General features: G+C 36.5%; 2 protein-coding genes across 5 annotated transcripts; one reads left to right on the top strand and one right to left on the bottom strand.

The window, feature by feature from the left end:
• Window positions 1–70497: 70497 nt before the first annotated feature.
• Fbxo8 (F-box protein 8) lies at window positions 70498–114165 on the bottom strand. Of its 2 annotated transcripts, XM_090354184.1 has the most exons (6): window positions 113922–114165; window positions 93103–93439; window positions 89759–89885; window positions 73680–73798; window positions 72341–72537; window positions 70498–71396 (listed from the first exon to the last, which is right to left on the bottom strand). In XM_090354184.1, the coding sequence occupies exons 2-6, from the start codon at window positions 93429–93431 to the stop codon at window positions 71209–71211; spliced, it is 960 nt and encodes a 319-aa protein (XP_090210310.1). In that variant the 5' UTR covers window positions 93432–93439; window positions 113922–114165; the 3' UTR covers window positions 70498–71208. The 2 variants fall into 2 exon arrangements, with proteins under 2 accessions (XP_090210310.1, XP_090210311.1); XM_090354185.1 differs by lacking the exons at window positions 89759–89885; window positions 93103–93439; window positions 113922–114165 and adding an exon at window positions 86733–86829.
• A 309-nt stretch (window positions 114166–114474) lies between these two features.
• On the top strand, window positions 114475–133687 carry Cep44 (centrosomal protein 44). 3 transcript variants are annotated; one of them, XM_090354181.1, is made up of 12 exons: window positions 114475–114793; window positions 116986–117123; window positions 118942–119089; window positions 121356–121502; window positions 122274–122396; window positions 123698–123841; window positions 124649–124855; window positions 128129–128201; window positions 130341–130465; window positions 130715–130752; window positions 130953–131003; window positions 131481–133687. In XM_090354181.1, the coding sequence occupies exons 2-12, from the start codon at window positions 117035–117037 to the stop codon at window positions 131521–131523; spliced, it is 1188 nt and encodes a 395-aa protein (XP_090210307.1). In that variant the 5' UTR covers window positions 114475–114793; window positions 116986–117034; the 3' UTR covers window positions 131524–133687. The 3 variants fall into 3 exon arrangements, with proteins under 3 accessions (XP_090210307.1, XP_090210308.1, XP_090210309.1); XM_090354182.1 differs by lacking the exon at window positions 130953–131003; XM_090354183.1 differs by lacking the exons at window positions 130715–130752; window positions 130953–131003.
• Window positions 133688–144179: the final 10492 nt, after the last annotated feature.

The raw sequence follows: 144179 nt of genomic DNA, 5'->3' as shown, positions 1-144179 counted from the left end.
TTTCTGATTTACTTGAGGTAGAGATACATTAACATTTAAATACTATATTTTATACTTATTTTGTTGATTGTTTCTGTTAATAAACCAAAACACCATCTGTACCATCTGACCATAAATGAAATATAAACTATAGCCAGAAAGACATAGTAGAAAGATAAGTCATGTTTTGACATGCCATGTTTTCTTCGCACATTTATTTTAATTTATATAAAATTTTATACTAAGCCTACATCAAAATAATTTCTATTGAGTTTTTTTCCCATTGGGCAGTCTCCTCATCCTCTTTCTCAGTCTGTCTCTCTGTCTCGCTCTGTCTTCGTCTCTCTCTCTCTTCTCTTTATAATATGAATCTGCAGTAGAATTACAGAATTTGCTTGTCTTTAAACTCACAAGAGAAGAAATACTTGAATACTCAGTGTAATTCTTTTTCAAAAGAATCTCTCCCGTTGCACATTATGGAAATGAGCACCAGTCCATATGCCTGCATTCACTGTTCAAGGATGGTTAAGATACAACAGTTACCTCCTGGCAGACTCTAGAGCCAAAACATATGCAACATTCTCCATTACAACAAAGAAAATTCTCTGAGAAAGATAAAAAAAAGACACATAAAACAACTGCTTTTCTTTACCATAAAGATGAAAAAATCAGAGTTCTATTAATGGATAGAATTTTTTTACTGTCTCTTGCTCATTCTGGTACAAAAATAAAATTAAAAACCTATGACAGTAATTTTTGTATAACAGCTGAATTGAATTGAGTGTTACCTGTTAGGGTATAAACTAGAAACATGGGATTGAAGGACAGTCTTCATAAAATAAACACTGTAAAAATGATAAAGTGAAACAAAACAAATGAGTGGAGTAAAAGCATGTGAGAAGGAAATCTGTATTTAGCCAAGATACATATTAAATATCACTCTTATTTTAATTCCATTTGCACTTAAAATTAAATGCTGGACTTTTTTATAATAAATGTCTCCACTGTGCTGGACATTTTTATTGTAAATGGTCCACTGTGAGACCTCAGGAGGATCCTAGTAAAATAAAAGGGCGAAATCTGAGCGATGCTTTCTTTCCCTTTCAAATACTGGTATAATGCTAATAAGGTTAGGCTAATCATAAAAAAGCCGTAAAAGTTGAAATATTTTCTTTTCTTACCCATTTCCTTTCCTACCCCCAAATCTCCAACTCTCCTGCTTTTATTGTCTTTAAAGTGTGTCTTTTAAACATTCTTGGATCTCTCTCTCTCTCTCTCTCTCTCTCTCTCTCTCTCTCTCTCTCTCTCTCTCTCTCTCTCTCTCTCTCTCTCTCTCTCTCTCTCCTCATTATACCACAACAGCCCAGCTACAGCTTTCAAAAGAACTGTAAGTACTTTGCAGTTGTTGAATTTTGTCTGAAGCCTAAACTAGTCCTGAAGGAGAGGCAAGAGCAGGAATTTGGGCTTAACCACCCACTGAAAATGTCAGCCTCTCAATCACATTGCTAAAAAAGATATAAATGGCCATTGTTGTGAGATATGAAGAGAGGAATCTAATGTCACTGGACACATGGGTGACTGAGTGACACACAATGAACGTTTTTCTATGGGTCACTGGTAGCACCTGAGGAAGGGTCATGACGACTGGGAGACAATCACAAAAAGGACAATTCTACAAAAGGGATTGCAAAACAAATAAATAGAAAAATGAAAGTAATTTAACTGGCATTAAAAGAATTACACACACACACACACACATGTATATTGTGCTTCATTTTTCATCTTTGAAAAAGTCTAGTTTCCATTTGCTTAAGGTAAAATTAGAAATATTAGGAAACTGGACAGAGGCAGCATCTGACACAACACATGGGTGTCCTACAGAAAAGATGGCTCTTCATTTTGGTCTCTTCACTAAGGAAAGACATCAATTCTGTGGATAACATTTTCTTTCCCATTTCCAATTTTATTCACACAAAATTTTCTTAGACTTGAAAGACTTACTAAACCAATGTTTTTGTGTGCTAGCAAATACTACCTGTGTACAAAGCACATAAAGAGCACAGAATTATTATCTGAAAGATTTGGTTCATTTTTATAATCCCAGTGGCACAGGAAGTATAAAGAGAAAGATAACAGTGCAAGACCAGCCTAGGTAAAAAGCATGAACCCCCACTTGAAAAGTAAGGAAAAGAAAAAAAAGTCAGAGGAAGAATACTGGAATAGAGTCCTTGCTTAGAAAGCACTAGGCCCTGAGTTCAAACTCCCAGTACTGGCAATATATATATATATATATATATATATATATGGCATAAGAATGTTTATGTAGCAGAATGCTGGTAACTCATAGTTGCAATCCTAATTACTCCTGAGCCTGAAACGTGAGTATCGTGGTTTGAAGACAGCCCAGGCAGAAAAGTACCAGTGAGACTCATATCTCCAATTAACCACTCAAAACCCACAAGTGGCTCTGTGACTCAGGTGGTAGAGCGTTAGCCTTGAGCACAAAGAGGCTCAGGGACAGTGCCCCAGGCCCTGGGTTCAAACCTCACAATAAAAACAAAAGAAAACGAAAGAAAAGGAAAGGAAAAGGAAAAGGAAAAGGAAAGGAAAGGAAAGGAAAGGAAAAGGAAAAGGAAAAGGGAAAGGAAAGGAAAGGAAAAGGAAAAGGAAAAGGAAAGGAAAGGAAAAGGAAAAGGAAAAGGAAAAGGAAAAAGAAAAGGAAAGGAAAGAAAAGAAGAGGGAGGGAGGGAGGGAGGGGAAAAGAAAGCAGGACTCCTGTAATCCTAGCTACTCAGGAGGCTGAGATCTGAGAATTGTGGTTCAAAACCAACTCCAGCACTGAAGTTCATGAGAATCTTATCTCCAATTAACCACCAGAAAACTGGAAGCGGTGCTGTGGGTCAAGGGGTAAAGTAGTAGCCTTGAGCTGAAGAGCTCAGGAACAGAGCCCAGGCCCAGAGCTCAAGCCCCACGACCGACGCCCCCCCCAAAAAAAGAAGAATGCATGTGTTGACTCATAAAGAATGTAATATGTAATCTGATTTCCACTAGGAAAGAAGTAGCATCCTTCATATGATATACCAAGTGCTGGCATTGGATAAAGGTCTTTGGATGTTGCTTTTCATTCAATGAATTGGAGAAAAAAGGAATGAGAAATCATTTAAAACATTTATTAATTTAAAGGTGTCCTTTTAAAAATAAACTTGTGGGGGCCAGGAGTTTAGCCTAGTGGTAGAGTGCTTGCCTAGCATGCACGAAGACCCAGGTTCAATTCCTCAGTACCACATACATAGAAAAAAGCCAGATATGGTGCTATGGCTTAAGTGGTAGAGCTCCAACCTTGAGAAAGCCCAAGGACAGTGCCCAGGCCCTGAGTTCAAGCAAACCAAACTTTTGTCTTTGTCCAATTGTTAAAGATAAAATAGATAATGTAGACAAGAAGTAATTAGGTACATAGAATGAAATGGTGGATAATGTTTTTTATTAATAATTTGTTCTTTGCTTAGTCAAAATCAAGAGGTTCTACTGGGTGACTGAATAAAAAATGCTGAGGACTCATGCCTGTCATCCAGGTATACTGGAGGCTGAGATTAGAGGAGGATAGTTTGAGGTCAGCCAAGGAAAGAAAGTGCTTAAGATTGTTACCTTTAACCATCAAATTAGCAGGAAGTAGAGGTATAATTCAGGTGGTAGTGCCCAACTTTAAGCGAAAGAGCTGAGAGCATGAGGCCTTGAGTTCAAGCCCCAGTCCAAGAAAGGGAAAGGGACGAAAAATCATGAGGAAGGGAAAGAGAAAGGGAATTTTATCTGAAAAGGCTGAAGTTTCATCATAGCTAAAAATAGTTATCAGTGTTTTTATGATGATGTGAGAAACCTCTATCATTTAGGTGGTTTCTTTGGTTTGGAATATGATGATCCTAAACAAAATCAATATATTTTTCCAAATATTTTAGCTCTTGAGGAGAAATCTGTGGTAGGCATTTGATATGAAAAATAACTTTGGTAATGTAGAGAATTAAGGAAAAGTCATGCGGATGGGTATGTTACAGAACTTGTGCCTGGAATATTATATAAATGTTGCACATATCAGATGTGCAATAAATAGAGACTGGAAGAAGCACCATGTCTAGAAACCAAGTGAGAGCGGAAATGAGAAAATGAAACGCTCCGAAGGGCATAGTCAGCCCCAAGCCCACACTTATCCAAACAGTACTTTAAGCTACAATTTCCTTTTTCGTTTTCTTATCTGTAATTCACTATTTCATCTTGATGAGCAAGTCGAAATGGACAGTTTGTAAAGGGTCCAGACTTCTAATAAGCAAGTCAAGCTGGCTTTTCAAAGGCTTCCTGTTTCTATTTTTGCTCTGAATGGAGGACAAGTCGCTTTTGCTCTGTAAGTAGGAAAAATGTAGCACAGAGAAAGAGACGTGGTCGCATGCTTGGAGATCTCTAGGTTAACGCAACATAAAGAAAAATGAAAGGTTTTTTTTAAAAAATCAAAATTTAGACCTAGAGAGACAAAGGACATGTTTTCTCTTGTATGTTTCTAAATATATATGCGTAAACATATACAGTCATATACATATGTGTTCATGTATAAATGCACATACACGTAGATTCAGGGAAGGAGATCAATGGTGTAAGTCCTTTGAACAACTAACCTGCAGTCTGACAAAATGAATACCAAGAGGCTGGAACTTCATATATAAGGATACATTGTGAGGTCAAGAGAATGCAATCATAATGTATATTTAATGTACATATGTGACAATGGAAGTGAGAAAAGAGAGGGGAATGGGTAGGATTGGGCAAGATAGCAGAGAATGATGAAAACAGTGACATTGACCAAGATATTCATAAACTGACATGTTCAGAATCAACCCCTAAAGATAATTTTAAAAGAACATATGTATGATTTATAGATATGCAAAATTATATATATTTACACACTAAATCATATATATACCTACACACACACACACATATAAAAATCAGTATTTACCAGTGTGACTCGAAGCAATCTACTGAACTGGGACTCGGCAGTTCAGAAAATGAATTCTTTAATGCAGACAGAGGATACAACTAAGACTGTTCTCCCAACAGCCCTCCAATGGTGATGTTCTGCACAAAATATCGCAGAATAAAGTGGCTTAGACCCAAGAGAGAGCAGGAAGGAGATTCCAGCGTGTGCGGGCTGCCTCGAATATGCCTTCCATAAGAAGCATCAAGTTATACAGGAAAGCAGGCAGGAAGCCGCATGTGGACACAATGGGATGGTGGGGGTGCAGGGTGAGCCAAGTTTAAAATGAAAGATAAAAACAAAAACCAAATGTGCGTGCACGCATGCACACACACACACACACACACACACACACACACACACACACACACACACAACTGTACTTTCTCTAGCTTAGTCCCAAGATCTAGAATTATCAAAATTTAACCTTTCTCCCTTGGAAATTTAGGTGTGTCTTTTCCTTGGGCATTGCTAAATTGCAACCTCTCAACAAACAGCTAAGTATAGAGTTCCCTACCACCCTCCCCACCTTTAGAGGCAACATAATATTTGTCTTTCCTTTCTCACTCATTCTTATTCGAAATGGAACGGTCCTAAAGAATAATCATTTTGATGTGAGATCAGCATTGTAGTATATAAAAAGTAGGTTTTTTTCTTTTACTTGCTTAGTTTTATGTTAGCATTTAAATATGATTGAAAGCATGTTCTTAAAATTATTTAAAACTGTATCCAAAAAGTATTCATCTCTTTTTAACTTATCATTAATGCCTTATACAACATGACAATCTATCACACCTAATGCTTATATATATGTATATTAGACACACACACATATATATAAACGCAAACATATGTATGTGTTTCGTTCTTAGCGTGTTTTCTTCAGACAGATCAAACTCTAACAACATAGAAAGGCCCTGTCCACAGTCAGACAATGACTTAGAGCCACAAAACACTCAATTATATGGGAGAACTTTGAAATAGGGGAATACCTGCAACTTTTCAGAATTGTAATAAGAAATTGTAAATTGTTTTAGAAAAGAAAGCAAAAACACAGGGTTTGAACAACAGCAGCCACAGCAACAAAAAACTGTGTAGTAAGTTTCTCTGGGAGGATTGTTTTAGCAAAGATAAAGTCTCATACATTTGTAAAAGAAACCAAATGTAGATATATTAATTGACAAAATTAATCTAAAATTTACCACAATTATGCAATAAGCAAAGGAACTATGAAAATATGTTAATTATTTTTAACCAAACTCCAATATTCAATAAAGGAATATTAAAGCATTTATCATTCTTGTAATTCAAAAAGAGGACATGTGCTAGACTTTGAAATTGAATTTCTTTTCCCTTCTTAAAAGCTTGACACATAGATTTTGAATTTGTCTGTGCTCCAACAGAGTGCTAATATGACAGAATAAGTATAATTTCTTTTATTCAAGACATTACTCTTAATTCTCTTGCCAAGAGTTCCTTTTCTAGTTAGGTGGAATGCTGATAACTAAACATTTAGTAACTGTTCTGCTGAATAAAAATTTGACAAACAGCTTTGAATCATGTGCACCATCACGTAGATGCCAGGTTGCTCAGTATTTCCATTTCAATAACAACAATTGATCATCAAGACTCCACAGAGCATCTTTCTGCATATTTTTCTTTGCAATTCTTCCACAAACATACATCCAATGAGGACATATTTAGAACTGATAAGACAATAAAGCTGTATCTCTTAGGAGACAGAAGCTCTGCTTTGGATTAGAGATTCCTTTGTAGAAGCAGTTTCGATTTGAAGCAGGCGTAACTCAGCCCTGTCCACAACTGTATCTCAGGTGCTGAGTGCCTGAACATGGTATGATTCAGCTCAGGTTCGAGGGCAGGATAGGACAAAGGACAGGCCTTCCTATTAAAATGCTGGGCTTTTTCACTTGTTCATTACAACAAGCTGTTCAAGAAACAAATATCATCGTTAGCCATAAGATCAAAGTTGTTCTAGTCTCATAATCAAATAAAATTTAATTTCAGTGTACTGGGGTTTAAATTCATCAAGGGAAAATGATACAGTCATTCTAGGAAAGTAGAAAAAAAATCTAGGAATAGTATTTCTTTCCTGGAGGTAGGGAGTGTTTCTAGATTTAAAGTGATCGATTTTCTTTCTCAGATTTTCATTTTGGAAGATACCAAATCACCAAATGTGTTGAAAAAAAAATAGCACAGGGAACTGCCCTACATCCTTTTGAAGAATTTCCTTCATTTGTATTTTCTTTCTTCACCCTTCTCTAGCCATTCATATGCTGACCCATTCGTCACAGTCAATGTCATACTTGAACTCTGAACACTTGAGCACATACTACCTAAGAATGAGAACACTCTTCTGTCAAACCATACCATAGTACCTCCAGAAACTTATTCAATGCACCAGGCTTCCCCAGTGCACCATGGGGCTTTGCTTTTACGTCCTTGAGAATCTACTGAAGAATTACATATTGTTTTTAGTTCACTCTCTGTAGACTACTTGAATCTGTAATGAATTTTTAATTTGAGAAAACGAGAACGTATATTTTCAAAATTAGACTCTAGGGTATCATCAATTAATACTAAGAGCAAATAAGATGAATTCACCCTTTAAAACCCAGTTTCATTTTTTAGACAAAAAAAATGTGTAATCACTTTAATGGAAAAGTTTACTTTTTTTTTCAAATACAACTTCGCTGACAGCTGTAAGGTTAAAAATAAATGAGAGAAGAAAATTGAAAGTAAGCAGGCTCTTAACTCATACATACCTCATACATCAAGTTCAGCACATTGAACTGACCCTCAAAATAAGCTGGTTTGTTTGTGCAAAAACAAGGTTGACATACTGGCAACACAGCATAGCTAACCTCCAGAATGAGGAGTTATTTTTATTGGTCTATCACTATTAAAGCACATAAGAATCTAAGCACATATCAACAGCACTTTTATAAATATTATGAAGGAATACTATTAGATGAAATGTATGTCCTTTTTCAGAATAGTTCTTCCCTTCCCATTTGTCCTTTTTAAAGAAAAGCATGTCTCTGGGGAAGATCATGACATTTTACTCTCTTTGGGAGAAAAATCTTTACTTTATTAGAAGTGGTGCTAAAAAAAAAAACAAACTCATTCATATTATGATATAAATGGAACTATATGTCACATTAACAGATGCATGAACTAAAGGATTCATCTTAACTTCCTACGAAAAAATATTAAAGCCTTATTAGCACTCATGAACAAATGTGCTAAAACTTCTTCCTAACATCTCACATTTATGCCTTATAACTATAATAAATACACTAACATTACCTTATAAAATCCTGTATCTAACACACATATGAAATATTTTGGTTCTCTAAAACTTTAAATCGTCACCAAAAGAAACAAAGTGAAGGTAGAGTAATGGAAATGTTACTGGTTTTCTATTTCTAACTTTTCTACAAAATTCAATCAGAAATAGACAGGGTTTCATGTGTGAGAGTCATAGACAAAAGCCAAACATGTTTCCAGTTTGAGGGATTTCTATTGCCACCTAGCGTCTGACTCCATGATAGACCATTTTTTTTTTTTTTTTCTCCAGTCCTGGGCTGGAGCTCGGGGCCTGAGCACTGTCCTTGGACTTTCTCAAGGCTTGAACTCTACCACTTGAGCCTCAGCACCACTTCTGGCTTTTTTCTATGTATGTGGTACCGAGGAATCGAACCCGGGTCTTCGTGCATGCCAGGCAAGCACAACCACTAGGCCAAATTCCTGGCCCCGATAGACCAATTTTTGAACATTGTGACAGCAGGCCTACAATCTGGAAGAGATTCTTTGAAAGTGAAAAGGAAATTTACAACACTAGTTCAGTCCAGTAACTCCTTACAGTATTTGTATTTACTTTTTGTTTGGGATGCCAGTTTTTTGATGTGGGTTCTTGGGCTGAAACTCAAGGCCTCGGCACTACCCCTGAGCGTTTTGCTTAAGACCAGCACTCTGGGCCAGAGCTCCACTTCTCTCTTTTTGGTTGTTAATTGGAGATATGAGTCTTACTGACTATTCTGCCCAGGCTGGCTTCGAACTACAATCCTCAGGTCTCAGTCTTCTGAATCACTAGAAGTGTAGACAAACATGAGTCTGCAATTCGTTGTTGTTGTTGTTGTTGTTGTTTAAAGTCAATCCACTATCATTGTATAAACTGGGCAACATATGGACATATCTAAAAATTCTAATGAGTAAAATTTATACAAGTATGTGTTGATTTTCACTCGAAATTCTTTATTAATTTGGATAGTATAAATATTTAGAAAGTATAATAGTCCACAAGATAAAGCATTCCAATATATATCAAGTTTATACCGTAGTCTACTTAAAATACTACCATTAGGGATTTTTTTTTTACTTCATATAAAATAATCTCTTTAGTGTGGGCAACACATTTTTATGTGCTGAAGGCTTTTTCCACTTGATCAGTAAAGTCAAATTTGAGAAAATAGTTTACTTACAGTAAACTATTCATTATATAAACAACTCCAGTTTTCTACTCCCAGCCTAAATAACCAGCAGTTCTTACTGAAATAAGAAACCAATGAAACAGACTTAACTAGCTACAGCAGTGCAATAAGAACATTAGGGGAAAATCATTGGAAATCTACTTCATTATAGTACAATTGCATAACAATCCAATGCAACATGTATTTGAAGTCACTTCTTTGACATCCTTGTCATACTGTGGGCATAATGTAGTAATACAGATTCCAGGTCTCTGAGTGGTTTAGACTGATGTTTCATTGGTTGGCAATGTGACCGTCACAGACAAGATCTTTCTTTTATGAATGGATACCTCCTGTTGGTTTAGAAATGCATTATTATAATGACTTGATAATGATCAAGTTGTAGTATTTAAAGTTTGTTATTAAAGTCAGGTCAAAATTTTTAGCCATTTGCTTTATCTAACATGATGCATGATGCATGGGGTATGTAAGAGATAATCACTTCTTCAAAAATAAACTGTACAATCTGTTTTTCACAGAAATTCGATGGTGGAAGGTTTATATGCTTGTAAAATTCTCCTTCCCATATAGTTATTCCATTTATTTAATTACTTTTTTATATAAAAGCTCTTTGTAATAAAGGGGTAAAAATAGCAAGAGAAGAGTTTAGGGGAAAATGGAAGCAAATTTGAGCAGCACTAATTTTTGTGAAAAGGAGAGAAACATATAAACAAGCATAACTTAAGATGCTGCAAGAAGGTTATTTTAGGTAATAAGTAAACTTCATAATTATTCCTAAAATTGTGCTTTCTCACTCTCATTTCTAAATCATTTGCCAGCCACCACAAACATACAAAACTCTTGTAATTACTAACTTAAAATAATTCCTTTCGTCCCCAATCTCCCAAACCATGTACAGAAATGTTTTTCATTTCATCATTTCTCTCAAAGTCAGTATTTTGTTTTCTGCTTGAATTTTCATAAAAGAGATAGATTCTTCCTTGGTCAGTTTGGGTAGCAATAGCAAATTATCCAGGTCCGGAAACATAAGAACATAGCAGAAATGTATTGTCTTATAGTTCTGGCAGCTGGAAATCATTGAGTTTTGATGAAGGTCCTCTTCTAAGTCACACATGGGTGAATGCTTGTCTTTGCAGGGTTGTAGACAATAAAAGAGCTCTCTTAAGTTCTCATTGCCCTTTTTTTGCCAGTCCTTGGACTTGAATTCAGGGCCTGAACACCGTCCTTGGGCTTTCTCAAGGCTAGAGCTCTTCCACTTAAGCCACAGCACCACTTCTGGCATTTTCTATGGATGTGGTAACCAAGGAATCGAACCTGGGTTTTTGAGCATGCTAGGCAAGCACTCTACCACTAGGTCAAACTCCCAGTCTGCATCATAGCCTTTTGTGAGGGCTGGCCCCTCATGATCCATTACCTCCCCTATCTTAACACCATTATAAAGGGGATGAGGTTTCAACATATGAATTTGAGGAGTTGGAGACAAATGCTCAGAGCACTGCAAGCTCTCCCAGAAGACATTCCAACCAAGCATAACAGCAGAGGTAAACATGACAATGGAAAGCTACATTATATATATATATACATGTATGTATGCATGTATGTATGTAGATCTTTCATTATTCTGATCTGAAAAGTATTCAGAACCAGGTAGAAAGATTTTTCCTATATTTTATAGTGTTTTTGCCATGTGTTGTGACAGCAATAGAATTCTTCATTTCTAAAAAAAACTGGGCAGTCTCTTCTCAATATTTGTATGAATTTCCAGTGAACTTTAGCCATGGAAAAGAGCTGAGAATAGACCCTGGTGATGGTAATTCATGTTTGTATCTTTGTACGCAATGCATCTTAATTTCCTATGTCATGATTGACGTAAGAGTTCAAAAAAATGAAGGATGATGCTATTTAAAATACTCCATGTGCTAAGAGAAAACAAGTAGCTTACTGAATCTTTAATAACTATTTCAGGAGACCAGAATATGAGCAAGTTTCCTCAGGAGGAAAAAACAAACCAGCATCAGTGGTCTCAAAGACATTACAAAGGTATTCTAAGTTAACACATTTTTGACATATTTCTAAATTAATTAATTGTCACTTAATGCCATAGATCAAAATGTACTAACAAGTACAAGAAGCATAAGGAAAACTTTCTGTTTTATTGTGGAGAGAGAGGATGAATAAAATTTCATAAAAGTAAAAGGATTAAACACTAACTCATCAAAGATCACCTGGAGATGGAGAGTCCAGCGAGAAAAATGGTGCCAGGAGTCACCATACAAAATGAAAAGAGTGAGAATGGAAGCTAATCTTTAGGAGACATGGACCAGTGCAGGAAGGTATGTTAGAATAAGTAGTTGAGCAGCTGCAACAGGAGAGGGATCTAGAAATAGATCAAATTCTACAAATTGACTGTGCTCACCCACTCCAAAAATTAAACACCTACTGAGTTATTTCTGTCTGAATCCTCTCAAGAAGACTATGTTTAAAGAGACTTTATCTCTTCTAGTTGTCTTCAAAACTATCCACATGTATCATCACAAATGTATCATCACAAAATCTGTATTACAGAAATAAAAATGGCACCAATATCCAGGGTACAAGGGAAAAGATAGAAGTTACAATGTTAGAAAAGTCCCTCTCCTGGAGACACAACTGTAGCTAGGGGAAATTCAGGAGTGCTCCTCAGCGGAGAAGGTCTTAAGGCCTGTGTGGGATTGGAAATGAAAACAAGAGATGTGCCAATATAGAATGAAAGCAGGAGCCAGACTCAGTAAGCCTGGAATATTAAACACTGGTGTTTAATCCTTCAGGCAGAGAGGAACACTAGAGATGGAACACAGTGGAGCAGAGGTTTGAAGGTCAGGTTTACAGAATAGTAATTAGTTCTGAGCTATAAAGTACACTTGTATGGGAGGCTTCATTGAGACAAACCAAAGGAAAGATCCACAGAGCTAGAGGAAAGGGCTGAGACTGCACGTTGACTGAGGAAAACACTTCCTTGATGTCAAAAGAGCAGAATCAGCTCAGGTTCCGCTAAAACTCATAGACTAGACTGCAAATTTGGATACATATTTTGTCCTTCTTGACATTTAACTTTCATTTTTAAAGAGAGAAAATGTAGCAATGATTTTTAAATGTATCACCCCTATCTCGTTATTAGACTTATAAAGAATAAATAGATAATGTTTCTACTCCTATTTCTGGCCAGAAAATGAAGCCTTGTTGGTACTGCAACAGTTCTTTTCTTAAATGCTAGAACCGTAAGTGATCTTATCATTAAGCGGTAGACTGCTCAGGGGTAGATTCTATGGGAAAGTGGCACGTTGAAGCTGAATAGCCTTCAGTCTTATTTGTCTGTAGCATTTTTGATATTGCAATGTCCACTAAGAAGAACAGTTGTCTTTTTAAGTAAGTTGATAAAAAAGTATGTGAACAAATATAACCCAATCAATCATTAAAGGGTTGGGGTTAATAATGGATCTACCCTCAAATACCAAACACCTAAAAGACATTTAGTACAACTCCAATTATGCACTCTGCAATCAAAACCCCTTAGAGGTTCTTTGGTTAATGTCTCAAAAATACAAATATTGAAGGAGTCAAACAATGTAGCTCATGCCACATTAATCCCACCTTAAATATAATATACTTATATTAAATATAATAATATAGTGTATCAATATATTCTAGTGATCTCAAGAAGCAGAGATAAGTAGAATAGTGATTCATAATCAGAATAAATATAAATTTAGATATCTACACTGTTGAGACAGCAAGGTGTTGGAGCTGAAATGCAAATGGTTGAATCAGGGTCCTGGACCTACCATAGACCCACATGTAAACTACTTAAACTCTGTTAAACTCAGTTTACTTATAGATAAATGGTCAAATAAGGTTGTGTTCCCAGACTTGTTGCAGGATCAAAAGAGGAAGTGAAGGTAAATACTTCTGCAGTGCCTGCCATCTTGGAGGTATGCATTAAGTATTCCTCTTCTGTCCCATTTCCTAAGGAAAGTGGCCATTTCTTCAGTTCTCCTTCTAAATTGTGACATCACTTCACAATTTAGCATTTACTCAGTCACTGGTATTAATTCCATTCTTCAGATGCACTCTAAGGTGTTAAATAACTCAATCAATATCATGAGATCACTCAGTAACTCAAGAAGATGGTTAAATGATTCAGATAAGCTTCCAGCTCTCTCTGAGCCCAGAATCAAATTGTTTAACCAATACTTCAAATTTCTGTCCTGGTCACAGAAAGAAATATTTTGTACAAATGCAAAGAAACCATTATTTCTGAATTGGATGAATGTATGTGTTTCCACAGTAACTCTGTCTAAGATTGACGTTCTCCCATTTCAACAACCAGGATTTGGGGTAAGAAGATCTGAAAATGAGAATTGTGTCACTCTATGACCTTCATCTGGGGAAAATGTATACTTCTAGAAACCTATTCTCTGATCAAATGAATGAAGTCAGTAAGTGAAAAAGGAAATGTTGAAGCTGAAGTGATGGGAAATTGAGAAGGCGGTGGGAATAAACTGGGTCTCTCTGTGAGGTTGCTCCCTGGCTCACTGGACACACACACACACACACACACACACACACACACACACACACACACACACTTGCTTTGATAGATTTACAGAGATAGATATTAGCCAGTCACCCTAACTGTTGAGAAAAAAAAGATTCTCCAAATTGGGGATCTGGCACACTCTGCAGAATTCTTTCTGGAGACCAGTAGGTCACTCTGTGGGAGGAAGAACACCAGAAAAACAACATTGTCTTTCCAGAAAGACCTAGCTACTCTCTTTCTGTAAACAGTTTATTCTGAGCTCAAAAGATCACAATTATTTTTAATTCTTCAAACACGGGTTCCAAATTAAAGAAGAATAAAAAAAGAGAATTTGAAAATACCCTAGCTCAAATGTTTTGAAGAGTTTCATCATAATTGCTCACTGAAAAGGATATTCATTAATTCACTCTCTTTTGAGGAGATAGTCGGTGTCTGATCCATTATGTTATCATCCTGAAGCAGGAAATTTATCATAATTGATTCTAGGGTATTCTAAACTTATTCTGTTGATTACCACTGTATAAACAGTGTCTGCTGTTAGCTGAGGTTGGATGATTGAGCACTGGAATTGGCGCTGGTTTGGAGTTGCCATCTGCTGAACAGCTCGTGTTCATTCTATCAGTACAAATGCCAGGGATGTATAAAAGGGGATCAGTGGTGATGGGGGGAAATAAGGCTGTTCCTCCACATTACATTGTTAATGGGCCACTTACTGAAACATATCTCCATGAAGTGGCAACATTCATGGCATAATGCTAAAGAACCATTAGCAAGTCGCTTGTGTATATTCAACAAAAAAAGAAACCCTTCACCTAAGACGTTTGTAGAGGTCAGCATGGAAAACATTTCTTAAAAATTATCTTCAGTAACAACACACAACATTAAGAAATAGTAAGCTTTCTTCTTTTGTGAGTTTTGGGGCCAGGAATGTGGCCTAGTGGTAGAGTGCTTGCCTAGGACTTGACGTTCTCCATTCAATTTTATCTTTAAACTTATTTTCTCCCTTTCAGGGTAGAGAGGAAATTCATAAAATTTTATTTGAATTTTTTAAAATCTTTACTTGCAGACGTTTCTTGGCTTTTCTTTCTCTTTGATTTTCAGCTAAGAAAAATTAAATTTTTTTGCAGATCACTTTATCAGAGTAAATTTTCAACATGTTGAAATTCTTTTTAGATAGCATCAATAGGAAGTTGGGAGAACTTTTCCTGAAGCCAGGAAAATAAGTCTATTTTTTGAGTTTTTCTCTTGTCTCTTTGGCTTAACTCAAAAGAAAAATAAAATTCAAGCTTCATTCATGTGCTACCTCAATCCTATTTTTCTCTAATAGCATAGTATTTCATCTAATATACTTAAGCTAATAACAAGGAACTCTGAGTAATACTATAACTGGAAAATCCATGAAAAGCTAAAAATCATATTTATAGCTTCACTCTTTGAATAATAGTCATATACAAAAGGTACTTTTAGACTAATGTATATCCACAAAATTAAGAATTTGATGGAAGTGGTGGATTTGAGAGGGATGGGGAAGAATGTTGCAAGGGGTAACATTGATCAAAATGCATTGTATTCATAAACTTCTTTATTGAATGGCAACTCCTTTGTACAAATACCAAATGTTAATAAAAATACAAGAGTTATCACCTTATTCTGACAAAAAAACTGGTTGATCCAAAATATAACTCCAAAGAAGATGGAAACAAGAAAGTTTGCCTGACTTTGTAGAATTTTCATGAGATACCCTGACCAATTTGATTGGACAAGCTAACCCAATCAAATATCAGTTATGGCTCTTTGTCTTTGGGAGGGTAAGGTATGGCACACAGAAAAGGTGGGACAAAGGGTGAACAAACAGAGCAGCAGTACTCACTGAACACTATGTGGAAAATGAACTATAAACTTGTGGGTGGCGACTGGAGGGAAAAATTGGTAGAGAGTAGGGGAGGGGGAGCTGGTTCAGAAAGAAATGTACTCATTACCTGACTTATGTAACTTGTAGTTCCTCTACACATTACCCTTACCATAACAATTATATATATACATATATATATATATATACATCTTTTTAAAGATGAATCTTGGCCAGCACAGTTGTACATGTACATTTCAGGAGCTCAGGCAGGAGGATCATGAATTAGAGATCAGCCTGGATTACATACCAAGATCCTGACTCAAATAACAACAACAACAAAAGCAGACATTTTTTCCTTGGGAGACAGAGGGCCTCTCTAGTAGAACTCAGAATATAAACACTTGCAAGCACTGATGCTGCTGACACATTTTGAAACCAAAAAATTATAAAACCATCTCCCACATACATAAAAATAAATTTTGTTTTGCCCACATCAATGTGAAAAGGTAAAGAGGAAGATTTAAAAATTACCAAAAAGGCCTGCTTTCCCACAAATCTAGACAGGAAAGAATTTTTTCAGGCACACTCAAAAAGAAAGAAAGAATTGTATTTATTTTTTAATTTGGGGGGTAAAAATCTGGAAATGCATTTCCTTTAGAAAATCATTTTCTAGACACCTTCTTACAATTAACATTGTTTTAATTTTCCAGAGCCATTTTTGATGCTACAAATAACATTCCAAGATAATGTCTATTAAAATTATAACACTGTGATATGTGACAATGTTCTGTGACTAATTTAGATTCAATACCTATGCAGTGAGCATTACTAATGGTTTTCCAGGCAGTGTGAATTTATTGTAAAATATCAAAGGTCAATACAGATGGGGCAAGGAAGAAAGAAAGAATACTGCATGTCTACTTGCTGATTGGCCTTGAGTGGGTCTATCTTTTTAAGTAATTAACTGGAAAACTATAGTACTGAGACTTGTCAGATGAGTCAGAGTATTCATGAGGAGGGTCTTAAAGGGATACTAAAAGGTCAGAGAGCCATTTTGTTCTTTTTATAAGAAAGGACTTTTGATCTTCTTTCAATATCAAACTGCAGTCTGGTTCTATGAGTACTCTGGAATTATTAGGGAAAGGATTTCACTCTAGGAAATATTTTGATGTTTCTAAAGTCATACTAAAAGGCACCTACATATTAAACATTGCATTTGGGTTACATGAGTTTGGGGACAACACAAATACCTAAAAATTTAACATATATATATATGATAAGATAAATATATATGTATGTGTGTATACATAATTAGTTCCTGTCAATTTAATGGTTTGCTTTTTTCACATCCAGTAGCAAAATTAAGAACCACAGCACTTGACAAAGAGCTCAAGCACCAGAACAATTCTTTTGCATTTTCAGTGGGTAAAATTTCATCAGTAATATAGTCAAACAAGTAATATAGTCAAACATAGATTTTTGTTCTTCATTTAAATAAGGAGAAAGCAAAATGGAATCATAGGAATCTATTAATATTCTTTTTAATCATTAACTTTAATTCAAAACAGAAAAACGAAAATAAAAATGGGAGTTTTAAAGAATAGCAGAGAATAATCATTTGTGAAGAGCGGTTTTGAGAAAACCACTCAGATATGAAAAATACTAAAAGGAGTTGGGCAATGGGACTGGGACAAGATGGATAGACCAGTCTGGTTATATTTCAAATCCATAGGACATCACTGACACACTGTTCTCAAAGTACCTGTGACATACACAGCTCTACTATAACACCACTGAGTCTCTGTGAGCTTATCCCCAAGTGCAAGGAGATGCTCCACAACTTACAGTCTTTAGAATATATTCCAATGTGTTTTTTTTTTCCTTTTCTGGCTTCTCCCACCCTTTCAAGAGTACAGGAAGTAATGGGATTAGGAACTAATTTTCTCATAAGAGAAAGAATGTGAGTCTAGTTGTAAAGATGTACAGTAGACAACTTTGTTGTGTCTTCTCTAGTCAGCATTGAAATTTAAAAGGGTCTAAAAATATTATATTCAGACAATTGTCATTTCAAATGTGCATTATCTTCTAATCTATAAAAAACATGGGTTAATTGGAAATAAGTTCTAATTTTAAAAAGATGTTCCCTTCAGTTGTGAACGGAAGGAAAAAAAGACCATGCTTCATTTTATATGAAAAACAGAAATCTATGTTTTCTATAACGGAATGTTGCTTCATCTAATGGGAATATATATTCTCTATTTTGCATATAATTTATTTATATAAATAAAATTTTAGCAAATGATATGCATCAAAGAAAAAAATAGTGATTGGATAAAACAATAGTCTTAATGAGGTTTACTCTTTTTATATACTGTGAAGAAGAATAAAAATAGACCAGAAAGACTATCCTTAACATTTTTTCAAGTAATTATGTTTTCTGCTCATTTGGTGTCCCCATTGCTAAAAATGCATTCATTCTTTATTATCTCTATAAGTTATTTAATTGCTAAGAAGTTAGCTTTCAATGGATGATCTTATACGTGTAAATAAATCTTTCCATTAAAATATGCTGAATATAATCAAACTAAAGAATGCTAACATTACATAATAAGGTAAAAATAAATTCCTTTACATAATGCTACTAAATACATTTTATTGTATATAAAATGCTAGCTCAAGTAAATACATTTGAATTTCATAAGAAACCCATTACTCTATGTACCAGAGACTCACACCCGTAACCCTCAGGAGGCTGAGATGTGAGGGTTGTGGTTTGAAGTCAGCCTGAACAGGAAACTCAGGAAGACTCTTGTCTCCAGTAAACTACTTAGAAAAGGGTAGAAGTGCGCTGTGGCTCGAGTGATACAGTGCTAGCCTTGAGCAACAAAAAGCTCAAGGACAGCGCCCAGGTCCAGAGTTTAAGCACTATGGCTGGCAGAAGAAAGAGAGGTGGGGAGAGAAAGGAGGAAGGCAGGCAGGCAGGCAGGCAGGCAGGCAGGCAGGCAGGCAGGCAGGCAGGCAGGCAGGCAGGCAGGCAGGCAGGAAGGAAGGAAGGAAGGAAGGAAGGAAGGAAGGAAGGAAGGAAGGAAGGAAGGAAGGAAGGAAGGAAGGAAGGAAGGAGGGAGGGAAGGAAGGCAGGCAGGCAGGCAGGCAGGCAGGCAGGCAGGCAGGGAGTTTATTTGTTCATAACTGACAAAATATGTGTTATTTTCCCTCTTTTCTGTGTGTTGGTTTTGCTTTCTGTAACAGGATGCACTATGAATCTCAGGCTGTGTTTGAGCTCTGTGTGCCCCAGGCAGGCCTCGAACCTACTATCCTTCTACTTCTGCCTGCCAAGTGCCAAGACGGCAGTCTACTCACCAATATGTTCATGTTAAAACACAGCCTATTGATAAGTGTTTAGAAACACTACACTTTGTAGTAGTCCTATATGCTTTCAGTGACTTTCGAAACCATGCTTAAGTAAGGTAACTACTGGAAGACAAGCGTTTTTAGGAAATAAAAAAAATAAGTATGTAATCAATCACCATACACAGCTTAACAGAAAATATTCACCACAAATATACAGGCATATCAACATAAAAAACCAGTCACAGACAATTCATATGCCTCCAAATGTAAACTTCTTTAGATATGGGTGCAAATGTAGAAATTAAGTGACTTTGTTTGGGTTTGGTAGAGAAATCAAGAGCAAAGGTACAAAAGGAAATATTCAAAGTCTTCCCATTTGTATGAAAGACATGGATAGATTAATACAAATTGGTACATGAATAAAAAAAGAACTTTCAAAGAAAGCTATAGTTTGAACTCAAAGTTGTATTTTCACCCTTAAATTGTTTTCATTTCATGTTAAGATGTTCCTCTTCTAAGAAGTGAAATGAGGAGCCAGTACAGCTGTGTTTTCTTTGAACATGAAAATGGCTTTCACAGCAGTTGTAAGTTTGATTATAGCCAGAGACAAACTCTTCCACAGGAAGATTTATCAACCAAAGCAGCATTAAGTACAAATACAAACAGTTGTTGAGACAGTTGCTTATCAATACCATCTAGTGACATTCGCTCTTTCTTTTACAGTAGGAGAAAAACAGCTGAGGATTTTCAGATTCATGCCTTTGCCTGCATACTTTGCATACCGGCTTCACAGAATCATTCATTATGTTAATCAAGAGAGAAATAGGAATGAGATGGCACACTGGTCACCCTGGAAACAGTGACTACAAGAAAGAAAGGAGGTCAATATGATCTGAGAAGGAGATGAGGAAAAGGGAAAGTATTGCTGTTGACATCTATGTTGTTACATTATATTTTCATTGGTCATGTTGGGGTAGGGTATTGGAGAAGTCACAATGGAAGAAAAAGAGATGTGGGGAGAAGCTATATTTCACGTAGGAAGTTGAAAGGTAAGAAAGAACTTTAAAGTCTGTTTTGTGGATGTGATTCACTGGCAATTTCTTAGAAGTCTTAATCTGTTCGTTTGTTGGGCCTGCTGGACTTTGATTTCTCTGGCTGAAACAACTTCGGGTTTTGTTTGATTAGCCTTTGGCTAGAGGATTTTGTCTTTTCTAAAGTTCCTTCCCTTCATCAGTTTAATGTCCCAAGTAATGGGCTGAAGCCCCATCCCTCCAAAATTTGTATGTTGAAATACTTACATCTAGTACATCAAAAATAGATTGTGGGTAGAGATAGGACTTTTAAAGACGTAATTAAGTTCAATGAAGCAGGCCCTAATCCAACATACTGATACCCCTCTTAAAAGCAGATTGGGATACAGACAGACCAAGTGAAGGTACTAAAAAACTGATAACCATCTACACTCCTTGAACTTGAACCTGCATCATCCAGAATCATGAGACAATAAATTTATATTGCTTAAGTTCCCCAGCCCATGACAATTGGTTACAGTAATCATTCCAAGCTAGTGTGTATCCCTTAACATCTCCTTTGTCTTGTGCCAGAGATGTAAAGGATCCATATTTCCCCCTCTATGTGAAAACTAGACTAGCTTATACACTCATAAGTAAATACATTGAGTGGTATACAAATGTATTAACTGAAATGCAGTAGACTCAAGGGGAATCTCAAACAGTGTAATTCTTTAGGAATGTAAAAAATCAAAGGTCAGCAAAATAAAACACCAGGAAGTTTCTACTTGGAAAGGGTAGGGTGGAGTCAAGTGGAAAGGAAGAACAAATAAGGAAAGAAGGGGGAAATGTAGGTAAAAATACAGCACATAGCCTACAAAGTGAGGAAAGGGGTGAGTAAGGGAGAGTTGGATAAGAATCTTGAAAGGGAAGACATTGATCAAGATTTATGGCATTTATATACTGCTTTGTTTAAATGGCAACCTACTTCTACACCTACTTACACATGGAGGAAGAGGAGGAGGATGAGGAAAAGGAGAAGGAGGAGGAGGAGGAGGAGGAGGATGAGGAAAAGGAGGAGGTGGTGACCACACATGTGGAACCTACCTGAGAATTATTAGGATCATAGGATTTCCTCTCCCAAAACTTTTTTGTAAATTTAAGTATTTATCTATTTTGGTTTAAAATAGCAAAATTCAAATCAAAATTAGCATAAGAAAATACTAATTTCATGGTACCATCCAGTTTAGAGTATTTCAACAAAAACTATTCAATAACTGGTTTTACTCTGCTTGGATTCTTGTTTAAATACATTTTCTGTGTGTGGGAATGGGATTTTGTAAGATGTTTATGAATTCTAGGACTTTACACGGCCCTTCAAGTTCCTGCTCCAGACACTCCACTTGTAGAACTCATAAATCAAATGGATGAAACTTCTCTACATCTTCCAGATGCACCAAAAAATATTTTCAGTTGGCATAACAGTAAAACCCAAAACAACACTTCAAAATCCTCATATCTAGGGGCCGGGAGTTTGGCCTAGTGGTAGAGTGCTTGCCTAGCTTGCACAAAGACCCAGGTTCAATTCCTCGGTACCACATACATAGAAAAAAGCTGGAAGTGGTGCTGAGGCTCAAGTGGTAGAGTGCTAGCCTTGAGAAAGTCCAAGGGCAGTGCTCAGACCCTGAGCTCAAGCCCAGGACTGGCAAAAAAAAATGATAAAAAAATCCTCATATCTAACAACTACAATTTTAGGCACAATAGTACACACTTGAACTGTGTACAACCTGGAATGTAGTGAAACTCTGTCAGGAAATTTAGCACCTCTCACTTGCATTTCTCTTTTGTGTGTGTTATTTGAAACCAAAATGTTCTAAAGTTAAACAATAAAGAATAAAGTAACTGCATTACAAACCATTTTTTCATGTCAGGAATAAAGTATGAATTGTATTTTCATTATAATTTCCTAAATCCATTCATGTTAATGTGTATTGATGACATCTTTTACATGATTTTATTCAGTCATGTCACTACATGTTTCAACTTTTTTTCCTGCCTCCTTTACTTTATTCTTTTTTTCATATATTTTTTATTGTAATTAATAGAAGGGTTACATTATATTCGCCAGATAGAAGCTGCATTACTTTACATACATTGATACCCTTTCTCATGTCTTGGTCCCCATTTCCCTCCTCCCACTCCCACCTCTCATCTTGTTTTCTCCCCTTCCTTATCCAATTTCAAATAACCAAATACAAATATATCCAATATATCAGATAACAAAGTGAAATACTGTAACAATATGAGATAACCAAGGGACAGCAAAAGAGATGAGAGATATCATAGTACATTAAGGACAACAATCACTCATTATATGGCTTTTGTTTCTATATCCTAGAGGTCCTTCCAATTAGCATCATACTATATGGCCTTATGTATCTAGGTTTTGCTCTATAGCAAATCTCTGCTAGGAGAGCCCAAGGTTTCTACTGATTATGACAAATGAGGGAAACCATAAGGACCAAGAATCACAACAAATCAGAGAAAGGCTGGATAGTGGGACTGCATTAAACTGCAGAGCTTTTGTATGGCAAAGGACATAGTTAGTAAATTAATTAGGAAGCCTACAGAATGGGAGAAGATCTTCACCAACCAAACAACAGACAAAGGCCTCATATCTAAAATATATCAACAGCTCAAAAAATTGAATCACTCCAAAACTAATCTGCAAAGGAACAACCATCCCATTAAAAGATGGGCCAAAGACTTAGAGACTTCTCTGAAGAAGAAATAAAAATGGCCTATAGACACATGAAGAAATGCTCAACATCTCTGGTCATAAAAGAAATGCAAATCAAAACAACTCTAAGATTCCACCTCACTCCAGTTAGAATGGCCAGGATCAAGAAATCTAATGTTTCAACTTTTTTCTTTTATGTTTGGGGGTGCCAGTCTTTGGGTTTGAACTCAGGGCCTGGGTTTTGTCCCTGAGTTTTTGTTTGTTTGTTTGTTTGTTAGTTACTCAAGCTAACAATTCAACCAATTGAGCCGCAGCTCCACTTCTGGCATCTTAGACACTTAACTAGAGCTAAGAATCTCAAGAAATTTTCCTGACTAGGCTGGCTTCCTACCATGATCTTCAGATCTCAGCCTCCTGAGTAGCTAGGATTACAGGTGTGAGCCACCACGTGCCCAGCAACATGTTTCAATTTTTAAATGACTATTGTTTTGAATACTTATTAGAAAGTATTTTAGACTATTATTAATTGTAATAAAATTATGTTTTCTTGGGCCGGAAATTTGGCTTAGTGGTAGAGTGCTCACCTAGCAAGCACGAAGGGTTCGATTCCTAGGTACCACATACATAGAAAAAAGCCAGAAGTGGTGCTAAGGCTCAAGTGGTAGAGCTCTAGCCTTGAGAAAGTCCAAGGACAGTGCTCAGGCTCTGAACTCAAGCCCAGGACTGGCAAAAAAAAAATACTCAGCAATGTGTGCAAAAAATTCAAATTTATGACAGAACAAAATTCAAGGAAGAAATAATATTTCCAAGTTTACAACTTCTATGAACTGAAGTTGGCTTTGTGCCTCAAGCCAATGAGAAATATGTCAAGAAAAGTTTATTTTGATCAATTGATATGCCTATAAATATGTTTTCCCATCTTTGATATAAGGGATGACAGACAGGTTGTAGGATTCCAGGAAGATATATTCTAAACTGCTGACAACCTAGAAGCTAAAGCAACAAGTTGACATGAATATTCTTCATATTCAAGCATAAAAGGATTTGCCAAAAATGTAATGTTTATGTGTAACATACATTAAATGTCTCAGTGCTAGGAAATATTCCAGAGCAGATATAACTTGCTAACTTCTATTGAACGTCTTGCTTAATTCTCTTTCTTCCTTTTTTTTGTGGGTAACGGGGCTTGAATTCCGGGCCTGGGTGCTTTCCCTGAGCATTTCAGCTCAAGGCTACCACCCTACCCCTGAGCCACAGCCCCACCTCTCATTTTCTAGTGATTAATAGAGATAAGAATCTCACAATCTTTAGTGCCCAGGCTGGCTTTGAACCTTGATCCTCAGATCTCAGCCTCCTGAGTAGCTAGGATTACAGGTGTGAGCGACCATGCCCAGCTTTGGTTCTCATTTAGGCATGTAAAAGATAGATAAAAGTTGATCCTCTAATTTAATATTTCCAAAACTTTAAAAGTGGAAAATAATAGTAATTTTTTGTTATACATTATTGGACATTAATAGCTTTGACAATAATAGCAAGACGAGGTTGTTCTTTCTGTAACCATTTTGCATATACTGACAATTATCTCTTTACCTATCCAGACAAGAATTACATGTTCACCACTTATTGAAATGACAATAAAATGACTTATTCCATAATACAATAGGCATGAAATTATTAAAGTCAAGTACTATCTAGATGTGAAGTTTTATCCAAATTTACAAGATTCTTCAAAATATAAATCTTCCTTGGGACAAATAAAATGTAGAAATGGTGTATCATAAGGTCAGCACAATGGTACATGCTTATAATCCCAGAAATTAGGTATCGGAGACAGGAAGATCTCAGGATTGGGGCCAGCCACGGCTACATAATGAGACCCTATCTCTAAAAAAAATACATAAAAAGACAAGAGAAAAAAAAGTAAGAGAAAAAAATGCCATATCATAGGCCCAAATGGGAAAAATAATAAATCTGATATCAAGAAATAATCATATACAATGTCCTTACATATCCCTCTTTATAACACTAATGGCACAGAATCTCTCTTATAAATAATTACTTTCCAAATAATTAATGGTATTAATAAAAAGAACTTCCAATGCACTCATGGTCTGCTTTCTATTTTACCTGTGTTATATCCATGTCAATTAAGTGCATTTTTAAAGACAGATTTTTATTTTTGCATCCAGGTACACAGTTTGCAATAAAAAACATATAGCAATGCTGCTGACTTTCTTCCTCTAACCAAACCATCCTTCCTCCATCTCTAAATGACACTGTCTCAGGCACATTCATTATCAGCTGCACAGTTGGGTGTGAGATGGTGCACAGAATGGCTTGTTTTGCCACATCTGCTTGGTCCCTCATGTATTTAACTAAGCTTTCATCTCTGAAGTACAAAGATAATTATTTCCAGAAGTCACTGAAAGGAATTAAGCCATTGGAAGACATAGGGGTTAGAGATTTTTCTGACTTTCACACAGTGAGAAAAAGTGAAAAAAAAATCCCCAAAGAAGGATTTGTGATATTTGTCTTAGGAAATAAGACATACACTAGACATTAGCAAAGGCAGGAAAGGGAGCTGTGCAAGTCATTCCAATGATTTGGACACTTGTGTGAATACACAAAAAGTGTGTGGGGGGAGGAGATAAACCTGTTTCAAAACACTGGAAAATGTCTACTGGTGACTTGGTTCCAGTTTTGGCAGATACTTACATGGAAGCTGCATTTAAACAGAAAAGGAAAATTTTGAAAAATGAGCGCTGACTTTTTTCTATCAGCAATATCATATTACCATGGCCATTGTGTTAAACAAGCTATACCACACAAACCACTTTGTATCTATGTATGCAACTAAATATAATTTCATATATAAATTTATTGATTTAGCATAGATTATTTTGTCTTTACTGTCATCACATAACATTTATGTCATAAATTGCCATGGCAATTGAAAATGAAATTTGACCTCAGATGATGATGATGATGATGATGATGATGATGATGATGATGATGATGACAAATCATTTAAAAAGGGAAACTGATGGGGAAGGAAAAAACAGCAAGAAAAGGAGAAAAGGAAAGGCTGATGAGAGTGAATATGATACAGCATGTTACAAATATGTATGAAAATTGTTTTAAAGGAAGGAATGGGGTTAAGAGTTGTGCCGATGAAAGCTGGATACCATTGACTTGCTCCTATAAATCCTTGCTACTCAGAGTCTAAGATCTGAGGATTCCAGTTTGAAGCCCAGTCAGAAAAGTCCCTGTGAAATTCTTATCTCCTATTAACTGCTCAAAAACAAAATGGCACTTTGGCTTAAATGGCAGAGCGATAGTCTTGAGCACAAAGAGACTGAAGGACAAGCCCTTAGGCCTTGAGTTCAGCCCCACAACCAACAGGAAAATAGAGATTTATTCTGAGAGCTGCATAGGTGGTATTAATTATTACATAAATATTACAATGACACATCTTTGTATAATTAGTTGATGCTGGTAAAAGTATTTATAAATGAAGATGCATTATAGTAAAATCATTTGTAAAGAAATTGCTGGATCCAGAAGTCATGAATAAACTCCTTTCTACAACAGAGAGACAATAAAGCATTAACAAATAAAAGATATTTCATGATAGATAACAATGCATGATAAGAGAAAAACATAAAACAGGAATTTTGATAGAGAAAGCAGTGTCAAGAATTCCCAAAAGGTCTAAGAAGGCCTCCTATAAAGAAGCTGACAAATAAACCTGAAATACTTCACAGATGCTAACAGGAACGCCATATTCCTAGGGCAGTCAGAAGGTTTCGTTACTCAGAGCAAACAGTGGCCAAAATACCTTATTGAGCTGGTTCTCCAAGGCTGAATCTCTACAGGGGACAAGAAGGCCCCAAGATACCCAAGCCTGGGAACCCCAATTCTTCTTAATAGTCGGTTTGCCTGTCTTTCTTCCACCAGAGGGAGACATTATCTTCTTTATATTGGAAGAAATCAAGCTTTCTCTTAGCTCCAGCTTAGCTTCAAGACTTCAGTTCTGTCTTCCAACGATGTTAGCTATACACGTTCTTTCAAAATAGTCTAGGGAAAAAAACAACAGTGTTTTGTTCACAGATACATGAGAGACACATGGAGAATTGTCCTTTCAACACTCCCTTAAGAAGGAAAAATCAGTCTTGTCGTGAATTTTCTAACAAATTTGCCACTTTATTCACAGCACTCTGAGTCTATCCAATTTTTTCATATAGCCATTAATTAACCACCTGCTCACTCAGTAACAAATCCAGTCCTGTGAGAGAGACCACTACTGAAAGAATTAAACTATTCCATAAGGAAAGCATTCCTGTTTGTTACTAACTTAATCGTCTTTTAAAAGCACTATTTCCCCAAAATCGGACAGTCACATTTTATCATTGGTATCAGAGGGAACAATCATATTCAGACCAGAGCACTATTTATCACAGTCCAAAAGCATATCATATTCTATGTTTTGCTTTCCTTTGTAAAATGAGAAATTTTCTCAGCATTATGTTTGTCTGAATATATTTTACCTTCACTTTCATGCTTGCAAGGTATTTTCCAATATATGTAATGGTAACTTATTATTCTATTTAAATATTTTAAATATTACTTTGTGCTTTTTGTTATTACTGTTTTGTTTATGGTTTGGATGTTTTCTTTTGGTTTCTGTTTTTTCTCTCTTTTTTCTCTGTTAAGGAGTCAATCTGTTCCTTTATTCGTTTAATTGCCTTTGAGACTTCCTCTTTGAAATGCATTTCATTGTGGCTTTTAACATCAATTTGATGGGAATAACTGTTTATTTCTCTCTAGTGTTTGTATTTGTGCTTCAGTTGGCTTTTTGAATTTGTGATTTGATTTATTCAATCAGTCTGGGAATGTTCTAAGCCATTTTTGCTTTGAATTTGATTTTAACTGCTGTTCCATCTCTTCCTGTTCTTCTGAGGCTATCATACTATATCCATTTGTAATTCCTAGTTTGGGTTGTTGTTGTTGTTTTCGGCTTTTGTCTATCTGTCTTTTCGTGCTTCATCCTGCAGTATTTCTTTGGATATATATCTCCATTCACTAATAATTTCATCAGTCATCTTTATTATAGAATCCACTTATTGAATTTTTAGTTTGGTGCTTATATTTTCTGTATTGTTTGTGTGTGTGTGTGTGTGTGTGTGTGTGTGTGTGTGTGTGTGTGTGTGTGTGTGTGTGTGATTAGTCATGGGGCGTGGACTCAGGGCCTGAGCACTGCCCTTGAGCTCTTTTGCTCAGTATTCAACCACCTTGAGCCAAGCTCCACTTCTGGTTTCTGGTGGTTAATCAGATATAAAAGTTGTGATCCTCAGATCTCAGTCTCCTTAGTAGCTAGGATTACAGTCATGAGCCACCAGCCTGGGGCCTTGTATAGTAATTTTAATCACAGACTGTAATAAAGCAAGATTTGAAACCTTCTATTATATACTTGAACATAGTAATCAATGACTCTGCATTTGGAGTTCCAGTGAGTCTACTCTTTACTTCTATTATTCAGTGCTGTTGTTATGCTGTACTTATTTATTTAATTGTTCTCTAAACATTATGTTTACACATTCTTCCCTTAAAAGTAATCAGTAAAAGAGTGCCAATGAAGTTACAGTTTGTGGAAAAGATTTACTTATCCCAGGAACAGTGGCAATGCAGGGAACCCTCTTCATGCAATTTGAGTTCTTGCGATGCTGTTAAGACGACTGAGAGTTCCTGCATGTGTTTACTCACCATCTCACTCCTCCTCTCCCCACTACTTTATCATATGAAATTGTCTTTATTCCTTCAAGATCAACCTAACATAAAAGGAATTTAATTTTCAAGACTAGGCTGTTTCCATTTATTCCATCGAAACTAATACTCATTACTTTCATCATTCTTCATGCAAATTAAGGAAACCATGCACACACACACACACACACACACACACACGACACACACACACACACATCCTACAAACAGTCATACAAACAGACACACATACCATGTGAAAGTCACAATATTGAGATTACTTTTGTAGTTTCTATATTCCAACTTTTTATACTCATTAGCTCTCTTCTGTCTTCTAGTAAGTATCTTGCACATTTTGTGTAGCTTTTGAACTATATAGGAGAGAAGCATTCAGATTATCTACTCTACAATTTCCTCTAATTTATTATAGTTCTCAAACTTGATGCCAATTTTGTCTATTCATGGTCAAACTGATGTCATTACTAAGGCCAATTGTACACCTTTTTTTGAAGCTGGTTGGCTAGATGATTTGTGGCATTTTGTGGGCTAAATATAACATTTTTTTGTCAGTCGTGGGACTAGAACTCTGGGCCTGGGCACCGTCCCTGAGCTCTTCAGCTCAAGGCTACTGCCCTCCCCTTGAGTCACAGTGCCACTTCTGGTTTTCTAGTGGTTAAATGGAATAAGAGTCTCATGGTTTTTAGTGCCCAAGCTGGCTTTGAATCTCGATCCTCCTGAGTAGCTAGTATTACAGGCGTGTGCCATCCTAAATTTTAAAAGCCACTACATTTTTCACTCACTTCTTTTCCATTCAAGCTAAATTAAAATATACCTTTAAAGTTCTTAAAATTATTTTATATTGTCTTTGAGATAAAGTCATCATTTCTCTATAATATGAAACACCCCCAAAGTAGTTCTGCTTTACATCTAGGAATTGTGGCATCTTATTAAATGTATGTTACAAATGCAGCACTAGACACTAGGTTGAAAGTGAATTATACAACTTGTGGGTGGGTGTGGGAGAAAAAAACTGGGAGAGAGGGAGGGAGAAACTGGGAGAAAAATGAGGAAAAAGGTGACATTGTCCAAAAAGAAATGTACTGTTTACCTGACTTTGGTAACTCTAAACCCTTCTGTATATTACCTTCATAATAACAATAAAAAGAATTTCAAAATGTATGTCAGATATTAACTTGCTCAGAAGGTCTAAAGATATGTCCTTGTATTTTATTTTATTGTTGGGCCGATGTACAGATTGTTGCAGTTACATTCATCAAGTATTGGATACATTACTTCTTGAACATTGTTACTCCTTCCCATGCTTTTCTCCCACTTCTTCTCTCCCTACTCCTTCCCACTCATTTTGTCTTTCCTTTACCTTCCCTTTTCCAAATAAACAGAGAAATATATATATACAATATTAGGTACCATAGTCGGATACAGAAACAACATGAGATAAACCATAAGGAGAAAAGAAAAGAAACAACTCCACATAGTACATTAAGAACAACAATCACAAAGACAAACCTCTTGTTTCCCTATCCTGGAGCTCATTTCACTTAGCCTCATCCTACGTGGTCATATGCTAAAGATACTTTCATCTAAATATTTTCAACAGAACAATTTGTTTTCACATAGCTTCTGAAAATGGTCATTGATAAGGATTTCATGCATAGCATCTTTTCTTACTGTACTCTCAACTATTTTGCCCAGTTGTTTGGATTTACACTAGTTATCTTTTTTTTTAACTAATTATCTTTTGTATTGCTCATTCCATTGGAAGACTGGAGGTCAATTACAGCAGTGGATTTCTTGGATTCTACAGGGAAATTGCTCACAGAGAAGACATCGGGAATACTTTAGCTATTCAGAAAAACTCAGGATGTTCCAAACAGAACTAATTTGTAAGGGATTAGTTTGAGTATCCTCACACTATTTCCCTTCACTCTTCTTCTCTCTTAGCACCTGTGTATATCAGAGTCAGCTTCCTCATCATTCCACATCCATACATTTGATGTTGCTTTCTGACAGGAAGTGCTCACTCTTGAATAGATGCAGGAGAATGCTGTAATACTGGCTGTCAATTTTCTCACATTGTTCATCAGCATCCCCCACCCCCCCACACCCCAAAGCATCTGCTCACCATTTCACTGTGTACTTTTTACTCTGGTGCTATGGCTTCACTGCTTTAAAAAAAGAAAAAGAAAAAAAAAAACATGATTGTAAGGTAATCTTTGGGAGCCCATGTATATGCATAAGTATTAGGGCCCATAAGGCCAATTTCAAACAGTGGGAAAGATGATAGATAAAATTTACTCACTTCCCTTGCCCAGGAAGGACATAGCTCCCTCAAGGTGCTCAGGAGAGATCTTTTGACAAAATAAGTCATAAGCTCATCGTGAAACCAACCAGCCCCATAATGTGTTCCTTTATATTTGTTCTTGTACACATTTCCCCTCATACTAGACTTTCTGGATTACAGTCCCTCAAAATAGTATTATTATCACAGCTACTTTTGGCTTGAGTTCTATTTCTAGGAAACTTGGTTAACATAAACTATGTCAGCATCATAAAGAGGATGTATGAGGGTGATAGTGTAACACTGTTGGTGCATGGTATACAGATGTGTAATATTGAGTGGAGTCTTATGCTTACCAGAGGTATTCCGATAAAGTGGATTAGCTCACTGAAGTTTGAAATCGTAATAATAACAAAGATTTAGTGAACATTTACATCCTGCCAGATGTCATGAAGAGTTCTATTCAGGAATTATCATTTTTTTAGTCTTTCCTGTAGTTAAGATGGATACTTTTATCAATCTAAGTTTATTTTTTGCCAGACATGGGGCTTGAACTCAAGGCCTGAGCACTGTCCTTGGATTTTTTTTCTCAAGGCTAGAACCCTACCATTTGAGTCACAGCATCACTTCTGGCTTTTTCTATGTATGTGGTACCAAGGAATTGAACCTGGGTCTTCATGCTTGCTAGGCAAGCACTCTACCACTAGGCTAAACTCAGGCCCTATTAATCTAATTTCTGCATGTCTAAATAATAAAATTAGTATTGGCATAAATATTAATTTGTTTTATCCTTTGTTTTACTCAGAAAGATTTAAAATGGTATTATAATGTGAAAAAATGCTTCTTGGTCTGAATTTAGTGATATTACTTAGGGCACTGTGATGCCTATAGACATCCATAATATTTTTTAGTCTGTAAATGTATTCTTGAGGGACATTAAAGTGTCAAGAAGAAATAGGAGAATTAATTCTCATTAAAAATCTAAATGAACTGAGCGTTGTTGCATATAATCCCAGTACTCATGAGAATGAGACAAAAGAATCATAAATTCTAGGCCAGTCTAGGCTACACAGTAAAATCCTTTCTCAAAAGCAGCAACAACAATCTAAATAAATTAGGTGTCTGATATTTTTCTTTAAAAATTGACTTCTGTTGTGAATGTCTTTGTGATGTTGCTCTTGAAGGAATAAACCATATAGATCAATGCAAATTTTCTTCCAAATTAGCATACCAGAATCATGAGTTCAGCACCCTACTGTAGGGTTGTATTGTACAATATGGTAGCTACCACTCATATGTGGTTAGCAAGCCCTTGAAATACTGATAATTCAAATTAAAATATGGTACACAGATAAATAAGCATTGGATTTAGGGAAATTAGTTTTTTTAAGTATATAAGTATGTTAACTTTTTATTAATTATTAAAATAATATTAACATATGATGTTTAACAAAGTATTATCTAAGTTAATTTCTAATTTTACCTATTTTTTTCTTATCCTAAAGCAGCGATTAAGCCACTATGAATCTCAAAGTTACATCTATAAATCAAACTGCTATTACTAAACAGCATTGTTTAATGAAGTTGAATTCCATTATCTCAAAATGAAAAGTTCCATTCTTGATATCAATTCCCAGAAATCATTCCACAGTTCATTAACTGCAGAAATGATATCTATGCCTTCTATTGAAACGAGCTTATTAGATTCAGTTATCATTGTAACCGTCATTGAAATCATCACATTCACCCTTCACCAAAGCTTGACTTTCCAACTAGTTCACATACAAGGATATACTTGAACACAAAAAACTAAGATTTACAACTATGAAGCAGGCTCCGCCCTCTGCATTCTTCCAGTAGGGCCACAGTATCTTTTGAACATGGTAATAGCCATTTCATCCTTGAAATGAGAAAACATCCAACCAAAATAACCTTACAGATTTCTGTTTATGTTCCTTATCATGATATCTTGGTAGATGACTGGTAAGATGTGAAAGAAGACAAAGACCAACCCATAAACAGCATATGTGAACACACACACACACACAAACACACACACACACACACACACACACACACACACACACACACACACACACCTTACATGGTGACCATGTATAGAAAAAATAGACAGAAAACCTTATGTGTGGGTATGTGGCTGCATGTAGATACATAATCCTCCTCTCAAACTAAAAAGGACATTTCCTGAACCTTGCTTCATGAGTGGACAGTAATTACATGTTTGAAGAATAAAATTTGCTCTATAAGGTCAGCTTTTAATCGTCATGCAAGGTCCTGTGCACTAGGGTAATCAAGTAATGCCAGATGGGAGCAAAGTGCTTCCTTACTTCTTTTGCATCAGACATGAAGCCAAAACATATTAGGTACTCTTTTACGTAAACCTGACAAGAGGGGAAAGGTGAAGAAAGATAGAGAAGACATTTTCATATGCCCACCAATTAACCCCTTGCGATATTCCATGCCATTTCTTTAATGAATCGGGCTGTGTTTCTGTTCTGCATATTGTAGTGACATGGAGGGAACCTGACGCGTGCAACCAAGGAGACCATCTTCATCTCCAGTGCCCTTTTCCTCTCCAGAGGGACCAACTCTCCTGAGTTTTCCTTCACATTCATGCTTCTTTCCCATGTGCTTTTCTTTCTCTTTGGAGTGTTTCATTTCTATTTAGTTTTTAAAACTGAGCTCAAATTTCACATACGCAATGAACCATCACCTTATTAAAAAATGATTTTCTAAAGTACCTTTTAAAACATTATTAGACAAGTCAGTGGAATGCAAAGTAAAATAAAAGTAATTCAAATCAAGAATCATTTCAAGGATCTTATTACCAGTTATTCAAATGTGATAAGCTTAGAAAATGATATGAGAAATTCTCTGCATATACACAATACCTACATACTTGTGTTAAGTAAAAAGATGTTTCTGCCACTGTATTTGTTACTGCTTTGGAAATAAGCAATAACTGAAGATATATTCATCACAATCTTTCCCTTGGTCAAGTTTCTCACTGAAATACCTTCAAATAATCATTTGTGATGTGAAAACAAACTGTACAATATGCAAGGGATACCAGGTTAAAATTTCAACTTCAGTCAGGACAACAAAAAAACATGTTTCTCTTCAAATTTAATTTCCATGAGAAACTATTCTAAATTAAAACCTTCCAGTGCAGTATCCTTCCATTTTTGCATTTTTACTACCTAGAGATCAAACAGTTTGACACAGCAAAAATTCTAGTGAGTTAAGAAGAAATGCTGATTGGTTTGTTGGCTGGTGGCCGGGGGAATGTTATGACCGAGTAATTATGTGTTCTGGACAGATGCATTAACCAGGCTTGGGGCTGGAGCCACTGGATATTATTTTAGTCATAAGGCTAGAGGAACTGAATCATTTTCAAAGCATTGGCTGGCTGACATTGCCTGTTCCAATGACTCTTTGGCAGTAACTTCCAACACTGCACTTATGACATGGTAAACAAAAACTACATTAAAGGTTTGCTTTTTAATCAGGAAGGAGTTCAACATTTCCACTAAGCTCTCTTGCTATTCATCAAGTCACATTGAAAGCTATAGCAGATTTTCACAGTCTTGTCTCCTGACTGAAGAATTGTAACTATGTAACAGGCAAAAAGGCTTAGAATTTTAGTGATTAAAAAAAAACACAGTCAGAATTCAAAATAATACATAGATTGCAATTGCTCCTACAACTTAAATCTGAAAATTGACTTTGTTTTGTACCTTTAGTAATGATTTGTTTCAATCTCTATAAGGCCATCCTTTAAAAAAATCTATATTTAATGATTAGAATACATATTTTTCTATTATAATCATATATTTACATAAACTACTATAAGATGGGTAATACATTTATATTTTATATTTATCACTCATATTTATGTTATATATATGTTTATTTATATTTAATACAGAAAAAGAAAACAAGCTAATAATAATCGGTAATAATAAATTACATAACATTTTCTTTTGTGCCATTTAGACTTGAAACTTATTGTGACACCAGGTACTCATTTATTGCAAATATTTTAGGTTCGTTAGTAGAAAGTTTAAATAACATAATGTGATATTTCTCTTAAATTTAGTGCTACTAAAATTAAATGCAAGTAACAAAATTACCTTTGGGAATATTGTAAGTCTTAAGCAATTTTTTAGATTATCAAGTAATTGTTTTTTGAGAAATATCAGGGTGGATGAATGGATGGCTGCACATGAATAAGTGATGAATGTAGATAAAGGTGGGAGAATTTCCTTGCTTTTTATTTCTTTTAAAATATAATTGTTTCAACTTTTAAAGCTGAAACAAATCATCTAGGAAGATATTCTTGAGATTCAAATGTGCTGTCAAGAGTTCTTTGAAGATTCATCATTTTGGTCCAGAGTAATATTAGGATGGTTTTTAAATAAATTATTCACAAAATACTCATTGGCATAAACTTATATATTACTTTGTTGATGAGATTTTTAACTTTTAATTAGATCTCAGAAGTCTGTCTGTCCATACTTATATTTGAATTATTGTTTATCTCTGGAAACTGAACTTTATATGAAAAATATTCTAAAAGATTGTAATTCCAAAATCAGTAATGAAACACATGAGATCATTAAAATCACTGTAGCTACCTAATTTTCCAAAATTTGATATTTAAAAGAAAATGTTATTGTCGTGTACAAAGTATCAAAAGTCTGAAGGCCTTGCAGAACTGAAAAGTGCTTAATGAACTTATTAGGAAAACTGTACACAAAGCAGCTCTTCAAACATAAGATATAAGCTTACAAATTATAAGATATAAACTTACAAACATTTCTTTAGGAGAAAGAAATTTTAAGAGGGGAATGGAAAAAATGAAAAGAAGAAAACTGAGACAACAGAAAAGGTAAAGTTAAACTGTCTTAAATTGATTGTATAATACATTAAGAAATAGTTGTTTATGTTTTCAGAATTTGGATATAATCAAATTTTACAGTGTAAAGTAGATAGTTTAATTAGATTAAAATATTAAAGACCATCATGAAATATTATGTTACATGATCATTTATGCTTTTTATGTATTTACATACTTACATACAAATGAAATATTATAGACTTTATTAGAATAATTGACAGAAAAGCTTTTACAGAGAGAATGTCTTGTTTGCCAACACTGGAAACCGGGTGTATAGCTTGCATGTTTTATTTGTATTCTTTTCTTTGCATTAGTGACTCAAATATTTCTACATAATTAGTTTCTCTTGGAATTATTTTGGTTCTTTTACAAACTCAGTATTGTCTTTTAGTTTTTTACTGCAATAATTCTGCTAGGTGTTAATAAGTGAAACTAATTAATTGCTACTTACGTAAACAATTAAATGAGGAAATATAAGATAGCACAACATCTGCGTATTTGGCATTTTAAATTCCTTTCTCAAGCACAAGAAATCAAAATAGTTGACAGTGTCACTTAAGTTTGAAAAAGCAATATTTAATTCAATGTCTGCCATATAAGAGATATCTAAGAAATACAAATGAATACATTTACTCTTAATAAATGAAATTTGTGTTTATGAGCCTAGCATCCAACGTTTGTTTCAACTCTTTTCTCTGCTCAGTTCTTTTTAACCAGAGTATATGCCAGACACATCAATTATAAGAATTTTCTGTTTAGATGCAAGAAATTTTGGAACTCATTGTTTTCAAATGTTTTTCCTGGATGCTTGTAAGTTTTTAAAACTTCTATTCAGTAAGATGTTTACCTTGCTGAAGTACTAATAGGTGAAGGTGGAAAAAAGTCTTTGAAATAGCCAAGTAAGTAGTATGATTTTTAAAAAATGATTAAAGGTATTTTATTACCATAAGTTTCCCTGAATGTGACTTTGTGCCCTAGATTAAATGCAGAAATTTATATTGTATCTTCTCTGCCAGACAGAATGAAAAAAAGCAGCACTTAAGCAAACTTCTTCTAAAAAATACAAAAGAAAGAATGTGTGCTAATGTGAAATAATCCTCCACTAATGATTTAAAAAAATTAAACTTTCTACAAGCCCCAAAGCATAAAAGACACACATCTGTCATATGTTTGCTACTCTGAAGTTCTTGTTCCAAGAAAGGATGTGAGTTATGAAGTGAGTCCTTTTGTAAACATTCTAATAAAGCCTGCACAAGATACACAAGGCCCTGGATCCTTTCAAGCTGCTGTTCTTTAAATAATACAAAGAATTATGTAAGTCTTCTAACACCCCGTATAAATCGCTACAGCAGCTCAAAACACAAGGTGGCTTTATCACTTGTTACATCCTTTTGAGAAAAAGCTGTTGATTCTCACTTCACAAAAGGTGAGGATACATACTGAAGTGCCTGTATTTTATGCCTATGTTTTTTGAAGAAAAGCATTACTGCGCTTAATTTATGATTGCTAATTCTTTTCTCGCCTTCTCAAACCTCAGTTCACTCGCTGTTGGAGGACACCAAAGCTGACATGAGTGGAGTACATCTTGGATTTTTGCTTGGAAAAATGAGGTTGCCCAAGGGGACAGAAAAGTAAATTGACTTTGATTTCTTTATTAACTGTTTCCTGTACAAGCTACAAGAAAGAAATACTAGACTTTAAAAGTATAAAACCAACCATAGAATACCTGTTCTCTTTTCAGTCTCTCCTGCCTTTCTACTGATGATTCTTAAATAATTTCAGTCCTTAGGGATTGATTTTCAGAATGTCTTCAGACTGTAATATTGCTAGTTTAGTAATTTTTCTAAAAGGCCTAGTGCTTTATTACTCAATCCAAATATCAAATCAAGTCCCAGACAAGGAAATGTTAAAAGTTATGGCAATACTTTAAAATCTGTAATGTTAATCTATCCCAATACACTAAACATACTTAAGGGAGAAGAATGTTAAAGTAGGAAGAAAGCCTGAAGCAGAAGTAAGAAAACAGACCTAACTCAAATTAGCAAATTGTTAACTTGATACTTAATATTATACTGAGATGGATAATAATCCATTTGAATCAAAGAATTAACAAACTTTTAATGTTGCAAGAGTACGGCTAACAAAATTGAGATTAAAGCAACAAAGAAATATAAATGGGATTATGTAAATTTTTAATCATTATAGATTAAATATAATGGTTTGTGTAATATTTGGAACCATCATTAGCTTTCTAACATATTCCAATGTTTCCTATGAGCTTATGAAGATTTGTGTTCCGTAAGTTTACTGTTAAATTAGTCTGTGCAATTGGCATTATGAATGTATTTCTATTGTCTGTATTGGACACTACCTATTGAAAAGAATTGCTCTTGCAAAATTAGAGGTTAAAAAAGAAAACAGTACGATCGAGTTTGATTATAGAATTTACAAGAATATTTGCATTCTTGCCAGTCTGTTAACAACCCCCAGGCACTCTGGGACCTTCCCCCTGTAACTGATACTATATAACATTTATGCACACATGACAACAAAATATGTTTCAATAAAAATATATTTGAACTAGCAAAGCAAAATTGCTTTAAGCTTTTGATCTGTCTCCTAGCTCCCATCTCTCAAAGTCTTTTCCTTTCAACAGTTACATTCAAAAAGTCAAAGATATACAGCTGACGATTCAAGCTGAATGACACCACAATAAAGTATGGTTTCTTCTGCAGATAAAATACATCATAAATCGGTGCGACACTTACCTCATTTTAAATATTACTGTCTCCTTTTATCAGGTAACACTATATGACCTCCCTTTACCTCCTTTCTTCCCATATTTTACGTGGGAGTTTAATTCTATTCAATGATCACAGCCAGAATCTTTTAAAATTAAAATAGGATATATGACTTTAAAGGCTTAGGTTATCTAACAGACAGACTTAATTTTTAAAAGAATCATAATGAGGACAGACTGACTTCTGAAGCCTAGCAAAATGTAGCAATAACAGAATCCTGTCTGTTGCTTTCATTGTAGTAACTCTGTGCTCACCTGCTGTTTATCACATTTTATAAAATGGAAATGTATTCACAGCTAAATGATAAAGTGATATTCCTTCAAGGAGTATATGACAAGATAATGGGAAACTTTTTTTCTCATTAAAACATCTATTCATGAATTATAGTGTCTTATCAACACTAGGTTTCTAGGGAGCTACTTGATTTATAGCATCAGATCTCCAGCCAGAAGCTGTCCTTTTTCTCATCACTCAAATTTGGATTGCACTTCCAAAACTATGAGATGTGTTAAATGTACCAGTATAAATCTTGATTAAGATTGATGGAGCTTTGGGTTTTCATTTTTAGCAACCCCTTAAGATTATTGAGCGGCAGGCGTTCTCATTAGACTGAGCAAAGAGAAAGGAGTTGTCCCCTTCTCCCCACCCCCCACCCCACATTCTGATTAGGGAAAAAGAGCTTTGTGAATGAGGCATCCTATCATGTGACAAGTCTTGCAACTCTTCACTTACCTGCCCTTTCCTTTTCCAGCTGTTGCACAGCAGACTTCAGTGCGAACCTTCAGATCTAAAAGTCTTGTCTGTGAGAAGGAAGATCAGTCACAAAAGGTGGGATTGGTTGTGGTTTTTTTTTTTTTTAAATTTTTCCTTCCATAATCCTTGCTTTGCATTTAAAAGTTGTAGTGAGGATAGAACCTGTGGACTCAAATCCTGACGGGGATTGGGGAGGGCAATTTACTCCATTGTCTGGAACACCCGAAACAGAAGCTCAGATGAACTCTGGCAGGATCTTTTCCTAACCATGAGAAGCTCTGTGGCTACTAAAATCTGATTTAAAAAAATTGTTCTGCATTCAAGCAACCCCTTTAAAAAAAATACTCTTTTCATTTTTCTCAGCACAAAAGGATGGCTTATTGTGTGAGACACACTAGTAAATAATATACCTTCTTTTCACCTTATATGAAGGGGAGATAAGATGTCTTGTAGACGTCCTCTCAGAATTAAAAGATCTCGGATGGAGTCGGGTTTTGTGAGGTCTTTTCAATTAGCAGTGAGGGGTTTCTGTTGATTCCGTATTACCGGACTCCCCTGTCTCTAAGTAACCTTACCACGCATGCCTTGCCACACCACTGCCTGGAGTTGACTTGAGGTTAAGACTGCAGACTGTAGACTTGAAACAGAAGGGAGCCACTTAGTCTCCACAATCTCCCCCACCCATTCTCCAAACTCAGTCCTGGAACGTCCACATCACACTGGGTGGAGAGTCCAGTTACAGCCAGGTGGCATGTGGTGGCACATGGGTGTAATCCCAGCATTTGTGAGGCTGAAGCAGGAAGACAGAGCCCAGCTTTCAGCCACATTGGGAGATTGGTCTCAAACAAGCAAGCAAGTCACCTGCCTGTAGCTCAACCCTGTAATTCAAGCTACTGAGGAGGCTGAGATCTGAAGCTTGGGGATTGAGAGCAGAAAAAGACTTGACTGCTCTACTCACCACCAAAAATGAATAAGGTCAGAAGTGGACCTGTTGCACACACACACACACACACACACACACACACACACACACACACACACACAGCAAGCAAGCAAACCAAAGAATCCAGTGCTGGAATGGGTCTGGTGATGCAAGCTTAAAATCTCAGCGACTAAAAGAGGCAGAGATAATCGTGATCTGAGTCAAATGCTAGACAACTATATGGAACACCAAAAGCAATAACAACAACAAAATCCCCCAAATCAAAAGGGCTGGAGGTGTAATGAGGTGGTGGAAAAGGGGACCCTGGTGTCAGCCACCAGCACAGCCAATCTAAATGAATCCAGGGCTAGTAAAAATCCTTGGGGAACTTCCACTACACTGGTTCTCCTCACTCTTCAGTCACTCGCCCTTCCCACCACAGTCCAATCTTTGACATCCCAATTCCCTGGTAAGCATTACTGGCAGGCTAATCACACCTGTTCAGAAATTTTGAGGGTTTCTCACAGGTTGTTCTGGTTGAAAGTATGAATTCCTTGCCCTGGCATTCACAGCTCCCATAATCTTGACTCTGTTATCTCCAGCCATACACCCTAACCACATATAGCCAGGCTTTCTATTTATTGAGACCACAAACAGCTTGTACTTTCCTTGATCAGACAACTTCGCAAGTCTACTGTCTTGCATAGAGTTCTTTGCCTTTTTTCTCTCTATCCCAATTTATTCTCTATCTTTGAACACTCATTCCAGATTTCCACTTCTACACTAAGGCCCACATTAACTCTTCCAAAGAATAGCTGTATGAATTGTTCTTTTGAAAAGTGGCAGGGAAATTATTTTGTTAGTTTTGTTTTATAAGCATATCATATTCAAAATTCTAGGAGTACAAAAGTATAGGGGGAAAATTTGCCTCTTCCCTAATTCTGTTCTTCAACTCTATCTCCCACCTGGAAGCCACTGATTTGATCAGTTTTGAGTAGATTTTTCCAGAACCATTTCATTAGAAGTAAAGCTATTGCTTTTTAATACACTAAGTACTTTGTATAGACAAATGTGTGTCCATTTATGTCCTCTACAGATATTTTATGTACTTACTTATCATTTTCTGATTTATGGAGACTGTATGCTTTGTCTTCTTTGTAGAATGTCTGTTACACAAGTAGTTAGTTGGTTGCACAATTCTTTCAAGTTTGGGATGGACTACTTGATGGTCAGACTGTCTTTTACCTGTCTTCTTAAATAAGATGGATGGAAAGTTAGCCATACATTTTCTCAAACAGCCATTAAGAGAAAATTAGAGCATGACTAATCACATATGCAGATGTGCATTGTTCTCTGCTATAATTTAATATGTTCCAGATCCAAGCACACATTACCATATTTCCTTTGGTTTTGATGCATATACTGATACAAAGATTAACAAAATCGCTGATTTGTAATGGCTGATTCTGTTTCATTGTAGAAATCACTCATACCACCAGCATTCCAAGTTCACCGAAAGTGTGTTTGCATTGACTTTTTTTTCCATAATTGAGTCCACCCCACTTCACTTTGGACATATTAAAAATGATATGACAGCCCACCCACTTCGTTACTGTTTCCTAAATACCCTGCAGTTTTCTGTACTTGTTTCAAGTCTATATATCAAACTATGAAATAAATCCTTATGATAGTTCCTTTTAAAATAAAAATAAATTTACGAGACAATCTTTGGAAGCTTCATTCATAATTAAACATTAAAGACTTCAATCTAATGTATGGTTCAGTATATAACAGTGTAGATGTTTAGGATCAAACAATTGGGTTAGTGAAAGACTAAACCAGCAATCTAAAGTCCTTCAAAATGTAATAGAGAGTTTATCAAATGCTTTAATGGATTAAATGGATTAAACATATCTTTTATTTCATATTTTACCAAATAAAACCCCATTTACATGTCATTTGAATTAAGACCTTTTTCTGAATACTTGTGTATTTAACACATGTCCAAGAATTAAATATTAATGAGAAAGGCCCAGCTTTTCTTAAAGATGAGAAATAGTCCTAGAAAACTATAGGTGTTATTTTCTGTTCCTTCCCTACTAAATGAATACACACACAAATTCATAAGCTTGTTGTTAAATTTATGGCTCTTTGAGAGAGTCTTCATGACTACAAAATTCATTATTTCAACATATAGAGATCGAATTAAGTAAAAAATCAATAGTTCTGGTTAACTGACCTAGTTATGGTTGATTTTTCAGGTTGAATAAATTTTCTTTAGAGATTTACTGCACTTTACTGAAATGCCAAAATTATTAAATAGTTATCAACAAAGCATGAGATAATGTTTATCAGTTAAACATACTGCTCAAGTAAGCTGTAAAGACACTGTTAAATCTTATATAGATAAACTTCTACTTAACAGTATCTTCGAGTTTTTATTTTATTGATTACATATCTGAAAAGGAATCCAATTTTGCAATTTAACCAAGTACAGAAATGTTTATTGTTAGCAGGATTTGTTTGCTGTTTCACCAGCATTTGGACATTTACATTCTCAATTTCTTTGGCTGGTAGTCTTTGAGTTTACAAAGGTTCCCCAAATGTTTCTGCACTTCTTATCAGTACAGCTTGACCTGTTTTAACAGTGGAAAGTATCGCCACAGCTTTCATGGATTTTTCACTCCTGTCACTTTCTTCCCAGACTTCTCACAGGGATTTTCTTAGGGTATATTGCTTGGAACAGATGGTGACATAGCTAGGTAGGTGTTGGTTTAAAGACATAAAAGTGAACTTTTTCAGAAGTTTACTGTTTCTTGTTACTTTTGTGAATCTACAAATGTGAACTATATTAATTATATAAATATGCATTACTTTCACATTTGCAGTTTTTGATAGTACTTTTACTTATATAATTTATTTCTGCCTCTATCTTGGTGTTTCTTATGTCTAATAGCAGAGATTTGCAATAGAGCAAAACCTTGATACATAAGGCCATATAGTATGATGCTAATTGAAAGGACCTCTAGGATGTAGAAACAAAAGCCATATAATGAATGATTGTTGTCCTTAAGGTACTATGTTATCTCTCAGCGCTTTTGCTGTCCCTTGGTTATCTCATATTGTAACAGTATCTCTCTTTGTTATCTGATATATCAGGTATATTTGTATTTGGTTATTTGAAATTGGATAGGGAAGGGGGGAAAACAAGATGGGGGTGTGGGGGGGAAGGTAATGGGGACCAAGACATGTGAAAGGGTATCAATGTATGTGAATTAATGCACCTTCTATCTGGCAAATATCATGTAACCCTTTTATTAATTACAATAAAAAATATAAAAAATACAATATTGTTATTTTCTATACTGACCTCATGTAAAAATAATAATTTTTAAGCTGTACTCATTGGATGCCAAGGGGAGAAGTGACAAAGATAGAGATGTTTGGCAAGTACTGGCTGGATATCCACCTTCCCCCTTTTAGGCACAGAATTTCTTTTTTGTTGGTTTCATTTATTGGGGCTTTCAAACAAAAATTCCAGGTATACACTTCTTCGCCACCCCCCCCACACACACATACAACACACATTTAAAAGAAAAAACTGGGTCTCATTTCTCACAGGCTATTCTTGAAACATAAAGCTAACATGAGCCCCCTATTTCATTCAGCCTCTCAAGTAGCTAGGACTATAAAAGATAGCTATCATGACTGGTTCAAAAGAATTCTTTTTATGTAGGATGATTCATACCAAATTTCAGCACTTGGAAGGCAGAAGCAGGAGGATTCCGAGTTCAAGGCCAGCCGGTGTTAAATTGTAAGATCATAGTTAATAACAAACTGGGGAGACTGGAGGCATGGCTGGACTAGTAAAGCACCAACCTTGAGCAAAAGCAGAACAGAAAGAGGTGGCCATAAGTTCAGGCCCTGGTACTAATACACACACACACACACACACACACACACCAATTTAGAGAATAACTAATTTAGAGAATAACTGAATTCTCACTGTTAGAAGTAGCCTCAGAACAGTTCAAGTTACACATAAAACATAACAAGAAAACATTACAGCTAAAAAAGACCTTTATAAGACACCAACTCCCTCTCAGTATCTCTGTGGGGAGCAAAATTGCCCAAAATGTCCACTTCTAGCCTCACCTTTAAAAAACTGGTTTTGAAAGCATTAGTTTTAGGAAAGATCACATAGCACTATTCACCAGAAACCCCATTAAACCTTCCATTAGCACCTCTATAGGAATGCGCATGTCTATTCACTCTTGAGATCTAGTGGGGACCGGTGAGAAACCTGTCATTTTCATGAGGAGAGGGGACAGACAAGTGTTTTCTGGGTTCCTATAAGGAACTATAGGGTACTGGAGGAGAGTGTGGCATGTAGGGGTATTTAAAGAAGAGAAGGGTGGTAAGCATGGACAATGCACGGCAATGATACAAAATCCATACTCATAGTATGTGGCTGTGAGCCAAAGCTATAGAAGACAAATTCCTCTTAAGCAGGAAGGTGGGAGAGGAGACCTCTTTATCTAACCCCCCTCCACACACACACATATCTGGGTCTGCAAAGATCCTATTTCCTTTTGTGATATGAATATTTTATTCTTCTGATTATGCCAATTACATTTTTTGTATTTTAACTGAATTTTTACCCTGAAACTCTTTTGTTGTCATCAATACCCATAAGACCTTCCTTTTATTCACCTGTCTTGTCTCTTTATTAAGATATCTCCCCTATTACTTGGGTCCAGGCTGTAACAGTTCTCAGATCTCTGCATGAAATTTGTTATACAAGTTGTAACAGGAATTGCCAGGATTTCTATACCAGAAGTTACTATGTGGTACTCAAGTCAAATGTAATGACAGAATTCTTTAATCCCATTCTCTCTAAAGTAAGGTTTGAGTATTTATTTCACTTCTCCAATTTGGTCTATATAGAAAAAGTGTTCATCTGGGGCTGGCTATTTGCATTATATTAAAATGAGAATGGAGGCTGAATTATCTGTGAATGAGTCACCACGCTCAGATTATTTCACATCAGCAGGCCTGCCCTGCAGGAAACTGCTCTTGAGAATTCCCAGCGATCCCCGGTTCATTCTACAGCCAGGCGGCAAGCGGCTTCACTTTGACGAAGGAAAAAAGAAAACAGCAAGAGGAATTTAGAAGCATGACTGCTTCAGATGGGAGCAGAGTTGCTGAGGAGGTGAGCAAGGCCCTCGAAGAAACCAAACTCGAGAATTCTATCGAATATTTCCTTGGTGATGCTCTTGTAGTTTATATATGGAAAGTTCAGCTGTGCGGGGCAGTATTCTTATCTCATCTTGTACTGTTGACAGCGTGTTTTGACGGGCATTTTCCCTTTCCTTTCCTGCAGACTGGAACCAGGATACAGGACATTCTGGATGCCTATGTGGAGGAAGAAAAGGGCCCTGAGTGCTTAACTCTGAGAAGTGACCCCCTAAACGTGCCTGCCGCTCGCTCTGGCCGGCGCTGGACCGAGGTGCTGGGGGCTTGCGTTCGCCTCCTCCGTCCACTGCACGCAACGCATCGTGGATCGTGGTCCAGATGTGGATAACAGCTGTTCTCTTCGACAAGTAACTGTCATCTCTCTCGTGCACGCCTGGAAGCTAATCCGTACACTTTCCTAACTTCTCAGCGCCTCCCAGGATGCACAAATGCATCCTGGATGAATTCTGGGTTCCTTGGATGATTACATAAAATCGAGCCTTGCAAGTGGCCGGTTGAAATTTGGTCTGATTTCTTTAATCTCTGAGTAAAACTCCCCCCAAGGTCCAACCTGACTCCAGCCCGGCTTCCCTTCCCTTTCTGCCCCGCGCCGGCTGACCAGGTACCCAGGGGCCCGGAGCAGCCTTTCTCTGAGTCCTCAGGGTTCCTTTTCATAAAGGTCTATTTATACAAATAGAGCTTCTTTCTTTGATTAAAAGCAACCGGGATTTATTTTTCTTTGCTTTATCAGTCATGTACACATTCAGTGCTGAAATATCCATAACGTTTAGTGTTATTTATTTTTATTTCTCATGAGGCAGATTAAAATCAAACAGCAAAGTCAGAGAAAACAAACGGCTAGCCAATGTGCTGCTTTTGTCTTGTCTCTTCCTTCCTTCCTTCCTTCCTTCCTTCCTTCCTTCCTTCCTTCCTTCCTTCTTTCCTTCCTTCCTTCTTTGTTTCCTTTTCTTCTTTCTTTTTCTTTCTTTCCTTCCTTCCTCCTTCCTTCCTTCCTGCTTTCACTCCCTTCCTTCATTTCTTTTATTTCTTTGACTCCAGTTTTCCTTTGTAGGTCATTTTGATTTCTCTTTTTCTTCCAAGGATGATTAAATGAGTATTTTTGTGCTGAGCAGAGATGGTGCCAGCCAGACTGCACAGACTCTGCAGTCTTCCTCACTTTGGACAAATTTTCTCCCCATGGTGGCAAATTCTTCCATTCAAGACCCAGTAATTCTTCTCCACAATGCTCCCACTTGACTGGATTAGGTGGATAAGGGGTTCCCAGGTAGGTACAGAATCGATGCAGCCTTTGACAGTCAGAAGCTGTTCTTTATCTGGGAATTCTGTTGGTGTCACTGATGATCCAGGAAGTCAAGATTTCTTAGAGGAGATTCCATAGGTTGACACATAGACTCAGTAGTTGAGAATGGTATGAAGGGCATGGAGTATCTTTCTCCCAGGCCTCCTTCCTCTGATGAAAATGAACTCCTGAAGGAAAGGACAAGGCAGAGTGGATGTTGTTGTCTGCTTTTAAACTCATCAGTTACCTGGTGGAAAGACTGGGGGAGATGAAGTCTGTGATTCAAGTTACACAAATAAAGTTTTGGTAAAGCTGGGATGGGAAAGGGGGTCTGTCAGATGGCTGGCATTGTGTCTTATGCTTCTATTTTTAAAAAATCACATCATCTTAATATCAGTTCCCAGTGAAGTCTAATATAGACCTGGTTCCCCCTCTAGTGTGAAATTTTTAGTAGAGGGGTGTGTGTGTGTGTGTGTGTGTGTGTGTGTGTATCTGTGTGTGTGTGTGTGTGTGGTATGTGTGTGTGTGAAATGACCGGATTTAATGTGCTCTTTACTCACAGTTTGGGGAAGACCTTGCCACTTAGGAAAATAAATGGTGATGTAACAAAATTTGGCCTACTCCATAAAAGAAGCAGAATGTCTTAGGTAATGGAGATTCCAACACCGCATCTCACATTGTGCCTTAGGTTTGGGGAGAAAACTGATCCTGGAACAGGGGTGCTGGGCTGAAAGGTGATATATACAATAATCTTCTAACATTACATTTCTGAACTGCACAACTCCTACGATCTTAGGTAAAAGGAATCCTTTTATTCTCAGCACAGATTTGAAGGGATTTTGGAAGTGGGTTGTAATGGGATTATTATTCAATGCATTCCTAGGGAAATGAAGCCCCAGGGGTAAACATCCAACTTTCCTCAACCTTTCTTTCTTAAGCTGGACAATGGACTCCTGCTGCACAACACGGCGGGGGGGGGGGGGCGGGGGGGGGGGGGGGTTGGGGCTTGGGTTGGGTTGGGTTCTCAAGAGCCTTACTGGGGCTCCTAGTCTCCACCAACACCCCCCCCCCATTGACAGAGGCCGTGAGCAGCTAACATAATGTGTATAAAAGAATGTCTCCAGGGCGTTGCTTTCTTTTCTTCTTGAAATGTTTTTCTGGCAGATCCCTGGCGCTTTTCAGGTCTCGTGGGGGGATGAACATAACATTTTTCTTTATTACAGACAGGATTCTGACGTGTTAACTATTATGGTGTAGTTCTCACTGCTTACCGGCTCACCCAACCCAGAGGACTTTCTCTTCAGCTGCCTGGGCCTTCAGATGCAAACGTCACAAAGTTCTTCTAACTTTCATGCCTGTACCTGGTGTAATGTGGGAAATGGAGAGGTTGCTGGGACTACAGGAATATCTTCTCTAGCCTATCACTTGGACATCTGGAGTCCCGGGCCCAGCGGTGCATACAAACTCCAAGATCTGTTTCTGTTTCTGTCTCTCTGTTTCTGTGCCTCCGCCTGCCAGCCTGCCTGCTTACCTGTCCGTCTGTCTGTCTGCCTGTCTCTCCCTCCCCCCCCTCACACACACACACACACACACACACACACACACACACACACACACACACACACACACACGCCTAGGACCAGAGTAAAGAGTAGCTGGTGGCACAGAGCCCGGCTTGAGGTTGCCCGAGGACCTCCGGGGGAGACTCACTGGAAAATGGGGAAATCCGTTCCTGCTGGCTTAGGGGTCCCTGACTTTGATTTTCCCGCCGCAGAGATGTTGGGTGATTTGGCACCCACCCACTCTCTTCACTGCCAGCCTCTGGCTCCGATGACTCCTGGAGCTAGTTAAGGGTGTTCCACTGGTACGCGGGTGGGTCGATTCATTAGGCAAGAAATGGATTAGTTGTTTATTATCTATAAACATTCCAGCCTCTGCAACCTGTCATAAAACCACGGAAGGGCCTGTAAAGAGAAGCAGCGCCTTCTTAGCAATTGCTGGCCTGGTCCCTAGCAAGCGTCCATTCAAAAAGGAGACCAACGGGGAGAAAGCATAAGGAATCACCAAGAAATGATTTCCAAACTATGAATCACGATTTCTTCTAGCGGGACGGCGTAGGCAACACGCCGGGCAGGGGAGGATAGGAAGGACGGAACCGGGAAGGCCACACTGGGGCTGTTGGTGAGGTTGATGCCGACCATAAGAGCCATTGTAACTACGTCACTAAATGCAACTATGAGAGCGGTCTCCTGGTGTTTTGTAGAAGGGGAAAATGTACAAATTGGCAACCTTCTGGTAGAAACTATCCTCGAAATTCACTTTTGAGCGTGGCCTTAAAATTTCTTTTTTTTTTCATTGGGAAAGGAATGTTTTCTAATAGAAGTTAGCTCAAACACTGTGATACTCTTTATAGAAATATTTTTTTAAAAATAGCTTTAAATTTTGTGGATATATTTTTTTTAAAAAGCTTTAAACTCTTCTTGAATGTTTGATATTTTCTATAGTAGAAATTATAAACCTGATGCTGTGAACATATATACATATATATATATATGTTGGAGTCAGAACCAATTACTCTCAGAAATCAAATTATTGGTAAATTTGGTACTATGATTTAATGCATTTTAATATAGTGGTTAGAAGTATTAGGAAGAGCAGATTTAAGCAAATAGTGTTACACATCAGAAGTTTCTTATTTCTCAGATTAAAATAAAAAACCCTGGACATTTAATAGAACAGTCTAAAGAGAGATCTAATTTATAAGTTAAAAGTGATAAATTATAAAACATAATACAAAATAGAGTATCACTACCACCGACCCCAGAAGTTTTCCTCCTACACTGATTTTTTAAAAAAATATATATTTATTTGGTTCTCATTTAGAAAGAGGTAGATGTTTCAATATTGCTCCAGTGCCTAAATTTCTTTTCAGTATGAGTACTTTGGATTTTCTCTCCTGAGAATTCATTGCCTTGAAAATAAAAATAAAATGCTTCGCACACTTGGAAGGTGAACAAAAACCAGCCTCCCCATCCATCCCGTAGCCCTCTGCCAGCTACCCTGATTCCATACTGAGAGACATAACAAACAAACGATTACGCGTTAGAAAGCACATCTGAAGACAGAGAGGTCGAGTTACCAGAGAGTCCTGGAGAGCATTAATCTGGTGTTTGGAAAACAGTTGACAGTTGAAGGTTGGGGGATTCTATTCTGAGAGGGGAACAAACAGATCATTCGAGATAAAAGGGAAGAGACAAAGTACAACTTTTGGCCTTTCCTTTTCAAAAAATAAATTGAGGGCTACCAACTCTCTCCCCTAGATTTAACAAACACTCAGCAGGAAGCTACAGGGACTCAGTGCGTCTGAAATGGCTGGGTTTCCTTTGCCCCTGCAGGGAACTGAGTGTGGGTTGTGCTATCCTAAAATATTTAAAGTGAAGAGTGAGAATAATCGCAGTTACACCAAGCTCTGTCTGCCCCCGGGGAGAGTTTGCTGGACAAAAGCCAGTCCCTTTTCTAATGGCTTAGTGTAGGTGAAAGTTGATTGCCTGACTCTTTCTGAAGCTGACTGCGAGTCTCCTGCGAGTCCCCTCCCTCTTGGCTCTGTGTGCCTTCTTCCCCTCTCCCCAATGCCTCCGACTTGGGTTTTGGCTCAGGTAAGTGGTTGCCCTACATCAGGACATCTGCCCAAGAACCCCCTTATCACATTCAGAAGGAAATCTGGGGTATTGGCTGGAAATGATCAGATTGACAGTAAACTGTCAAATTCTGGTAGCCAATAGCGAATCTTCCTTTAAGGGCTTTTTTTTTTTCTTTTTAAATTTGGTCAGGTTTTGATGTCTCTAAAACCGAATAGATGTTATAGAAGTGACTAGCTATGTGCTATGGGGCCAAGGAGAACATGCATCAGGAGGCCTTTCCCGAAAATATTTGCAGGGACAGCTCCATTAAGCACGACTGGACAGTCCAGGGCGCCCGGTGGGGAGCAGGCGGGGTGAGCTCTAGTAATCTACCTCCTTTGCTCCCAAGGTTTAATTTATTGATTTGAAATGAGAGAACTGAAGAACTCACGGTCTGGTCCCCTTTCTGTGCTTGGGGAAACCTGCACCCCTCAAACCTGGTCAAGTAACATGTTCAAGGTTGCACAGAGCCGGGATAAAACGATTTAATCCGAAATCTCCCTATGCAGGCTCTCCTTGGCCCCATAGCACACAGCTAGTCCCATGCGTGGAAGGGCAAGGTCAGGGGAGACAGCTTCGTCCCCTCTGTCCAGACTGGCAGCCCAGAGCTACCAGGCAGAATTCCACCTTCGACCTGAGTGGAGAGACTGGAGCAGCCACTGCGTAGGTCACTTTCCTCAGCGTCCCCAGCCAGCGTCCTCACAGCCCCTGGCCTCAGGGGTTTCAGGTCTCTTCTTGGATGAGCCCAGCACAGCTCTCCTCGCCGCGCCGCAGAGTCCCGGAGCCCAGGACTGGCCGTCTGGCGACTCGATGGTCGCCGGGGCTCTCCGGACGCTGGGACGCGGGGCTAGGCCGGGACAGGGGAGCTACTCACTGCGGAGCCCAGCAAGCTGCCAGGGGCTCTCGGAGCCTCCCTAGCTGTGGGAACAGGAGCGCGGCTGGCTCCGCAAAGGTGAGGGATGGATTTAATGTTAAAATATAAAGCAAGCCCATCCCAAAGCGCTTCCTTTCCCATTCACAGTCCACAGTTGGCTAGGGGGCAGGGGTTCCCTGCTCAGCGCCCTCTAATCTGGACTGAGGGGGATGGAAATAGACTTCACCCTTGCAGGGACCAGCCAGTCCGTTTCTCAAAATAATAATAATAATAATAATAATAATAATAATAATAATAATCTGACAACCTACTTCCAAATAAGTTCTACACATGACTAAGACTGCGAATATTAAAATGTGTGGCTGCTGGGGGTGGGGCGGGGAGGGCTTTTCCCTGGAGACTGAGAATTGTCCTTTCTCTTGACAATGATTAAGGTCACGTCCCATGTGGTCATCAAGTATTCATTCCTCCCACAATCCGGAACTCCTGGTCACCTTCATTCCAAGAGCGACTGGGACAAGGCCTTGGAACCGCGCCCCCCTCCCTCCATCCCTCCCCAGCCACTGAAGCAAAGATGCTGGGAAACCTCCAGACACCGGCCGCCGGGTACCAGGCTGTGCGGCGGGAAGACCTGCAGCTGAAGGATGCTGGAGTCAGGCCTTAAGTGCTTCCCAGAGATAAGGCCTTGGAATCTTGGATTTATAGTCTGGCTTCCTGACTTCAGTGGCCCTGTATTGTTTTGTTTTGTTTTGTTTTATATCCCCTCCTGGTCTGGGTTTCCTGGTAGCTGGAGAAGGCACTGCACTATTACACCTTGGCTTAATTCTGGTGAAATTCATACAAGGAGTTAATGAGGGGGAGGGGGAAAGGCCCAACAAAACCTTTATTAAGGAATCATTGTTAGGGAGTAATAAATACTCCATATGCCTTGACTACTAAGTGATTTGGGGAGGTCAAATCTATAACAATTCAGTTGTTGGCACCAGGTATGTTGTGTGCTAGTCATGTGACAGAGCCCAGTGAACACAAAATGAAAGGAAAGGAAGAGATTCCACAAGAACACATTTTCCATTTCATATAACGGCATCCCTAAGGCTAAGGTGGATTATAACAAGGCAGTTACAACTAAGAATTTGCACTGTCAGGGCCAGGAGTGTTGACTAGTGAGAATGCTCACTCAGAATGCAGGAAGCCCTGGGTTTGATTCCTAGGTACAGAAAAAGCTGGAAGTGGTGTTGTGGCCCAAGTGGCAGAGTGCTAGCATGGAGCAAAAATGTCCAAGGACAGTGCCCAGGCTCAGTGCCCAATGTCAATAAAATAAAATAAAATAAAGAAGGAAAGAAAGAAGAAAGAAGTTGCAATTTAATAAAAAATATACTTCTCTTAACCATCCTGTAGCTTTTCTGCAGCGGTGACATTTGGCAAAAAAATTCTCCTTTGCAGAGAAATACATTGCTGTTACAAACTTACCATGTTACTGCAGTGAGTAATATGTTTTTCTTTAAAAGATACACTTCTATTGAAATGAAATAATTTCCAATTGTCACAAAACAGTAAAAAATAAGATTATTATTATAGAAATGACTAATTCATAATTTTCCTCTATAAGAATTCACCTTCATACCGTCATGTAATTGTGTAATTTCAATAAACTGGATACAGTATTTAACTGAAAAAAAGACTTCACCTTCAATTAAATCAAGAAAAAACAACTAACTCTGCATTCCAAAATTATTCCATCTAATTTCCAGGCAAAGGCTAAAAGAAGTAAATACATGGATATCTGAAAGTAATAATGAAATATCGTAATACAAAATTTGCAATACATTTGGAAAACTATAACTTACATACATTTCATATAAAATATTACATAAATGTTTCCCTTGTATAAAATTAATGAAATTAAAATTTTCCAACTTTGTATTGAAATGAAAAAAAGAAATAACATTTTCCTTGACTAATTTTCCACTTTTAAAAGTTCTCTCAAGAGTAGATACTTTTTGAGTAAACAGTAAATATTGAAAACTGATATCGAAGAAGTTAGACATTTGAATCTTTTTGCAACTTTATAAATAGTGTGCATTAGGTTGCAATTTTTTCTCCATATTTAACCTACATGAATAATTGTGGGACTTCTACCATTCATCCCACATGTGTCATGCATATAAAGTAAGGGAAATAAATTGGAAAATCTCATTTCTCTTTTGAACTGATATCCGTGTGAATGAGTGCTGTCTCTCTATATCTATGCATATATGTATATATTTATATCTATATAGATATAGATGTCTAGCTCCATATAGATATAGATATGTATATAGATATAGTCATCTACCTGTGTATATAGAGATGTATATATCACAAAAATAATGCTGTAAATATCAGCCTTACTATACTGGTAATATTGAAAGGCAAACTCTTCAAACTTGTGAAAAACATCTACTTACCTTTCCTTGATTTAAAAAAAAATGAATCTATCAGTTTAGTCAGGCTAGCTGCATAATGTGCAATTTCAATATATTTTGTAGTAAATATTAGCCTTAATGATAGAGCTAGCTTCAGTCCAAAGTTTCTGAAGTATACAGCATGAAAGTAAAAACACCTATCTCACATATCCACACCCCAAATTTCCTATCCCCTGTGTAGCAGAAATAATCCTCTTATTCCATTAAAATGGTCATGAACTTTATAAGAAGAAAGAAATGTTTTAAAATACCTGAAGGAGTCTTGCCAGTGTAACAAGAGCTCCTGGGGACTGCACAGTGTTGTCTGCGACAGCACAGATCTCTGTGCTGAATTGCTTTAGTGAAGGCTCCAGTAACTCTTGTCCCCAGGGACCCATATGAAAATGACTGTGTAGCCAGTTCACAAAAATGCTGCAGATCTTGATTGGGGGAACCCAGTTGAGAAAAACAAAACAAATCACTTTACATATGTAAGACATAATTGAAATCTTATTCTAAATTTTTGTTTCTTTGTGGAGATACTATTTTTTATGGACATAACAACATTATATTCACTCAGAAAGGTATGTAGGACTTGCAGAAAAAATTAATTGAGCCTCTTTAATTTAAAGAGAAAGTTACCTAGGAAAATAATTGCAGATTTTTAATCTTTGAAGATTGAATATATTAAGTAATATTTAGAGCTTAAGTCCAGCAGGGTGGTATACATCTGTAACACTAGCAGCTGAGGCAGAAGGATTTCTAATTCAAGACCTTATAGGTATACCTCTCTTAACCTCTCCCTCCCTCCCTTCCTCCATCCCTTCTCTCTCTCATTCTTTCTCTCTCTCTTCATCCCTCTTTTCTCTCTTTCTCTTTCTCTCTCTCCCTCCCTCCCCCCTCTCTCTCCCTCTCTCTCTTTCCCTCTCTCCCCTCCCTCCCTCCTTCTCTAACTCCTCCTCCCTCTTCGAGGGCCTCTCCAGCCCTCCTCCTCTCCCCCTCTTTCTTCCTTCCCTCCCTCCCTCCTTCTCTCCTTCTGTTGGGAATTGAACTCAGAGCCTCACACATGCTAGGCAAATTCTTTTTCTCTAAGCCACACCTCAACCCACTCTCATCCTTACTTCTCACCATGTGTTTTTTTTAAAAATGATTTTCTGTTGTTTTGTAGGCTTTGTATATAAGATTGCATTTTCAATTGACCCTATTAAAATTAAGTCATTCAAATATTTATCTGAATGTGTATGCATAATTGTTTAAACCTATGAACTCTGGGGAGAGTTTTAATTGTATAAATATAAATGAATTTTATATAGGAAAGAAGTATAATTTCAGTTAACAGAAATAACATTTGAATCTCTAAAATATATTATTAAAATGTCTTTTAAGATACTGTGAATCTAAGCAGCTTGATTTGAAAATAAGTGCAATAACTTATTTCAATAGGACATTGGGGTTATGCATATGCATGCTTTTCTTTCTCTTCCCTTCTTCCCTTCTTTCCTCCTTCCTTCCTTCCTCTCTTTCTCTTTCTTAATAAAAGGGTTACATGATATTTGCCAGATAGAAGGTGCATTAATTCACATGCATTGATACCCTTTCACATGTCTTGGTACCCATTACCCTCCCCCCACCCCCTTCTTTCTTTCTTTCTTTCTTTCTTTCTTTCTTTCTTTCTTTCTTCCTTCCTTCCTTCCTTCCTTCCTTCCTTCCTTCCTTCCTTTCTTTCTTTCTTTCTTTCTTTCTTCCTTCCTTTCTTTCTTTCTTTCTTTCTTTCTTTCTTTCTTTCTTTCTTTCTTTCTTTCTTTCTTTCTGATTTTAGAATGGAAAATAATCCTGCAATAGAAATTTGAAGCAGATTACTTAGTAACTCTTTCCAGTTTAAATCATAAGGTGCTTAAACATAACTATATGCTTTGCTTGTTTCTTTTTCCCTCCCTCTCCACCCTTCCTCCCTCCTTCCTTCCCTCCTTTCCTCCCTCCTTCCCTCCCTCCCTTCCTTCGTTCCTTCATTCCTTCCTTCCTTCCTTTGTTCTTTGGTTTCCTATGTTCTGCAGGCTGGTCTCAAGATCCCAAGTACTTGAGCATGCTATGAACGTTTCTACCATTTGAGCCATACCTCTAATCAGCCATGTCCCTCACTTTGGTTTTCAAAAACTGTTTTTATTTTTCAAAAGAAAGTCTTAAAATATTGTATTCAGATTATAATGAAGATTTTGCTTTTGAGTCACTAGTCTTCATGGTAGGAGAAACATATTTAAGAGTCATTTAGGGGCCGGGAGTCTGGCCTCGTGGTAGAGTGCTTGCCTAGCATGTAGGAACACCTGGGTTTGATTCCTCAGTACCACACACACACACACACAAAGCTGGAAGTGGCGCTGTGGCTCAAGTGGTAGAGCTCTAGCCTTGAGAAAAGTCTAAGGACAGTGCACAGGCCCTGAGTCCAAGCTCCACTATTGGCAAAAAAATAAAATAAATAAAGGTAAGAAGAGTCATTTATACTGCATGCTCATTGAAGACATAAATACCATACATATTTACTGCACACATATGAACATGTATTTATACATAGCAAAATATATTCATATGGTAATGAATGTTGTTATAAATATGTATGATTTTTTAAAAGGCATTTAAATGCAAATGAGGATCTCAAAATCCATTTCACACTGGATTGTATACTGAGACCTTGTCTCAAAGCGAGAGAGTGGGTCTCAAAAGACTTTATAATTTTGGATAACAGATGTTGGGAACAGCAAAAACACCATCGTCCAATCCAGGAATAAAAGTAGTAATGTCCTTTTTGACAAAGGATAATAGCCATTTTCTAGGATAAATTTAGATTTATTCAGCCCATTTGGGATGAAATGAAGGTAGCTTCTCACTCCCTTACATTTAACTCTGGAATATGTATACATGAATCAATAATGACCTCTCTAGCTGGAAAGCTCTGGAGCTGCATATTTTCCATGCGAATAGAGACTCTGCCCCACCCACATTTTCACCCATAGGTGGAAGTTAGATCTGAAATGCAGCTGAGCAGGTCACTAGGCATTCACATACAAGCAGCTAGAGTAAGGGAGGAATACTCTTAGGAGAGGAACCCAAAGGCCTAACTCTGCTGAACACTTAAAATAATATTTATCAAAATAAAATATAATAATTCCCAGTTTTCAGTGAGGAAACATCTTTTTGCTAACATCTTTGAGAACATATTTGCAGTGACATTCCCCATAACATCCTTAGGTATGATAGATAACCTCCAGTGAGTATTTACAGTTCACTTGACACTTATTAATTGAATGCTTATTAGCTTTCAGGGGGCACCAAGGCACCAAGGAGTAAAACAAACAAAACACTTGCCTTGAGTTAGGACAACTGTAGTTCCTCCCTCCATACAACTCCACCCCCAAGAGTATGGAAATTAATTAAATAATAATCTGTACTTGTCAATGTATCCACTAGGTGGCAAGCTGTGCAAAACTGAAGCATAATGTGGAGCCAAATTTGGTGCAAAGAATAATGGGTTTCTGCAAGTTTTCTAATCAGGTTTGTTATCCATATCTCTTTTTGCTGCTACAGTTAATACCTAATGGTCAGAATTCATCTTTTTCAGTTTCTTGCTGGAGACTTAATGCTTCTAGCAAGAAGAGAGCCCTCTGAGCTCCTCAGAGATGCATCTACAAGATCCCCAGGCTTACATGAGGAATTGGTTTTTCTCTTTTCCTTCCCATGTTTCTAGAGGAATCTGGCTTCCTGTAGGGCCCGTAAGGCCAAGTTTATTCATGTTTATGGAGATAAATTTAGTCATCACATTTTGGTTTGTTAATTTGGAGGTTAGTGTCAAAATACTACATCTTAGAATAGCATTTCTACAGGCAAGTAGCCAAATGTGTATACTAATAGATAATGCACTTGTGTTTGCACTTTCAGGAACCTGATGGGACCTTACCTTTACACTGCAGTGACTTTGTTTACTCAGACTTCTTTGAAACAGAAAGAAAACATTTTTTTTTTCGCAAAGGAAATTGGTCCTCTCAAAAGATTAAAAAAAAATCCCTTCACTGATAAAGCTTATAGAAATATTTATAGTTTTTACATATAAAAGTTTAACCTTTCTGTACAAAAACTTAATAATAGCAATAAATTATATCTTAAGCACACATGTAAAATGTAAGATTATCCTGGTTTTACTTACCATATGAGGTGAGGATCTTCATTTCTAAATGAGAGTTTTAAAAAAATCTACAAGTGAAAAATGCTTGCTGAATTGAATATTGTTTGTACTATTTCTCTATAGGTGGGTATATTCTTTCACTAAGAACATAGTGTTTCTGCCCAGGGCTGAAGATCAAATTCAGGACCCTGGATATGCTAGGTAAGCACTGTATACAGGAGAAATAACCTCAGCCTGATAACTATCTTCCTGAAAAAAATGTTTCAATTAACTGTTTGCAGAAGTTAAATAGACCAACATTCAGGAGCAAAATATCACAAAGTAACAGGTAGACAAGTCTCATGTGTCACACTATAGAAAGGAATATACAAGGGATCACGAATGGTGATGACACAAGACTAAGGGGGTGAGTAGAAGGCAACCGCTCCCTTCTGTGAGGTTCTGACACTGCGTGTGAGGCACAGTTGAAACACAGTTCACTTACATAGCTTTGTGACCAAGAACATTAGTTCTGAACTGCAGGCCATCTTAAGCAGAAAACTGCTGCCTCCACCTCCTCCTCCTCCTCCACCTCCTCCTCCTCCTCCTCCTCCTCCTCCTCCACCTCCTCCTCCTCCTCCTCCTCCTCCTCCTTCTCTTCTTCTTCTTCTTCTTCTTCTTCTTCTTCTTCTTCTTCTTCTTCTTCTTCTTCTTCTTCTTCTTCTTCTTCTTCCTCTTCTCCTTCCTCTTCTCCTTCCTCTTCTCCTTCCTCTTCTCCTTCCTCTTCTCCTTCCTCTTCTCCTTCCTCTTCTCCTTCCTCTTCTCCTTCCTCTTCTCCTTCCTCTTCTCCTTCCTCTTCTCCTTCCTCTTCTCCTTCCTCTTCTCCTTCTTCTTCTCCTTCTTCTTCTCCTTCTTCTTCTCCTTCTTCTTCTCCTTCTTCTTCTCCTTCTTCTTCTTCTTCTTCTTCTTCTTCTTCTTCTTCTTCTTCTTCTTCTTCTCTTCTTCTTCTTCTTCTTCTTCTTCTTCCTCTTTTTGGATTAGCTATTTCTTATTGTCTATCCTGCCACTGTGGCTAATAATGTAACTTTATGAAGAATTCAGTTGTTGGTTCAAGAGCTTGAACTCAGGGCCATGCACTCTTGTTAGATGATTTTTTTCATCTCAAGACGTATTCTACCACTTGAGTCACATCTCTAGTCCAGCTATTTTGTTGTTTATATGGAGATAGAGTCTTAGATGTTTCTGACTAAGCTAACTTTGAAATGGAACCCTCAGATCTCCTGTTCTTGAGCTATGATTAGATACCTGGCTATTGTCTCAATTTTTATGTATACACCCTGAGAACATATACATATGATAACATACTTTCAGTTAATAGCTAAATCCTTCATAGAAGTAAATAATGACAATTTGTCTCCTCATAGTATTCTTTCAGAGGCCAAGTTAAGGAATAAGAGCCCCATTTGCAGAGTATTTAAAATAACAAGTATTATTAATACTTATTTAATAAGTATTAAGTATTAATAAGAATGTGTCAGGTTCCTGAGAGCTGTGCAGTGATGGAGTATGTAGAGGAAAGATGATGATGATGATGATGATATGTGTGTGTCTGTGTGTGTGTGTGTGTCTGAGAAAGAGAGAGAGGGGGGAAGAGAGAGAGGGAGGGAGCGGGAGAGAGGGAGAGAGAGAGAGAGAGAGAGAGAGAGAGAAGAGAGAGAGAGAGAGAGAGAGAGAGAGAGAGGGAAAGAGAGTGTTTGTGTGTGTTTGGTTCCAGTCCTGGGGATTGAACTTAATAATTAATAAGTTTTAAGTAAGTATTTAATAACAGTAAGTTATTTATTATCAAAAATTCTGAATTTCATTAGCATCATTGTTTATTACATTTGCAAAGTTTTTACAGAAATGTCAGCAACTTGTACATACAAACTGCAAAATGAGCTCCCCTATGGAAACCTTAGTTACAAGTTAACATTTTCAAGACACTGAACACGAGCTGTGCCACACAGCACGATGCAAACATTCCAGCTGAACAGAATGGTACTTTTTTTTTCTGGATACCAGCTGGTAAACAATTTAGAGATGATTATGATTGGAAACAATTTTTGACCTCTTCGAGTATTCATTAGATTCTAAATGTCTCCACTACAAAGTATTGAAGCTTTTATGATTGCACTTAACACATAGTCATAAGTAGAGTGATCATGCATCCTTAGTTTACACCGATTGCCTTGAAGTACCATCTGGTTTAGCATTTTAACACTCTCAAAAGTGTCCTGGTTTCAATAATAAGCCCCATAATCCCCTAATTATGAGGCAGGTGCTTGGCTGGGCCGTTGCTATGAAGCACTTGGGTGGTCGTAAGCAGAGTGTGAGCCTGTTTGACAAATTGGTGATGGTGGTGGCCCAGAGATATCTGGCTGATCGCAGGTCAAGAAAGGCTCTGAGCAGACCTTACAAGTGCTTAGGGCCAAAGGCAGACAAATTAACTAGAGGAGCACCTTGAGGGCCACAGCTCCGAGCTGTGCTCAGTCCTACTGGGACACAGATCCTGGTTCCATAGGTGCTAATCATACAGCATATTCCAAGATGATGAGGAAATAGGGAGCAATGCCATCTTGTTTGCTTTAGCAGACAGCAGGATTAGAAAGAAATCAAGGGCCATGAAACATATCACAGGAGATATTGTGTGACCTTAAACCTCACTGGAGTGTGAAAAACCACTAACTCAGAATTTCTCTGGTCCCTGAGAGCTGTGCCAGTGTGTGTGTGGGGGGGGGGGGTATATGTGTGTATTTAGTGCCAGTTCTGGGGGATTGAACTCAAGGCCTGGGTGTCCCTGAGATTTTGCTTTCAAGGCTAGTGAGCTATTATTTGAATGCCAGATTTATTCATTTATTATTTATTTATTTATTTATTTTGGTGGCTAGTTGCAGGATTTTCCTGTCTGGGGTGATTTTCAATCAGGATCCTCAGATCTCAGCCTGCTGAGTAATTAGGATTACAGGCATGAGCAACTAGCATTCAGCTTCTATTTTAATTACTTGCATAAGATTCATTTTGGCCTAGCAAAATTTCAGCTTGATTACTCCAACTATATGGTTAATTAGAGTTTACTAAGTACTTGAGAGGCTGAGCAAGGAGAATCCCAAGTTCAAGGCCAGTTTGAGCTACATGGTGAGATACTGTTTCAGAAACCCAGGGCTGAGACTATAGCTCAGTAGTAGAACATTTGCCTAGCATTAGGCTAGATTCAATCCCAAGCACTGCAGAAATAAATTACACATATTAACGAATCAGCATGTGATATTCTTATACATATATACATTGTATAATATTTAACTCAGGGCAAACAGGTCTATCTGTTAAGTACCTGTCATTTCTTTATGGTGAAAACATTGAAAGTCCTTCTAGCTTTTTGAAACATAAAGTGTGCTAATATTATCCATAGTTACCTTCTTATGTAATTTGTTAGTAAATTAGTAAAGTTCAGCAAGGGTTCCTAAAGAATACAACTTGGCTACTTGGTTTAAAGTTTTTATTGTGACTCAATTGAAATAGGATCTTATATTATATAATATATTATGCTATTTATACCATATATTATATACCATATGTAACTATAAGCATAGCATATTTGGGGATGTTCTATTTGAGGGTACTTGTGAAAATCAGTTTGTTCTTTCAACAAAAACTTGCTAGGCATACATTGTGCTCAGTCCATGTGACTGTATTTGTGATTCTTCCTGTAGTTTTTCCTATCATGTATATGCCAAGGATGCTGCTCTTAAAATATGAGCTTCTATCTGAACAAATATAACTGTAACCCCTCTATTCATTGCAATAAAATATATGAAAAAGAAAAAACATATTAGCTTCTAGTTCTCATCTCAGCACTATATTTCATTTACAAATTAACTGCTAAATACAATTTATATTTGTGTTAATCTGTACCTTACATTTGACTAATCAAAAGTAAACTCATCTTCTCCTGCCCACACCCACTCTCTTTTACCACCTTCCTCCCAAGCCAAGCCAAGCGGGCCTTCGTCCCTCCAGGACGGTCACATCTTCTGGTGTAAACTACCACCTTTTCCTTGTGTCCAGCAGTGCACCAAGATGACTCACTTCCAAAGTGTCTCTCAACTCCTCCATGGAGCATCTCCACTCCACAGATGCTGTTAAAGTTGACTCTCCATTATCTTCTACTTACACAAGTACAAGTACACAGTGACAAATTATCACTGAATCTTCTGAAAGCACAACAGACATGACAAAATTCTTTTCAAACATCTCCAACTGCCAACAAAAAGAAAGCACTAACTCTCTTTTCTCAGCTTCCTTTCACTTTAGTCCATGTTTTCCAGTCTTTTTGATCAGTGTCTTGTTATTCACTTTTTGCCCTCTCAACTTTAGTAGAGAGGTCACTGCCCTGGACTTGCATACACTTTGGGTTCTATGCCTTTCCTCAGCCAATAACAAAACAACTTCTTTAACACATTTTCTTTTGCAGTTCCTTAAAGTTAAAAACATGGACAAACATAGGCTTGGGTATCAATGTCTCCCTGTAATGGGTCATGTGATCTAAAAGCCACACAACTGCAGACCTCTGCGAAATGATGCTGACCTTTGTATTAGAACTGAATATGGCTATAGCTGCCTGCCTTCCACTAATGACATTCACCCATTCACCACAGGGGTATTTCTCCCCCCAGCTCCAGTTTTCTTTCATTGCATCCAGTCAATTCTTTCTAGTACACAATGGGCCCTCCGTAAATCCTTATTTGAACATTTATGTGAAAACTTGGCTGTGATGTTTTACATGTATTGCCCTATGTGTTGTAGGGTCTTGGGAGGCTCTGATGACCTTGACCATATGTAGCAGACATGCGTGTTTGAGAAGTGATTTTTTTTGTCAATCGTGGGGCTTGAACTCAGAGCCTGGGTGCTGTCCCTGAGCCTCTTTTGCTTAAGGCTAGCACTCTACCACTTGAGCGATAGCACCAGTGCCAATCCTCAAGAAGCAATGTACTCAATACCTTACGAATGTAACTATAACCCCTTTATACATCACCCTGACAATAAAATGAAACTTAAAAAAAAGAGCATCATAGGGACTTTTTGGCCCATGCTGGCTTTTGAACCACAATACTCAGATCTTAGTCTCCTGAGTAGCTAGAATTACAGGTGTGAGCCACTTGTGCCTGGAGATTTTTTTTTTCCTTAAATGGCAAGAAAAGCACAAAATGCATCCAAGTGGCTTTAAGCCTCATATATGATCTGGTGGCTGTATTAAGGGTGAGGAAAATTTCTGTATCAAGTTCAAGCAACAGAAATGTTCTGAGTCAAAGCAAAAGGAAATTTGATTTTCACTGAACGACATAGAATAAATACAGAAGCAAGTGTTAGTATTGCTTACAAGATGACTTTAACTATGAAGTGTTAAAATAGGTAAAATTATCTCTATTGCAAAATCCATTCAGTTATTGCATCTGACACAAAATATAACACATTTGACTCAGGGAATTCTCAGCCTGATCCCATATTTATAAATCAACTTGCTGTAGATAGGCCAGGAAAGGGAGAGGAAAAGGTACTGATCAGTAGGTTATCACTCTAACATTTCCTTTCCTTTGTTCTGGATCTGTGCCATGAAAACTACACATTTGCTTGAGTTGTGCTGATGAAAGTAGATTTCTAAGGTAGAGAACCAGACACAGAATGAGCACAAATCTGTTCTAGTAATATATGCTTTATGGATAGTTTATAAGGCGCTAACCCAATGTGGAATTAGGTCCTTTTCAAGAACCATTTTTTTCTCCTCCTTTCTGTAACTTTTTTCAGATGGGTATTCTGGAATATAGTACAGTTGACATTGCATTGTTATTAAAAGTGGTATATGTAACACTTTATATATAATATTACTGTAATTTAATATTGATATTGATAATGGTATCTGGTGTTGTTATTCACACACTTGTTTAAATTTGTATCAAACACAAATACTAAATACAAAATTTTGCAATTTCAGTTTTATAACCAACATCAAAGCAAAACTATCTAAAAAGAAGCCACATACAATTTAGTTTTAGCCAATCCCATCATTTTTTAATGTAAATATGGTCACGAGAGAAAAAGGAGCATTAAGTCAAATTGTAGGCTAATAATTTAAAAAGTTGATGAAAAAATTAAGTCATGCTTATGTTTAAAAGAAGCAATCTTTTGAAAGGCATTAAAAAAACTTTTCAAGCACTTTAATTCAAGAAATACTGAAAGTAACCTGAGATCCTAAAGTCCCTTGTTTATTTTAATTTTTAAAACAAATTAAGGATGGGGCATTAGTACAGATTTTGTCTTCAAATAGTTTCCTTTGGAAAATGTCAACAACTTAACTATTTTTAAATGATTAATTAGTTGCAAAGAGACTGGAAACAATATCTTAGGTACATGTCCCCAAGCAGGCATATTTCTGATTCAGACTTTTAAACTGTCAATACGGGAGAGACAATGCCATTGACATGTACCTGGCACTGGTCCTTCCAGTTAATTTTTTCCTTGGAGAGTGGTTTTTGGGCGACAGAGTGGCGTCCGGGTTTCCCAGGTTGTTCCACTGACAAACTGCAGTGGTGGTAAAGTCAGGGACCTGACAAAATCTCATTCATCATTTTAAATTAAATCCAACCTCCCTGCCCAGCTATGCCAAGAAGAAAGCATTTTCTTTTCCTTTTTCTTTTTTTTTTAATGAATGAAAATTTCCTCAGTAACGATGTGGTAAGTTTCTCTTGCTGTTCTTTAATTCAATTAGACAAAAATTAAAACAATTCATTTTCCAAAGCTTGAAAACAAAAACATTTGTCCAGATAAGATTTAACATGTTTTAAAAAAATAAAGCAAATTTTGAATAAAAAATTGTAAATGTTTAGAGGGGAAAATATGCCAGGTGGATTAGAAATATTACTTTAATAGTCTAATGAATTTATTTTGTTTTGCCTAAATATTATATCCTTAATATTTCAAAGTGGAAATTAAAAACATCCATTATAATACTTTGGTTTATTTTAGTCTATCCTCTTTTTTTCTAGTCACAGGACTGTGTTTTGCTTTAGATGGTAATTGTAATATATATACATACCCATATATTTATATATACACACACTCATAATATTGGCAAAAATAAAATATTGAAATTACAAGTAAGATTAATGATTTGAATTCTTGAAGTTGAAAAAAGCTGGTAGATAACCTTAATAGTGGTTCATCTAGATATTTAAAATTAGTTGCATTTATTTCTAAGTTAATAAGATGACTATATCTTAATAGTTAAAAAAACTAGCTAATATACTCTGATCGGCAAATTGTATAAACTTGCATTATCTGGATGCATCTTGTAAAAATAAAAATAGTGAAGCTGTCATTTTATAGACCTATATAAAAATGGAGCAAGTGGTAAAATAATGTAATTAAATTTGTCTGGAGACTCCTAAGGTAATGCCTTTGTTGAGTACTGTTGAGTACTCACAAAGACATATGAATAATTAAATTTCCATATTTGAATTTTGAGAAAATTGTCCAAGATGAAAAAGATTTGTAAATTACAATAAATTTACAAATGCCAATTTACAAAAAAGAATATGTTAGCTTAGAATGTGAAGGTTGAGTGACAATTCAGTGGGTAAATACAGAGGAGGAATTAGTAGCTTCCTAGAAAATAATGAAAACACAGGGCTCATTAAGATCAGAGTTAACTTTAATAGACCATACTCATGATAGTTTTTGTGACAATAATTGTAAAGCATTTTCTTCTTCCCTCCCATCTCCTTTCTCTTCCCTTTCCGCTTTTCCTTCCTTCCTTTCTTTTTCACTTTTATTCTTCCTTATCCTTCCTCCCTCCCCAGTTTGCCTTTCCTCATTTTCCCTCCTCCTTCCCTAATTCAAATTATGATCCAAATCTTAGATGAGTGTGTGTGTAAAGGAAGACTTCACTACAAGCACCTAGTTGGTATGGTGTATTCTGGGCTTGACAACTCAGCTCTTATTGTGGAAGGATGCTGCACACAGGCCTAAGCTCTCTTGTGGGTTTCAGCAGAGCTGGTTGCACACTGGGCTAGGCAATATTTGTTTAGGGACAATATAAAAACCATTAGCAGTGCTGTGACTTTCCAGCTTACAAACTTACATGTGCTATAGTAAATGAATGAAGTTCAACACTATTTTCTTATTTTCCTCCTCCTCCTCCTCCTCCTGCTCCTCCTCCTTCTTCTTTCTTCTTCTTCTTCTTCTTTCTTCTTCTTCCTCCTCCTCCTCCTCATCTTTTTCTTCTTCTTGTTTTTTTAAAGGAGGAAGGGCAAAGACAGAAACCCAGGACTTCACCTGTTAGGCAAGTTCCTTACCCAGAAACTACATCTCAGCCCTCAACATCTTTTCTTGACATTCCCTTTCCTTAGCTCTTGGACTACCATTCATCTCCAGCTCTGAAGTTTTGATTGAACTTTTATGAACTCATTTTTATGCTAAAATCTTACTGTACCGCTTCCCAATTACTTCTACACCATAAACTACCTAGACTTATAGACCATTTAGTATACTTTAAATACTAATGTGACTCTGAATTATATATCCTGCTCTCATTTATTTTAAACTCTATGCCAGTGCTCTAGTCATACCTCCATGTTCAAAATATGCAAAAGAAGCCAGGTGCCAATGTCTCATACCTGTATTTCTGGCTATCAGGAGGCTAAGATCTTAAGCATTGCCACAAAGCAGCCTGAGCACTGTCCCTGAGATTTTATCTCCAATTAACCATCAAGGGATGGGAGTTGTCCTTCGTGGAGCTGTGGCTCAAGCAGTGGAGCACTAGCCATGAGTGAAAAAGTTCAAGGACAGTATCTAAACCCCGAGTTTAAGCTTCACAATTCACACACACACACACACACACACACACACAGATATGTAAAAGATATGACTTTTATCTTTTCCACTTAATTCTATCAGTTGTTTCTCCTTTGAAAAATTATCTCATATTAAGAACTAGGCAAGGTGGAGTATGCTATCTAATTTCACCTACATGGGATATGTAGATCAGAATAATCAAGGTTCAAAGTCAGCCTGGGAAGAAAAGCCCTGGAGACTCCCATCTCCAGCAACAAAAAGCTGGGCTGTAGCTGTGGCTCATCTAATTGTGCATTAGATGAGCAAGTAAGCCAAACAAATGAGAGAGCAAGTTCTAACCTCACTACCAGAATATAAGAAATTATACTCTGGGTAAATACAAAAGCATATGTTTGTCAATGGAATTCTATGCTGCTGTCAGAAAGAATGACATCACCCCATTTGTTAGGAAATGGAAAGACTTAGAAAAAAATCATATTAAGAGAAATAAGCCAGGGCCGGGAGTTTGGCCTAGTGGTTAAAGTGCTTGCCTAGCATGCATGAAGACCCGGGTTCGATTCCTCGGTACCACATACATAGAAAAAAGCCAGAGGTGGTGCTGGGTTTCAAGTGGTAGAGCTCTAGCCTTGAGAAAGTCCAAGGACAGTGCTCAGGCCCTGAGCTCAAGCCCAGGACTGGCAAAAAAAAAAAAAAAAAAAAAAAAAAAAAAAGAGAAATAAGCCAGACTCAAAGGAACTTAGGCTCAATGGTTTCCCTCATTTGTCATAATCAGTAGAAACCTTGGGCTCTACTAGCAGAGATCTGCAATAGAGTAAAACCTTGATACATAAGGCCATATAGTATGAAGCTAATTGAAAGGACCTCCAGGATATTGAAACAAAAGCCATATAACAAATGATTGTTGTCCTTAATGTACTATGTTATCTCTCATCTCCTTTGCTCTCCCTTGGGTATCTCATATTGTTACAGTACCTCACTTTGTTATCTGATATATTGAATTTATTTGTATTTGGTTATTTGAAATTTGATAGGGAAGGGGGGGAAACCAAGACGGGGGGGGGAGCGGTGGGGGGTGTGTAAAGGGTACCAAGACATGTGAAAGGGTATCAATGTATGTGAATTAATGCACCTTCTATATGGCAAATATCATGTAACCCTTTTATTAATTACAATAAAAACATATTAAAAAAAGAAATGCTCAACATCTCTGGTCATAAAAGAAATGCAAATCAAAACAACTCTAAGATTCCACCTCACTCCAGTTAGAATGGCCAGGATCAAGAAAACTAATAACAACAATGCTGGAGGGGATGTGGCCAGGAGGGATCACTACTACTCTGCTGATGGGAGTGCAAACTCGTTCAGCCACTGTGGAAAGCAGTATGGCAGTTCATCAAAAGGCTAAACATAGAACTCCCCTATGACCCAGCAATTCCACCACTTGGCATTTACCCAACTGTCCAGAAACAAGGGCACACTAAATCCACTAGCACAATGATGTTCATTGCAGCACTATTTACCATAGCAAAGATATGGAACCAACCCAGATGTCCCTCAGTTGATGAGTGGATCAACAAGATGTGGTGTTTATACAAAATGGAATTCTATGCTGCTGTCAGAAAGAACGACATCTCCCCATTTGTAAGGAAATGGAAAGACTTAGAAAAAATCATATTAAGTGAAGTAAGCCAGACTCAAAGGAACATAGGCTCAATGGTTTCCCTCATTTGCCATAATCAGTAGAAACCTTGGACTCTTCTAGCAGAGATTTGCAGTAGAGCAAAATCTAGATATATAAGGCCAAACAGTATGATGCTAAATGAAAGGACCTTTAGGATACAGAAACAAAAGCCATATAATGAGTGATTGTTGTCCTTAATGTACTATGTTATCTCTCATCTCTTTTGCTGTCCCTTGGTTATCTCATATTGTTACAGTATCTTACTTTGTTATCTGATATATTGTATATTCGTGTATTTGGTTATTTGAAATTGGATAGTGAAGGGGGGAAAACAAGATGGGGGGAGGGAAATGGGGACCAAGACATGAGAAAGGGTATCAATGTATGTGAAGTAATGCACCTTCCATTTGGCGAATGTAATGTAACCCTTCTATTAATTACAATAAAAATTATATGGAAAAAGTATATGTGTGTGCTTGTGTGTGCGTTACATGTAAAAATATATGTATGTATGTGTATGTGTATATATATATATATATATATATATATATATTTTTTTTTTTTTGCCAGTCCTGGGCTTGGGCTCAGGGTCTGAGCACTGTCCTTGGACTTTCTCAAGGTTTAGCACTCTACCACTTGAGACTCGGCACCACTTTCAGCTTTTTTCTATGTATGTGGTACCGAGGAATCAAACCTGGGTCTTCGTGCATGCTAGGCAAGCATTCTACTACTAGGCCAAACTCCCAGCTCATATTTTCTTTTGAGTCCTGGGGACTGAACTCAGGGCCTGAACACTGTCCTTGGGCTTTCCTCAAGCTAGTGCTCTACCACTTGAGCTGCTCTACCACTTGAGCCACAGAGTGCTTGCCTAGCATGTACCCAACTTTGATTCCTCAGTATCACAAATGTAGAAAAGCCAGAAGTTGTGCAGTAGTTCAAATGGTTGAGTGCTAGCCTTGAGGAAAGCCCATGGACAGAGCTCCAGGACAGGGGCTTGAGTTCAAGCCCCAGGACTGGCAAAAAAAAAAATGCAATATCACTCTTCTTTGTCTTTAAACTACATAATTAGAAATCTGAAAATAAGAAAAATTGCTGAGGGTTGGCCGAAGAGCCAATAGTGCCACTTCCAGCCTTTTCTGAGTGGATTATTGAAGATTACTGACTTTCTTTCCCGGGTTGGGTTTGAACAGCAATCCTCAGATATCAGCCTTCTGATTTGAGCCCCAGTGCATGGCTAGGACTACAAACTTTTAAGGATTTACTATTCCAACTCCCATCCTCTAAGGGAAAAGTTGTAGCCATCATGTATTATTTTAGTCCAGAGCTTTTACTTTTTTACTGAGAGGTAATTTTGATTTACCATATACACACATTTTCTCTATCAATCCAATATTATGCAGTTTAATTTTTATATGATGGTATCAAAACATATGAATATACTTGCTCTTGCATTATGTAGTAATTTTCCTATTACCCAGTCAGCTAATATCTGTGAAGGCACAACTCATGTCTGTGATATTAGTGCCACAATATTACAGTACAGTACATAGCACATGGACAATTCTTGATAAATACTGTCTGCCTGTTTTTAAGTGTAGTTTTAAAATTCTGTTTAAAGGACTTATGACAGTTTGAAAAAAATTGAATGATAAATTTATATTATTCAAGAAAGTATCAGTTTGCATTATAATATAATGACAAATCAACACTCTGTTCAAAGTCCAAAGTCCATAGAAAGAATTGGTGTTTTTTTTTTTTTTGCCAGTCTTGGGCTTGGGCTCAGGGTCTGAGTACTCTCCTTGGACAGCTCTACCACTTGATCCTCAGCACCAGTTCTAGATTTTTTCTATGTATGTGGTACTGAGGAATCAAACCTGGGTATTCATGCATACTAGGCAAGCACTCTACTACTAGGCCAAACTCCCAGCCCCTGGTGTTGGTTTTTGAGTGAAATTAGGTTCAACATTTACAAAGACAATAATAGCCTCCGATAAGACTAAAAAAAGAAAAATCAGAACTCAGTTTGAGAGAAAAGGAAAACTTTTAGTTAAAATCTTTACAATAAAATAATTATGATTATAAATCTCTTTAGTTAAATATGTTTACATTACATGGTATTTAAAAAAGAATGAAAATGAATAAAGTTTTTCAGGCAAATCTAATGCACAAATATCCCATTTCATGTAGTATTATGTCAGTTTAACATTCTTTAACAGCTGTGTCCAACAATGGCTCTACTTTGTGCAAAACATGATAAGCAAAATTAAGAGAAATTCTGCGAAATTATTTCGTTACCCAAGGAAAATCATTAGGAAAGGAAACAGTGGAAGGAGAAGAGGCTATACACTCTAGCTTGATTGTAGTCAGAGGCTAGAATTACAGCACTGATGCAATCACGATATTTGCTAATAAGTCCTTGGGTAGAAGTAAAAACTTGAAGTCCTAGCAATTGTGCTTTTAGGCAGCCACATGGCCAATAAGGTAGATGTTGTCATAGAGATGCCCTACAAAATCTTCACTAATGTTTTGAGCAGCACGACGGGTATTTCGAATAAATTCTCTTTTTGACATTTTATTCTTTACATGAGGGCTAGTGAGGTCAATGGAAAGTAGAATCAAAGAGTAGCACAGTACATAGACAGCATCTGAAAGGAAAAAGAAATATTTCAAATTATTAGCTTGAAACACTCAAAGGCATATAAGGCATAAATATTCATGATTTAAAGAGGTTGAGATTAAACTCATAACATAGAGAGATCAACCCATCTCAGATTGCCTAGATATTTCCCTACGTAGCAATGAAAGTCCTGTGTCCTGGGAAAGTCCTCAGCACTGGACAAATTTGAATAATGAATACCAACTCAGAAGGCATCTGTTTGATGCCTATCAGTACCACAGCAACAAATGTGGTGACACGTGCTATTACTATCATATTTATACTTCACAATCTTTATATTTCACATCTGACAAATAAGGTAAGCACAAAACATGAAGAGGTTATTGAAAGCAAATTTTAGCAAAAAATGTTCCTTATGGATTGTTGAAAAGCTTTAAAATTTCTCAAATTTTCAATTAATAAAATCATGTAATACTGAAACAATTTTAAAGAACTTCGGAAACTCAGTTAACTTTGTTTTCCATATTATTAAGCAGTAAATATATTATAAACAATAACTAAGACTAAAGAACCCTTTAAGTTAATATAAAGTGATGTTTTCTATTGATGTAATCACTGCTACAAGCAAATGCTTTGCACTTGTATGTTTCATAAAAGACTATGTTACCGAGCCCAGTGGCTCACGCCTATAGTCCTAGCTACTCAGGAGGCTGAGATTTGAGGATGGTGGTTTAAAGCCAGCCCAGACACTAAAGACCCAAGAGACTCTCATCTCCAATTAATCACTAGAAGAGGGGAAGTGGGACTGTGGCTCAAGGGGTAGGGTGGTAGGTCAGGGACAGCGCTAAGGCCAAGAGTTCAAGCCCCATGACCCACAAAGACAACAACAAAACTCAAAGACTGTGTTTTACTAGATGTGGTAGGGGAGGAGGCAGAAAGTAATATAGAATACATACACAGGCAAATTCTTACCAGGACTAAGGCCAAGTTCTCGCATTAAATCAGGATTACAAGCACAGAACCTGTGTGAGAACTTTGTTATAAGAGTTTCAAGATACTCTCCACGCTCTTCAGGAGCATGGATATGACGAAAAAATTCTCTCAGTGCATTTGGCAAGAATTGATTTCTAAAATTATGCAATGTTACAAGGTCATCCAAGACATCTCTCCTGTAGAAAAAGAAAAAGGTACCATTTTAGTTAAATTTTCTTCATTGAAAAATTTCTCAGTGCCTGTCACTCATAGTTGCAGTCCTAGCCACTTGGGAACCTGTGATTGAGAACACAGGTGGATGCCAGGCTTGGAAGAAAAGTTCTTTTAGCTACAGGAGAAACAGAACATAGGCAAATAGAGCCCAAGACTGTCAGAGCAGGAAGTGAGACCCTATCTCAAACAAAAACAAACAAACAAAAAATATTAAAACTCGGGGCTGTAACAAAGGGACACGATTTCAAACTTCAATTTTTGAATAAAAGTACTTAATTATTGACTAGCTCAGCTAATCCCATTGAAGTATTTATTATTTTTAAACTTTAAGAGGTTAAATAGGATTATTTGTGATGTTCAACAATTTTGAATGATTCCATAAATAGTTTACAACCAAACATTTTCCTTATGAGGGCCTTTTTATGTTTATTGTTTGATTGGTCTATTGATTGAACGACTGATTGCTGATTCCAGGGCTTGAACTCAGGGCCTGGGCACTTTCCCTGAGTCTCTTTTGCTGAACAGTAGCCCTATACCACTGGAGTCAAAGCGCCACTTCTGGCTTTTACTAAGTAGTTTATTGGAGATATTGCCCAGTTTTCTGCCCAGGCTGTCTTTGAACCATAATCATCAGATCTCAGCCTCCTGAATAGCTAGGACTAATGGTGTAAGCCACCAATGCTCAGCTATTTTTATGTTCATAAGACAACTCCTTTATCAGTAATATAATGATCACACAATAAGGTCAGGAGCATAGCCTAGTGGTAGAGTGATCACTTAGCACTGACAAAGCCCTGGGTTTGATTCCTTAGTACCACACATAAAAAAAAAAAAAAATCTGGAAGTGGCACTGTGGCTCAAGTAACAGAGCACTAGCCTTGAGCAAAAAGTGCCCAAGGCAGTCCAATTCAGTGCCCAGACACTGAGTTCAAGCCTCAGGACCGAAAAAAAAAAATCGCAAATAAATTACAACAACATTTTGTTCTTTTTTCACTCCACTTTTCAACCAGAAGCCTGGTAGGTACTATAGTTTTTGAAGTAAAATTTATCTAATCAAAGACAATTATGTAACTCATTTCTAATGAAAACTTTAAGCTACTTTTACCTTTCATCAAGATAGATTCTCAGTTTTTTCCAATTTAGTGTTCTTGTACAGAAGATAAACTTTGCTATTTCTTTTGGTGAATCATCGAGTATACCTTTGGACATAAAGTAGTTCACTCCCTAAAGCAGAAAGACAACATACTGAAAATCAGCCTTTATTTACACATGTTAACAATTAGGCAATAGCTAAACCATACTATAAATCCTTTCCAGCATCATTAGATTGTTTATAGCTTTATCATGCAAAGTAGAAGCTAGAACCTGAATTGAAACTACCATTTGTGGCTGATAATTTACATGCAATGAAAAGTAGGAAATTCAAAGTTAATACTTGTAAAGACATCTTAATTTAGTATTCTGGTTAAACTGTACAGTCAGATAAAAATTGACTACAATAAAATATGGCTTAATTTTGGAGAGGATGAGAAAGAAAGCACAATATTTGCTATAAAATATGCTTCTAAACACTCTAAAATATTCACCTTGCCTGATAGGAAACACGATTTCTTTAAGTTCATGTATAAATAGTTGTGTGCTTTTCAAGGAAATAAATTCTCGAGAAAAACAATTCTCCAAATGAAAAACAAACAACTTTACCTGGGAATAAAAACAATCAATTATTTAATTTACAGTAAATTATGCCCAACTCCAAGCTGGTTTTTGTGTTTTACTACATTGTCTTTACATTTTACAAGAATCCAGGTAAAATACACAATGAGGCAAAGTAAAGTAAGACAAAATATTTCAATGTTTTTCATAGGTTTTTTTATCTTTGAATTTCCTTTTCTCTGCATGCAAAAATTTCTGTAGAAGCATTACCCATAAGTTTGCATCTAATTTAGATGTAAATCAGTAATAACAAAACAACAACAATAAATAAAATGCTGAAGCTAGTAATCTCTCACATATATGGAGGTCACATTCAAATAAATGGATGGATTTGAATGTGTAGTTTTTAATTGAAATAAAAGGCAGGTGTGTTTATTTCAACTTGCAACAACCCAGATACATGCATTCTCAGAATGCTATGTCTGGATACTAGCATAATATGTGCAGTTAATTGGTAGGAAAAATGACATCTTAAATACATGCAACTTACTGCTTTCACACATAAATACTTCCAGTATTTCTTTACAAACACACAGTACTCAGAAATACTGCACACATCATAATTGAAAGTCACAATAATTTCTACATAAGAATCTTAAATAAAATCATTCTCTTAATAATTTTATATTAAAATGTTTAAAAAGCATTTTGGTTCTATGAAGTAATGGTTTTAAAGGTTATAATTATCTGTATTTATAATTCCAAGATAAGACTTTTTATATAAAATTAATTTTATCAGCCATCTGGATAATATCTTAATAGCAATATTAATTTTTCATGTGAATTTTATTAGTATTAATGCACTGACTCTAAGAATATACATAAAAATACAGGGTAATAATTGAAAATTTCCTATGAATTCAGTCATAAGCTTTATTTCATTGAATTGTGGAGAAAAGGATGTAATCTGACCAAGAAAGAAGGCCAAAATTTTGTTTTGCTTCCACTAGTTGTAAGGGCTAAATTTTTAAAAATTGCTTTCAGCACTTGTAGGGACTACATAGTATTTTATTCTCGTATATTAGCTATACAAGGATGGTTTCACTGTAATACTTTCACACAGGTATACAATGTACTCTCAAAATGTCCCTTTACACCACTCTTACTCATGCTCTTCCCACTGTCTAATACAATTTCAAGTCATACATGCTGACAATCTATTTCCATCAAATACATTCTTTCTTCCTTAGCTCAACCCTCTTGAGCTACTATTTTTCCCCACAAGAGCCTCAGAGCTTGTTCCCCCCTCCATTCCCTTCTATCTTCTCTTTTCTTTTTCTTTTCTCTTTCTTTCCCCTTACCTACCCTCCCCTTTACCTAACCTTCCCTTCCCACTCCTTCCTTCCTTCCTTCCTTCCTTCCTTCCTTCCTTCCTTCCTTCCTTCCTTCCTTCCTTCCTTCCTTCCTTCCTTATGCTGTTTTCATATATAGTTGTAGTACATCTCAGTTATTAACCTTGTATTTTTTCTTTGGGGAACTAGAGAAATTTTAACACTTGTTCCACCCTTTCCACCATTACTTTGAATAATTGGGAGTTGACTGTATGTTTAATGGATTTGCTTAATAAAAGTTGTATCAGGTTTGTTTCCCAAATTTCTCAGTGTAAAAGTATAACACTATTTTAGAATTATTTCCAGCATTTAGTTTTGGTTGAAGTAATTTAGAGTCAAAGCAGTAGCAATTAAGTATTACTAAATAATTATTTAATCATGCTCACATCCCAATTTAATAGTTGTAAAATTATTTCTAACCTACTTTAAAATATATATAAAATAAAAGCCGGACGCGGTGGCTCATGCCTGTAATCTTAGCTACTCAGGAGGCTGAGGTCTGAGGATTGCAGTTCAAAGCCAGCCTGGATACTAAAGTCCATAAGACTCTTAACCACTAGAAAATGGGAAGTGGTGCTGTGGCTCAAGGGGTAGGGCGGTAGCCTTGAGCTGAAGAGCTCAGGGACAGTGCACAGGCCTAGAGTTCAAGCCCTATGACCGACATACACATATACAAAAAGATATAAAATAAGCCCAGAAATATGTTTGATAGAATAATGAGATATAATTATCTAACTATATGCTATATGCCATTTTAATATTACTTGTTGCTACTTAGAAAGCAACTTTGTTATTTGCCTCATTAGGCATCATGAAATATGAAAGTTAAATATATACTTTTTCTATTTTTATGAAACCTATGCTTTCAGAACCTTATGCTAATACAACCTGACTTCTTCAAGGTCAATCAAATACTTAACAAGGGCAAGCAGATAAGTTTTAAATACAGTTCCAATTTTGTTGGTTTTGGAAGAAAAGGAGGCATCAACTTCAAGTTTGAGATTTCTCTGGAGAGGAAAATTACTTTAGAAGGACTATAGAAACAGAAAAAGGCATAGGACAGATTATAATTATTTCTAATAAGCAAGTTGGTAATCATCTGAAGTCCTGAAGTGTCAGGTAACAATGAAATACAAAAACGTACCCCATATGTGGTGAGAAACAATACTTTTTGTTAATAAGTACATTTAGTTTTTAATGAAGTTTTAGAAAAGTAGTAATGAGATCGCCTAACCTCACCATGTTAGTGATTAGTCAGAATTAGAATTCTCAGTAGTATGCATGTGTACACGCACAAGTCAACTGTTCTCCTATAAGCCAAAGACACAAAGAGCATCAATTGCTAGTGTGTTTCAATATGTCATTTCCAATACAAGGAAGGTTAAAGCTTAGTGTAATCTACATGATTACATGTTCCCTAAGAAAGCGTAGTTTTGAAAGTCACATTTTATAAAGTATGTCGATAAATTAGCATTTATCTGGATACAGGACATTAGAACCTAGAGATTATTGAAGGATATAAAATTCATGTTATATAAAGAAGATTTTAAGGATATTGAAATAAGACAAAGAAGGGAATATTTAGTGAAGAAGACTTTAAGATATCTGAAAACCTGTGTAGAAAGAAGAAAGCAGCAGACATTGTGGCAATTTAGTGAAGATTAGATATCCTTTTTTGCATCATGGGTGATGAAAACATTGTGGAACCTTCTTTCCAAAGAACTGTAGCAGCTTTTAAAAGATTTTACTTCCTATTTTGTACCCAATTAAATTATAATTAATTGTATGACATCTCCCTAAGGACTACAGGTTAGGAGTTTTTTTGAGATGAATGCAGAAACAGATCATGACTGCACATTAGTTACAGGTGCAAGTGAGTATCCAATAAGAAAAGACAATTGAGTTGGTCATTTGCTTGATTTTTTTTTTTTTGCATTTCCCAAGTAAACTTAAGCTTTCAACTTATCACTGTTTGACTACTTACATAAAGTTTTAATTCTCTTAGGCAAATTCTTTTCTGTTACAACTACAATTTGTGTGTGTGTGTGTGTTTTAGAAACAGTGTAGCTCCTTTTGTCATCTAGGGAGAATTGTATTTTATGTCAAATAATCGTGTGATAAATCATAATGGTTTTGGTCCTTTAGTAGGGTGATTGCACAACAGAAGGACAAGCTCCCTTCAGCTGAAAGAAAAATATTGGCCAAATAGATGTTACCTTAGAACAGTTCCTAAGGGAACTAGAGTACTTTCTGATTATACTTAGAAAATAATTCTGAGTATGAGAACAGACAACAGGCCTCATGCTTCTTTGAATTTATGGTTCATACCATAAATCTTAAATTTCTTAGCAATTAGAAATTTTTAAATGCGTCATTTAGATGCAGAGTGTTTTATACATACCCATGTACATACATATTTAGATAATGTGTATAAACTTTAAAAACTTTTTTTAAGAGCCAGGAGTCTTGACAGTGAGATCTGCAATAGAGCAAAATCTTGATACATAAGGCCATATAATGTGAAGCTAATTGAAAGGACCTCCAGGATATTGAAACAAAAGCCATATAATGAATGATTGTTGTCCTTAATGTACTATGTTGTCTCTCATCTCCTTTGCTGTCCCTTGGTTATCTCATATTGTTATAGTATCTCACTTTGTTATCTGATATATTGGATTTATTTGTATTTGGATATTTGAAATTTGATAGGGAAGGGGGGAAAACCAAGACGGTGGGGGGGGTGTGGGGGGGGAGGGAAATGGGTACCAAGACATGTGAAAGGGTATCAGTGTATGTGAATTAATGCACCTTCTGTCTGGCAAATATCATGTAACCCTTTTACTAATTACAATAAAAAAAAAAAGAGCCAGGAGTATAGCCTAGTGGTAGAGAGCTTGCCTAGCATGCATGAAGCCATGAGCTCAATTCCCTGGTACCATATACTTAGAAAAAGCTGGAATGGTGCTGTGGCTCAAGTGGCAGAGCACTAGCCTTGAGCAAAAAGTATCCAAGGACAGTGCGCAGGTCCTAGGTTCAGGCCCCAGGACTGGCAAAAAAACCCCAAAACCAAAACCACAAAAACCCATTCTTAAGTAAGCCAAAACTAATATGCTAAAATAGTTGAAATCTTTATTTAAAAGCATACTTGTATTCAGCAGTAGAAACTGAATAGTATAAAAAAATTTTGCTCTAAGAAAACTTAACTCTGGAGAGACAAACACAAACCTGAAACAGCTGGCACTGTGGCTCAAGTCTATAATCCTAGATACTCAGGAGGCTAAGATCTGAAGATCACAGAAGTCAGAAGCCCAGGAGCATGGCCAGTGGAAGAGTGTCTGCCTAGTATGCAGGAAGCCCTGGGCTTGATTCCTTAGTACCACCTACACAGGAAAGGCTGAAGTGGTGCTATGGCTCAAGTAGTAGATTGGGAAGCCCCAGGACAGTGGTCAGGCCCTGAATTCAAGCCCCAACACTGCCCCCCCCAAAAAAAGCCAGAACTAGAATTGTGGCTCTAGTGGTAGAGTGCTAGTAGCATTGAGCAGAAAAGCTCAGGCAAAGTGCACAACACCAGCACAAAATAAACAAACAATCAAATAGAATATACCCATGTGACAAACCAGTGATAAAATTCTTTGATAAAGCTAAGAGAATGTGAAATAGGGTTTCAATAGTAAAAGGAAAGGAAATCTCAGAATGAAATAAGACATTTGGCTAAGGCTTAAAGAAATGTTAGGGTCTATATGGGCCTGAATGAGATGAAAACTGGAACACTTTGGTTAATACTGTATCATGTGACTTATTATATTTTTTTTTTGTACCAGTACTGGGGTTTGAATTCAGGACCTTAATGATGCCTTAGCTTTTTCTTGTTCTTTAACTGAAAAAGTAAAAATACAGTATTTTTAGAGACCAAATTCACATACCTTTTATTTCAAAATACTGTTATAATTGTCCTATTACTATTGTTAATACCTTAATGTGCCTAATCTATAAATTAAACTTTATCTTAGGTATTATTCTAGGAAAAAACAGTATACCTAGATTTAGTAACTATCCCTGATTTCAGATATCCATAGGAAGTCTTGGAATATATTTCATGTGGGGACCATTGGGTAGAATAAAGAGAAATAATGGATGTAAAGTAAATTAGGTAATGGACAACCACAACTGTTACAGGTTTAAAGATGTGGAAAAACAGTAGAGATAGAAAGATACAAGAAATATAAAGACATGTTTTTTAAACTCCATGTGTTATTTCAATGGAAAGAAAAAATAAGCATACTTGGTAGATATTCTAGCAGGCTACAGGACACTAACTAGGAAGTAAAAGACAATGCTTTTGGCTAATGAAGAGGGAAATGACTAATAAAACAAACTGACTAACAGAAAAAGAACATTACTGGATAGATGTTGATTTGAAGGACACTCTGAGAGTTTGGTTACAGAAATGCTGAATTTGATGTGATGAGTGATATAACCAGAGGTAGAGTAGGCAGCTGGCAATCAATAGGATGTAGAGATAACAGTGAGGGCTGGAGATACAGAGTATGGAACTGAATAAGAAGGACTAGAGGGGATAAAACAATAAAGAAGTCTCAGAAGTCAAGGAGCCTTTGAGATTTAAAGAAGCAATGGTGTATAAAGGTAATGACATAGAAGAGCTCAAAGAGCACCATTTTCAGAGGGCTCAAATCATGGAGAGGCCACTTGATAATGTGAGCATAAACAATTTTACTCAACTTTTCTGAGCCATAGTGTCCTGATTGGTGAGAACTTTCCCTCTGTACACATATTAAAGTGTTTAGCAAAATAAATATGGCTGCTTTCATTTTTCTTTTAGATAGCTCAAAGAGACTAAAATGAAAAAAGACAGGCACTGGCCTTGGTGATTGGAGAAAAAAGAAGAAATGATTTTTCAGGATGCTCGCCAAAGAGAGGAGACTCCAGTTTAAGTAAAAAGCAAGGAATGAACATAAAGTCAGAAATGTGGGATACTCACTTGGAGAGTGTCAGTAAAGAGAAAAAAGAGAGATAGCAAAATTAAGTTTTCTTCTTTTTTTCTACAGTAACAGAATGGCTAAGGTAAATGTAAATGTCACATATTGTTGACTCCAGTTATTTTCAATCTCACTATGTAGTCATAGGACAGATGCTGTAGAGCTTAAGTAGTTCTTAAGTACTGACTTATTAATGAGAAAATTTAAGATTAGAGATCTACATTTTTATTTCATTTCATTGTCTTCTGCACAACTAAGTTTTGAAATGTTTTCTTCTTCCTACTGACATTGTTCATGAGGTTTAGAAGAAACTGGCCACTTAACTTCAGGGTATGTCTTCAGCACAGATGGCTCTTCAAGTGGGACACAGAATTAAGAATGACTCTGAGAAGCGATCCTTTTGTAAGAATTAGCAGAGCGTGGATGCAAGAAGAGGTATGTCTATAGCATATCTCCATCTTACAAAGGAAAAAAATCCTTCCCCTGGGAAGAAGACATCTGAGAGTCTGAAAACTATTCCAGGCACAGATGACCATAGGTCGTACTGATAACTACTACCTGGAAGACCTCATTCTACCACAAGACAAACTTTTGGGGGGTACATTTTTCTCTCCACTCCTTCCTACATCTTATGTTACCATCTCCATTTTGAGTCTCTTTCTGAACCTTAAAGTGATATTTCAGGAGGCCACTAGTGGTTGACTAGTGGGGGACTCAAATATTCAGGAAGCTGAATGAAAGGATTATAATTGGAAGGTAACCTGAGCAGAAATGTCTAAGAGATACTATCTCCAAAATAACCAGAAAAAAACCGGCCTGCAAGCGTGGCTTGATGTAGCAGATCATCAGATGAGAAAGTAAAGCTAAGCAAGAATGAGGTCCTGAATTCAAAATCAAGTACCAGTAAAAATAAAAATCCAGGAAAGCTCCCAATACAATCTAGAGCAAATAAAGGGGAGGTATAGGATGAATTTTTCTGCCTTTTCTTTTTTTGAGAGAAAGCAATATCAAGCAAATATGACCCCTATCATCTTAACTTTCAAGTGAATAATTAAGTCATTATTGATTAGTTCTAATAGCCTTGAACAGAAAATAAACCACATCTTATGACTATAACATATCAAATTATAATTACCATAAATTATGACTATCAAATATAACAACTATTATTGCTCTGAGTTTAAGTAAGATTCTTAGAAAAATGCTTCTACCTCTAATTTGTCTCTCCCAAGGAGGTGAATGCATCTTAAATCAAACTACTGACATAAAATTCCCTATCAGAATAAAACTATTATCTTGTTAATAATATTTTAAGCTGCTGGCACGGTATAGCCTATAATCCTAGCTACTCAAGAGGCTGAGATCTGAGGATTGTGATTCAAAGCCAGCCTGGGAAGGAAAGTCCATGAGACTTTATCTCCAGTAAACGACTCAGAAAAAGCTAGAAATGGACTGTGGCTCATGGTAGAGTGCTATCCTTGAACATAGAGAGAGAGGCCCAGGGACAGTACCCAGGCTCAGAGTTCAAGCCCCAGGACAGGTAAAAATTAAAAACATAATTTAAGCTAATGAGAAAGGGGAATTTAATGTTAGATAAGTTAGAATTCTTATTTTATAGAAGTCACATACCAATTATTACATATTTATATATATAACAATGTGCACATATACAAAAGATTACTTTTGTCATGTTGCCTAGAACTTAATATTTACACTTCTAAGTATATTTTAACAGCTCAAAATAATTTTGAAATTAAAAACAACCTTTTAAGAGCTGGCATAGTGACTCAAATCTAAACTACTTGAAAGATGAAGATCAGAAAATGTAGGTTTGTGGCCAGCTTGGGTATTGGGAGAAAAGTTCATGAGACTCTGTCTCAACTAATAGAAAAGTTGTGCATACCCAGCTGCCAGCAAAGCATAATAGAGGGTACAATGGGTTATCCCCAGAACATAGGGAAGCATAAATAGAATTGTAGTCTAGCATTAAAAAAATATATCACAACAAACAAAATGCTGGTACAGTGCCTATCTTACAGGTACAGGGCCCCAAGTTCAAGCCCAAATACTGCTAAAAATAACAACAACAACAACAATAAAGGTGCCTTAATAGTAAGCAAGTAGAGAAGAGATATGGCTTGCATTTAAATGCAATTTTCAGTGTGAAAGTATTTGTTCATGTTATCACCTTTGGAGCCAAAATACATTTTCATTTTCATAACATTGGACTCTTAATTGTATGTCTTCTGAAAATATAAATGAGGCATAATCATTAAAATAAAATGCTATATTTGCAAAAGATTTTTCCTTATATTTCAAGAACTACAATTAAAAGCAAAGGATATTATCAAAGTTTGGATCTGTTGATGTTACCAATACACACTTCCTAAAACATTTGCAACATTACTTAGGTTGCAAATAGTTATCTGCCATAATCTTAATGTTCCAAAGCCAGAGCACAATTAGTAAATATCTAGATCCAGATAAATATCTGGATCCATACTTGTAAGCAGTTAAAAACACTAACTAATCAACATAAGGTGACTTCAACAGGTAATAGTATCACTTCCACTTTACAGAAGAGCCTTTTGAAATCTCAGAGAGAGGCAGTAACTTGCCCCAAATCAAAGAGGCATAGCAAGTATAAAGTTCAGATAATTAATATTTGTTGCGAATATTCAAATCTCTCTATATAAATTTTCCAGCTGACTTTCAGGAGAAACCATAAGCTTAAGGCTTATGAAATACAACGAGGGTAAAATAGTAATAAAGTAATACAAAATGAACCAAATATGAAGGGTAGAAAAAATTCTAATACATCTTGAAATGCCTTAAATTATATATTCAAGTTTGAATAGTTACATTTAAGTATGTGTGGCGCAAAGTGATGCAGACTCTTAAGACTTTAATTATAAGAATGAACTTCTAAATAGTTTATGATATGAAAGAAAATTAATCAGTTAAAATACTTAATTTACTGCATGGTTAGGGCAAGGAATAAAGTTAAGTTAATAAAAAAATAAAGATTGCCTTCTTAAATCATAAAATTAACTAATGAATCAAATTTGAGAAAGGTAGATGATACAGACGGATACATAGATAGATGCATACGATATACATACAGCATATTACCCTTAAGACAGTGAATGGCCTTCATATTAGCCTACTTAACTAGTTTTAACTAGCTAATGGATTAACTTGTTTAGATAGAAGATAGTATTTTACGAATCTGAAGGGTATGTTTTTATACTTTGACTTTGATGTTTACTAAAGAGGACAGGGCTTTGTAAAGTATTACAGAGGAGAAACTCTGTAAGCTTTTATTTGGTGGGGGACTCTTTCCATTGCCACAGACTAGTTTCTTTTGCTCTGATTATACTCTTGTATGCCTTCATAACAAATTCATTTGCTAATTAGCAGTGTTTAAAATAAGATACAGTCAGGATTACATATCAAACTCCTGTGAATTTGGGTAATAATGACAATCTCAGGATGGTTTAAGATGCCCACATAGGAACCCCTAATTCAAAATCCAAGTAAAGGGGCAAATTTACTTTAAAAGAAAAAGATCTTATACAACAAGCAACTCCAAACTATTATGGGTCCAGGGCAGTTAAGCTCATAGAAGGTGCTTTCCAGGTGCTGTTCTCCAATCTACCATGGGTGCAGGATGGCTGTAGGCAGTCCCATCGGTGAACGCACATGAATGTACCAAAGACCAGCACCTGTGCATGTGCTGGAGTAAAAACTACACAGACACCATGGAATGCAAGGGGAATGGACCCAATGTGACCAATTTGGAATAACCTCCAGTGAACTCTTACAGCCTGCCATTCAGCTGGTCAAGAAGCTTCCTCCAGTGAAGGCTCAAACCGATCGATCATATGGGCCTACTGCAGAAATCTTAAATGACTTTTACCATAGAATATAGTTCTATGAGAAAGAACCCTTAAGATATCTGACTTTTTCTCTCCTTTTTATCCTCACTGTGCAGTAATATCTATACCGTCTAGTTATATGACTTAAACACACCATAGCATAACCACATCTCCTCTTGCCTCCTTTTCTGTCTGTGGTAAGAGGACCTAAAATGTCAAGAAGATAATGTTAGCTATAAAATCAGATTGGGTGCATCTGGTGTCAATATTTTTCCCCTGGGCATTAAAATCTCTAATCCAATGGAGACCAGAAGCAAAAAAGAATTAAAAAGTTTGCTGTTATAAACTTTGGTTAACAAGCGTTATGGATGTTTGCCCAAGACATTTCACCTTTTCATTATTTCTAGCATCTTAGAACAAGGTACTGAATTACACATCAATACCAATCATGCAACAATTCTAGTCAGTCTCTCCCCAAATAGTCCAGGAGTTCATATGACTCAGATCTGTTCACTAGAAAAGGAGAAACCAGGTGCTGGTGTATCACACTAATAATCCTACTCAGGAAGCTAAGGTCTGAGAATTGAGGTTTGGAGTTATGTAGACAAACTGAGGAGTAAGGTCCTGAGTTCAAACCCTAGTACACAAACAAAACAAAACAAAAAGAAGCCTTCTGAAAAAGCAATTCTGCGTTCCCCCTTACCCCAAAAGTCTAAGGAATATGAGAAGAGCTTTTCTTTCTAACTTCTTCTTTATTTGGGAACAGTCATGTAAGCCTGTGACACCATAAGCTGTAGTGACCATCTGGCGATCAGGGCTCTAGAGAGCAGATGAAGACCATAGATGGGGTCACTGAATCTCTCAGACACCCCCTGGGGACTCCTATGAAGTAAGGCAATTTACATCATTTAACTCACTATTAGCTTAAGTTCTCTGCTCGTTGAAGTTGTTGTGTAGGCAAAAGTAGATAATGAACAAATGAACAAGCACAATTCAGAATATGAAAAAGTATCTGTCAAGATTCAATTCAACCTCGATTTTTTTCTCTTTCTTTCAATACTATTGGATTACAAGTGACTATAAATCCATACACATTCACAATAGAGAAGATATAGGAAAAAACCAAAGCAATCATAGATTAACAAATCCATAAGAGAGATTATGTCAGATAGCTGTGAACAATAGCCATATTTTAATATATTTATTTACATATCATAAGATTACAGATAATCTACATTACTCAAAAATGTATTCCCTGAAATGATCCTTTACCAAAAACAAACAAAACTATTATAGCGAATGCCCATTTGAAAATGCTACTTCTGCATCTACTTGTTGAATAGTCACATGTGTATCAATGTATTAAAAAGAAATATTTTAAACAGAAATGCTGTGAACAAGCCAACTAATTATAAATCTATTTTGTTTGAATTTATTAGACTTGAGATTTCATTTCTTATATGTATTCTCAAAGAATACATTTGAGCAAGTTTATTCATATGTTTTTATATCAGTACTGTTACTGAGTTATGAAGTAATGAGGACCACTTTGTTGCTGTATAGGTGAGCAAAAAGTTAGTAAAATTCAGTATCAGTAAAAATTGTATATAAACTCCTGATACCTATTCTACAGTAAAGAATATTTATAAATTTCCCTTTTGTATTTTAGCTGGTCCAACAACAAAAATAATATGTATGTTGTCTTTAAGATAAATTATATATTCATTTCCATCAACAAGTTATAGATAGGGCAAAATTAAGAGTATTTTTCATTATAGTCAATCTAGTGAAACACGTTTGTATGAATGTCAGTCTTTGTGTATGAATATAGGAAAAATGTGCTTGCATTTAAAAAATAAACTTTTCTAATGACCTCAATGAGGATATTTTCAAAAGCTGCTTAAAACACACAAATGGAGAGTCTATTATATATTAAATTTAGACCATGTTTATTTCAAGTTTTCAGATGCTAACCAAAAATGGTCAAGAAAATGGAGCAAAGGTAATATATTATAATTACATTTGTTATAATACTGCCAGGGGAGTCAAATTGATACACACGACTGGTACATGCAGGGGAAATACAACTTGATGTAAACAGACAGGTCTCAGCACATTCCTTTGCTAGAAGGTGGCCATCTGCCACAAAGTACACAAGCTCATGCACAAGGTCAAGACGTTACAGACAGCGGAGATCACAACATCATGCATAGAACAGCAGCGTGCTAGAGAATCCTACCACAGATTGAGCAGTTGTTCTCCCCCACCCCATGAGCCACTGCCAGCAGTTGCTGTGGAGTTTGGTTACCCAAATCCGTGACACGAACGGTGTCCTTTGGAGAATCTTGTTCCCTGTGGCTGTAAGTATTCTTGTTTTTATAATATTCTAATGATGCTTGCTATGAAATTGTTAAGTATAAACTAGAAATTACAGAAAAGTAGACTATTTTATTACAGAATAATTACACACATCATAGGTACCTGTTATAACACCATTTGCATTTGAACATAGTATCTGTTTACTTAAATGAACTGTCTGATGACAATACCCCAGTGAGTGGGCAATACATATACAAATAAACAAATCAATAAACTTCAAATAGTACTGTGATTTCTAGTACTCACACCCATAGCAAGTCTAAGGACCTGGCTAATACTAAATTCTTAAATTCCACTTAAGAATATATTTTTGGATAACTCATGCACATGATTTCAGTTTTGAAGATCTGATTGGTCAGCAATCAACCAAGTTGTTATTATTTGTCTTAGTAGTGAAAGTACAAAATATAATCATTAAAATACCCTCCTCCCACTGTTTGAACATATTAAGTATACTTCAACGTCCTTTTTGCCTATTTATATTCTAAAGTACTCTGGTAATGGTAAAATTCTTATTTATTATTAGCTAAAACCTATTAAATTACCTGTATTCATAAAAGACTAGAATAAGAATTTTTGAACTACAAACACTTTGAGTGGTTCAGTGTTGTGATTCTTGGCAGAACTGTTTGGACCTCTCAGAAATGTAAATTCATTATCTCGGAAATGCTCCATTACATTTTTATGCAGGGCAGGTAGGGAAGAAAAGGAAACTACAGTCAACTCTCAATAACAATGGAAGATAGGATGGAGAATTAAGATCTGATGATCATAAAAGTGATCTAAAAATCTTATTTTGAATTATACATATTTATAATAATTTCAATTCCCTCTCTTATCAATGCTTTGAATTAAGTTTTTAAAAATTCTTGACTGATCTAAAAAAAAGAACTAGAATTTTAGCTCTTTTCTCCGCCTACCCTTAAAAGCTCTTGGAAAGATGCTAACAAGAATTCTATAAACTGATATATGGATCTGTAAAGACAAACATATTTTTATATTTAGCTTTCAAAACTATCCATATTCTACTATTTTAAGCCTACTTTTAATCTCTGCACAAAGGATGGCTTTATCTGCTTTAAAAAAACGTAACTTTCACAAAAAAATAAATTTACTCATAATCAATACCAGCAATTATAACCACTTTTTCTGACTCTGCAGTACAGCCTGCAACTTGATATCTATCAAGTCACATTTTCCTTACAATGTAGCATTTGCAAGTTATACACATAAATGATATATCAGCATAATTTATGACAGAAGTCAGTTTGGGATTTTGGATAGCTGCCTCTCCTGATTCTTATCTATTCTAGAGTAAAGCACTACACACTATTCTTGGATCTACTCCTTTAGCCATCATTCAACTATCAGAACAGCTTGAAGTAAAACATTTATCTTATTATAAAGTTCATCATATGAACAAGTAATATCTAATTCTAAATAAAAACAATGCCATTCTCTGAATATTTAATTACAACAGAATCTCAGCAGGTAACTATAGCAAGTATGCCACAGCACAAGATTAAAAAAAGGTGACATGCTTATATTACTATATGTTTACAAGAAAAATAAAAAAGATATATATATATATATATTTACATTTATAAAGGTAAGACTCAAATGATAAGATATGTCTAAAACAGTAAACCTTTGCAGTAGTATTTTATTTGGTTTTTATATATATTTAAGAAAAAAATTACTAAAGAAAAACATATGTACTAAATGAACATAATTTTTTAAAAAGTTAACATCACTGATATTTTATACATTTATATAATCAGCATTTCTGTTTAAGATTAAAGTATTTTACACTGGAGAAATATTTGCCTAGTTATAATAAAAGATAATTTTAGAAAATGTTTAGCTGCATGATTTTTTTTATTTTTTTTATTTATTTTTTTGGTGGGTCATGGGGCTTGAACTTGGGCTGGATGCTGTTCCTGAGCTCTTTAGCTCAAGGCTACTGCCCTACCCTCGAGCCAAGTCCCACTTCCTGTTTTCTAGAGGTTAATTGGAGCTAAGAGTCTCAGGTCCTTTTGTGCCTGGGCTGGCTCTGAACCTTGATCCTCAGATCTCAGCCTCCTGAGCAGCTAGGATTACAGGCGTGAGCTACAGTGCCTGGCTAGCTGCATGATTTAAATGAACAGTTCTAATATTTTCACAACAAATGACAAAGTTGGTTTCTGAAAATTAAGTAAGCTAATCTTTTCAGTTAAGTTCTTTCAGAAATAATGCACCCAGAAGTAACACCTCTGAATGTTATATAATTTCCACTTGGGTTTCAAGGATTAAGTCTAGAAGATATTTAAACATTTTGTAAAGTATAACCTTTTCAAAAATTATTAAAAATAACAAAGGTCAGGGAAATTTTCATTTTTACATATTACCATTAAATAGTGAACACAAAATCAGTTAATTTTATGCGAATAGTTTTTGTCAACATAGAATTTTATGAAAGTATTTTTAAAGATATCATTTAACAATTAAAATTCAGATGTTAGAAATTTGAATGGTGTACTGATAAAACTATATCACTAGTAAACAGAAACAACAAACAGGAAAAATATGATGAATAAATGATAAATGTTATGAAAACATTCTATAGGAGTATCAAAATTTTGGGCTCACTGCTAATTTGTATTTCAGTAAGACCAGTATAAGACAGTCATATATCAGCGAGCAGGTAGAAGGATAAAAAAAGTGATATGGAAAGGCAAAGAAAAATGACTATGTTCTAGCACAACAACAAGATACTGGGATTCCAGTGACTTAAAAGGTATATTCAATGACTTCATATTTTACCTGCCAATTTATTGTATTACAAAGTTGCAGCAAGCTTATAATAAAGTTCACAGAAGATACAAATAAAATAAATTCTTCACTTACTTCATCTGGGTTGGCATTAAAGGTAAGGCTGCCTTCATCCAGCTGCATATATAGTTTTCTAAAAGAAAATCCTAGAGGTGGGTTCTTATTGTATATGGAACAGTGACCCCACGTGGACTTGCACAACCTGTACAAATTAAGAGAAAATGGGATAAAAAGTTATTGTATTCAATTTCTGAAGAGATTACTGGATGGCAAGCATTCTTTTAAATACTTTAATTGTATTACCCTGCCCAATTCTGTCAATAGTCCTTGATGCAGTATATAAAAAGCAGAGGAAAAAAAGTTGTCTAAAGTCAGATAGCTTCATAAGAGCAGCAAAATTTGAATCTAGTGAGTCTGACTCTAGAGCATCAAAAGCTGTGGTGGTAAACATGTTTAAGAGACTGCTTTAAAAATACCAGTTCTTGACCGGGAGTTTGGCCTAGTGGTTAAAGTGCTTGCCAAGCATGCATGAAGACCTGGGTTCGATTCCTCGGTACCACATACATAGAAAAAAGCTGGAAGTGGTGCTGAGGCTCAAGTGGTAGAGCTCTAGCCTTGAGAAAATCCAAGGACAGTGCTCAGGCCCTGAGCTCAAGCCCAGGACTGGCAAAAAAAAAAAAAAAAATACCAGTTCTTGGTATGAGGATGTAGCTCAGAGAGACAGTACTTGCTTACTATTTACAAAGTGCCAGGCTCCATTCCCAGAAAACAAATATAAAATAAAACAAAAAACAAACAAGGAACATTGGTTCTTTACTATCACAATGATTCATGACTATATAAAAGTTCTATAAAACCCATGAAATATTAATATCCTTATCACCAAATACACTAGTTCCTTCAGTTTAGGATAAGGAGCTCTAACACTATTTATAGCAAGGAAATATTGGTTATTACTTGAAAAGTAGTGTTATAATTTCTGGAAATTCTGGATATTTTCCATAAAGTCTTAAATATAAGTTCGTTCATTAAAGACAGAAAATACGGAAAGTATATTTTAATATTCTTTTGGTTCTTTGCTACAAGATTAGGCAAAGTGTTGTGTGTTTAAAAAATAACCTGCTTCTGGTTGAGACATCTCTAATAACTGGTTTTTGCTTCAAACACCCTCATACACCTATACACTTTCATACACTTACACACACCCAAATCCCAAATTTTATTGTCTCAGTCTTTGCATCAAAATTTGTGAGGATAAGCAGATAACATCGTTATTACTGAGTTTGAAACTAAAACAGATTGTTTCAGGAAATTACTGATATTTTGCTAGTCTTTATCAATATAGCTTGCAAGTTTTATTATTAAACTATACATAAGCAACAGAATATCCTAACATTTTCAAATGTTCAATACAATTGAAGTTAAAATAAAAATTCAGCCAGCTTTTACTTTCAAACAGAAGCGATTTATCACTAAGTAAAAGAAAACCCTGGCCAGGTGTGGTACTATACACTTGTAAAGCATTTGGAAGGCAGGAGGATTGAGAGTTTGACCAAGGCTGGAAAAAGAAGAAAAAGAAAATTCAGAGTTACAGGCATGATTGTCTGATAAATAATAAACGAAATATTTCTTATCATAGACATTACTAAAAGTTCACGATGGAGTTGGGGCTGGTTTGGAACTCATGTTTCTTCTCCTTAAGCTTTCCCTGGATTACAGGTATAGGTTAACACACTCTGACATGCTCTGATTGAATGCACTTCTTTCGGCCATGAACAGCACTGATTTAAAACCCAAATGAAAAATTCATTCTGATTGAGTTCACATAAGCTTAAAAATAAACTTATGAAAGTGCAAATATAGGAATACAAATGAAGATTCTAGGAGTATCAAATGTAGAAAAAATAAAGAATCTGTCAGTTTTAAAGTACATATAACATTGATTTTAAACATGACTAACAGATTTGTCTCTCACACATTAGCTTTACAAGGATGAAGCAGGGAGAAAATTGTAATAAAAAACTAGTGACTTTTGTGGATTTATTGGCTGAGAAATGCTTAATTTTTATATCTATATTATTGTGATATCAGAAAGCCCAAGTTAGAAATGTCAGTACTAATAAATACACTTTCATTACAGTTCGGCAATTTAGGTTAACTTCTTAATTCTCTCAAATAGATTGACAGTTCGAAATGAGTTCAAGTCTCAGGGTTGAAATTGTGGTTCAACAGTAATATACCTGCCTAGCAACCATCCTAAATTTATACCTTAGTTCTTTCAAAACTTCTTTTTAAAGACTTGTTCCAAAATATTTAATTTATCATTATACAGTTCAATTTTAGTACAAATGAAAGCCTTAAATAAATTTCAATAAATGAAAGGATCTCCAGTATACAGAAACAGATTTTTGTTGTGTGATTATTGTTCTAAGTACTATGTTATTTCTCTTCTCTTTTGCTGCCCTTAGTTAATCTCATACTGTTAACAGTATCTGACTTTGTTACCTGGCATATTATATATACATTTATTTGTTTATTTGAAATAGAAAAGGGAAAGGGGGAAAACAAAATGATTGGGAGGGGGTGGGGAGAGGGAAATGGGGACAAAAACATGAGAAGGGATATTAATATGTGATCTGGCGAATATAACTGTGCCCTCTATATGTTACAATAAAAAATGTACGCATAATCTTTTTATGTGATGCTATTTCAGGAGTAGCTAGGATAGTTACTGATGTCTTAAAGACACTTACAAATTATAATTTTAGCTATTGCTAAAATTTCTGTAATCTATTTTAAATTCAGCAAGTGAATATATCCATGTGCTTTCTAATATTTGTTTACCTCACAAAATAGTGCTTAGAAAAACACACAAATGAAGGTTTTACCAGTTAAGATTTATGCCAGCAAGCAACTTTGGCAAACAGAAATACATAGATAAACACATATATACTTCCGTTTGAAAGCGATAAAAACAATAGCACTTGTGAATAAGTTATTGGTTTCTTTGTCAGAATTCCTGTGAAAAGCATGAACTACTGCAGAATTTAAGACTCCTTGTCTCTGACTATAAATTTTAACTTTAGAATCTTGTGTATTTTTGAAATGTACTGGCGATTTCTCATTTAGAATAACTTTCTGACTGAATTTTAACTTTAAGACTTTGTATATTTATCCTGGCAATTTCTCACCTAGACCAACTGAAACATGTACATCACTATAAAGTGATATTCTTCTCACCCTAAAGCCATCATCACTCCACTACCTTCCTTTTCCTAATATCAAAACAAACTGTGATGACAACATTATCTTTATTTTCCCAGGATTTAAGGTTATCTAATAACACATATGTTATGAAAGAATAAATAAGCACGACCACATTCAGAGATCCACATCAAATATTGGTGGGTTTAACTTACCCTTGCCAGAGAAGTTCATCATTAGCAAGGTCCTGCCAAACACATGATGCCAAGCAGAGGTCAGTTGCATTCAGGTAGGACAAGATGGTAAAGCTTAGCTCTGGAGGCAGCATTTCCAAATTAATGAATCCTTCCTGTTCTTTAGATTTCCTTGCTTTCAAAAGATGGTATATGTCAATGCCTCCTTGGACTTGTTTACGGTGATTAGTACCAGCAAGGCTGCTTGCCGCCATTCTCCTGCTCTGCTCTCTGGTGAGGTAGCCTTGCTCACTATAGCCTTCCTGCTGGAGTTGCTGGTTTCTGGCCACTCTCCACAGCCCTTGACCCATCTGCAAGCCTGCCAGAGTGTAATAAGGGTGACATTAAAAAAGTAAACTATCTTTCCCAGAGGTACAACAAAGCTGACATGAGGCATTCATTTATCAGAATTAAAATTCCTTATTAAGGCCTAATAAAAGCAGTAGTGTATTATGAAGAATAGGTGGACCATTGTAAGTGACAAGTTTGGAGAGAGAAAGTTTCAGGAATGTTTGGTCTGATCATCACCTTCATTGCAGCTTGCTAACTACTTCTAAAGTCCACAGGTGACAAAATCATTTTTCATGTGGTAAAGTTGAAAAGTTACTGATGTCCTAAAGACTCTTACAAATTATAATTATGTGGACTTATGGGCCAGTATTAAATGCAACTCTGATCAGAGCACAGGACTTTAGTTAAAAGGCCTCCAGACACTGCTTTTTATCACAATTCAGGCTAAGCTAAGCTAGTCCCTTTTAACCAAACTCCCAGATGCCGAACAGCTGTGAAACAGACTTGTAGTTTATTCTTACCAGTCTACACTTATGTTGTAGACTGCAATAAAATGTAACATAGGCCCTGAAGTCTAATTCCAAAACCTTATAAATTAGACACCTAGAACTCCAGGATAAATAGCTCAGCAATAACTGACAATTTATCTGGCTCTTTTGTTTTAAATGAAAAAAATCATCAGAATTCAGACCATTTTTCTAGTTCTTCTCTGCCCTGTGGATTTCTGAGGTAACTGGAAAAAAGCACCAGAAGGTGTACTCTAGTCTCCCCAAAGTCTCCATCTGCCTGCAACCACAGCAGTACTGATTCTGTTACATTTCCTTATATACAGATATTTTGAAAACATCTAGTTTGCACTTCAAAACAAAATAAGGAAGAAAAAAGAAAAGAAATTTTTTTTAAAGCACCCAGGAAGACAAAACACAGAAATACAAAATAAAAACCAAAATACAGGTGACCAGACATTGTTGCTGTTCCTAGGAAAAAACTGAGAAATTGAGTAGAACTTCAAAGAGTGTCAATGGTATTATCTCATTACTTAAAAAAAAAAAAAAAAGAAGTAACCTGCATGATGTGTACCAAGTAAGGGATTGACTGCTGTCTGGACAAGGGCTATTATATTAGGTTACTTATTGATGAAAGCAGAAAAAAGTAGTGCAGGATAATTTTTAACTTCTGTTCTTCACACTGAACGGTTTGACATTCCAGTAGCTAAAACTATTAAGTAATGTTACATGTCTCTGTGTGTTAGGAGTAGAGTATACATAACATTATTTTATAGTGTAGGAAAATTTGTTTTTGTACGGAAAAAACTTTTCTTCTCTAGTATAATACAACAAAAATGGTATCAGTTCTTAAATTAGTAGTTAAGCTTAAAAACTATATTTAAAAGGGTGAACAAATGAAGCAGTAGTGCTTGTTAGACACTATACTGAAAATGAACTACACAACTTGTGAGTGGACATGGGAAGGAAAAACTGGGAGAGATTAAATGGAGGGTCCCAAAAGAAATCTACTCTATATGGAAAAGTAACCCCCCTGTACATCACCACTATAATAACAATAATTAAAAAAAAACCCTTCAACTCCCTCCCCACCATAAAACCCTATAGACAAAGAAATAAAAAGACAAACTGAAAACTTGGAGGAAAAAACCCAAAACATATATAAAAGGGCGAGTGTACAAAGTATATAAACAAATCTTAAAACCTAACAAGAAGAAAATGAACAACTCACAAAAAATGAGTAAAAAAACTTATGAATCTAATATTCTTATACTTTATTAGTAAATTTTTGGTGTTCCTTTTCCTGATCAGAAAATAATCTCCATAAGCCAGGCACCGGTGGCTCATGCCTCTAATTCTAGCTACTCAGGAGGCTGAGATCTGAGGATGGCAGTGCAAAGCCAGCCCAGGCACTAAAGTCCATGAGACTCTTATTTCCAATTAGTGACCAGAAAACTGGAAGTGGCGCTGTGGCTCAAGTGGTAGAGTGCTAGTCTTGAGCTAAAAAGCTTAGAGACAGTGCCCAGGCCCAGAAGTCAAGTCCCACGACCCATTAAACAATGAGATACAACAAAAACAGCCAAATTCATCAAGGACAATCTCTCTCTCCTCTCTCTCCCTCTCTCTCTCTCTCTCTCTCTCTCTCTCTCTCTCTCTCTCTCTCTCTCTCTCTCTCTCTCTCTCTCTCTCTCTCTCTCTCTCTCTCTCTCTCTCTCTCCCTCCCTCCCTCCCTCCCTCCCTCCCTCTCTCTCTCTCTCTCTCTCTCTCTCTCTCTCTCTCTCTCTCTCTCCTGGGCTTGTACTCAGGGCCTGAACACTATCCTTGTACTTTCTAAAGGCTAGAGCTCTACCACTTGAGCCACTTCTGACTTTCTTCTACATATGGGATACTGAGGAATTGAACCCAGGTCTTCGTGCATGCTAGGCAATACTCTACCACTAGGCCAAACTCCTGGCCCAAGGACAGTATCTTATTCCTGGGAATCACTAAGATTTTAAGATCCAACCATCTCCCTTCAGGAAGCTCTCAACATAGCATAGCTGTGAACTGACTACCACCATTTAAAACAGACAACAGTTGAATATAGGTTGTTGTCCTCGTAGTACTATGTATTAAATACGTTCTTTGTGTATGGTATGCATATTCAGTATAATAAATCTATAGATTTTCCATTCCTCTGATTCTTCTTAAAATATTTTTAATTAGCCATACAGCAAACACTTTCCTTCAGTTGTATGCTAGTCCGGGGGCTTGAACTCAGGGCCTGGGGCCTGTCCCTGCACTTTTTTGCTCAAAGCTAGCTACCACATGAGCCACAGCTCCACTTCTGATTTGGTGGTTAATTGTAGAACAGAGTCTCATGGTCATTCCTGCCTAGGCTGGCTTTGATCACAATCCTCAGACTTCCGCCTCAAGAGTAGCTACTGTTACAGGTATGAGCTATGAGTGTATGCCTGGCAAATACTTGACTTTTAAAGGATGGATTTTCATTGTTATCTTTTGTATTTCTCTTTCATTTGAAAGAAAAACTTTGAGTGACTTTGGATCAGGATTTTCTCATCCTTATCCTCTATTCCTGATAAGAAAGCCTATCGACTGAATTTCCTGCCAAATGAATTTCCCAAAGCAGCACTTAAATTAGATTGAAGAACGACATTTTGGTTCTCATTTTTTAGGCTGGTCCACCAGTCTACTTTCAACACAAAGCAGCCAAAGAAGATTGACCACCACCACTCTGTGCTCCTTTTAAGGTTAAAAGAGACCAGACTGCTTAGAGAGTAAACAGACAGGATTGATAAATAGGTAAGGAGACAGGGAAATAGCATTTTAAAAATAAATCTGCAAAAGGACCAACTAAAAAATTAAAACTAGGAAATAAACTAAAAAAGCAGAGTGGTGCACCTCCTGCTGTACCTCCTTTTAAATGTTAAATTACAAGATTAGGAGAAACAGTAGGAGCTTTCTCAATTTTTTTCATTGAAATGGTTATAAAATCTGGAAACTTCTAAAGCCTCCGAAGACAGAAAGGACATATGGAAGTCTTAAAAGTCATTTTCATTTGGGTGGGCCTAGCTCATCTTAGCCTCCCTAAACCACTGTCTCAGTGTTAGGAGTTGTTAGACTGATAATGACCACATATATTTGCCTAGCTCAAAAATGATAAAAGATACAGAAAGGAGCCATTTAGAATCTTTAATTCCCACTTCTTCCACGGGAAACAGGGAATGTTTCCGTTTTTCTATTTTTCTCAATTTTTACCCATCTTATACTGAAATAAATCCTTGCTAAAATTAAAAAAATAGATATAACTACATACCTATTACATTTTCAAAACAATAACTGAACCAAATCATTGTAAAGTCACAGGAATACAAAATGACAACGCCATTAGGAAGAACTACTGAGCAGTTTCTTACAAAGTTAACTATATACTTTTACCATATGATCTAGCATTCTCAATCCTTGGTGTATATATATATATATATATATATATATCTTTGTATACACACACACATACACATATACATGAATACACACAAAATCCTACATATGAGAGTTTATAGCAGTTTTATTAGTAATTGCCATAGCTCATAAGGAAGATATACTTAGTAGCTGAATATATAAACCACATGATATCTATACAATAGAATACTACTTACCACTAAAAAATGAGCTACTAAGTTATAAAATATCATGAAAGAAAATTACATGTATATTACTAAGTGAATGAAGCCAATCTGAAGATATGATAACAATTATACAACACTCTGGAAAAGGCAATACTATATCTAGAATGTCTAGGACATTCTTAGGAAAGGACCACAATAGCTCAGTAACTACATTCATATGACCATATAAAATGATACTTTTCGAAATGAAGTTCAAGAAATAGAAACGGTTTGGTTTTTTTTTGTTTTTGTTTTTGCCAGTCCTGGGGCTTGAACTCAGGGCCTGTGCATTGTCCTTGGGCTTTCACAAGGCTAGTACTTTACCACCTGAGCCAATGCACCACTTCCAGCTTTTTCTATGTATGTAGAACCCAGGAATCAAACCAAGGTCTTCCTGCATCCTAGGAAAGCAATCTTATCACTAGGCCAAACTCCTGCCCCAGAGTGGTTTTTATTTTTATTTTTTTAAATTGTACTGTTTGCAGTTCTTCTTTCCCCTTTGGTTTATTCCCTGATGTCACTGTTTTTGATTTCTGTATATAAGTTTATCTGATTTGGAAGGGACAAAGGGTGAAACAATGCAATAATAATACAGTCACCATGTTGGAAGTGAACTTTACAACTAGGGGGAGGTTGGGAGGGGAAAAAGTTGGAGGAAATGAAGGAAGGAACAACACTGTTCAAAACTAAATCTATTCATTACCTGACTTACGTTAACCCCCTAAAATTAAAAATGATATAATATCAAAAATTTGTAGAGTTTGACATTTGGTTAAATATGTCATGTTACATTATAAACTAAGTAGTTTTGAGAAGCATGCTACATTTCATGTGATTTCAAATCACACAGAAATAAATTTTAAGCAAAGTATTTCTTAACTTAGCAAGAAAATATAAATCATTTTAGCTGCTAACATCATCTGACATTTTATTTAGTCATACTTATTCTTTTATACTCTACTGAAGGTAAGCAATCAAACGTGGTCACCGTGATGTCAGACATGTCAAGATTCAAGGTATTTAAGAACAATTTCTGTGCATATCCTTCTAGGGGCATATGGTTAAGCAGCTGTTGTTACTCTTAGGGCTGTTGCTAGGGAACACAAATTCAGAGTGATTTCCCTAGGCTCTGGACTTTAATGAGCAGCATTTAAATTGAGTACTGGATAACATGATTCAGAAAGCGTCTAGAGGGTAGAAAGAAGAAAAGCTAGCAGCTGGCTCTTAAAAAACAAAAACAAAGAGTGATGTGGATGGAGTGGGAATGGAGCTCATGTAGATACAAATAGAACAAAGAAAATTTTCATTTTTAATTTTTCAATATTACACAATAAAGGATCCTTTGGGACTATTCTTCCCCCCTTCATAAGAGTCATGCATTTAATCTCTGGAGAAAATCAAAAAAATTAATGCTCCAACCCCTTTCCCATCCTCCTTAGGGTGAGAGGGACATGGAATACCATAAGTCAGAAAAATGATAAAAAAAATTTCAAAAGGATCTGACAGTCATTCTGCAAGGCATTAAGCAAATCACATAGGGAACATGGTTTGTGAGGCTGTGAAGTCAAACTGATTTTAGTTTGAATACTGATTACTTCCAGATATTGGGGAAATTTTGACTCTGAGCATCAGCTTTATTTTTTCATATGAAATATGGAAAAATAATGATCATAGCAATACCTTAACAGTGTAAAAGGCTGCTGTATCAATGGTAATATGCATAAAGTTCATTATAGGACTAATAACTGATTCATTGTTTGGGAACAATGATTTTCATCAAGTATAAATGATAAACACTTTAATAATTTCCATGACATACTTCAATTGATGTTCTGATGTTCTATTGTTCATGCTGAAATTAGCATAGGTTTGCTGATATTAGCATAGGTTTATCAACAGCAGTGCTATAAAAAAAGATCCTGGGGGCTGGGAGTTTGGCCTAGTGTTAGAGTGCTTGCCTAGCATGCACTCTATGTACCAAATACATAGAAAAAAGCTGGAAATGTTGCTATGGCTCAAGTTGTAGAGCTCTAGCCTTGAGAAAGCCCAAGGACAGTGCTCAGGCCCTCAGTTCAAGTGCCAGGACTGGCCAAAAAAAAAAAAAAAAAAAAGAGAGAGAAAAGATCCTGGACCTAAAAGAGATGTAAGACATGATACAGTTGCATTTTGTCCTGGTTGAATTTTTACACTGTGCAATAGATTTGTATTAAAGTATTGACTAGAAATACAATGTTAGTATTTAATTAATATTGTTATTTACCTGACTTTTCAGTGACTACAGTAAAAGTTATTTATATATATATATTAATTTTTATTTATTTATTTATTCATTTATTTATTTTTTGCCATCCCTGGGTTGAGTTCAGGGCCTGAGCACTGTCCTTGGACTTTCTCAAGGCTAGAGCTTTACCATTTGAGCCTCAGCACCACTTCTGGCTTTTTTTTTTTTTTTTTTTCTAAATATGTGGTACTGAGGAACTGAACCCAGGTCTTCATGGATGCTAGGCAAGCACTCTACCACTAGGCCAAACTCCCAGTCCCAAAAAGTTTTTGTTTTTTTTGTTTTTTGTTTTTTTTCTGTGCCAGACCTGGGCTTGAGCTCAGGGCCTGAGCACTGTCCTTGGACTTTCTCAAGGCTCCCACTTGAGCCTCAGCACTACTTCTGGCTTTTTTCTATATATATGGTGCTGAGGAATTGAACCCGGGTCTTCGTGCATGCTAGGCAAGCACTTTAACCACTAGGCCAAACTCCCAGCCCAAAAGTTAATTTATATTAACACACAAAATCTTATACTCCTACATATTATATATTTTGGGGTGTTGTCAACAATTGGTACCCACAGAAGCTCTGCTGTATAGGAGCATGGTGAAAAGGTGCATTTTTCACTCTTATTCCCCTTCTTTCCAATCCACTTGGATCATCTTAATGGCTAGCAAGGGGCAGTGTTCTAACACATGAACTATATGTCCACAGAGATAAAGGCAAGTCAAAACAAGATGAGATAATATCAAAAGAGACATTTGTAGTGAATCGGATGAAGATCCTATTGGCCACATCTAGGAGAGTTTGAAAATCAAAATAAGATTGGATTATAACCTTTTTCATGACAAAGAATCCTTAGGTCTCCATAAAATCTCAATAAAAATGCTAATGAAGAAGCAGGGGAAGTTCTTTCTTAACAAGACAATACCAACTACTAAAAACAGAGAATAATGAAGTCATAAAAATCACTACTTTACAACCTCCAAAGGAAACAAAAACAATTCAAGCAACAATTATCAATCGAAGCGGTATGGAATTTGATAACTGGAATGTTTATGGACTCTCAAAGTATGTCCTCACATATTACTACTACACATGTGTTTAAGATCTACTTTTAGTTCTTCAAGTATTAATTTTATTAGTCACAAAATAAGACAATATAATTTAAACAGATGTTGAAAGTTAACATTTTTGTTTTCAACAAAAGGTAAAAGACAGGGCCATGAGTGTAGGCTAGTGATAGAGTGCTTGATTAGCATTCACTAAGTCTTTGGTTTGATTTCCCAGCACTACCACATATACAGAAAAAGCTGAAAGTGGTGTTGTGGCTAAAGTGGTAGAGCACTAGCCTTGAGAAAGCTCCCAAGGATAGTGCTTAGGTCCTGAGTTCAAGCCCCAGGACTAGCAGAAAAAAAAAAAAAAGATAACAATACTTTATGTGCTTAGGATGTGACACTCTAAGATGTACAAAACATCAATTATATTGTATTCTAGACAAAGTCCATAATGTGAACTGAATCATGAGAATTTCAGAAAAATTAAAATGAAATTTATAAAAGAATAGAATAGTTCCTCCCACTTAATCACCAAGGCCATGAAAGTCATAGAAAGATGAACAATTAGCAAAAGTTATTGTGGTTAATATTAGAACCTGCCTGTAACCAAAGTCTAATAGTTTGGAATCCAAGCATGAAGATTGGAAAAACTCTGAGTTCAAGAATAACTGCTCAAGACATGTGAAAGGGTATCAATGTACGTGAATTAATGCACCTTCTATCTGGCAAATATCATGTAACCCTTTTACTAATTACAATAAAAAAAGAATAACTGCTACCTCTGTGATAGTGAAATACTGAAAAATATTACCAAAGGAAATAGCATTATAGCACTATAATCTAAGTATAGGGGACCCTGATAAGAAAAACAAAATATTAAATTAGGAATTTTTGCCATGCTTAAAAAGGAAAAAAATTTTTTGTCAGTCCATGGGCTTGAACTCAGGGCTTTTCTAAGGCTAGCACTCTACCAGTTAAGCCACAGCACCACTTCCGGCTTTTTCTATGCATGCGTACCAAGGAATAGAACCTGGGTCTTTGTGCATGCTAGGCAGGCACTCTACCACTAAGCCAAACTTCCAGCTGGAAATTTAATTTAATTTAATTTTATTTTATTTTTTGCCAGTCTTGGGGACTGAACTCAGGGCCTGAGCACTGTCCTTTGGCTTTCCTCAAGTTTAGTGTTCTACCACTTGAGCCACAGAACCAGTTCTGGCCTTTTCTATGTATGTGGTGCTGAGGAATCGAACCCAGGCCTTCGTGCATTCTAGGCAAGCACTCTACCACTAGGCCAAACTCCTGGCCTGAAGGAAATTTTATTTTTAAGATCAGATAATTTCTTTCCTTTTCTTTTCTTTTTTTGTTGGTTATGGGGCTTGAACTCTGAACCTGGATGCTGTCTCTAGGGTCTTCAGCTCAAGGCTAGCACGTTGGTCCACAGAGCCACTTCCAGTTTTCTAGTGGTTAATTGGAGATAAGAGTCACATGGAGGGGCCGGGAGTTTGGCCTAGTGGTTAAAGTGCTTGCCTAGCATGCATGAAGACCCAGGTTCGATTCCTCGGTGCCACATACATAGAAAAAAGCCAGAAGTGGTGCTGAGGCTCAAGTGGTAGAGCTCTAGCCTTGAGAAAGTCCAAGGACAGTGCTCAGGCCCTGAGCTCAAGCCCAGGACTGGCAAAAAAAAAAAAAAAAAAAAAAAAGAGTCACATGGACTTTCATGTCCCGGATGGCTCTGAACCATGATATTCTTGAGTAGCTAGGATTACAGGCATATGCCACCAGCATCTGGCCGGATAATTTCTTTGACATCAAGATAGGAGAAAAAACAAATTCATGCACTATTTTTGGTGTATGATTTAGTCCTTCCAGTTTCTGGCCATGCACATAAAGCACGTAATATTTATACAATAACATAAATATTAAGCGGTAATGTTATGTTTTTGCTATGAACTTAATACTTTGTGCCAAGCACTCATCTCGTAGTTGGCAAACAGATTTAGAGTTTAAACTCAGTCTATCTGATCCAAAGCGCTTATTCTTAACCAACAAACCACATACCCAGAGCAGTTAGAAAGCCTGCTGGCAGAGATGTTTTACCATCTGTTTCTTCACCACCAGTTCACATCTCTTTCACTTCTGTCACTGTTTATACCTTATGGTTAATCTCAGACATCTCTGATTTTTGAGACTACTGCTCTTGTGGGAAGAAAGCAGCCTTTGAAGTGAAAAGATATCTAGATTGAACTTTCAACACAGACTCTGATTATTTTGTTTTTCTTATCATGGTCACCTATACTTAGATTATAATGCTATTTCCTTAGGTAATATTTTTCAGTATTTCACTATCACAGATGTAGCAGTTATTCTTGACTCTGATTAGTCAATAAACCATTTTGTTATTTGTAAATAAATTCAAATTTTTATCCTATATTTAAATAACATTGTAGAATATGACCTGTAATAGGAAGTTTACAGTAAAAGGTCGATTTGTATCCATTCTTTCTATTTCTGATAACTTTTGCTTTGTTTCTCCATTCTAGAGTTCATTTGATTATTTTGGACTTAATAATCTGAAGTCATAATCCTGATCCTAAATTAAGTTATTTTAGAAGTACTAACTCTTACTAGGGAAAAAAATAGCAGCAACTAGCAAATATATAGGTTGATACAATATATGCAAAACCAGAATTTGGCAAATAAGGTCAATCACAGACCATAGATATACTTTTCCTGGCATTTACACACTATCATTAGAAATCTTTAAAAAATGAACAAACCCATTAAAATGGGCAAAAGACACCAACTACTTACCGAAAGAAAATATGCCAATGGTAAGCAGGCATACAACATAGGATTGTAGGCCAGCTGAGCATAAAGAACAAGATATTGGTAGATTACCTGCTTTGTAAGTGCAAGGCCAGAGTTCAATTCCCAGTATTGACAAAGAAAAATAAAAAACAGAAAAAGAACATATCACCAAAGATTGCTGCAGTGTCTCAAGTGTTCTGGATCTGGATTATAGAGTTAATTATATAAATCTAAACAGACCTTTATATACACATATAACTAGGTTGCACAAAAACAAGACTAAAAGCTAAATAAAGTAGGTAGATTGTATCAATGCCAATATCTTAGCTGTGATATTACATTATGGTTTACAAAATGTTAACAGGGAAGTTAAACTATATGGATGATCTATCTGTATATATTTCACTACTATAATCCACAATTTTCTCAAAACACACACACAAAACTAGAAGACAGAATTGTACATTTGAAAGGAATAAACTTATGGTATGGAAGTGATATTTTCTTTCTTTCTTTCTTTCTTTCTTTCTTTCTTTCTTTCTTTCTTTCTTTCTTTCTTTCTTTCTTTCTTTCTTCCTTCCTTCCTTCCTTCCTTCCTTCCTTCCTTCCTTCCTTCCTTCCTTCCTTCCTTCCTTCCTTCCTTCCTTTCATTCCTTCTTCCTTTCCTTCTTTGTCAGTCATGGGGCTTGAACTCTGGACCTGGGTATTGTCCCTGAGTTCTTCAGCTCGAGGCTACTGCCTTGCCCCTTGCACCATAGCGCCACTTCCAGTTTTCCGGTGGTTAATTGAAGATGAGTTTTACAGATTTTAGTGCCCGGGCTGGCTTTGAACCTTAATCCTTAGATCTCAGCTTCCTGGGTAGCTAGGATTATAGGCATGAGCCTGGCTAACAAAACTGTTTTTAACCACTATAATTATTTTGTTGTTATCTTTGTAGTGTTATGGCTTATATTCAAGGGTTAATGCATATCGGGCAAGCACTCTACACTATATTCTATGTTGCAAAGAAGTTTTTTTTTTTTTTTTTTTTTTTGCCAGTTCTGGGCTTGAGCTCAGGGCCTAGCACTGTCCTTAGATTTTCTCAAGGTTAGAGCTCTACCACTTGAGCCTCAGCACCATTTCTGGCTTTTTTCTATGTATGTGGTACCCAGGAATCCAACCCGGGTCTTCGTTCATGCTAGGGAAGCACTCTACCACTAGGCCAAACGCCCGCCCTCCCCCCCCCCCCAAAGAAGTTTTAAAGCAGAATCAGTCTTTAATGAATGCTCTAAAATGAATAAGCAAGAACACAACAAGTCAGATGATATTGAGATAATTTAGGTAACTTCAAATAATGTTTCTAATATAATCGAAGGAAATTATTTTATTTATATTTTACATATCTTAGTAAGTTTTATTTAAATCTCTTAAATTCTGTACGTATTTATTTCCATTCAACTAGCAATAATCATTGTTAACAGCAATAATTTATTAGGTATTGACTTAATTTAACTTGGTGGAGAAGCAAATAAAAAATCTAAAAGTAAATATTTAAGTATTTTTTATTTTCTTTAAATAACTTTCTAGTTTATTATGTTGAAATTAGAAAATAAAGACTACTTCATGTCTGCTTTAGAGAAATGTAGGATTATTTTTTTGATGCTGACAAAGAGGAAGTGAATTTATTCTATAATCTTGTTTTATGTGGCCTTAAATATATCAAGTAAGGTTCTAAATTTTTTGTCAAAATAGAGAAAATTACTGGGGCCGGGAGTTTGGCCTAGTGGTTAAGTTGCCTGCCAGGACTGGCAAAAAAAAAAAAGAAATCAAAATAGAGAAAATTACTTTTAATGTATATAGCTTCTATGAATCTTAACTAAAATAATTCATTGAATTATCTTTTAATGGCTAAAAATGTAAAAGCTGTCTCAATTTTCTTTAATATAAAAATTTGAAAAGCAGAATTATAGCTCTGTAATAGAGTCTAAAGTTTGGAATTGAAATTCCTCTAGCGCTGTTCTTTCTGCTAAGAAGCGTTTTGCTATACGGGGTCTTTTATTATTCCATATGAAATTTTGAATTGCCTCTTCTATTTCTTTAAATAATGCCATTGGTATATTGATGGGTATTGCGTTGAATTTGTAGATAGCCCTTGGCAAGATTGTCATTTTCACAATGTTGATTCTTCCAATCCAGGAGCATGGGAGGTTTTTCCATTTCCTTAATTCTACTTTAATTTCCTTTTTTAGGGTTTTAAAGTTTTCATCAAAAAGGTCCTTTACATTCTTAGTTAAGCTAATTCCTGGGTACTTTATTTTCTTTGAGGCTATTGTGAAAGGAGTTTCTTTCCTGATTATTGCCTCGTTCCTCTCACTGTTGGCGTAAAGGAAGGCAGTTGATTTTTGAGGGTTGATTTTATAGCCTGCTACTCTTCCAAAGTTTTGAATCAGCTCAAGGAGCTTGGGAGTAGAGTCTATAGGATTCTTTAAATACAGGATCATGTCATCTGCAAAGAGGGATAGTTTTATTTCCTCTTTCCCTACTTGGATCCCCTTTATGCTTGCTTCTTGCCTTATTGCACTGGCTAGGAAGTCTAGTACTATGTTAAAGAGTAGTGGAGAGAGTGGGCATCCTTGTCTCATTCCTGATTTTAGAGGGAATGGATTTAGATTTTCACCATTAAGTATAATACTAGCAGTGGGTTTCTCATACACAGCCTTTATTACATTGAAGAATGTTCCATGGATTCCTAGTTTCTCCAGAGCTTTTAACATAAACTTGGTACTGGCACAAGAACAGGCCTGAAGACCAATGGAATAGAACTGAGGACCCAGATATTAAACCACAGACCTATGGCCACCTAATCTTTGACAAGGGAGCCAAAAAAATAGAATGGAAGAAAGACAGCCTCTTCAACAAGTTGTGCTGGCAGAACTGGTTAAGCACCTGCAGAAAACTAAAGTTGGATCCTTCTTTGTCACCTTGCACTAGAATTAACTCCAAATGGATCAAAGACCTGGAAGTAAAAGCTGACACACTGAAAACTTTACAGGAAGGAATAGGAGATACACTAGGCCTCCTTGGCACAGGTCAAAACTTTCTTAATGAGGACCAAGAATCACAACAAATCAGAGAAAGGCTGGATAAGTGGGACTGCATTAAACTGCAGAGCTTTTGTATGGTAAAGGACATAGCTAGTAAACTAATTAGGAAGCCTACAGAGTGGGAGGAGATCTTCACCAACCAAACAACGGACAAAGGCCTCATATCTAAAATATATCAACAACTCAAAAAATTGAATCACTCCAAAACTAATCTCCAAAGTAACAACCATCCCATTAAAAAATGGGCCAAAGACTTAAAGAGAGTTTTCTCTGAAGAAGAAACAAAAATGGCCTATAGACACATAAAGAAATGCTCAACATCTCTGGTCATAAAAGAAATGCAAATCAAAACAACTCTAAGATTCCACCTCACTCCAGTTAGAATGGCCAGGATCAGGAAAACGAATAATAACAGATGCTGGAGGAGATGTGGCCAGGAGGGATCACTACTACACTGTTGGTGGGAGTGCAAACTGGTTCAACCACTATGGAAAGCAGTGTGGCAGTGCCTCAAAAGGCTAAACATAGAACTCCCTTATGACCCAGCAATTCCACTACTTGCCATTTACCCAACCATCCAGAAACAAGTGCATACTAAATTCACTAGCACAACAATGTTCATTGCAGCACTATTCACCATAGCAAAGATATGGAACCAACCTAGATGTCCCTCAGTTGATGAGTGGATCAACAAGTTGTGGTATTTGTACACAATGGAATTCTATGATGCTCTCAGAAAGAATGACATCGCCCCATTTGTTAGGAAATGGAAAGACTTAGAAAAGATCATATTAAGTGAAGTAAGCCAGACTCAAAGGAACTCAGGCTCAATGGTTTCCCTCATTTGTCATAATCAGTAGAAACCTTGGGCTCTACTAGCAGAGATCTGCAATAGAGCAAAATCTTGATACATAAGGCCATATAGTATGAAACTAATTGAAAGGACCTCCAGGATATTGAAACAAAAGCCATATAACGAATGATTGTTGTCCTTAATGTACTATGTTGTCTCTCATCTCCTTTGCTGTCCCTTGGTTATCTCATATTGTTATAGTATCTCACTTTGTTATCTGATATATTGAATTTATTTGTATTTGGTTATTTGAAATTTGATTGGGAAGGGGGGAAAACCAAGATGGGTGGGGGGTGTGGGGGGGAGGGAAACGGGTACCAAGACATGTGAAAGGGTATCAATGTATGTGAATTAATGCACCTTCTATCTGGCAAATATCATGTAACCCTTTTACTAATTACAATAAAAAAAGAACTACAGTTTAGTCTAAAAAATTCTGTTGCAGCACAGAACATAGAAACTCATACCTAAAGACCACTACAAAATAAACATTAGCAATAGCCAGGCACTGATAGATCATGACTGTAATCCTAGCTACTCAAGAGTCTGAGATTGGAGAATCCCAGTTCAAAGCCTGCCATGGCAGAAAAGTCTATATAATTCTTATCTCCAATGAACCACCAACATGTGAGCCAAAGTGGTAAAGCACTAACCTTGAGAGGAAAAGCTAAGGGACAGTGTCAGGCCCTGAATTACTGGTACAAAAAAAAACTCTATCACATATAATTGTGTTAAAACTGGTAAGACTTGCTGTATTAATTCCAATAGATCATTTCATTTCTAAAAGAGACTAATGTTTGCTCTTCTTTAGAGCATTTGTATATCTATTATTAAATGTATCTGCAGAATAGTAAGCAGTTTTAGTCAAAACATCCCTATACAATAAGTTAAACACCAAATAATATATTGCATAACAAAGGGTAACTGTACTAATCCTTTTAGTAATTCCTTGACATTACGCATTTCAGATGGCACATGCTAGATGTAACGAAGAATGGCTTATATACTGCTTATCTATATAAAATCCATACAATGAAAGATGAAATGGAAGTAATGAGGTCTAAAGCAAACTACCTGATTACTTTTGTTTGAGGTTTATAAAGCTCTTTTTGAACAAGCAGTGATAAATCATTGGTATGTAATGACTGACAGGCATATGACTAAACTCACTTAAGTATGTCATTATGAATAGCTAGTTTTCTTCAATATTTCTTTATGTAAACATGAGAATGTGTTAATAATGTCCAAGCTCAGATAAAAGTCTGAAACATATACAAAAGAATTATCTCACAAACAAATTTTACTCAGTTTTAAAGGTAAGGAATTTCACAGACTTTTAAAATGAATTTTTTGGTGCTTTTGAGTAGAGTACCAACTTGATGTTTGGTTATTTTAGGTTTTAAACAACTTTAGGTTGTATAAAGTAATATTATTTATTGGCATAAGGATGTGGGAGAGTTTCTGACAAAATAATTTCTATGATACATTTAGCATCAAATTTGTACCCTGGCATTTTATTTCTTCATATCCCCCCAAAAACAGACCACTGAAGTCATTTAGATAGACAAATCTTTAAAAGAAAAAATACCCTGATAACAAATCACATTGTCAAAATTTCAGAGAAATGAAAGAAAGCCAGGTCCATGAGGAGGTCTTTCTAAGAAGAAAGGGGAAATAGCTAAGTACCATGAGGTGACAAGGTGCATTAAACACATAAAAAGGCCCCCACTCATTAAATTTAAAGATCTGTTCCTACAAGAGTAGTTTTCCTTCCTAAAAAGCTATACCATTTGTAGATTTTTACTTAATTTCAGATAGGTTTACCATATTACTTTGTTTTCTGAAGATTTTGTCCTTTGGTATTGTTGTAAACAATGTAAAAATAAAAACTAGAAAATATTAAACATATTTAATTTCTTCAGATTTTTTGTAAGAAATGTTCCAATTGTTTGCTTTAAATTGCAAATAAATGTTTCATACTTCTCATCACTACCATTTTAAATTATACTTCTTACTTAAGTCCACCACTAAGTACCTAGCAATGAACAATCTGAATAGAAAAATTAAGAAAATAATTCTATTTACAATAAAAAGAAAATACTTGGGTATTCAGCAAGAATGCAAAATAATTTTACAATGAAACCTGTAGTGCTGAGAGAAATGCAAAATACAATAAATAGATGAGAACCCATCAGTATTAATGAATTAGAAAACAGTATTGTTAAGATGTCACCCTTACATTAGAACAAACCAGTCAAGACAATGCATGATCTTGCTTATGTGAGGTATTCAAAACAGTGAAATCCACACACAAAACGCTGAGCAGTGATTTCCAGGACCCAGGAAAGAAGTAAGGCCAGAAATTTACAAAGGGAGACTTGTTATATTTAGGTGTATGGGAAGCACCTGAGATATAAGAGATAAACCAGAAGAAATATAGGCAATTTCACACTGGGTCATGGCCCAAACCAGGTCATAACCCTGAAGATTGTACCTTTAGTTCTAGAGAGGTTATATGGATTGCTGACAAAAGCTGTGTGGGTATTGAATAGTCGGTCAGAGAAAAAGAAGACAGTATCTTCCAGTTAATAATGCTTAAAAGAAATATTCAAAATACATCTATATGACATTTCATTAATCCCAATTTGATCAAATTAACACAATGACTATCACCTTTTCATTCTACCTGTGCTTATTCTTGGCACCTTCCTAACTTTTATCTTAAAAAACTCCTCAAAATACGTATCAATCTTTAGTTGGGAGCCATTGGTTCATACATATAATTTTTGCAACTCAGAAGGCTGAGATACAGAGTATCAAACTTCCAAGACTAGCATAGGTAAAGAATCTATGGGATTCTGTATCTAATGCAGCAATTCCGGACATTTATGCAGTAAACCACAAATATGACCACACTAAGGCTGCCAGCATACGTAAGTTCACTGAAGCACGGTTTACCATGGCCAAGATATGGAGTCAACCCAGATGTCCTCTGTGGAAGAAGGGATAAAGAAAATGTAATACACACACACACACACACACACACACACACACACACACACACAATGGAATTTAGTTGCTTGGTTTTACTTGTTTGTGGTAACTAGAATGTATCTATAAATCTACAAGCAGACACACTCGATGGTAAAAAAAATACATATATATACATACACAGTGGGACATGATAAATTATAAAGGTCTCCAAGCATTCACACACAATAAGAATGAGAAAGATATTCTTAGGGCACAAAGGCACAATATCTATGTGCATTGATCTTGTAAAATAATACTGATTGAAATAAACTCCAGGAAATGGAAATAAGAGATTTTTCCTTTGTTGTTATTTTTCTTTTCCTCTTATGTTATTTGCTTATTAATTTGTTTGGGGAGTATAAGAGGGGGACAAAGAAATGGTGGGACAAATGCAGCAGTAGTACTCAGTACACATTGTTGAAAATGAACTATACAACTTATGGGTGGGAACAGGAGGGAAAAACTGGAAGAGAGTGAGGAAAGGAGTAGCATTGTTCAAAAAGAAATGTACATTTTATCTGACTTAGGTACCCCTTCTGTGATCACATTTATAATAACAATACAAATTAAATTAAATTAAAAGATAATTTTTAAAAAAGCAAGCAAAAAGTCAGGCTAGAAGGATCAGAGGTAATGTGACAAATGTAACTATAACCCCTCTGTACATCACCCCAACAATAAAATACAATTAAAAAAAACCCAAAGGATCAGAGGGCCAGCCAAACAAGCTTTCAAAACTTCCTCCCTACAACCCATCCTTTGCTCTCTCTTGAAATATTTCTGCTTCATCCTCTGAAGTGCTGGGATTATAGGCATGAACCACTACACCCTATCTTGACCAATCCAATATATAAAAGGGCAGTGAATAAGAATATATCCAATTATAGCTGGCACCATGGCTCACACCTGTAATCCTAGCTACTAAGGAGGCTGAGATCTGAGGATCAAGGTTCAAAGCCAGGCAGGGCATGAAAGTCTGTGAGACTCTTATCTCCAATTAAACACTAGAAAATAGAAGTAGGTCTGTGCTCAAGGGGTAGGGTGGTATTATTGACCTGAAGAGCTCAGGGACAGTAGCCAAGCCCCTAGGAGAAAAGACCAAACAAACAAAAAAACCCAAAATCAAATTGTGACACACTTTGCTCATGAGGACCATAAAGCATGAATATTGCCTCTCATACACAATGTTTCAAGAAAGATATGAAACATAAACAAAAAATGATATTTGCCTCTTCAGATAATTAGAAAAAGACAGAAAAAAACCTTCTTCCTTGGAGATAAAGCTAATATACATTTGCTTAGTTTTATAAAATCTAGCATTTTTCCTTGTCTAAATGCACTTCTGTTGGACATATTTTTTCTCAGTTTTTCTTTCCCAAGTTATTAGCCAGGAAATGTACAGCAGGTGGCTCAAAAGTGTCACCCGGAGATCCTTGTCTCTTGAGATTCTCACTCTGTGTAATCCTCTCCCTTCCTATTTTGAGTTGGACTTAAAGAGTTGTTACAAGTACATTAAGAACAATAGTAATGGGATATTATGTCTGAGACTAGGTTGTAAAATCTTTAGGTTTAGGATGTTCTCTTGTATTGCATGCATTAGAGGAAGTTGACTCTCATCACAGGAAGAAGGGACCCATGTGGTGGAAAATCTCAGTCTACCCACAACAGGGGAAATGCACTTGGAAGTATATCCTACTCCACATCAGTAACCTTAAGACTAGATCACAAACCCTAACTACAGTTGAACTGCAAACACATGAAAAACAAAAACAAACAAACAAAAAAACCCCAAGGACCAATCTGTTAAACGAGGCCACAATCATTGGCCCCCAGAAATGGAGAAGTTTCTTGTTTTAAGATGGGCTAAATTTGGAGGTAATTTGTTAGTGATCCATAGATCACTAAAGAAGTATCTTAGACAAACTGTCAGAGTAATTGGACAAAAATAAAAGTTTCACAATTATAATAAAATTGATTTATTCTTACTACTGAGACCTGGTCTATTTGCAAGTGTGGAAGATATTTTGTTTTGGAAATACAGTTAGTAAACTCCAAATTAAAAAAAGGGTGGAATGGGGGTGAGACTGAATGTGATGACTTTAATCCTAGCATTCCTTTTTTTTTTTTTCTTGACAGACCTGGGGCTTGAACTCAGAGCCTGGGCACTGTCCTTGGACATTTTTTACTCAAGTCTAGCTCTCTGTCACTTGAGCCATAGAGCTATTTCCGGCTTTTTCTGTATAAGTGGTACTGAGGAATCGAACCCAGGTCTTCGTGCATGCTAGGCAGGCACTCCACTACTAGGCAACACTCCCGCCCTTGCTAGCGTTCCTTTAATCCTAACATTCCTGACTCTGCATGGGGAAGATCTAGAGTTTGGCTTGGGCTAAACATCAAGGTCCAGGTTAGTCTCGGTTATACAGTAAGACTATCTTAAGCAAAATAAATCAAGAACTAAATAAATAGGTAAATAAATAAATAGGAAACCGACAGCTGAAACAACAAATTGGCTACATTTGCCAATAAAGGTTATTATCTATTAATTTGAGGAGAAACAGCATCCTTAAAAGTAAAAAAAATCGTTTATAAAACAAGTAGGTCAATTGTTAAATTACCAAATACACAGAGTCTAAGACGGAAGTATAAACCATAACAAATGAGAGAACTGGGATTCCTGTAGTTTCACCCAACAAACAATATAAGCACCTGTCACGTGAGAGGCTAGAGTCAAGACAGAGAAGCCAGACTAAAGAACTAGCCAACTTTCCAATCAATATTTGACTACTGTAGCCAGTAACAAGGCACTCCATGTGCCTTGATTCATATTAGTCCAGAGTAGTAAAAAAATAAAAATAAAAATGCCCCCAAACTCCAGTTTAGGGGGCCCAACTAACACCTGGACCCGATGCAAGTAACCCTAGTTGTGTGTAGGCTTTCTTTTGGAGTGGCAGGGTCACTACCTAGAGACAGCCAAGCTGACCTATTCTTCAATGGCCTAGAAACTCAACCAGTCCCGCCTCGTGATACCGATTCCTCCTTTTAACAAGCCATCACGGCTGTCAATCAACATGCTGCGCACTGTCATTGGTCGTAAATTCCATCAGGTCTGTCAGTTTCTACCAAGTGTCAAGCGCCAGGTTGTATTTACTTCCGAGGAGGAAAAAAAAAAACACCAAAATGAGACTGTGCAGGTAAAAAAGAGAAAAGAGAAGTCAGAAATGGTCTAAGCCGACACCGGTACCTGAGCGACCTGCGATCTCCACCGCCGCCGCGACGACTCGGCCTTTGCACCCGAGCTTTTCACCAAGCAGAAAACTGTTCAGCCGGGAACGGGTGCCCGGGCCATGGAGAAGCCAGTCCGGATCTGACTGGTGCAGTTCGGGAGGTGAGGTTGGACACCAAAGCACCCGGAAGAGCACCAGGCCCCCGCGAACTCGGAGCAGCCACAAGGCAGGGATGCCCACCGCCGGAGTTTTGACGTTTCCTATTGTTGCCGGAAGTGACGTGTGGAGCCGGCCCGAAAGAAGAACCATTTCCGTTCTCGCCCTTTCAGATTCGCCACACAATCTTTGTAACTATTTACTGTGTATTCACAGCCAGGATGGCAATTAAAATTATGTGAACTCCTCTTCGGCAGCGGGAAGGAGTATACGTGGAAAAGAAGTCGCATAGAAGGAGCTATTTCCCCCCACTTTCTGGAAGAGCGTGGTGTTGAATCTACAGCTTGGGAACCCGCAGCGCCGAGCACCCGCCGCGGGGAAGGTCCAGCCGCGGTGCGTGCCGGGCAGGCAGCCGCCGTTCCCAGTACAAACCGTTGGCGCGAGATCCGCGCTGTGGTCGCCGACGCTCGGCGTCTGGGAACAGGTGCCGGGGTTCGGGTGTGCGCTCCGGTTTCTTATGCTCCCTCCTGCCGTCCTGGCGGTGCTGAGCCGGAAGCCCAAGCACCTTTCTGCTTTTGGCCGGCAGCTGCGGGCGAGCCGGGCTGCGGCCGCCCCTCCGCGACCCTCCCCGAGGCCCCAAGGTAGGCCAATGGCCGCCCGGGCCTTTTAACCCCTTTAATTCAAGCGGCGGGAAGGGAATCCCAACGCCGGCTTTATCTACTTACCCGACTGGAATGTGTTATTGGTGTTGGCTTTTTTTTTTTTAACTGAGCCCTTTTGTTATTTGGTTTTTTCCCCCCTGAACTTTTGATTTAACGTCTTCGTTTAATGTCCAATGGTTCTTGATCAGTCACACCCTTCCTTCCTCCCAGCCTCCCTTCCTTTTCTTTCTCCTCTCCCCCCTCCCCTTTCTCTTTTCTCTCTTAATTTTTCTTTCTTGTGCCGGTCCTGGGACTTGAACTCAAGAGCCCGGGTTCAGTCCCTGAGCATTGTTGCCCAAGACTAGCATTTCATCACTTGAACCACAGCTGTGGTTTTTTTTGTGTGTGTGTGTGTGTGTGTGTGTGTGTGTGTGTGTGTGTGTGTGTGTGTGTGTTGATTGGAGATAAGTCTCCAATGACTGGATGACTTTCCCATGGGAATAATTATGACAGCTCATCTGTACAGAATGGTACTTAAGACTGGGAAATGATATATTGATTGGTTCCTACTGGATCCTCTGAACTGAGAGCAATCGGTTTTCTTAAAATACTAAATAGAAGAACCAGTAAGTACTTGGTGTTTCCTTGCTTGTATTTTCCCGGGGTTTCCTTGCTTGAGGAATGCATCGTTTCTCCTCCTTATAGAAAAATCAATTTGAAAACTCTCTACTTTTTTTCTAGCATTATGGCTAGACTAAAGAAAGATTTGCAAAACTATCAACGATTGTATATGTGAACACAAGTGCCACTGAGCCCTGCTTTTCTTTTTTTCTCCTAGTTATCTTTGTGGAAAGTGTAACTTTTTTGTTAATCTTTCTCTTTTGCAGGCATGGGGGAGTTGAGGGGTGCACTACTTAGATTTTGAGCTCTTGCCTTATCCTTGTTAGGTTACTTACTGCTGAACCATGCCTCCAGCCCTGCAGTTTACTGGTTATTTTGAGCCCTCTCCCTAGACTGGATAAGTTAAGTTTCCCTGCATAGCTGAGATGTCTAACCAGTGTCGCCTTGCACCTGTTCATTGAGAAGGGGATTCTACTAGGGCTAGCCTCTAGTATGATCCTCCTAATTTCAGCCATGTATCTGGGATTAGAGGAATGAACCTTTTGACATTTTCTCTGCTCTAATACACAGTTTTAATTTAGCGTAAGAGATTAGGAGCTATGTCATATGTTTTAAGCCATCCACTGTAATTATTAGTCACCTTCAGAACAACAACAACCGCAACAAAAATCAAAATCCAGTGATATATGAGACATAATTTCAATGATATCTAACAAATGTGACTGAGATGAGTTAAAAATCTGGTATTATAGTTTATCATTTTCACGACCTCTTCCTTAACCTTCTCCTTGGTTATTTTATAAAAAATTCGGAGGAACCTAGGCAACACTATAAAAACACTCTTTTCTACCTCCCTTCTTCCCTCCCTCCTCTTCTTTCTCTTTCCTTGCCCCCCCCCCCCTCTCTCTCTCTCTCTCTCTTTTGGCCAGTCCTGAGCTTGAGCTCGGCCTAAGCACTGTCCTTGGACTTTCTCAAGGCTAGACTCTACCGCTTGAGCCTCAGCACCACTTCTGGCTTTTTTCTGTGTATATGGTACCAAGGAATCGAACCTGGGCCTTCGTGCTTGCTAGGCAAGCACTCTACCACTAGGCCAAACTCCTGGCCCCGGTTCTTCATTTTTATGTTTAAACTGTCCACCCCTGGCTGACTTTATGCCTTAATCCTCAGATCTCAGCCTCCTGATTAGCTAGCATTACAGGTATAAGCTACCAGAACCCAGCTTAAATTTGATTTTTTTTTTAAACAAAATCTTTTCTCTTGTCACTAAAAAAGCAAGTTTCTAATTGACAATTACAAGAGGGTAGAGTTCTGGTAATCTTGATTAAATCTGTACTTAATTTCCTTATCTCTATTATTTAGCTAATTGTATTATATACTTTCTAAAAGCACAGAAAATAGTCATTGATGGAAGTGGTGTGGTGTAAGTGTCCTATGAAGTATGTTGTAAGGACGCATGAAAATAGGCAACATTATTTATTTTTTTGTTGTTCAGGAATTTATAATAGATACAAGGCAGAATATACTTGATCAATCTAAAGATAATGAGTTCAGAGATAGAGCTAGGATAAGATAAATACGTAAGTACTTATGAGAACATGAACAAAATAAGATTGAGAAGCTTCAAAGCATACTTAAGCAATGTTGAATGAATTTTTTTTCTAGGTGGAAGGTTAGAAAATTTCAAGAGTTGGAGCTGAGTCTAATGTTACATTATGGCAACAGGTGACTTAAAACGAGGTTTACGGAACCTTGAACAAATGCTTCGTTCACTAAATTATCCTAAAGAGGTGGATTATATAGGGTAAGCTGAAATGTCAAATCTATTTGTATTCTTTTTGCAAATAATTCGAGATAGTATATAATATGATAGGAAGATTTTAAGGGAAAAATATTTTTATCCAAGTACCAGTTAAATTTACTTAATGCGTAAAATGTTTGAGAAAGCAAAGCCCAATATGGGTAATTCACGTTTGTAATCTTAGCTACTCAGGAGACTGAGATCAGGATCATCATTTGAAATCAGCCCAGGCAGAAAAGACCATGAGACTCTTATCTCTAACCAGCAAAAAGTAGAGAAGTAGAGCTTTGGCTCTAGAATGCCAGCCTCCAGCATAAATAAGCCAAGGAGTAGCACCCAGGCCCCAAGTACTGTGTGGGAATCAACAAAGACATGTCATATGAGATCTGTCTCCCCTAGATTGTGACTACAGTGGGAGTCATTCTGACTGACCTCACTGTGGATCGGATAGTTGAAGGTTATAGACATCAGAATTAGGCAAATGATTCACAAAGAGTGACAGTCATACAAGAATAACTAGGATACTCTTCTAAACTTGAGTAATTGGCCAAAAATAATTTACAAATGTCAGTAAAACTATTAACCAGTCACAAATAGAAGCTTTTTTCAACTGTTTTTCATATAAGAATTTACCTTTGGGAGCTGGGCACCGGAGGCTCATGTTCCTAGCTACTGAGGATCAAGGTTCAAAGCCAGCCCGGGCACAAAACGTCCTGAGACTCTTACCTCCAATTAACCTTTAGAAAACAGGAAGTAAGGCTTGGCTCAAGAGTAGGGTGGTAGCCTTGAGCTGAAGGACTCAGTGACAACACCAAGGCCCAGGAGTAGGACACTAGTCTTGAGCTGAAAGAGCTCAGGAACAGCACCCAGGCAGAGTTCAAGCCCCATGACCCACACACAAAAAAATTAAAAATTACCTTTGGGGCTGGGAGCTTAGCCTAGTGGTAGATTGCTGGCCTAGCATGCACAAAGACCTGGGTTTGATTCCTTGGCACCAAGTACATAGAAAAAGCAAGAAGTGGTGCTGTGTCTTGAGTGGCAGAGCGCTAGCTTTGAGCAGAAAGTGTGCAAGGACAGTGCTCAGGCCCTGTGTTCAAGCCCCAGGACTGGCAAAAAAAAAAAATAATAATAATAGCTATTTAGCTTTGTAAATTTGTCTAGAGAGCAAATGAGGTAATACAGTCTTTGAGAAGTATAAGATGGTACAAAGGAGATAAAGCAGTAGACCAAGAAACACTGAACTTTAGAAAATCTCTAGTTAAGAATGATTGTTGTCCTTAATGTACTATGTTGTCTCTCATCTCCTTTGCTGTCCCTTGGTTATCTCATATTGGTATAGTATCTCACTTTGTTATCTGATATATTGAATTTATTTGTATTTGGATATTTGAAATTTGATAGGGAAGGGGGGAAAACCAAGACGGGTGGGGGGTGTGGGGGGGGAGGGAAACGGGTACCAAGACATGTGAAAGGGTATCAATGTATGTGAATTAATGCACCTTCTATCTGGCAAATATCATGTAACCCTTTTACTAATTACAATAAAAAAAATATATATATATAAAAAAAATAGAAAGAAAATCTCTAGTTAAGTACACTGCTGGCACTATGGAGTCATTATTTTCTGAGCGCATATACAGATGGGTAACAGTCCTCCATAGTAGTCTGTTCAAGTGATTTAGATGAGGAGACGAGATCTGCAACATCATGCATTATCTGATTCCTGTGCTTGTAGTGTTAAGCTTACATTTCTAGTACTTCCTGACTACCCAGCTCTTAGAATTAAACTCATTAAGATTATTTTTGCTTTTTCCCTTCTAGCTTGATAAAAGGAGACCCAGCAGCATCGTTGCCCATCATCAGCTATTCTCTTACCTCGTACTCACCGTATGTAACAGAACTTCTGGTGGACTGCAATGTGGATCTACTGGGAAAGAATGACATTTGCTTTACCGATGCTGTTTATAAGGTATTTTAAATGGACGGGTTTCAAAGGTTACTGTATTATTATTATTATTATTATTATTATTATTATTATTATTATTACCAGTCTTAAGGAATGAACTCAGGGAGAGCCTGAGCATTGTCCCTTAGTTTCTTTTGTGTTCAAGACTAGCACACTCTCACACTTGAGCCACATTGCCACTTTTCTGAGTAGTTTATTGGAGATAAGAGTTTCTTAGTCTTTTCTGCCCTGGCTGGCTTTGAACTGTGTTCCTTAGATCTCAGCCTCTTGAACAGCTAGGCTTACACCCACCAGAATCTTATTTTACTGAATAATTTTTTATTCCTGGTCCTAGAGCTGGAACTTAGGTCCTGAGTGCTGTACTTGAGCCTCTTTGTGCACAGATTTTCCTCCCCAATGTGGTTTTGAACCATGATCCTCAGATCTCAGTCTTCTGAGTAGCTAGGATTACAGGCATGAGCCACTGGTGCTCAGCTTGAATGGTTGTATAAAGGTTTTGGTAATAACTCCTAAAATGTACAGTCACTGTCATTTAGCAATGGAGGAAGCCTGTTAGGTGATTTCATCCTTGTGCAAATATCAGAATATGATCAAATAAATTTGGATGGTATGGCCTACTGTATACCTGGCACCTGGGTAGCATCCTGTTTTAGGCTACAAGCAGAGCAACATACTTCTGTGCTGAATACTCTAGGCAGTGTTGTAACAGAATGCATACCTGTGTGGTTGGTAAAAATGCTAAGCAATAGGATTTTTAAGCTTGATTGTAACTTGTGGGATAACTTTTGTATATGTGGTCTTTCATTGACCAGAATACAATCTGGTACGTATGTGACTGTGTATATGGTCTGAACAGTTGATAAAATATCTTCATATGTGTAAGGCTTGTCGAAAGGAAACTCCACGCAGTTTAAGAGGCAAAGGTTTATTGAGAGAGAGAAAGAGAGAAAACAGACCTACAGCCGCACAAGATGGAGTCAGGGAAGAAAGAAAGTTATGGCCGGAAGTGAGACATTATATGGGGGGGGGACAGCGGAAGCAGATGTGACCTCAGAGGATGAGGAAATACTTCAGACTGGGAGACCTCCCACTGGGAGACATGACAGTTGCCAGGGTTACAGTCTGGGCGGGGATTTCCAGGGTGCACAGAATGCCAAGGGAAGGAATCATTTCTCCCAGGCAGACCTAACAATAGGCATTTATCTCTTTAAACTATAGACTATGAAAATTAAGGTGAAGTTTAAGTTTACATTATGAAGTTTGTTAACTTAATTACGATATGCCTGCATTTACCTGCTTTGTATCAAATTTTAGTGGTTTTATAATTGGTAAAAATTACAAATATACTCATTCAGTAAAAATTAATTCATAGAACTATATATTAATTTCATTGTAAAAGGAACTGGAACTTTGAGAAAAATTTATTCTTTGAGGTATGAGGTCAGGTTTTATATTATATTGACACTAGTATCTATACTTACATTGAGTCTGATATTGTATTTTTAGTATGTCATATCAGTGATATTTCTGTTTTTTTTGTATGTGTATGTGTGTTTTTTTTAACCTAAGATCCAGAAAGCTTACATAAAAAGCTAAGTGACATCTCTAAGAAACTCTAAGGTTTTACTGTGTACCAGTCTTGTACATTTAAGAAATGAGAAATTATCATAAGACCTTCCGATTTGTCTAAAGGTTATGTAGTGGTAGAATTATAAATGAATAGAACTATGACTTTTTTGGTATCCAGTATGATATTTTAATGAGTTCAGAAGTTTTTCTAGTACCTCTGAGGCTAATAATACCTGTTGATGGTATCTTATGTTTTTCTATCTCTCTGGCACATCCCTACCTGTTTTTTATCTTCATGCTTTTTGAGTTTTTGTTTTGTTTTGGTTTGGTTTTTTGCCAGTGCTGGGCTTTGAGCTCAGGGCCTGAGTATTGTCCTTGGGCTTTCTCAAGGCTAGTACTCTACCACTTGAGCCGTAACACCACTTCTGGCTTTTTCTATGAACAGAGGAGTAGGACCTGGGTCTTCATGCATGCTAGGCAAATACTTCACCACTAGGCCAAACTCACAGCACCCTGTCTGTATACCTTGACTATTGATCATGACTCACACTAGCTCTATAAATCACTTTAGAGCCATTAGTTAATGGCTTCACCATCCTTGTTCTCTCAAAAGTAGCTATTACTGTACTGTCCAGGTGGCAGTTTATCATTCTGAATTAAAAAAATGCTCCTAAATTATACATTATTTTTCTCTTTACAGCTTCTTCGTGATCAGTTTGATTATAAACCAATTTTGACAAAAAAGCAATTCATACAATGTGGATTTGCAGAATGGAAAATTCAAATTACTTGTGACATTTTGAATTGTGTGATGAAAAAACACAAGGAATTGTGTGGTCTTGATAAGGTGATTTTATGAATAGATTTTAGTGCAACTAACGCTAAGTGGTCCAGCATTTTAGTATTTGAAATCAAATCTTAGGTCACAAATTATCATAGTATATTTTAATGTATTACTCATAAATTTGAGTAGCCTTCTAAAGTCTCATGCTTGCTTTAAAAATGGTTTCTTTTGCACATCTGTGACTTTGTGCTGATAGTCCTAAATTAACAATTCAAAGATATTTTTGTTACTTCTTAGATGTTTTTGTAGTTGTTATTTTTTGTGGGTTTTTGTTTTGTTTTTATGTCAGTCTGGGGGCTTGAACTCAGGGCCTGGGTGCTGTCTCTGAGCTTCTTTAGCTCAAGGCTAGCATTTTGTCCGTTGAGTCATAGCACCACTTCTGGCCTTTTTCTAAGTAGTTTGTTGGAGATAAGAGTCACATTGACTTTACTGCCCAAGCTGGCATAACCATGATCCTCAGATCTCAGGCTCCTGAGTAACAGGAATATAGTGAGTTTTTTGAGACAGAGTCTTAATCGATAGCCTAGAATGACTCGGTACTTGCTGTGTAGCCCTGCCAGGCTTCAAACTGATGGTCCTCTTGCTTCAGGTTTCCAAGTGTGGCTAGGCAAGGTCTGTGATACCATGCCTAGCTAATGTCTTTAAGTGACATGTAGTCTCATTAGAGTTGCATTGTTTGCCAGTTCTATTTTAGAAATGAATGAGTGGGAAGTGGGATTTAAATTTATAGTATGCTTTGTACAAAAGTTACTATATCTAGTATATTTTTTTAAGACTCCATCATGCCAAAGAAAGAAAATGGTTTCTGATAAGGCAGAACCTTCTCAAACCAATGAGAAAGCAGCAGAAGCTGTTGGAATTGGCGATATCACCGGCAGGTTTATGACTTCAGGAAAGGTAAATAAAAACTTGCAGTGTGTAATGAATCCAATAGACAAGATTCATCTTTCTGAGATGACATTCTAGTCATAGTTCCACATTGTGAAAATTTTTAATAGCATATTCTATATAGTGTTTGAGAAATATTCCTAAAGATAGGAATGGAAAATTGAACAAGGCTATATTTCTAGTTTTGTATTCTATCACATTTCCTAGGTAAAGTAGTAGTCATTTAGGTAAGTTACATTAGGTAATTGGTGCATTTACTCTTATTTATATAACCTCTTTAATTTTTTTTGAGATTTATTTATTTCTTGCCAGTTTTGTGGCTTGAACTCAGGGCTTGGGAACTGTCCTTGGACACTTTTTACTCAAGGCTAGCACTCTGCCACTTGAACCACAGTGCCACTTCTGGCTTTTTTCTTAGTATGTGGTACTGAGGAATCGAACCCAGGGCTTTGTTTATGCTAGTCTGGCTTACATATGATTTTTTCCAAGTCTTTCCATTTCCTCACAAATGGAGTGATGTCGTTCTTTTTTTTTTTTAAGTAACTTTTTTTCATGGAACCTTTCAGATATTTACAAAAGTGTCTCCTATCCACTTTAAACAGTTTACCAATTTTGATTTCACGTTTTTATTTTAATTTGTGAGGACCCAAGGCTTGAACTCACTTTTGCACGACAGTGCCATTTCCATAGTTAATTGGATATTGAAGTGTCATGGACTCTTCTGTTCAGACTGGCTTCAAAGTATAATTCTCAGTTCTTAGCCTCCTGTATAGCTAGGATTACATGTATGAGCCACAAGTTTTTGGCTTATTTTTATCATTTATGATAACCATTTTAACATTTTGAAACAAATACAGATATCACTAAGTAATTACTAAGTAAAAAAAAGTAATTTGGGGGGCTGAATTTTGACCTAGTGGTAAGAGTGCTTGCCTAGCATGCATAAAGACCTGGGTTTGATTCTTTGGTACCACATACATAGAAAAAAACTGGAAGTGGTGCTGTGGATCAAGGGATAGAGCTCTAGCCTTGAGAAAGCCCAAGGACTGTTCTCAGGCCCTGAGTTGAGTCCCCACAACTGGCAAAAAAAAAAAAAAGTAATTTTTTTTTGGTAAAATATGAGAAAGCTTTTAGAATTTGAAGCACAATATCATTGTACATAAACCATTTTAATAAATGTATAGTGTACCAATTCATTATGAAGTAACTTGAACTTTTTTAATGTTTAAAGAGTCGATATGCTTTTTGCAGAATTACTGTGTATATGTTTAATATAATTGTGGTAATAAAACTCCATTGTCTCTATACAGAAGAAAGCTCTGGTGATTCGTCACCTGTATGATAAAGATAATATTGACCTTCCTGATGATACTGGAAGTTCAGTAACAGATGTTTGTGAAGAATTTGATTCGGATGACATAAAGACTGATGAAATAGTAATTTCTGAAATAAAGGTATGTGAAATCAAGACCCAGCAATAAGTAAGAATTTAAAACTTTTTTTTTCTTTCAACACATCCCTGTCTTCCTTATTTTCGTATTTATGATTATTTCAGAATTGATGCTTTGGAGTACCTGTAGCCTTCTAAATTATTAATCATTTCATACTGTTTGTATATTATCATTACTTAAGAATCAATTAATTGCACTGGGTGTAGGTGTCTCATACTTGTAATCCTAAATACTCAGGAAGCTGAGATCTGAGGATCAAAGCTCAAAACCAGATGAGCAGACAAATCCACAAGATTCTTATTTCTAGTTCGCTAATAAAAAATGGCTAGAGGGATGGATTAAGTAGTAGAGCATAAGCTCTAAGTGAAAAATCTAAGCAAGATCATAAGGCTCAGATTTCAAGCCCAGGTAGCACAAAATCAAAACATCTGTCAGGTGGTCATTGCGTTTCTTTCCTATTATAGAATATACTCAATAATCTCAACACTGACTTTATGTTCATTTCCTCTTGGCTTGATGCTGGGTGTTGTTTCAGGAAACTAGCTTGTTACAGTTTTCTTGTATTCATAAGAATCACTAAGTAGAAAACATAGTTATTTCTATAATTTTTCTTTTAGCCAAGGAAATGGAGGCATCAAGCTCATGTATATGACAAATTGATTTAAGTATTCAAGCAGGCTTCCTCTAGACAGTTCTGTAAACAATTACACCCCCATCGATGGAAAACAACACAGTGCTATAGGATGTTTAACATTGATTTTAAGGGATTGTGGGTCATATTATGGTCTTTAATTTTGTTAATCATTTTAGGATATGAAAAGTATTCCTGAGATTACCGCACTTCAGACAATGCTTACTGAGTGCCATGAGAAGCTTAAGAAGTTACCTTATATAGAACAAAGGTTGGACATGTTGGAAAGTTCAATTAAAGGAAAAGTGATGGTAGATGACAAGACTTGGACTAATCTTCTTAGTCGTGTTACTCTTCTGGAAACAGAATTACTTTTGTCTAAGAAGGTATATTCTTTCCCTTATGTATTCCTTGCTGCACTATTCATAATAGCCAAATTATGGAAACAGCTCAGATGCCCTACAATGGATGAGTGCATCAAAAAAATTTAGTACTTATGCATAATGGGATTTCGTTTATACATTATAAAGTATAATTATCTCATTTGTAGGAACAATGGACGGACCTAGAACAAATTATATTTAATGAGATAAGCCAAGCTTAGAGAGACAAACAGTACATGTTTCCTGTCATATGTGAAAGTTTGATGTAAGATACAACTACACATGATAACTTATATAAGACTGGGCATTCATATACTGTCAGACAAAAGGGGATATTCTTAGGGAAGGAACCCAAAAGCATCATTTTAAATACTGTTTATCAAATGAGTTCCAAGAAAGAGAAACATGGGGTTTTTGTGGTGATGTGGGTTTTTTTTTTTTTTTTTAATTTTTTATTTTAGGGGAGTGAAAGGAGGAACAAACAAATGGAGAGAAGGGTGAACAAATGCAGTCAGGATATTCAGTACTCACTATGTGGAAAATAAGCTATGCAACTTGTAGGAAGGGATGGGAGAGGGAAATTGGGGTAAAGTGAAGGAAAAGGTAACATTGTCCTCATTACCTGACTTAAGTATAATAATTCCTTATTCCTTAAAAGTAACAAAATTAACCCTAAAGATCCTTGGATGCTGATCAGGTTAAAAAGCCATCTGCATTACCAGGCCTCAACAGCCTGCAGCCAACCTCCTTCTCACCCATCAGTGAAGCCTGAGAAGCCTGAGTGAACCGTAGGGACACTGACCAATTAGAAGAAGACAAAGGGGAGGAGACTTTGGCATACATTACTCTTGCCACAGGGACTTGTTGACTGTCCACGGCAATGAAGTCATAAGCTGTGGAGCTTATGATACATGTCTCTGCTAGAAAAAAGAAAGTGAAAAACAGTCACCACTGGAAGGCTGGCATATGTGTACAGCATGGAGAAGGGCAAGAGTTTCTTGGGATATGTCACCCCACCCTGCCTGTGTCTGTCTGCCTGTCTATGGCAGAGTAACCTATCCCTCCAACAGTTCTCTGAGGACAGAAGGAAATTCTAAATGCTGGGCCAGCCCAGGCTCAGGATCTGACCACCGGAGGGGATGGGGACCAGTGAGGCTCTCCAAGACCTTTAGTGGGAGCCTGGAGTGTACAGTAGTCAGGAAGCAGACTTGGTGTTTGTAAAGTGGATTTTTCTGTCCCTGGAATTTCTGACAGACATATTAACATTGTCAATAGCACTGACTAAGATATCCCTGTGAATAATCGTGAATCCATTCTTGCCTGGGGTGATGGGTGCTGCTTGTTTCTCAGCTGCAGATCCACAGTGGTCAAGTGGAAGATGGCCTAGCCTTCCAGCACCTCTTTCCTACTTTATATGACTAGTGGGAGTTGGTTTTGATGTCAGTGGGGGAGTTGGTGAGTAGGTAGTCAGGTGTCATGAGCAAAGGTTGACTCTGGCGTGAAACTTCCCTCTTCTATCCCAGCCCCACCTTTTTTAAACTTGCATCTGGGGCCAAAGTTCTCAGCTTCTCTGAGATTCTTTCTTGATGACAGTAATACGAGGAGCATCAACTTCATGGAGTTCTTATACATATTAAACGAGCTGCACAACATAAAGTACAGCAAGTCGTGCCTGGAATTGCTCTACCACTGAGAAATGCCTTCAGCATTTTTCTTTTGTTTTTGCTGCCTTTTGACTGTTTGGTTGCTTTGGTTCCCCTGCCTCCCTCCTCTGCTTCCTCCCACCAATCGCTACTGGGGTTTGAACTCATGGCCTCACTTAGGTATTTTGTTCAGAGATGATACTCTACCACTTAATCCACCTATACTTCTGGCCTTTCTGTAGTTGATTGGAAATACGAGTCTCTAATAAAATCTACCAATCAAAAAAGAAAAAAAATAAGAAAATTATATTTTAAAAAATCTAAAGCAAATTGTGGAAAATACATACTTTTATATGTTAACATAACATTAAAATATAATATTTAGATAATATTATGTAAAGTAATATATGTATGAGCTGTATAATATATCCTATATATTAATTTTATTGTTATTCTTATAGTATAGAAGGTTACTATTTCATAAAATGGGTAATAACCATTAAATCTTTTGGAGCAGTGTCATCCTTTCCTTCCCTTTCCACTGCTTGCCCCCTCCTATCCCTGTCTACAAGTTGCATAGTTTATTTTCCACATACTTTATACTGAATAGAATGTATATGATATATATAGTAAATAAATATTTTCTTAATATATGCTTTTCTACATATATATTTCAGATATAATAAAGTATTCTTTTTTAAGTTAGCATGCATCAGTTGTACATGTGAGAGTTCAGTGTGATACTTATACATACATAAACTAAGTATATGTCAATAAGCCTCATCTCCCTTCCTCTCACTATCTCATGCCCTGCAGTTCCGACCACTGCGGCTCAGAGTGGAGAGTATTAGCCGTGAGCAAAATAACCTCAGTGACAGTGCCCAGGACCTGAGTTCAAGCTCTATGACCACCAAAAAGAAAAGCATTTTGTTCTCGGGACTTTTTTTTCTTTATATGTTATATATTGTTTATAAAGTAATATGAAAATATTATCAATATTATGAAAATATGAGGGGTTTTTATTGTAATGTATAGAGGGATTACAGTTATATGCACCAGATAGTAGGTTCCTTACTTCTCACACATTGTCCCCATTTCCCCTCTCCCAAGGGTTTTTTTTTTTTTTTTTTTTTTTTCCAGTCCTGGGCTTGAGCTCAGAGCCTGAGCACTGTTCTTGGGCTTTCTCAAGGTTAGAGTTCTACCACTTGAGCCTCAGCACCACTTCTGGCTTTTTTTTTCTATGTATGTGGTACCGAGGAATGGAATGGTACCGAGGAATGGTCTTTGTGCATGTGAGGCAAGCACTCTACCACTAGGCCAAACTCCCGGCCCATCCCAAGGGTTTTTTAAACCTATCTTTTAATGGTATAAATGGCCTCTTCAATTTGTAGGGAACTTTGTTTTTTTGCAATAGTAAGGTTTGAACTCAGAGCCTTAAGCTTGCTGGGCAAGCACTTAACAATTTGAATCACACTCCTTCCCCTTTTTGCTTTGATTTCTTGCTTTTTTAAGGTAAAGTCTCTTTTACTATGATCCTCTTACTTCTGCCTCATTTTGTGCCATCTTTATATTTTTGCACGTAAGACTTTTTTTTCTTTTCATTTTCTTTTAAATATTTCTCTGTGCTTTCCAGAGTGAGTATATGGAGTCCAACACAGCGAGTGAAGAGTACTCTTGCAGGACTGATGCGGATGCTCTGCCCTTTGGTAAGTTATTTTTTTAACAACAACAAATATTATCTTCAAGGAGGAGGTGCCATTTGACAAAGCAGGTTATGAGTACAATGCATCTTGATCAGTATCACCCATTCAGTGTTGGTTCTCCCCCGTCACCCCCTTTTTCTCTTACTGTTACTTTTCTTGCTGCTGTATATATGATGAGTTCTTGACTCTGTCACTCTGGCTTCATTCATCTACCTCTTCTGCAAGTACCAAATGATGTTAGTGCTGGTGTCATGACAAAGGGCTTTCAGAAATAGGCTTTTTATAAAAATTGAGTGACATTAGCATCTTTGAGCCTTATTTTTTAATGAAATGAAAGTTTTTTAATTAGCCTGAAAGCTACTAAACCCAATTGTGTATATCTTAGTACATAGTAGATAGCTGAATTCCCAGTATAAAAGTGTGAAGCTAGTAAAGCTGGTTTTTTTTAGTTTTTAATCATTTTGCTATAGAGTAATAGAAGTTGTCACTTCAAACTTTTAATCTAAGTTTAAACAGTAGTTGTGTGATTAATATGTATAAGGGGAAAAAACATAATTGTCAATAATCTGGGAATTGTAAGTGTTTTGCATTTGAACCCCTTACTGATGCTGACAAAATGACTAGAGAACAGAGAAACATCTTTTCTATGTCTGTGAATGTCACAGTGAGGTTTTCAGTGTGACTAAGCAGCAACAATGGGTTTTCCAGCAACAGTTTTAATTCTTCTATTTTTTAATGCAAAGATCTGCATTTTTTGTCATGTTCCTATGATTGCTATTTGTAGAAGACATATATAATTTGATTTATCATGAAGTTAATATATAAATATTTAATATCAGGTACTACATATAAATAGTCAGAGTACATCATACCTCTATGTGCTGGCATTATTCTAACTACTGCATTAACTCATTTAGTTCCTCAGGCAACCATGCAAACTGAGTTTTGTCAATGTCCTTATTCTACAGATGAGGAAACCAAGATAGAATGAAAGTCTGTCACTATGTCAACAGCAGCATAGCTATTAAGTAGTGAAATGGAAGTTAAGGACTCAAAATGGTGATTCTTATCATTAGTTTTTGCAAATTGTGAACTGAGCAACTAGACCTCAGTGTAATGACTTATAATCCTTTTTGGATGGGTAAAGTGTGTTAGGCTTATCCAAACTCACATGACCTTACTAGTGCCTCCTTTTGGTGGAATTTTACCTTTGCAAAGAGCTGGCGGGTTTAGGTAGCTCCTTCTAACTCCTGACCTTATAACTTACCCTTTAAAAGGAAGTTTAGTGCCTTATGGAGGGAGGGTTATCGGCTTTTTCTGATTACTTCCTACTTTTAACTTGGGGCGTTTTTGCTGCCAAATTTTCTTTTCTGTTTGATGTGTGGGATTTATTTGGTGGAAATAATATTGTGTCTGTGTGCGCGCACGCGCATGCACTCAACTTGGCATTTGTATTTTGAAATAATTAACTTTTGGGCAGGGGTTTGGCCCAGTGGTAGAGGGCTTGCCTAGCAAGCATGAAGATCCTGGTTCGATTCCTCAGTTCCATATACATAGAAAAAGCTGGAGGTGATGCTGTGGCTCAAAGTGGTAGAGCTCTAGTCTTGAAAAAAGCCCAAGGACAGTGCTCAGGCCCTGAAGTCAAGCCAGGACTGGCAAAAAAAAAAAAAAAAAATTAACTTTTTCTGGAAGTGGCACTGTGGCTCAGGGACTGCTCCAAGAGTTCAAGCCCCACAACCGACAAAATAAAAAGGAGGAATCGTACAAAATAATTAACCTTTCGTTTAAAACTCTTATATGGCACTAAAGATCATATTGTCTTTTCCAGTTATTTTGTTGTTGTTGTTGCTGTTGGAGACAGTACTGTGTACCTAAGCTTGCCTTAGGGTCACAATCTTTTGGTCTTTGTGTTTTAAGTGCTGGGATTACAGGCGTATGCTAGGTAGCCCAAGTGATTTTGCAATTTATACTAGCCAATTTTTAATATCTAGGTCTTTGAATATAGTCTGTTTTCTTGAAGAAAAATTACTAAAACTGTATTTGATCTGTACCAGTAGCCATATTATATTATATTAAAATAATACTTGGTTCCCCTATTTGACCTAAAAGAAATAGGTGACCTAAAATTTAATTTCTTCCCAGATAAGAAAAACAATGTAGAGGGAACTGTGAGTGTCCCTCTTTCCTCTGGCTACAGTACACTACCTTCAGATTCAACTTCCAGAACCTCCACAATTAATTACTGTGGCTTGAAGAATGTCTCAGAGGTAAGGACTGACCATTACTTAGATTTCTTTCTTAAGGTCACCAGGAAAAGGAAATGTTGGTTTTAGTTGTATATACTGTTGGCAAGATAAACAACAAAACTGTAGATCTCTTAAGCTCTCAATACTTGTTTGTGTTGAGTAAACAACTACTAATGCAATGTTTCAGACTTTGTTTTATATATTCATGGTCCATTGTGAGGATGGTTCACTTTGAGAAATTGCCTAAATTTGTTGCTTTTTAAATTAAAGGAAACAACAATCCAGAAAATGGAAAGGATGAAAAAAATGTAAGTAACAGAAAGGGGCCACAGAAATTTGTTTCTCCGTGGAGAATTGTATTGGGTTATATATAGAGAGAAAGTGCATCTGTCTTGCAAAACTTAAATGTCTGTCATTGGGTGTGGAATTTCCGTCAAGACTCCTGTGAATAATAAATCCACCCACAGTTAGGTGTTTGTGAGTTGTGTCACTGTTTTGGTTTCAACAGGCTATGTAATGAAACTAACTGGATTAAGGAATGCAGAGATATTTTTGATTGGTAGGTAATCCAGAATTATTTGTTTTGTTTTTTATTGGTGATGTCTTAAAATATTAAGTATATGTAGATGGATAGTTGGGAGAAAATTTCAGTAGTATTAAAGTACTACTAGCCATTTCATTAAGTTAGTGATGATACGTTTATATATAGTGCAAATGACATCTAGCTTACAAAAGAGCAGATTAAAGAAAATCTAAGGTGAATTATGTAAAAAGTATTATATAAAAGCCTAACCTAATGCCTTACAAAACTATAGTAATCTTTTGAAATTTGAAAAAAATCCCAAAATAATTTAAGCTCTAAAAATTGACTTTATTTTCCTCTTTGTCCATAATATTCTTAAGTGTATTAATGGTAACAAAATACAAAAATAAGTAAATATCCAAATTTATTTTGGACTTAGAAGCATAATGTCACTAACTTACATGTTACAGACTATGAATTACTACATAACATCATTTTTCTACTCTATTCCAGGTTTGAAGAAACTGCAGAGTTACTGAAGTGCTCTAGTCGCTAATTGTAGAACTTCTTTCTGCACAAACTCCTCTAAAATTTTAGCTATTGCATATGTTACGTATTTTAAGAGTTCTCTGTAATTACACTCTGTAATTAATACACTGCACTATTTATTGGGAATTTGGATTTCATTTGGTATCTGAGTTTTTCATTCTTTCTTGAATAAATACCTTGAATATTTTTGAGCTATGATAATATTGGTTCACTCATTTTCTCTTAGGAAAAAAACCTGTGATCTAGCAATTTGCTTTTACAGAGTGAAGTCATTACAGCCACCACTGGGTTTTTTTTTTTTTTTTTCTTTGCGTTGACATTTGTTGGCAGTGTGCTAAAGTAGTGTGTTTGAAAGTCCAGGCTTGAGGACCAAGGTTTACATCCTGTTGGAAGCATGCCAACTAGCACTTGCATATTGTTCCCTGGAGGCTTCTCCTATGTACAGTGTTGCCATCTGTGCTGATGAGTGTGTTGTACTGAGAAGTTTAAAAAGCTCATTGGAAATTAAAGAAAACAACGATGTAGCTATTTCATGCTTAGTTGCAAAGCAGCAATACCTTTGCAGTTAATTCTGAGAATGTGAGGGGTATGACTCTCCTTTTGTATTGAAGCATGTCTAGAAAGTTCACTGTGAGAACCTGCTCTCTCCTGTAACACAGTACCTGCACACAAAGACATTGGTGGTACATGGTGGCAAGGGTTTTCTTTCTAATGGTGGGATAGATATGCATCTTATATATGTATATGTATAAATATGTATATATGAGAGAAAAAGCCTTAAATCAAGAGAAAATGAAATTCATTTTAAAAGCTATTATATTTTTCTGACTTGTAAATAAAAATGTAATAGTAACAATCCTGGTAACACTCAAGTAAATTGACTCCATTATTGGAAAGATGGAATATTTTTCTTTTGTTGTATGTGTTTCACCTGTTCTTTGATGTTTTTCATATTCATCTGTCTACATTGTAATTTGATATTTGGCCGTCAAAATATGAACCTTAAATTATAATTACAAATAGAAATAATTTTTAGAAAGCTTTTAGGATTCCAATAAATGTTTAATTATTATACACTTTAAAAGTATGAACTTTTATGTTAGCATACAGAAGCAGATAGCCCTGAATTTAGCAAAATTTGAATACAGACTGTAGTTGGTTAATCCTGAATACTTTTGTTTTTCAGTTATAGTGTGATACATTCATAAAAAGCACAGTTTTGGAAAAAAGAAGTTGGTCTAGTAAGTCACTCCTGGGCTCCTAGAACCAGCATGGAATTATAGTACCACCTTGTGGCTGGTCTGTATTTTATCTTTAAAGCTAGTGATTCCTCAGAAAAAAAGGGGAAAGTTTTGGGGGGAAGATTGATGAAAGGTATCTTTCTCTCTTATCTTCATTATCTCCTTTTTTGTTTAAATATGTACCACATTAGATAATTTGAAACATTTTGAATCTAATTTACATATAATATTTTCAAAATAGATGTGTCTAGTGAAAACATTGTTTATGTTACCAAGTACAATTTGGAATCCAAATTATTTATATTTTAGCTAACAAATTTAAGCAAAAACAATTAAGACAGTGAGTAACCTCTCTATTATTTGACAACATAATCCTAACATAATAACAAGCAAAATTCTTTTACTTCATCAAAGTAGAAGGACTGCCAATTTATTATTCTCTTTTGAAATAGAGATTCTCTCTAACAATTACTTTGGAAAATATAATAAGAAACCAGCCCCTTTGGAATGACATAGAAGTCAGAGAAGGTATAGCTACAGAATTAACCCTTACTTAACTGGCATTTTCATTAATTCATTTCCAGAATTCCTCTTTAAGCTAGGTTGAAGAACCAGTCACCATACTACTCACAAACGCACCAGCACTGCCCTATCTGAATTATACTCATGAGTAATTCTACACTTAATTGAAAAACTAAAGGGCTAAGTAGATCTAGATGAGGCCCTGAGGGATACTATAAGGAAATTATAAGTAAAAACTAATCAGGACTGAAAAAAATACTATCAACTATTTCTGAAAAGTCTAGGCAAATCTGAGGACAAGTACACTGGGAAAAATAGTTCTGTCAGTTTTGTCTTACTCTTATCATTTTAATGTGATGTTTTGACATGTAATATATTCCTTACAAAATAAAAGACTTTTGAACTGTTTTATGCTGTTTATTACTCAAACTTTATTTGGTGAAGCATTAAAAGGTAAAAGGATATTGTCAGTTTTATAAGCACAGTATCTTTTAAGCTTAAATAACATAGCTTCAATTTTTATATTTTAACAATTCCCACATTTGTCTTCCTTTGAAGCTGAAGAATATAGAGGGAAAACTGATAAAAGTAATAAAAACATTTAAAGTTAAAGTACAAAATGAAAGCTGGGGCTAGTGGTCTGTTCCTATCATCTCAGATGTTCTGGAGCCTGAGTGAGACAGGAGGATCATGAGTTCTTGAACACCCAGCCCAGGGAAGGTTAATGACACCCTATCTCAAAAAGTACTTGCTATGTTACATAACTAACTCATCTGTGTATAACTGACAAATTAAAAATAAAAGTTGTGAGCACAATTGAAGTGTACAACATTTTCCAGACAAGTATGAGGCCCTGGGTTCAATCCCCAGCAATAGACAGAAAAGGAATGTGAAGGGAGTGGAGGGGAAGAAGGAGAGCCTGCTTCCCTACAAAAATAAACTTAATTGTTAAGTCATTTGGCCTTTCTTATTTCTGGTGAAAATGGCAAGTCACCGAGGAAAAGCTGATTGTTAAGATATTGAGAATATACAGATTGACTTGTTTTCTTCTGTTTGCCAGTACTAGCGTTCTAACTCAGGGTCTCATATCTTCACCCTCTCCTGACGTTCTGCCACTTGAGGTACAGATCTAGTTCTGGAACGCTCTCTTTTTAGCATTATTTAAAAATTTGGGATTGAAATACTTGTAGGGATGGAAGTTTTTTTCTTCTGAAGTTTACTAAATCCTGTGATTATATTTGAGATGGAATCCTAGATGCCCAGACTGATCTCAAATGTCTCTGCTTAAGAGATCTGGTTCGTCAGGCTATAATCTCAGCTCACTAGTAAAAACTTAGAACAGAGGTCATATGCAATAACTCCAATCTATAAATCATTTTCTTTTTATATTGTGGATAAGTATTAAGAGGAAAGCAAAGAATAACTTCCACAAATATAGCAATTTAGATAGAAATTATTTGGGATAGGTCATACTTTGTAGACTCAGTTCTTTATGTAGTCAAAGTGCATGTCCTAGATGAATTTAATACTGAATTATGGGAGACATTGGGGGAATGTGGGGGACACATCAGAATTATGCTCATTTCTTCTGTCTTGCTTATGTCTGTGATCTGGTCCATGAACAACTTCATCTATACAACTTGTTACCTATGTGGTTTACACTTGTAAAAATGTTATCTCAAGTATTTCTCTTAAGTTCTGTCTTTTGGTTTTCAGTCTTTCTTGCCATGTTAATTTCTCTATTGGCCAAACTTTTTTCAATTTTTATTTACGGCAAATTGTAAGTAAGAGTGAGAAGTCCTGAATTCAAGCCCCAGTACCGCCCCCAATAAAGGAAAGAAGGAAACTCCAGTGCTGCTGGCTTACACCTATAATTCTAGCTACTCTGAAGGTTCAAAGCCAGCCCAGGCAGGATGTGAGATTCATCTCTAATTAACCACTAGAAAAGTAGAAGTGGAGCTGTGGTTCAAGTAGTAGAGCACTATACTTGAACAAAAAAGCTCAAGAACAGCACACATACACACACACACACACACACATGACTTGGGTATCGGTGTGTACAGAAAATTATAACTTAGGGGAAAACCATCTCACTTATTCTTTCTTCTGGCAAACTCCCTAATTATATGACTTTCTAATCATAATACTTTAATACATGTAAAAGGTACTATTACTATACCACCCAGGCTAATTAACTTCTGCATAGCAAGTTATCAGGAACAACTTTCTGGGCTCCAAGCCATCATTTAATATAAAGCAATTTGTTTTCAATTATATTATCTATAAATAGTTGTACAAACTAAAACAGCTTCTTAATCTGAAGGTATGTATACAACTGGTAAACCATCACTAGCCTTTATACTTAGGAGAAAGAGTAATGAGAATTATACTTATATGAATGGAAAATTAAGAGGAGTAGAGAAATATCACAGGAGGTCACTTCTATCAGACACAAGAAAGCTGCATGTTTTAATAAGAATTTTTGGGATACTTGTTAATATTTCTGCTTTTGCTGTAGTTTTGGTTGATTTAAGTTGTGAATGTGGAGACAGATGCTTTTAACTTGCTTTAATATATATTGAAAGTAAAGTTATGGTCAGTTCATTTAAAAATAAATTTGGTTTTAGTAATGATACTTTGCTTCCAGGATAGTGTTGCCACACTTTATAAAAATTAAGAATGTAATTTTCTCATGGGAACTGAAAATTATATTTAAACAAACCAAAGGAAGAAGGTAGACCCTACTCTTTTTCTTCATTTTTTTATTTTTAACTTCAGATAAATATAAAAAACTATTTGGATTATGTTCCCTGATTTAGAGAAAACTAATGAATTTATGATAACCTTTAGGTTATCATCATTCTTGCTCAAGATAGATTTATGGTAAAAATAAATAACTGTCTTGTTAAATTTTCATAGACGAATTTGGATGAATTACAAATAGCATCATTTACCCTTAGGTCAAAAAGAATATGTAAACTCAATTTTTTTCTTTAGATAAGAATACTTATTATAAGTTTACTGTCATACTTCCTATGAACGTAATCATGAAGGAATTTCATGGTTTAATGTTTATATTACAGATATGTTTCAAATTCATAGCACATTATCATTTTAACATGTTCAAAATAGTGCATATTCATTTATTTTGAATTTGTTACTGTAATATTAATTTTTAAAGTGTAAATTTTTTGACTTTTTTTGTTGATCATGAGGCTTAGACTCAGGACCTGGATGCTGTCCCTGAGCTCTTTTTGCTAAAGGCTAATGTGTCTACCACTTTGAGCCAGAGTTCTCCTGGTTTTTGGGGGGTTAATTAGAGATGAGATTCTTGTACAGTCTCCTGCCTGTGCTGGAATGCAAACATGCTTCCCAAATTTCAGCCTCCTGAGTAGCTGGAGCTATAGGTATGAGCCACCAGTGCCCAGCTAAATATTTTTCTTTTAAAAATTTGAGTACACAAGCATGTTTTACTCAAAAATAACTTTGTAAATATATTGATGTATCTAATTACTCAAATTTCTTCATATTGTGTATTTCTGTGGATTATGCAGTTAATAAAAAATGGAGATTATGTTGAGTGCTGGTGGCTCAGCCAGTCCAGGCAGGTGAGACTCCTATCTCCTATTAACTACCAAGAAAGTTGGAAGAGGAGCTGTGGCTCAAGTGGTAAAGTACTAATGTCTTTAGCCTAAGGAACAGCATCCAGGTTCCAGGTTCAAGCATGAGTAACAGCACCAAACAAATGATAAATGAATGAGTGAATGAATGAATACCTAAATAAATAAGAGAGAAGGTATTGGAGAAGTCACATTTATGGTTTGTGTAAACAATGGAGTATTTTTCAGGCTGTGAAATATTGCCTGAATCTAAGGTCTGGGTTTTCATAGCAACAAAATATTCTGCTTTTGTTGGACACATTTATTCTGCAGTTTATGGCACATCATACCTTTTATTTTTATCAGCATATATTAGTTATACAGTAGGGAGTTCTTATGTCCATGCATGTATATAATTTACTCCCATTCATCTCCCCTTTCCTCTTTCCAAGAACAATTTCAACACGTTACCCTATTCTATATTTATACACGCAAACCACCTACACTAACCAAATTCATATTCATTCACTTTCCTTGTTAGTCCAACAATTCCATAATCTTTTGTGTGTACGTGTCATGGGGTGTGGGTACTCTCTCTGAACTATTTCTTTACTAGAGGCTAATGCTCTACCACTTGGGCCATAGCTCCACTTCCACATTTTGGTGGTTAAGTGGAAGTAGGGACCTGTGGTCTTTTGCTGCCCAAACTGTCTTTGAATAGCGATCCTTATCCCTCAGCCTCCTGAATAGCTAAGGATTACACTAGCACCCAGTGATACCATAATTTTTAAGTCACTTCCCTAGTTCTCTGGTTACTATAAATATTGGCAAGTAAATCTTTATGGTCATATGTGTTGGATGATATGTAACATTACATGATAAGTATATTTTTCAGGCAGTGGTTAAGTTGCTTTGTATCTATTACTGGTTATATAACCAAAGTAATACTTATCTTTAAGAGTTCTTATTTAAATGTGCTTTAACTTTTTGCAGTATTTTTTATACTTTCATTTGTTAAATCTGTACAGTGACAATTCATTTCAAAAAATACAACTCCCCCCAAAAACATATGACATTACATTTCTATTAATTTCCATATAAAGTATGTTGTCAGTATATTTTATGTGTTTATTTTTGATGACAGTACCAGGATGTGAATTCAAAGGCAGGATAACTCTCCCTTAGCTCTTTTGTTCAAAGCTGATGCTCTACTATTGGAGACATTTCTGCCTTCGACTGGCTTCTTTTTATTGATTAATTGGAGGTAAGAATCTTATAGACTTCTGCACTGGCTGGCTTTACATCACAATCCTCAGATCCCAGCCTCCTAAGTAGTTAGTACAGATGTCAGCCACAATTTAACATTTTCCCACCATTTTCATCAAACAAAATTTATGTTATTTATGTATTATTAGGATCATATTTAAAATGGCAAATATCTTCCCAGATATTTCTTTTTTCCATATGTTTTCTATTGTAATTAATAGAAGGGTTACATTATATTCACCAGATAGAAGATGCATTACTTAACAAACATTGATATCCTTTCTCATGTCTTGGTCCCCATTTCCCTCCCCCCACCCCCACCCCTCATCTTGTTTTCCCCTTTCCCTATCCTATTTCAAATAACCAAATACCCGAATATACAATATATCAGATAACAATGTGAAATACTGTAACAATATGAGATAACCAAGGGACAACAAAAGAGATGAGAGATAACATAATACATTAAGGACAACAATCACTCATTATATGGCTTTTGTTTCTATATCCTGGAGGTCCTTCCATTTAGCGTCATTCTATATAGCCTTATGTATCTAGGTTTTGCTCTACTGTCAACCTCTGCTAGGAGAGCCCCAGGTTTTACTGATTATGACAAATGAGGGAAACCATTGAGCCTATGTTCCTTTGAGTCTGGCTTACTTCACTTAATATGATTTTTTCTAAGTCTTTCCATTTCTTACAAATGGGACGATGTCATTCTTTCTGACTGCAGCATAGAATACCATTGTGTATAAATACCACATTTTGTTGATCCACTCATCAACTGAGGGGCATCTGGGTTGGTTCCAAATCTTTGCTATGGTAAATAGTGCTGCAATGAACATCATTGTGCTAGTGGATTTAGTATGTCCTTCTTTCTGGACAATTGGGTAAATGCGAAGGAGTGGAATTGCTGGATTATAGGGGAGCTCTATGTTTAGTCTTTTGAGGAACTGCCACACTGCTTTCCATAGTGGTTGAACGAGTTTGCACTCCCACCAACAGTGTAGTAGTGATCCCTCCTGGCCACATCCTCTCCAGCATCTGTTGTTATTAGTTTTCTTGATCCTGGCCATTCTAACTGGAGTGAGGTGGAATCTTAAGTTGTTTTGATTTGCATTTCTTTTATGGCCAGAGATGTCAAGCATTTCTTCATGGGTCTATAGGCCATTCTTATTTCATCTTCAGAGAAGACTCTTTAAGTCTTTGGCCCATCTTTTAATGCTTCCCAGATATTTCTGTATCTCCAAGTGCTGTATCTCTTTATGTGTTTCACATTCAAACTACCAAAATTCTCTGGCCAAGTATGCATTAATCGTGACCACTTAATATTCAATACATAGGGCTAGAATCAAAAATGTATACTTTGGCAGAGAGAGGAGGAGGGAGGAGTGGGAGGAGGGAAAGAGAATATTAAGTGGAGTTTATAAAGTCTGGTCCACATAGTGTGTTCTAAGTGGTTTTGTTTGCTTAAGATTGAATGGGTCATGGTCTTGGACCTGAGGCCTAGAACATGTAAGGATTCCTGTCTAATGCATTTGCTAATGGGAACGGTCATCCAAGCTGCATGGACTCACATTTGTTGTGGAGAACAAAGTTCTTAAAAATGGACTGTAAATGGAAAATCAATTCCCTTGGGCATAAAGGACATTTATATTTATAGAAACACTTCAGATAAAATTTTTAAGAATCAGAAATCACCTTCAGAAAAATGCCACCATCTCTTTTAATCAACACACAAAGGATTGTCATCTCCATAGTGACAAAAATATGCAGCTAATTGAAAATTTTAACCTGTAAGGATAAATTCCTTTAACAGTGATTTAGTTGTCTTTCTACTACTATAGACAGTTTGGTTTCTGCAGCCTGGTGAATACCCAAGAGTCATTTATCTAAGGTGCATACCTTTCCACAGCTGGATTTTCAAATATGATTATAAAGTTACTATGCCAGAACGCTCCCAAAAATAAATATGTCATCAGGCTTTGCTTTATTGTATGCATTTATTGTGGATGTAACATAAAATGGTACAAGCATAGACTACAGTTTAAGACATTTTGCCAGAGCTATTCAAGTATAGATAATGTTGTGTAAGGTGATTTAGAAACATCTGGGCTGAATATTTATATACATGCCTCATATCCAAAGCCTTGCTGTTTTATAGTCCTTTAGGGGAAAGACAGGAACTACTTTAACACTTGTCAGTGTAACAGTTAATGCACTGCTGAGACAGACTTGTAAAAGGTTTAAAAATTATGCAAGAAATGAGGGGATATTAAAAGGGTTAGTGTTTCATCATCATTTAGGAGTTTACAAATATCCCCTTTAGAATTTGTGTTTTTCTCAGGAATGTATCTTTCATATTTTGTGGTTGGAGAACATAAAGCAAAACTCATTGGAACAGTCAAAAGAATTAGATGATACAGTGTCATTCATGGTGATAGGTTCTTCAACAAAATAGTTTTCTAGTGTGATCCTCTTGGGTTAATGATTTTATTAGATACTTTTAGTGATTTTTTTATTTCTCCTCTTCTCCCTTCTTCCCTTATATATGTTTGATACACATTGTCTCAAAAATCTTAAATTTGCATAAAATCTTTGTTCACTAGCCACATATTTGCCCCTGACAGCAATCCATCTAACTCTATCTACTCGAAGGATGGCTCTCATCTAGTGTGAAGAATCTCTACTATAGCTCATTCCTTAAAGGAGAAATTTTGTAGACTATCACATGACATTATAGCCGTGGGACACAAAACAAGAATTTATTTCAGCATACCACTGTCTCTACATATTCATAGATTTCCCAGATTTTTAACATTTAAAGGGGGATGTTTACTTAGAGAGTACTTCTTAAGTCTTAATTGTGTAACTTAACATTAAAAAGGAGATAAGGTGCTAGAGTTTCTCATTGTTTTTAAATTTACTTTCTGGATTTTACTCCTGAGTCTGGCTTTTTTTGATACAATTTCTCTGTCTCTTGTCTATCATTCCTTGCCTCATTTCCCCCTAAACAACTTTTGTCCATTTTAATCTCAAAATGCATATGGACAATTGATTGTCTTCTGTAGCGACTTCATGCTGTAGTGGAATATTGGCCCTACCTGGAAAAAATGAAATACAAAAATCATTTCCCTATGTTACTTAGAGGTCTAGAAATGGATGCATTATTTTGTAAGTGGTGCTCTGGCTCAAAGTGGTAGAGCACTAGCCTTGAACAAAAGAGCTCGGCAACAGCATCCAGGCCCTGAGTTCAAACCCTACAACCAACCAAAAACAAGTATCTATTTTTGAAATTAACTTTTTGTTATTTCTAAGTAGTGGTACAAAACATTGAAAATTTCATTAGCAGGAAATGTGATTATTGATGCCAGAAATTTTAATTGACCAGTTAATCAAGACAAGAAATATCTAAACAGTATTTTTTAACTAAAATAGAAGTTAAAGAGATATTAGTAAAACACATCTCTTAAAAGTAAAAAGTGTTACTGATATTAGCAATTAATGGGATTTTTTTTGAATCATAAAAACAGTAAGGAAATACTTCACTTTCCTTACACCAGGAAACCTTTGAGTTTAAGAGGCATTTGTTGTTGTGCAGGTTACAGTTAAGGGCCCCAGTTGCCTCTCAGAGGGGCTTTGCTATTACCATAAGGGCAAGGATGCAAACTATAGAACCCAGCGATTGTCACTTTTGCACTGTTTCTTTGAGACGGCCTCAATTTTAAGGCTACATTTTCTTTCTGGGGTCAAGAGTTAGATCCCTTTGAATTACAATGTACTCTACTAGGCCACACTTACAGGCCTGTAGTTTTCCTGTATCTTTTGTACTTTGTGCAAGAACTGTATATTCATTTGACCATTTGCTGACTGAATCATTTGTTCCTTTCTGTGTTCAATTTTAAAACTCATTGTATATTCTGAATATTAAACCCTTGTCCAATGAATACCTGGCAAAGATTTTTTCCTTCCTTTTTTTCCCTTCCCTTCCCTTCCTTTCCCTTCCCTTCCCCTACCTTCCCTTTCCCTTCCTTCCTTCCTTCTTTCCTTCCTTCCTTCCTTCCTTCCTTCCTTCCTTCCTTCCTTCCTTCCTTCCTTCCTTCCTTCCTTCCTTCCTTCCTTCTTTCCTGCCTTCCTGCCTTCCTGCCTTCCTGCCTTCCTGCCTTCCTGCCTTTTTAGCTTAGATTGCCTTCATTTCTTAAATGTTTCCCCCAAAGTGCCAAGACTGCCAGTACACCTACAGGTCTGGGTAACCTTTCATATTCTTCTTGGCATTTTTCTCAAGATCAAAGACTTTTCATTTTAATGAAATCCACTGTAACAGTTCTTATGTCTTTATTGAACTCCTTTAGAAAGAATGAGTGAATGAGAAAATGTGTGAGTGTGTGTTTACAGGTCTTAAGGTTAGAGCCTGAAGTGGTAGGGGTGTTGTTCTAGAATCATATATGAATTCTGCAGTCTATTGATTGAATATAATAGCCTTAATGTTTTCATATAAAATAATGCTTTACACCTGAGTAAGTGTATCTGCTACTCCAAGGTAAATGTCCATGTTTATTCTATGATCTCATACTGTATAAATTTTCAAGACCTAAGAATCATGGAACTGAATGGACACTTGCCTCAGAAATTATAGCATCAAAATCATAGATTTATATGTAAGTCATACAAATCATAGCACTATAAATAAACTAAGTAAATCATAGCATTATTCTTATATCATTATAGGTAGAGCATATAAATCACAGCATTATGTATAAGCCATATGAGTCATTGCATTAAAATCAGCTTCTGTTCAAACAAAAGGGTAAAGGCAGCAATTAAAAGGGAGAATTGCTATTGTAGGTACATGTAAAGGGTGAACCAATCCAACAGTAATATAAAATACTATGTTGGAAATGAATTTTGCAACTTGCGGGAGAAGGGAGTTGGGGGAAGGGTATCAGGAGAAAACAAGGGAGGGGATAACAATGTTCAGCAAGAATTACACTAGTTTTCTTATATAACTGTAACTTCTCTGTATACCACTTGTACAATAAAAGAAAAAGAAAAAGAAAAATGAATTCTGTCTTAATCATCTCTGATACCTGAGTGTCCTAGTAGTTTTCTATGAAGATTGAAAATTTAATTTCTTGAATATATCTAGGCTACCAGTAAATCTGCCTGAACCAGTAACAGATGAACAACTGATTATAAATGAAAGCAGATGGCCTGAATGAAGCGAATCCAGAATTGTCATCAACCCTTCACCAACACTACATGTTTTCTCTGACAAGCTTGCACATTGCCAAAGGGTATTGACTTCTTCCTAATTTTATGTATGAAGTTATGATTATGATCTCACAGTGCCCAGGATTGCTGACTAAACAGTGCCTGCAAGCAAGCATGTTGTAACCAAGAAGATGGTGTTGCAAGAGCCCCAGGGAGGGAGGCACACAGATGCTTGCTTGCACATTCCTGGCCTAAAAACTGACAAATGATCTCATTTTCAGTTAATTTTTGTGAAAGGTATAAAATTTGGCTCTAGGTTTATGTTTTGCCATCATAATAGGTTCACATTTTTTAAAGTATTAATGTCTTAAGATAAATACAACATTCCTTGGCTGTAACTATTCTAGGACCTTTCTTTCCAGGACAGCTTGTCTGACATTCCGTGTCATCATTTAGAGTTCTAAGCCCTGTTTGACCTTGATGAAGTGGAATTATTAACTACTACTATTTATAGCAATTTATAAAGAATTTTTGCAGAGCTATACATATTAACATTATCACTTAAAAAATGGACAGTTAAGCTGGGGGCTTACACCTGCAACCATAGTGATTAAGGAGTCTGAGATCTGAGGATCCTGAGTACAAGATATCTTGAGTAGAAAACTCAGTGAGACTCTTATCTCCAATTAACCACACAAAAGCTGTGGATCAAGTGGTAGAACTTAAGTTTGAGCAGAAGTTAAAAATACTCAAGCCCTAAGTTCAAGCCTCAGTACTGGCACCTTCCCTCCTTCGCGCGCGCACACACACACACACACACACAA

The sequence above is a fragment of the Megascapheus bottae genome, chromosome 20 (assembly GCF_031878675.1).
Source record: "Megascapheus bottae isolate mThoBot1 chromosome 20, mThoBot2.hap1, whole genome shotgun sequence".
Lineage (NCBI taxonomy): Eukaryota > Metazoa > Chordata > Mammalia > Rodentia > Geomyidae > Megascapheus > Megascapheus bottae.
The sequence above is the reverse complement of the archived record's forward strand: the minus strand, read 5'-3'. Positions and strand labels throughout refer to the sequence as shown.

Coding starts and splice junctions, on each gene's coding strand:
- Cep44 (XM_090354181.1), top strand. CDS start 117,035: ATGGCAACAGGTGACTTAAAACGAGGTTTACGGAACCTTGAACAAATG. Junction 122,397..123,697: donor GGTTTATGACTTCAGGAAAG/GTAAATAAAAAC, acceptor GTCTCTATACAG/AAGAAAGCTCTGGTGATTCG. Junction 131,004..131,480: donor TGCAGAGATATTTTTGATTG/GTAGGTAATCCA, acceptor ACTCTATTCCAG/GTTTGAAGAAACTGCAGAGT.
- Fbxo8 (XM_090354184.1), bottom strand. CDS start 93,431: ATGGGTCAAGGGCTGTGGAGAGTGGCCAGAAACCAGCAACTCCAGCAG. Junction 73,799..89,758: donor TTAATGCCAACCCAGATGAA/GTAAGTGAAGAA, acceptor TTTCTGCTTTAG/GGAGTGAACTACTTTATGTC. Junction 71,397..72,340: donor AGAACTTGGCCTTAGTCCTG/GTAAGAATTTGC, acceptor TTTTCCTTTCAG/ATGCTGTCTATGTACTGTGC.